The sequence below is a fragment of the Balaenoptera ricei genome, chromosome 5, assembly GCF_028023285.1.
Source record: "Balaenoptera ricei isolate mBalRic1 chromosome 5, mBalRic1.hap2, whole genome shotgun sequence".
In the NCBI taxonomy this organism is placed as follows: domain Eukaryota; kingdom Metazoa; phylum Chordata; class Mammalia; order Artiodactyla; family Balaenopteridae; genus Balaenoptera; species Balaenoptera ricei.
The window spans coordinates 18,968,399-19,112,577 of record NC_082643.1 but is presented as its reverse complement, the minus strand read 5'-3'; the positions used below and the strand labels follow the sequence as shown (position 1 = coordinate 19,112,577).

The 144,179-nt window shown below is 38.3% G+C and overlaps 3 protein-coding genes and 2 pseudogenes across 3 annotated transcripts; all 5 read left to right on the top strand.

Moving 5' to 3' along the window:
- Positions 1–24,467: 24,467 nt before the first annotated feature.
- On the top strand, positions 24,468–38,369 carry LOC132366348 (alcohol dehydrogenase 1-like). The gene is given in 9 exon segments (XM_059923915.1): positions 24,468–24,581; positions 27,324–27,462; positions 30,161–30,248; positions 30,403–30,520; positions 30,522–30,614; positions 30,802–31,062; positions 36,043–36,178; positions 37,002–37,140; positions 38,345–38,369. Coding segments are annotated over 8 exon segments (999 nt in total). The 5' UTR covers positions 24,468–24,581.
- A 12,964-nt stretch (positions 38,370–51,333) lies between these two features.
- Positions 51,334–81,097, top strand: LOC132366761 (alcohol dehydrogenase 1-like). The gene is given in 10 exon segments (XM_059924332.1): positions 51,334–51,576; positions 63,590–63,702; positions 75,189–75,414; positions 75,586–75,655; positions 75,658–75,719; positions 75,721–75,840; positions 76,232–76,367; positions 79,780–79,824; positions 79,827–79,863; positions 80,896–81,097. Coding segments are annotated over 10 exon segments (1,254 nt in total).
- An 876-nt stretch (positions 81,098–81,973) lies between these two features.
- Positions 81,974–87,650, top strand: LOC132366759 (riboflavin kinase-like; annotated as a pseudogene).
- A 15,782-nt stretch (positions 87,651–103,432) lies between these two features.
- LOC132366758 (all-trans-retinol dehydrogenase [NAD(+)] ADH4-like) lies at positions 103,433–134,245 on the top strand. Its single transcript, XM_059924330.1, has 5 exons — positions 103,433–103,450; positions 105,057–105,161; positions 107,501–107,645; positions 129,719–129,988; positions 134,103–134,245. Exons 1-5 carry the CDS (start codon positions 103,433–103,435, stop codon positions 134,243–134,245), a joined length of 681 nt encoding a protein of 226 aa, XP_059780313.1.
- A 332-nt stretch (positions 134,246–134,577) lies between these two features.
- On the top strand, positions 134,578–142,423 carry LOC132366757 (DNA (cytosine-5)-methyltransferase 1-like; annotated as a pseudogene).
- The last annotated feature ends 1,756 nt before the right edge of the window (positions 142,424–144,179 follow it).

The window sequence follows — 144,179 nt, the reverse complement described above, 5'->3', positions numbered from 1 at the left end:
AAGCAGAAGATATGACAATTATAAACATATATGCACCCAACATAAGAGCACCTCAATACATGAGGCAAATGTTAACAGCTATAAAAGAGGAAATTGACAGTAACACAAAAATAGTGGGGGATTTAACACCTCATTTACACCAATGGACAGATCATCCAACAGAAAATTAATAAGGAAACAAAAGCTTTAAATGACACAACAGACCAGATAGATTTAATTGATATTTATAGGACATTCCATCCAGAAACAGCAGATTACACTTTCCTCTCAAGTGCACACATAACATTCTCCAAGATTGATCACACCTTGGGTCACAAATCAAGCATCAGTAAATTTAAGAAAACTGAAATCATATCACGTATCTTTTCTGACCACAATGCTAGGAGATTAGAAATAAATTACCAGGGAAAAAGAGTAAAAAAACACAAACACATGGAGGCTAAACAATACGTTACTGAATAACCAAGAGATCACTGAAGAAATCAAAGAGGAAATCAAAAAATACCTAGAGACAAAGGACAATGAAAACACAATGACCCAAAACCTATGGGACGCTGCAAAGCAGTTCTAAGAGGGAAGTTTATAGCAATACAATCCTACCTCAAGAAACAAGAAAAACCTCAAATAAACAATCTAAACTTACACCATACGGCTCCACAGGTGAATTCTATCAAAAATTTAGAGAAGAGCTAACACCCATCCTTCTCAAACTCTTCCAAAAAATTGCAGAGGAAGGAACACTCCCAAACTCATTCTACGAGGTCACCATCACCCTCATACCAAAACCAGACAAAGATGTCACAAAGAAAGAAAATTACAGGCCAGTATCACTGATGAACATAGATGCAAAAATCCTCAACAAAATACTAGCAAACAGAATCCAACAACACATTAAAAGGATCATACACCATGATCAAGTGGGATTTATCCCAGGGATGCAAGGATTCTTCAATAATATATGCAAATCAATCAAGGTGATACACCATATTAACAAATTGAAGGATGAAAACCATACGATGACCTCAATAAATGCAGAAAAAGCTTTTGAAAAATTTCACCACCCATTTATGATAAAAACTCTCCAGAAAGTGGGCATAGAGGGAACCTACCCCAACATAATAAAGGCCATATATGACAAACCCATAGCAATCATCATTCTCAATGGTGAAACACTGAAAGCATTTCCTCTCAGATCAGGAGCAAGACAAGGATATCCACTCTCGCCACTATTATTCAACATAGTTTTGGAAGTCCTAGCCACAGCAATCAGAGAAGAAAAAGAAATAAAAGGAATACAAATTAGAAAAGAAAAAGTAAAACTGTCACTGTTTGCAGATGACATGATACTATATATAGATAATCCTAAAGCTGCCACCAGAAAACTACTAGAGCTAATCCATGAATTTGGTAAAGTAGCAGGATACAAAATGAATGCACAGAAATCTCTTGCATTCCTATACATTAACAATGAAAAATTAGAAAGAAAAATTCAAGAAACAAACTCACTTACCATCACATCAAAAACAATAAAATACCTAGGAATAAACCTACATAAGGAGGCAAAAGACCTATACTCCGAAAACTATAAGATATTGATGGAAGAAATCAAAGACGACACAAAGAGATGGAAAGATATACCATGTTCTTGGATAGGAAACATCAATATTGTCAAAATGACTATACTACCCAAGGCAATCTACAGATTCAATGTAATCCCTATCAAATTACCAATGGCATTTTTCGCAGAACTAGAAAAATCTTAAAATTTGTATGGAGACATAAAAGACCCCGAATAGCCAAAGCCATCTTGAGAAAGAAAAACGGAACTGGAGGAATCAGGCTCCTTGACTTCAGACTATACTACAAAGCTATAGTCATCAAAACAGTATGGCGCTAGCACAAAAATAGAAATATAGATCAATGGAACAGGATAGAAAGCCCAGAAATAGACCCACATACCTATGGTCAATTAAACTACAACACAGGAGACCAGACTATACAATCGGAGAAAGACAGTCTCTTCAATAAATGGTGCTGGGAAAACTGGAGAGCTACATGTAAAAAAAGTGAAATTAGAACATTCTTTAACACCATACACAAAAATAAGCTCAAATGGATTAAAGACCTAAATGTGAGACTGGACACTCTACAACTCTTAGAGGAAAACAGAGCAGAACACTTTCTGACATATATCACAGCAATATGTTTTGTTATCTGTCTCCCAGAGTAATGGAAGTAAAAACAAAAATAAACAAATGGGACCTAATTAAAATCAAAAGCTTTTGCACAGCACAGGAAACCATTAAGCAAAAGGAAAAGACAACCCACAGATTGGGAGAAAATATTTGCAAATGATGTGACCGACAAGGGATTAGTCCTCAAGATTTAGAAACTGCTCGTGCAGCTTAATATCATCAAAACAAACAACCCAATCAAAAATGGGCAGGAGACCTAAATAGACATTTCTCCAAAGAAAACATGCAGATGGCCAAGAGGCACATGAAAAGATGTTCAACATCCTTATTTATAAGAGAAATGCAAACCAAAACTACAATGAGATATCACCTCACACCAGTCAAAATGACTAACATCAAAAAATCCACAAGCAATAAATGCTGGAGAGGGTGTGGAAAGAAGGGAACCCTCCTACACTGTTGGTGGGAATGAAAATTGGAACAGCCACTATGAAGAACAGTATGGAGGGTCCTTAAAAAACTAAAAATAGAGCTACCATATGATCCTGCAATCCCACTCCTGGGCATATATCCGGAGAAAAACAAGGTCCAAAAGAATACATGCACCCCAATGTGCATTGCAGCACTGTTTACAACAGCCAAGACATGGAAGCAACCTAAATGTCCATTGACAGAGGAATGGATAAAGAAGATGTGGTACATATATACAATGGAAGATTACTCAGCCATTAAAGAGAATGAAATAACGCCATGTGCAGCAACATGGATGGACCGAGAGATTGTCATACCAAGTGAAGTAAGTCAGACAGTGCAAGAGAAATATCATATGATATCACTTATATGCAGAATCTAAAAAGAAATGATACAAATAAACTTATTTACAAAACAGAAACAGACTCACAGACTTAGAAAACAGTTACCAGGGGAGAAGGGATCATTAGGGAGTTTGGGATCAACATGTACACACTGCTATATTTAAAATGGATAACCAACAAGGACCTATTGTATAGCATAGGGAACTATGCTCAATATTATGTAACAACCTAAATAGAAAAAGAAATTGAATAAGAATAGATACATTTATATGTATGACTGAATCACTTTGCTGTACACCTGAAACTAACACAACATTGTCAATCAACTATATTCCAATATAACATAAAAAGTTTAAAAGCCTTCTAGATACTATACATAGAGAATCCTAAAGATGCTACCAGAAAACTACTAGAGCTAATCAATGAATTAGGTAAAGTTGCAGGATACAAAATTAATGCACAGAAATCTCTTGCATTCCTATACATTAATGATGAAAAATCTGAAAATGAAATTAAGAAAACACTCCCATTTACCACTGCAACAAAAAGAATAAAATATCTAGGAATAAACCTACCTAAGGAGACAAAAGACCTGTATGCAGAAAATTATAAGAAACTGATGAAAGAAATTAAAGATGATACAAATAGACGGAGAGATATACCATGTTCTTGGATTGGAAGAATCAACATTGTGAAAATGACTCTACTACCCAAAGCAATCTACAGATTCAATGCAATCCCTATGAAACTACCACTGGCATTTTTCATTGAACCAGAACAAAAAATTTCACAATTTGTATGGAAATACAAAAGATCCCGAATAGCCAAAGCAATCTTTTTTTTTTTTTTAAACATCTTTATTGAAGTATAATTGCCTTAGAATAGTGTGTTAGCTTCTGCTTTATAACAAAGTGAATCAGTTATACATATACAATATGTTCCCATTTCTCTTCCCTCTTGCATCTCCCTCCCTCCCACCCTCCCCATCCCACCCCTCTAGGTGGTCACAAAGCACAGAGCTGATCTCCCTGTGCTATGCGGCTGCTTCCCACTAGCTATCTATTTTACATTTGGTAGTGTATATATGTCCATGACACTCTCTTACCCTGTCACATCTCACCCCACCCCCTCCCCATATCCTCAAGTCCATTCTCTAGTAGGTCTGTGTCTTTATTCCCGTCTTGCCACTAGGTTCTTCATGGCTTTTTTTTCTTTTTCCTTAGATTCCGTATATATGTGTTAGCATACTGTATTTGTTTTTCTCTTTCTGACTTACTTCACTCTGTATGACAGACTCTAACTCCATCCACCTCATTACAAATACCTCCATTTCATTTCTTTTTATGGCTGAGTAATATTCCATTGTATATATGTGCCACATCTTCTTTATCCATTCATCTGTCGATGGACATTTAGGATGCTTCCAGGTCCTGGCTATTGTAAATAGAGCTGCAATGAACATTGTGGTACATGACACTTTTTGACCTATGGATTTCTCAGGGTATATGCCCAGTAGTGGGATTGCTGGGTCGTATGGTAGTTCTATTTGTAGTTTTTTAAGGAACCTCCATACTGTTCTCCATAGTGGCTGTATCAATTTACATTCCCACCAACAGTGCAAGAGGGTTCCCTTTCCTCCACATCCTCTCCAGCATTTATTGTTTCTAGATTTTTTGATGATGGCCATTCTGACCGGTGTGAGATGATATCTCATTGTAGTTTTGATTTGCATTTCTCTAATGATTAATGATGTTGAGCATTCTTTCATGTGTCTGTAGGCCATCTGTATATCTTCTTTGGAGAAATGTCTATTTAGGTCTTCTGCCCATTTTTGGATTGGGTTGTTCGTTTTTTTGTTATTGAGCTGCATGAGCTGCTTGTAAATCTTGGAGATTAATCCTTTGTCAGTTGCTTCATTTGCAAATATTTTCTCCCATTCTAAGGGTTGTCTTTTGGTCTTGTTTATGGTTTCCTTTGCTGTGCAAAAGCTTTTAAGTTTCATTAGGTCCCATTTGTTTATTTGTGTTCTTATTTCCATTTCTCTGGGAGCTGGGTCAAAAAGAATCTTGCTGTGATGTATGTCATAGAGTGTTCTGCCTATGTTTTCCTCTAAGAGTTTGATAGTGTCTGGCCTTACACTTAGGTCTTTAATCCATTTGGAGTTTATTTTTGTGCATGGTGTCAGGGAGTGTTCTAATTTCATACTTTTACATGTACCTGTCCAATTTTCCCAGCACCACTTATTGAAGAGGCTGTCTTTTCTCCACTGTATATACTTGCCTCCTTTATCAAAGATAAGGTGACCATATGTGTGTGGGTTTATCTCTGGGCTTTCTATCCTGTTCCATTGGTCTATATTTCTGTTTTTCTGCCAGTACCAAACTGTCTTGATTACTGAAGCTTTGTAGTATAGTCTGAAGTCAGGGAGCCTGATTCCCCCAGCTCCATTTTTCGTTCTCAAGATTGCTTTGGCTATTCGGGGTCTTTTGTGTTTCCATACAAATTGTGAAATTTTTTGTTCTAGTTCTGTGAAAAATGCCAGTGGTAGTTTGATAGGAATTGCATTGAATCTGTAGATTGCTTTGGGTAGTAGAGTCATTTTCACAATGTTGATTCTTCCAATCCAGGAACATGGTATATCTCTCCATCTATTTGTATCATCTTTAATTTCTTTCATCAGTGTCTTATAATTTTCTGCATACAGGTCTTTTGTCTCCTTAGGTAGGTTTATTCCTAGATATCTTATTCTTTTTGTTGCAATGGTAAACGGGAGTGTTTTCTTAATTTCACTTTCAGATTTTTCGTCATTAGTGTATAGAAATGCAAGCGATTTCTGTGCATTAATTTTGTATCCTGCTACTTTACCAAATTCATTGATTAGCTCTAGGAGTTTTCTGGTAGCCTCTTTAGGATTCTCTATGTATAGTATCATGTCATCTGCAAATAGTGACAGCTTTACTTCTTCTTTTCCGATTTGGATTCCTTTTATTTCTTTGTCTTCTCTGATTGCTGTGGCTAGGACTTCCAAAACTATGTTGAATAATAGTGGTGAGAGTGGGCAACCTTGTCTTGTTCCTGATCTTAGTGGAAGTGGTTTCAGTTTTTCACCATTGAGGACAATGTTGGCTGTGGGTTTGTCATATATGGTCTTTATTATGTTGAGGAAAGTTCCCTCTATGCCTACTTTCTGCAGGGCTTTTATCATAAATGGGTGTTGAATTTTGTCGAAAGCTTTCTCTGCATCTATTGAGATGATCATATGGTTTTTCTCCTTCAATTTGTTAATATGGTGTATCACATTGATTGATTTGCGTATATTGAAGAATCCTTGCATTCCTGGGATAAACCCCACTTGATCATGGTGTATGATCCTTTTAATGTGCTGTTGGATTCTGTTTGCGAGTATTTTGTTGAGGATTTTTGCATCTATATTCATCAGTGATATTGGCCTGTAGTTTTCTTTCTTTGTGACATCTTTGTCTGGTTTTGGTATCAGGGTGATGGTGGCCTCGTAGAATGAGTTTGGGAGTGTTCCTCCCTCTGCAATATTTTGGAAGAGTTTGAGAAGGATAGGTGTTAGCTCTTCTCTAAATGTTTGATAGAATTCACCTGTGAAGCCATCTGGTCCTGGGCTTTTGTTTGTTGGAAGGTTTTTAATCACAGTTTCAATTTCAGTGCTTGTGATTGGTCTGTTCATATTTTCTATTTCTTCCTGGTTCAGTCTCGGCAGTTTGTGCATTTCTAAGAATCTGTCCATTTCTTCCAGGTTGTCCATTTTATTGGCATAGAGTTGCTTGTAGTAATCTCTCATGATCTTTTGTATTTCTGCAGTGTCAGTGGTTATTTCTCCTTTTTCATTTCTAATTCTATTGATCTGAGTCTTCTCCCTTTTTCTCTTGATGAGTCTGGCTAATGGTTTATCAATTTTGTTTATCTTCTCAAAGAACCAGCTTTTAGTTTTATTGATTTTTGCTATTGTTTCATTTCTTTTTCATTTATTTCTGACCTGATCTTTATAATTTCTTTCCTTCTGCTGGCTTTGGGGTTTTTTTGTTCTTCTTTCTCTAATTGCTTTAGGTGCAAGGTTAGGTTGTTTATTCGAGATGTTTCCTGTTTCTTGAGGTAGGCTTGTATTGCTATAAACTTCCCTCTTAGCACTGCTTTTGCTGCGCCCCATAGGTTTTGGGTCGTCGTATCTCCATTGTCATTTACTTCTAGGTATTTTTTGATTTCCCCTTTGATTTCTTCAGTAATCACTTCATTATTAAGTAATGTATTGTGTAGCCTCCATGTGTTTGTATATTTTACAGATCTTTTCCTGTAATTGATATCTAGTCTCATAGCGTTGTGGTCGGAAAAGATACTTGATACGATTTCAATTTTCTTAAATTTACCAAGGCTTGATTTGTGACCCAAGATATGATCTATCCTGGAGAATGTTCCATGAGCACTTGAGAAAAATGTGTATTCTGTTGTTTTTGGGTGGAATGTCCTATAAATATCAATTAAGTCCATCTTGTTTAATGTATCATTTAAAGCTTGTGTTTCCTTATTTATTTTCATTTTGGATGATCTGTCCATTGGTGAAAGTGGGGTGTTAAAGTCCCCTACTATGATTGTGTTGCTGTCGATTTCCCCTTTTATGGCTGTTAGTACTTGCCTTATGTATTGAGGTGCTCCTATGTTGGGTGCATAAATATTTACAATTGTTATACCTTCCTCTTGGATCGATCCCTTGATCATTATATAGTGTCCTTCTTTGTCTCTTGTAATAGTCTTTATTTTAAAGTCTATTTTGTCTGATATGAGAATTGCTACTCCAGCTTTCTTTTGATTTCCATTTGCATGGAATATCTTTTTCCATCCCCTCACTTTCAGTCTGTATGTGTCTCTAGGTCTGAAGTGGGTCTCTTGTAGACAGCATATATATGGGTCTTGTTTTTGTATCCATTCAGCCAGCCTGTGTCTTTTGGTGGGAGCATTTAATCCATTTACATTCAAGGTAATTATCGATATGTATGTTCCTATTCCCATTTTCTTAAATGTTTTGGGTTTGTTATTGTAGGTGTTTTCCTTCTCTTGTGTTTCTTGCCTAGAGAAGTTCCTTTAGCATTTGTTGTAAAGCTGGTTTGGTAGTGCTGAACTCTCTCAGCTTTTGCTTGTCTGTAAAGGTTTTAATTTCTCCATCACATTTGAATGAGATCCTTGCTGGGTAGAGTAATCTTGGTTGTAGGTTCTTCTCCTTCATCACTTTAAGTATATCCTGCCACTCCCTTCTGGCTTGCAGAGTTTCTGCTGAAAGATCAGATGTTAACCTTATGGGGATTCCCTTGTGTGTTATTTGTTTTTTTTCCCTTGCTGCCTTTAATATGTTTTCCTTATATTTAATTTTTGACAGTTTGATTAATATGTGTCTTGGCGTGTTTCTCCTTGGGTTTATCCTGTATGGGACTATCTGTGCTTCCAGGACTTGATTAACTATTTCCTTTCCCATATTAGGGAAGTTTTCAACTATAATCTCTTCAAATATTTTCTCAGTCCCTTTCTTTTTCTCTTCTTCTTCTGGGACCCCTATAATTCGAATGTTGGTGCGTTTAATGCTGTCCCAGAGGTCTCTGAGACTGTCCTCAGTTCTTTTCATTCTTTTTTCTTTATCCTGCTCTGCAGTAGTTATTTCCACCATTTTATCTTCCAGGTCACTTATCCTTTCTTCTGCCTCAGTTATTCTGCTATTGATCCCATCTAGAGTATTTTTAATTTCACTTATTGTGTTTTTCATCATTGCTTGATTCCTCTTTAGTTCTTCTACGTCCTTGTTAAATGCTTCTTGCATTTTGTCTATTCTATTTCCAAGATTTTGGATCATCCTTACTATCATTATTCTGAATTCTTTTTCAGGTAGACTACCTATTTCCTCTTCATTTGTTAAGTCTAGTGTGTTTTGACCCTGCTCCTTCATCTGCTGTGTGTTTTTCTGTCGTCTCATTTTGCTTATCTTACTGTGTTTGGGGTCTCCTTATCACAGGTTGCAGGTTTGTAGTTCCCGTTGTTTTTGGTATCTGTCCCCAGTGGCTAAGGTTGGTTCAGTGGGTTGTGTAGGCTTCCTGGTGGAGGGAACTAGTGCCTGAGCTCTGGTGGATGAGGCTGGATCTTGTCTTTCTGGTGGGCACGTCCACGTCTGGTGGTGTATTTTGGGGTGTCTGTGGCCTTATTATGATTTTAGGCAGCCTCTCTGCTAATGGATGAGGCTGTGTTCCTGTCTTGCTAGTTGTTTGGCATAGGGTGTTCAGCACTGTAGCTTGCTGGTCATTGAGTGATGCTGGGTCTTGATGTTGAGATGGAGATCTCTGAGAGATTTTTGCCGTTTGGTATTACGTGGAGCTGGGAGGTCTCTTGTGGACCAGTGTCCTGAAGTTGGCTCTCCCACCTCCGAGGTACGGCCCTGATGCCTGGCTGAAGCACCAAGAGCCTTTCGTCCACACGGCTCAGAGTAAAAGGGAGAAAAAATAGAAAGAAAGAAAGAAAGAAAGAAAGGAAGGAAGGAAGGAAGGAAGGAAGGAAAGAAAGAAAGAAAGAAAGAAAAGAAAGAAAGAAGCTATAATATAGTGAAGTAAAATAAAGCTATTGTAAAGCAAAGCTATACAGACAAAATCTACCCCAGAAGCATATACATATACACTCACAAAAAAAAAAAGGAAAAGGGGAAAAATTAATATATCCTGCTCCCAAAGTCCACCTCCTGAATTTGGGATGATTCGTTGTCTATTCAGGTATTCAACAGATGCAGGCACATCAAGTTGTTTGTGGAGTTTTAATCCGCTTCTTCTGAGGCTGCTGGGACAGATTTCCCCTCCTCTTCTCTGTTCGCACAGCTCCTGGGGATCAGCTTTGGATTTGGACCCGCCTCTGCGTGTAGGTCGCCTGAGGGCGTCTGTTCCCCGCCCAGACAGGACGGGGTTAAAGGAGCAGCTGCTTCGGGGACTCTGGCTCACCCAGGCCGCGGGGAGGGAGGGGTACAGAGGAGGCGGGGCGAGCCTGCGGCGTCAGAGGCCGGCGTGACGTTGCAGCAGCCTGAGGCGCGCAGTGCGTTCTCCCGGGGGATGTTGTCCCTGGATCACGGGACGCTGGCAGTGGCGGGCTGCACGGGCTCCCGGGAGGGGCGGTGTGGAGAGTGACCTGTGCTCGCACACAGGCTTCTTGGAGGCGGCAGCAGCAGCCCCAGCGTCTCACGCCCGTCTCTGGGGTCCGCGCTGATAGCCGCGGCTCGTGCCAGTTTCTGGAGTTCGTTTAGGCGGCGCTCTGAATCCCCTCTCCTTGCGTGCCGCGAAACAAAGAGGCAAGAAAAAGTCTCTTGCCTCTTCGGCAGCTGCAGACTTTTTCCCGGTCCCCCTCCCAGCCAGCTGTGGTGCGCTAACCCCTTCAGGCTGTGTTCACGCCGCCAACCCCAGTCCTCTCCCTGCGATCCGACCAAAGCCCGAGCCTCCGCTCCCAGCCCCGCCCGCCCCGGCGGGGGAGCAGACAAGCCTCTCGGGCTGGTGAGCGCTGCTCGGCGCCGAGCCTCTGTGCGGGAGTCTCTCCGTTTTTCCCTCTGCGCCCCTGTTGCTATGGGATCCGCGCTGTTAGCTGCGGCTCGCGCCCGTCTCTGAAGTTCGTTTAGGTGGCGCTCTGAATCCCCTCTCCTCGCGCACCAGGAAACAGGGAAGAAAAAGTCTCTTGCCTCTTCGGCAGCTGCAGACTTTTTCCCGGACTCCCTCCCGGCTAGCTGTGGTGCACTAACCCCTTCAGGCTGTGTTCACGCCGCCAACCCCAGTCCTCTCCCTGCGATCCGACCAAAGCTCGAGCCTCAGCTCCCAGCCCCCGCCCGCCCCGGCGGCTGAGCAGACAAGCCTCTCGGGCTGGTGAGTGCTGGTCAGCGCCGAGCCTCCGTGCGGGAAGTGCGGGAATCTCTCCGCTTTGCCCTCCGCACCCCTGTGGCTGCGCTCTCCTCCGTGGCTCCGAAGCTTCCCCCCTCTGCCACCCGCAGTCTCTGCCCGCGAAGGGGCTCCTAGTGCGTGGAAATCTTTCCTCCTTCACAGCTCCCTCCCACTGGTGCAGGTGCCGTCCCTATTCTTTTGTCTCTGTTATTTCTTTTTTCTTTTGCCCTACCCAAGTACGGGGGGAGTTTCTTGCCTTTTGGGAGGTCTGACGTTTTCTGCCAGCGTTCAGTGGGTGTTCTGTAGGAGCAGTTCCACGTGTAGATGTATTTCTACTGTATCTGTGGGAAGGAAGGTGATCTCCGCGTCTTACTCTTCCGCCATCTTCTCTCCTCCCTCTCCCCAAAGCAATCTTGAGAAAGAAAAAGGGAGCTGGAGGAATCAGGCTCCCGGAGTTCAGACTATACTACAAAGCTACAGTAATCAAGACAGTATGGTACTGGCACAAAAACTGAAACACAGAACAATGGAAGAGGATAGAAAGTTCAGAGATAAACCCACGCACATATGGTCACCTTATCTTTGATAAAGGAGGCAAGAATATACAATGGAGAAAAGACAGCCTCTTCATTAGGCGGTTCTGGGAAAACAGGACAGCTACATGTAAAAGAATGAAATTAGAACACTCTCTAACACCATACACAAAAATAAACTCAAAATGGATTAAAGACCTAAATGTAAGGCCAGACACTATCAAACTCTTAGAGAAAAATATAGGCAGAACACTCTATGACATAAATCACAGCAAGTTCCTTTTTGACCCACCTCCTAGAGAAAGGGAAACAAAAACAAAAATAAATAAATGGGAGCTAAAGAAACTTAAAAGCTTTTGCATAGCAAAGGAAACCAGAAACAAGGCAAAAACACAACCCTCAGAAGGGGCGAAAATATTTGCAAATGAAGCAACTGACAAAGGATTAATCTCCAAAATTTACAAGCAGCTCATGTAGCTCAATAACAAAAACACAAACAACCCAATCCAAAAATGGGCAGACCTAAATAGACATTTCTCCAAAGAAGATATACAGATTGCCAACAAACACATGAAAGAATGCTCAACATCATTAATCATTAGGGAAATGCAAATCAAAACTACAATGAGATATCATCTCACACCAGTCAGAATGGCCATCCTCAAAAAATCTACAAACAATAAATGCTGGAGAGGGTGTGGAGAAAAGGGAACACTCTTGCACTGTTGGTGGGAATGTAAATTGATACAGTCACCATGGAGAACAGTATGGAGGTTCCTTAAAAAACTAAAAATAGAACTACCATACGACCCAGCAATCCCACTACTGGGCATATACACTGAGAAAACCATAAGTCAAAAAGAGTCATGTACCAAAATGTTCATTGCAGTTCTATTTACAATAGCCAGGACATGGAACCAACCTAAATGTCCATCATCAGATGAATGGATAAAGAAGATGTGGCACATATACACAACGGAATATTACTCAGCCATAAAAAGAAACGAAATGGAGTTATTTGTAGTGAGGTGGATGGAGTTAGAGTCTGTCATACAGAGTGAAGTAAGTCAGAAAGAGAAAAACAAATACAGTATCCTAACACATATATATGGAATCTAAGGGGGAAAAAAAAAGGTCATGAAGAACCTAGTGGCAAGATGGGAATAAAGACAGAGACCTACTAGAGAATGGATTTGAGGATATGGGGAGGGGGAAGGGTAAGCTGTGACAAAGTGAGAGAGTGGCATGGACATATATACACTGCCAAACGTAAAATAGATAGCTAGTGGGAAGCAGCCGCATAGCACAGGGAGATCAGCTCTGTGCTTTGTGACCACCTAGAGGGGTGGGATAGGGAGGGTGGGAGGGAGGGAGATGCAAGAGGGAAGAGATATGGGAACATATGTATATGTATAACTGATTCACTTTGTTATAAAGCAGAAACTAACACACCATTGTAAAGCAATTATACTCCAATAAAGATGTTAAAAATAAATAAATAAATAAATAAATAAATAAATAAATAAATAAAAGCCTTCTAGCTTATACTACTGATAAAAATGTGAATTGTTATAGGTTTCTGAAAAGCAATTGGCAATATTTATTAAAATGCTAAAGTACACCTGTCCTTTTCCCCAGGAGTACTATGCTTGGGAATCAATTCCTAGAAATAAAAGTATCTGGGTGTGAGGATGTAAAGACAAGATTATTTACTGCAGCCTTGCTTGTAGAAGAAAAAAATAAGTAATTTTTAAACAGTCTAATTGACAGAGTAAGGAATGATAAACCCCTATTTTGAATGTTAAGTGGATGTTTAAAAAAACAACTTACATCTTTTAAGAGGGATGAATGTGATACATCATTACATGTAGAAACCGAAGTACAGTGTAGTAATGTGTATTGTATGATCCAGTTTTTGTGAAAGATGAAAACAAACCAAAAATATATTCCCATTTATTAGTATATAGGTTTATATGAGCATGGAGAAAGGTGTGGAAATGTACATACAGGCTGTTTACCTCAGAAACCTGGCCTGAAGTGAGTTGGAGAACAAAAGTTAACTTTTTAACTGCAACTGTTTGGCTTCACCTGTTACAATGAGACTTATGACTTTATTACCTATAAAGAAACTGTAGAGAAATGAAAGATTTCAACTGCTAACATACATATGTAACTGTGAAGTAACTTGAAGTTATTGTGATTTTTGTTTTCATTTTAGAAAAAACACTCTGGCCCAATAATTGTCAAAATAATATAAACTGTTTGGGGATGTCTCTAAAATCTTGAGAAGATTTCAAAACTCTTTGTCCATTTTGCACATTACTCATGGAGTCGTAAACATGTTTTTCTTAATGGATCATTTAGGAACCTGTAATTATCTAAGGCAGATATATAAGGCTAGATGTAAGAAACATTTTTCACAGGCCTTTAAAAAATGTTTAGAGCTTTTAAACATGAGATTATAAGGTCTAATAGATTTTTGGCTGGTAGTTATATGAAATTAATATAAACAAACTTTCTGGAGTTACCTGCATAGTTCTGGATTCTGCATTTTTTTTTCCCAATGGGCTTATCTTTGGATCTTCACTTGGACCCCAGAATGGTGGCAGCTGGGTATGTACTTTCCACATAGGAAACTTGAAAATTCTTCTCTGAATAATCTGACCAGCCAAAAGAGAAAAGACCTCAACATACCAACATTGAGATTCCCTAACAATAAAACACACCAGATAATTCTACAGCAAATCCCACATTCAAAAAAAGCCATCCATGTGTTCTGAGCTTCCCAATAGCTTATTAGTGTGCCATTCTTCAACAGAAGCAGACAACCAAGAATCAGCAGACATTTGATGTGATTCTATCAATAGCTTTCTAATATGAGAGAGAACAAAGCAAACAAAGAAAAGAGAAGTTGGAAGAAATAATCCATGAAAAGAGAAAATGTAAAAATCTTCAAAAAGGCTGTTATTAATATCCTGAAAGAGACAAGAAGATAGGGTACACACGAAGTAAGAACAGGTTGTAATTTAAAAAAAAAAAAAAGAGCTCTTGGGAATTAAAAATTATCATAGCAGAAAAGGAACTCCAATAGAAAAATTAAAAGATCTCAAAAAATCTATCCCCCCCCCAATGAACTTTTTCTCAGGAGACTACCTGATGAAGTTCTCCTAAAGTGGTAAGTGAATTCAAGAGAAAAACATGGGATCTAGGAAGCTGATGGTCTCACCCTGGAGAGAGTGAAGGGATTCCCCAGGACAAGGGCAGAGAAGCTCGAGGATGGCATGTGTGCCCAGATGCAGAGCACCCCCAGCCCACACTGGTACAAGCCAAAGACTCCAGTAAGAAAAGTGTCTGGGAATAAAATTTCCAGTACTGTGCTGGCTCCTGCTTGAAAATGCCAAGTGTCTCGAGAAATTTAGATGGAGGTAAAGTTGACACGTTCTGGAAAACTGTGCTACAAAACTCAAGTGGCTTTAATGATGACAAAGATATTGATGAAACACATGCAGCTCTAAAATGAGGACAATAGTGAACTTACTGCATAGTTATTGTGAGGATTTAATGACTTGATAAATGTAAAGCATTTAGAACACACTGAGAGTGACAAAGATATCAGATATCATCATCATCATCGGGCAGGTTATTAAACTGTTACAGTTAGGCCTCCTGGAATACTGGCTCTACCACCAGTTGTTTATCCTGGGAAATTTATATAAACTCCTTAGGCCTCAGTGTCCTCATCTATAAAATGTACATAACAATGATATCTACTTTATAGGCTAATTTTAGGGTTTCAATTAGATGAGACAATGTATATAAAGTACCTAGCAAGTTAAACACTCTATGAATATTAGATGTTGATAGTAATCATTTGTTTTCCATAGAAAATAATTATATTTTAAATTTTTGAGAAGAAAACTCTCCACCCTTAGAGAACTATTCTTAGTTTTAAGATAGTTTTATATGGTTGCAACCATGGCATTTGTATTACTTTGTATTATTTTTAAAGTATTATGAACATTTGGTGTTTCTATAACTTCTCGGTAATTATATTTTGCATCTGCCAAGCACATCATCAAAATGATTTGAAATAAGTCACCAAAACATTTGTGGGACATTCAGATTGTTTGTAGTTTGGCTCTCATCAAGAAGACAAAAGTGTACATCTTTGTTGTTTTGGATTTTGGCTTCTCATATATTATTTCCCAAGACCCTCAGGAGATATGCAAACAAGACTGACGTGTAATGGTCTTCATGGCAAGGATCCCAGCTCCAAGCTACAAGAACATTGGCAAGCATTTCAACTCCCTCAACATCTTTGACTTCAGTCTTAAAATAAAAATGAAGTGCTAATTGAATACTTATAAATGATTTTGAATGTGGGTATTTTTCAAAATTGCTCTAGGAATTTATTTATTTTTTAAAATATTTTTATTGGAGTTTAATTGCTTTACAATGGTGTGTTACTTTTTACTTTATAACAAAGTGAATCAGTTATACATATACATATATCCCCATATCTCTTCCCTCTTGTGACTCCCTCCCTCCCACTCTCCCTATCCCACCCTTCTAGCTGGTCAAAAAGCACCAAGCTGATCTCCCTGTGCTATGAGGCTGCTTCCCACTAGCTATCTATTTTACATTTGGTAGTGAATATATGTCCATATATACACTACCACTCTCTCACTTTGTCCCAGCTTACCCTTCCCCTTCCCCATGTCCTCAAGTCCATTCTCTAGTAGGTCTCCATCTTTTTTCCCATCTTGCCCCTGGGTTCTTCATGACCTTTTTTTTTTTTTTTTCAGATTCCATATATATGTGTTGGCATACAGTATTTTTTTTCTGTTTCTGGCTTACTTCGCTCTGTATGACAGACTCTAGGTCCATCCACCTCACTACAAACAACTCAATTTCGTTCCTTTTTATGGCTGAGTAATATCCCATTGTATATATGTGCCACTTCTTCTTGATCCATTCACCAGTCGATGAACACTTAGGCTGCTTCCATGTCCTGGCTATTGTAAATAGAGCAGCAATGAACATTTTGGTACATGACTCTTTTTGAAGTATGGTTTTATCAGGGTATATGCCCAGTAGTGGGATTGCTGGGTCGTATGGTAGTTCTAATTTTAGTTTTTTAAGGAACCTCCATACTGTTCTCCATCATGGCTGTATCAATTTACATTCCTACCAACAGTCCAAGAGGGTTCCCTTTTCTCCACATCCTCTCCAGCATTTACTGTTTCTAGATTTTTTGATGATGGCCATTCTGACCGGAGTGAGATGATATCTCATTGTAGTTTTGATTTGCATTTCTCTAATGATTAATGATGTTGAGCATTCTTTCATGTGTTTGTTGGCAATCTGTATATCTTCTTTGGAGAAATGTCTATTTAGGTCTTTTGCCCATTTTTGGATTGGGTTGTTCGTTTAGATATTGAGCTGCACGAGCTGCTTCTATATTTTGGAGATTAATCCTTTGTCAGTTGCTTCATGTGCAAATATTTTCTCTCATTCTGAGGGTTGTCTTTTCATCTTGTTTATGGTTTCCTTTGCTGTGCAAAAGTTTTAAGTTTCATTAGATCCCATTTGTTTATTTTTGTTTTAATTTCCATTTCTCTAGGAGCTGGGTCACAAAGGATCTTGCAATGATTTATGTCATAGAGTGTTCTGCCTATGTTTTCCTCTAAGAGTTTTATACTGTCTGGTCTTACATTTACGTCTTTAATCCATTTTGAGTTTACTTTTGTGTATGGTGTTAGGGAGTGTTCTAATTTCATTCTTTTACAGGTAGCTGTCCAGTTTTCCCAGCATCACTTATTGAATAGGCTTTTTCTCCATTGTATATTCTTGCCTCCTTTATCAAAGATAAGGTAACCAGGGCTTCCCTGGTGGCGCAGTGGTTGAGAGTCTGCCTGCCAGTGCAGGGGACACGGGTTCGAGCCCTGGTCTGGGAGGATCCCACATGCCACGGAGCGACTGGGCCCGTGGGCCACAGCTGCTGAGCCTGCGCATCTGGAGCCTGTGCTCTGCAGCGAGAGGCCGCGATAGTGAGAGGCCTGCGCACCGTGATGAAGAGCGGCCCCCACTTGCCGCAACTGGAGAAAGCCCTCGCGCGGAAACGAAGACCCAACACAGCCAAAAATAAATACAAAAAAAAATAAATTAAAAAAAAAAAAGACCTAAAGAAGAAATACATGGTGAATATCTTTCTTCTCTTAAAAAAAACAAAACAAAACAAGATAAGGTGACCATATGTGCATGGGATTATCTCTGGGGTTTCCATCCTGTTCCATTGATCTATATTTCTGTTTTTGTGCCAGTACCATACTGTCTTGATTACTGTAGCTTTGTAGTATACTCTGAAGTCCTGGAGACTGATTCCTCCAGCTCCGTTTTCCTTTCTCAAGATTGCTTTGGGTATTCGGGGTCTTTTGTGTTTCCATAGAAATTGTGAAATTTTTTGTTCTAGTCTGTGAAAAATGCCAGTGGTAGTTTGTTAGGGATTGCATTGAATCTGTAGATTGCTTTGGGTAGTAGAATCATTTTCACAATGTTGATTCTTCCAATCCAGGAACACGGAATATCTCTCCATCTATTTGTATCATCTTTAATTTCTTTCATCAGTGTCTTATAATTTTCTGCATACAGGTCTTTTGTCTCCTTAGGTAGGTTTATTCCTAGGTATTTTATTCTTTTTGTTGCAGTGGTAAATGGGAGTGTTTTCTTAATTTCACTTTCAGATTTTTCATCATTAGTGTATAGGAATGCAAGAGATTTCTGTGCATTAATTTTGTATCCTGCAACTTTATCAAATTCATTGATTAGCTCTAGTAGTTTTCTGGTAGCATCTTTAGGATTCTCTATGTATAGTATCATGTCATCTGCAAACAGTGACAGCTTTACTTCTTCTTTTCCGATTTGGATTCCTTTTATTTTTCTTCTCTGATTGCTGTGGCTAAAACTTCCAAAACTATGTTGAATAATAGTGGTGAGAGTGGGCAACCTTGTCTTGTTCCTGATCTTAGTGGAAATGGTTTCAGTTTTTCACCATTGAGGACGATGTTGACTGTGGGTTTGTCATATATGGCCTTTATTATGTTGAGGTAAGTTCCCTCTATGCCTACTTTCTGGAGGGTTTTTATCATAAATGGGTGTTGAATTTTGTCAAAAGCTTTCTCTGCATCTATTGAGATGATCATATGGTTTTTCCCCTTGAATTTGTTAATATGGTGTATCACACTGATTGATTTGCGTATATTGAAGAATCCTTGCATTCCTGGAATAAACCTCACTTAATCATGGTGTACGATCCTTTCAGTGTGCTGTTGGATTCTGTTTGCTAGTATTTTGTTGAGGATTTGTGCATCTATGTTCATCAGTGATATTGGCCTGTAGTTTTCTTTCTTTGTGACATCTTTGTCTGGTTTTGGTATCAGGGTGATGGTGGCCTCGTAGGATGAGTTTGGGAGTGCTCCTCCCTCTGCTATATTTTGGAAGAGTTTGAGAAGGATAGTTGTTAGCTCTTCTCTAAATGTTTGATAGAATTCGCCTGTGAAGCCATCTGGTCCTGGGCTTTTGTTTGTTGGAAGATTTTAAATCACAGTTTCAATTTCAGTGCTTGTGATTGGTCTGCTCATATTTTCTATTTCTTCCTGGTTCAGTCTCAGAAGGTTGTGCATTTCTAAAAATTTGTCCATTTCTTCCAGGTTGTCCATTTTATTGGCATAGAGTTGTTTGTAGTAATCTCTCATGATCCTTTGTATTTCTGCAATGTCAGTTGTTACTTCTCCTTTTCATTTCTAATTCTATTGACTAGAGCCTTCTCTCTTTTTTTCTTGATGAGTCTGGCTAATGGTTTATCAACTTTGTTTATCTTCTCAAAGAATCAGCTTTTAGTTTTATTGATCTTTGCTATCGTTTCCTTCATTTCTTTTTCATTTATTTCTGATCTGATCTTTAGGATTTCTTTCCTTCTGCTAACTTTGGGGTATTTTTGTTCTCCTTTCTCTAATTGCTTTAAGTGTAAGGTTAGGTTTTTTATCTGAGATGTTTCTTGTTTCTTAAGGTAGGGTTGTATTTCTATAAACTACCCTCTTAGAATTGCTTTTGCTGCATCCCATAGGTTTTGGGTCATCGTGTTTTCATTGTCATTTGTTTCTAGGTATTTTTTGATTTCCTCTTTGATTTCTTCAGTGATCTCTTGGTCATTAAGTAGTGTATTGTTTAGCCTCCATCTGTTTGTACTTTACAGATTTTTTCCTGTAAATGATATCCAGTCTCATAGCGTTGTGGTCGGAAAAAATACTTGATACAATTTCAATTTTCTTAAATTTACCAAGGCTTGATTTGTGACCCAAGATATGATGTATCCTGGAGAATGTTCCATGAGCACTTGAGAAGAAAGTATATTCTGTTCTTTTAGGATGGAATGTCCTATAAATATCAATTAAGTCCATCTTGTTTAATGTATCATTTAAATCTTGTGTTTCTTATTGATTTTCACTTTTGATGATCTGTCCATTGTTGAAAGTGGGGTGTTAAAGTCCTCTACTATGATTCTGTTACTGTCAATTTCCCTTTTTATGGATGTTAGTACTTGCCTTATGTATTGAGGTGCTCCTATGTTGGGTGCATAAATATTTACAATTGTTATGTCTTCTTCTTGGATTGATCCCTTGATCATTATGTAGGGTACCTCTTTGTCTCTTGTAAGAGTCTCTTTTATAGTCTATTATGTCTCATATGAGAATTGCTACTCCAGCTTTCTTTTGATTTCCATTTGCATGGAATATCTTTTTCCATCCCTTCAATTTCAGTCTGTATGTGTCCCTAGGTCTGAAGTGGGTCTCTTGTAGACAGCATATAAATGGGTCTTGTTTTTGTATCCATTCAGCCGGTCTATGTCGTTTGGTTGGAGTAATTAATCCACTTACATTTAAAGTAATTATCGATATTGTATGCTCCTATTATCATTTTCTTAATTGTTTTGGGTTTGTTATTGTAGGTTTTTTCCTTCTTTTGTGTTTCCTGCCTAGAGAAGTTCCTTTAACATTTGTTGTAAAGCTGGTTTGGTGGTGCTGAATTCTCTTAGCTTTTGCTTGTCTGTAAAGGCTTTAATTTTTCCATCAAATCTGAATGAGATCGTTGCTGGGTAGAGTAATCTTGGTTGTAGGTTTTCCCCCTTCATCACTTAAATATGTCCTGCCACTCCCTTCTGGCTTGCAGAGTTTCTGCTGAAAGATCAGCTGTTAACCTTACGGGGATTCGCTTGTATGTTATTTGTTGTTTTTCCCTTGCTGCTTTTAATATTTTTTCTTTGGATTTAATTTTTGATAGTTTGATTAGTATGTGTTTTGACGTGTTTCTCCTCGGATTTATCCTTTATGGGACTCTCTGTGCTTCCTGGACTTGATTAACTATTTCCTTTCCCATATTAGGGAAGTTTTCAACTATAATCTCTTTAAACATTTTCTCAGTCCCTTTCTTTTTCTCTTCTTCTTCTGGGACCCCTATAATTAGAATGTTGGTGTGTTTAATGTTGTCCCAGAGGTCTCTGAGACTGTCCTCAATTCTTTTCATTCTTTTTTCTTTATTCTGCTCTGCAGTAGTTATTTCCACCATTTTATCTTCCAGGTCACTTATACGTTTTTCTGCCTCAGTTATTCTGCTATTGATCCCTTCTAGAGAATTTTTAATTTCATTTATTGTGTTGTTCATCAGTGTTTGTCTGCTCTTTAGTTCTTCTAGATCCTTGTTAAACATTTCTTGTATTTTCTCCATTCTATTTCCAAGATTTTGGATCACCTTTACTATCATTATTCTGAATTCTTTTTCAGGTAGACTGCCTATTTCCTTTCCATTTGTTAGGTCTGGTGGGCTTTTACCTTGCTTCTTCATCTGCTGTGTGTTTCTCTGTCTTCTCATTTTGCTTAACTGACTGTGTTTGTGGTCTCCTTTCCGCAGGCTGCAGGTTCGTAGTTCCCATTGTTTTTGGTGTCTGCCCCCAGTGGCTAAGGTTGGTTCAGTGGGTTGTGTAGGCTTCCTGGTGGAGGGGACTAGTGCCTGTTTTCTGGTGGATGAGGCTGGACCTTGTCTTTCTGATGGGCAGGTCCACGTCTGGTGGTGGTTTTGGGGTGTCTGTGGCCTTATTATGATTTTACTCGGCCTGTCTGATAATGGGTAGGGTTGCGTTCCTGTCTTGCTAGTTGTTTGGCATAGGGTGTCCAGCACTGTAGCTTGCTGGTCGTTGAGTGGAGCTGGGTCTTGGCGTTGAGATGGAGATCTCTGGGAGATTTTCACTATTTGATGTTACATGGAGCTGGGAGGTCTCTTGGGGACCAATGTCCCGAACTTGGCTCTTCCACCTCAGAGGCACAGCCCTGAAGCCTTGCTGGAGCAGCAAGAACCTGTCATCCACATGGCTCAGAATAAAAGGGAGAAAAAAAAGAAAGAAAGAAAGAAAAGAAAAGAAAATTAAATTAAATTAAAAGGTATTAAAATAAAAATTTCTTTAAAAAATTTTATTTACATAATTAAAAAAAAAAAGAAAGAAAGAAGAGAGCAACCAAACCAAAAAACAAATCCACCAATGATAACAAGCACTAAAAACTATACTAAAAACAATAAACGAAAAAATGGACAGACAGAACCCTAGGACAAGTGGTAAAAGGAAAGCTATACAGACAAAATCACACACAGAAGCATACACATACACATTCACAAAAAAAAAAAAATATATATATATCGTTGCTCACAGTGTCCACCTCCTCAATATGGGATGATTCATTGTGCATTCAGGTATTCCACAGATGCAGGGTACATCAAGTTGATTGTGGAGATTTAATCCGCTGCTCCTGAGGCTGCTGGGAGGGATTTCCCTTTCTTTGTTCCCACAGCTCCTGGGGTTCAGCTTTGGATTTGGACCCGCCTCTGTGTGTAGGTCTCCTGACAGCGTCTGTTCCCACCCAGACAGGACGGGGTTAAAGAAGCAGCTGATTCGGGGGCTCTGGCTCACTCAGACGTGGGGGAGGGAGGAGTAAGGATGCGGGGCGAGCCTGCAGCGGCAGACGTCGGCGTGACATTGCACCAGCCTGATGCACTGTGTGTTCTCCCAGGGGAGCTGTCCCTGGATCACGGGACCCTGGCAGTGGCGGGCTGCACAGGCTCCAGGGAGGGGCAGTGTGGAGAGTGACCTGTGCTTGCACACAGGCTTCTTGGTGGCGGCAGCAGCAGCCATAGTGTCTCATGCCCGTCTCTGGGGTCCGCGCTGATAGCCGCTGCTTGAGCCCATCTCTGGAGCTCCTTTAAGCCGTGCTCTGAATCCCCTCTCCTAGTGCACCCCTAAACAATGGTCTCTTGCCTGATTGGCAGCTCCAGACTTTTTCCCAGACTCTCTCCCGGCTAGCCATGCCACACTAGCCCCCTTCAGGCTGTGTTCACGCCACCAACCCCAGTCCTCTCCCTGGGATCTGACCTCCGAAGCCCAAGCCTCAGCTCCCAGCCCCTGCCCGCCCCGGCAGGTGAGCAGACAAGCCTCTCGGACTGGGGAGTGCTGGTCGGCACCGATCCTCTGTGCAGGAATCTCTCCGCTTTGCCCTCTGCACCCCTGCTGCTGCGCTCTCCTCTGTGGCTCCGAAGCTTCCCCCCCATCCACTACCCCGTCTCCGTCCGTGAAGGGCCTTCCTAGTGTGTAGAAACCTTTCCTCCTTCATGGCTCCCTCCCACTGGCGCAGGGCCCATCCCTAATCTTTTGTCTCTGTTTTTCCTTTTTTCTTTTGCCCTACCCAGGTACGTGGGGAGTTTCTTGCCTTTTGGGAGGTCCGAGATCTTCTGCCAGCGTTCAGTAGGTGATCTGTAGGAGTTGCTCCATATGTAGATGTATTTGTGATGTATTTGTGGGGAGGAAGGTGATCTCCACGTCTTACTCTTCCATCATCTTGAAGCTCCTCAGATACATTGTTTTTAATGACTACAGTCAATGATAATGAGGGTGGAAAAAATGATGACACAGATATTCTTTTATAGTTCTAGGAACTGTGCCAAATAATTCAAACTTTCTGTAAGGAGATTTAGAAATCAATTTAACCCTAATAATGTATGTATCCGTTACTTAAGGAAACCAGGCAAGTCAAAAGTATAAACACGGCTTCCCTGGTGGCGCAGTGGTTGAGAATCTGCCTGCCAATGCAGGGGACACGGGTTCGAGCCCTGGTCTGGGAAGATCCCACATGCCGCGGAGCAACTAGGCCCGTGAGCCACAATTACTGAGCCTGCGCGTCTGGTGCCTGTGCCCCACAACAAAAGAGGCCGCGATAGTGAGAGGCCCGCGCACCGCGATGAAGAGTGGCCCCCACTTGCTGCAACTGGAGAAAGCCCTCGCACAGAAACGAAGACCCAACACAGCAGCCATAAATAAATAAATAAATAAATCCCAAAAGTTAAAAAACAAACAAACAAACAAACAAAAAACCTACTTTGAAACCTCCGAAAATTTGCAAGAATAGTAACAACATATGTTCTTCCCCTAAATGCTCCATTTAACATTAAAAAAAAAAAAAGAAAAGTATAAACAAAGTTCATTACAATATACTTTATAATAGTCAAAACAATAGAAATAATTATATGTCTAGGTAGTTGCTGATTAAGCAAATTAGGACCTATTCAAATGATGAAATATAAAACAGCCATTTAAAATTATGATTATAAAGTATTTTGAAGTCATGAGAAAATGTTTTAGAACAAGTAAATGTTCAATATATGGTGGCTTTCATTAGCAAAAAAAACCCTAAAATGCAAAATTGCTTATATGACATGATCTCTACTATATAAAAATTACTTTAAGAGACTGAAAGGAAATATGCTAAAATTTTAACAGCTTATGTCTGAAATTGCAATGATCTTTTTTCTGTTTCTTTATGATTTTCTTATTTTTACAAATTATAGCAAGTAAGTGTCATTTGTATGGTCAGAAGTTAAATGTTATCGCTAAATGATGTCATTTTATTGTCCTTGTGTCAACAGACTATCACATGATGGGCAGCCATTGCCTGGACAACAAATTCTCCTCTTTCAATTGAGAATGTGCAAGTTGAGCCACCAAAGGCTGGGGAAGTTCATATTAAGGTAAATTTAAGTCTCTGAACCTTTAGCTTTGAAGGCAAGGGTAAGGAAATCTTATTTCATTTTATATATATAAAATGAAATAAGATATATATTATACATATATCTTATTTCCATATATATATATATGGTACAAAATTTGCATTTTTGGTCTGTCCACTTTTCTTAGTAAAAGAAGAATCTTAAAAACTAAGATAAGTAAATAGAGTTAATGAGTGTTTGAGATATTCTTAATAATTGTAAATTATTGGTAGTTCACTCTCCCACTATAATTTTTTTAATTACTGAAATTTTTATTTAAGTCATATAATATCATAGGCCTAAATGCTTTACAGTGTGACCTAGAAGGTGTTCTAAGTGTTAGGTGCTTTAGATTTCTGAGGGAAAAGGGACAAGGAATGCATTTCCCCATACTTCTAGGATAAAAAGTTGATATCAACAAATACTCAGTAACTAAAAGATGAACTTTTCATCTCTATTGTTTCTGTGCTCACTAATTATAATTTCAGAATTTGTCTCAGAATTTGTCTGAAAAAGTACACCACGTGGTAAATTTCAATCTCTAGGAATGAGCAGCTAGAACTCCATGATGGACTTCAAAGTGATTTGGAAGAGTTAATAATTACTGAACAGAGCCTAGACCAGGGATGGGAAAACACTGACCTGTCTTAGCAGCCTTGCCACTCTCAAATCAACCTCTGAATCAATATACCTCACATTTTACAAAATCATTAAATAGCCAAGATTCAGAGTATTATTGCTTACAATCTTTTTAAACATTAAATTCACCTACCTTCTAATTTAAGCCCAGGAAATTCAACACTTAATTCGATGAATACAACAAAGACTGAAAACTATATGCTTCTAGTCCACACTGTATCTAATCAAAGTGGAAGGTATAAGGGGATGGTTAGAAGAGTAACAGAGAAAAGGAATGAAGGGAATTGGAAAGACACCAGAAGGAAAAGGAGATGGAGTGAAGGAGGAAAGTAGAAAAAGATGGATGGGCAATGAAAGACAAAACAGGAGAATATGGGAACTAACACTAAATAAATTATTATCTTCATGTCTGGCATTATGTTAAAGACTTTATTTCATCAATGAGAGATGGTAAAGAACAAAATGAAAAGTAATAAGAATGTACACGGGGGCTTCCCTGGTGGCGCAGTGATTGAGAATCTGCCTGCCAATGCAGGGGACACGGGTTCGAGCCCTGGTCTGGGAAGATCCCACATGCCGCGGAGCAACTTGGCCCGTGACCCACAACTACTGAGCCTGAGCGTCTGGAGCCTCTGCTCCGCAACAAGAGAGGCCACGATAGTGACAGGCCCGCGCACCGCGATGAAGAGTGGCCCCCACTTGCCGCAACTGGAGAAAGCCCTCACACAGAAACGAAGACCCAACACAGCCAAAAATAAAAACATAATAAATAAATAATAAATAAAAATTTAAAAAAAAAAGAATGTACACGAAGAAACGAGTTTAGTATAACTGACTGCTATTCAGAAGCTATACTTTTCTATTAATCATTCACCCAAACAGCACTTAATTATTGCTTATTGCATACTGGGTCATCTGCTGAAATGTTTACTAGTTAATTAGCCAATGTTCCCATTCTTACACTGGTATTCTCCTTACTACAAAGGTTACACCGTAAATAATAAATCCAGAATAGCCCACCAAGGTGGAAGTTGCAGCAGCAAGGACCTGAGCAATATCACCCTGAACCCAAAATAAAATCAAAGTTGAGGTTGAGGACTGGATCTGCCCATAACGACAGACAATCCCACCTCTGGTTTATGCTATGGAGAGCTTCCCAGAAAGAGTTGTGCATTCTTATTTGGTATGTAGAATAAAACTAAGAAGGAGATTCCAGCCTGCTGCATACCTAAAATATCACTCCTTGCCTTTGATAGCATCTTGAAGCCATTTTAGCACTGTGGAAACGAAAACCACAGCATTTTTCTCATGAGAATATCGCTTCACCCATTTGCCACAATCATATACCAAAGTTGTTCCCACTGTTCCAGCTATAAATGCTGCCTCTCCCACTACAGATACTGGAAAAACTAGTCAGTATGCTTGGGCAAATACTTTCCTGGCTGAATTCCAGGCAGAGCAGTAATATAGTGGCTATGGTACAGGAAATGTTTCATTTCTATGATCAATATAAGTGGATTAGGTCTATCCACAGACAAGAAAACTTAGGCCATTAACTAAGAAGTTTTAAAACTTCTCAATGTCAATTAAATTTTGCAACAGTTAGTTTAACTCAAACTCATTTTACATTATTAACTTAAAGAATGTTTTCAATATACTAGTTTAAAATCAATTTTCCCAGAGCATTGGGAAAACATTCCACAATATTGGGCCTAAAATTCTTGGTTTCTCAATGGTGCTGCTATTGATATGTGGTCAAAAAGTCCTTCATTGTATGCAATTGCCCCTCATATTTCAAAACTAGTTGATGACACAGGATGTACAAAGTAGATTTCAAAAGACCTAGTTTATTTCCAGGTCTGAACATGCACCATGTGACTTTGGGCAAGTCATTCTAAGCCTTCGAATCTCCCTTTCCACATCTCTAAATTGGGGGTGATAAGACCTGCCCTGTGTTTCTCTGGGTGCTGTTATAGGGATCAACTGAGATCATTCATGTAAAAAAATTGTTAATAATCAGTCTCAGATAAAAGAAAAAGAAAAATTCCAAACCAACTGATCCTTGGTTACTTAATTCCTATACAGATGATATCTTCAGGGATCTGTGGTTCTGATGATCATGCTCTAAAACGATTATTCCCAGTGAACTTTCCCTTAATAACAGGCCATGAAGGAGCTGGGATTGTGAAGAGTACTGGCGGAGGAATGAGCTCAGTGAAACCAGGCAGGAAATGGGCCACAAAAACCTTCACACCAACAGCCTGCCATTAAAATGCATTAACAAAACAACAAGGTCCTACTGTATAGCACGGGGAACTATATTCATTATCCTGTGATAAACCATAATGGAAAATATTTTAAAAGAATGTTTCTATGTGTATAACTAAGTCACTTTGCTGTACAGCAGAGATTGGCACAGCATAGTAAATCAACTGTACTTCAATAAAAAAATACACAAATAAAATAAAATAAAATGCATTAACATATTTACAGGAGAATAAGTTGGTTTGACTCTAAATTCTTTTAAGTAATCACATATCATGATATTAAATGTATCCAGTGATTCCAAGAGCCACACAGTTACTCTGCTGTCATTGCTAGCAATCCAGAGGGGCAGTGGTGAGCCAAGTATGCATTCACGGCCGAAAGAGAGTTGAGATAGGACTAGTGTACCTCTAAATAGATTAAAATCTCCTTAGGAGCAGGGACTGCTTCTTTTTTTTTTTTTTTTTTTTTCTAATAGACAATAAAACTGTATTATAAACATTACACTTCCTAAGTGACTAGATCTTAATTGTTCCCAAGACTAAAAGAAATTATAATTATATGACACAATAGAAGGGTTAGCTAATGCTATAATGGCAGTCATATTGCAATATAAATGTATCAAATTAATATAAACTTACATGCAATTTTGTATATCAAACATATCTCAATAAAAACTTTTTCTAATAAATTGTCAACAGAAAGGGAAATTTCTATAATCTGGCAAGTTAATTTATTCTGACATAGTTGCAAAAGAATTCAGTATTTCTTTTTTTATTGAAATATAGTTGATATACAATATTATGCTAGTTTCAGGTGTGTTACCAAGTGATTTGATATTTGCATACATTATGAAATGATCACCATGATAAGTCTAGTAACCATCTGTCCCCAACAAAGTTATTACAATATTATTGACCATATTCCTTATGTTGTATATCACAACCCCTTGGCTTATTTATTTCATAACTGGAGGTTTGTATCTCTTAATCCCCATCACCTATTTTGCCCCCTCACACCCTCCCCTCTGGCAACCACCTGAGTATTCTCTGCATCTATGAGTCTGTTTTCATCTTGTTTTGTTTGTTTTGTGTTTTAGATCCCACATATAAGTGAGATGATGGGGTATTTGTCTTCCTCTGTCTGCCTTTTTTCACTTAGCATAATACCCTCTAGATTTATCCATGTTATTGCACATGGCAAGGTTTCATATTTTTATGGCTGAATAATATTCAGTTATGTGTATGCACGTATATATATGTGTATATATATATACACATATACATATGTGTGTATGCATGTATACACACACACGTGTATGTATATGTATATATATATATATACACACACACACACACACACACACACACACACACACACACATACCACATCTTCTTTATCCATTTGTCTATTGATGGGCACTTAGGTTGCTTCCAAATGTTGGCTATTATAAATAATACTACAATAAATATTGGTGTGCATCTATCTTTTTGACTTAGTTGTTTTGTTTTCTTTGGGTAAATACCCAGAAGTGAAATTGCTGGATCATATGGCAGTTCTATTTTTAATTTTTTGAGGAACCTCCATGTTGTTTTCCATAGTCTCCACATCTCCAAGAAGATAATGCAAATAGTAGTTAGTTAATTCCTCTCTAACTAAACAAATTCCAGTGGAAGTTTTGTGGACAATGATGAGTATTTGAAGGGAAAAGATAAGAGAGCAGAATTTGAGATTCTCCTGAATTTGAGATCCAGTACGTTTGGGATTTTTAGGGCCAATGAAAGTAAGATGTTCCTTATCTAAACTTACAAGAGATTTTTAAAGCTATCTAAACTCTGCAAGAGGCCAAAGGGGATTATTTCTGTGTTATAAACATTTGTAAGGACCAATATACGGACAAGGTTGTAGACCTCTGGCAAGGCTCTGTGAGGCTTTTTAAGTCTGTGATGACTGTGTTAATTTTCTTCTTAGACCCTACCCAGCCTGTCACTCTAGGGCCCAGGAGGGCTAATGACTTGATCCAAACATAATCAATATCCTCTCCAGAACTCTGCAACCTAAAAACCACCCTCTGTAGTAAGTGTCCCAGAAACAGCCACTCCCTGCAGAGGGAAAGCTATTCCTTTTACTCTCTTGAAGTTAGCATATCTTGGACCTTAGCCCCACTAAAGAACACATGTCAGAGGCCTGCTGTGGGTCAGTGAGCCGTCATGGGGCAGGTAGACTCAATGGAAAGGGCTCTGCTATTATCCAGCTGGGCCACTTCAGGCAGGTACAAGCACTGTGGGATTTAAATCTTTCAAAATGAAAAACAAAAGGGTTAAAGTAGATGACATCTCTAAGGGTCATTCCTGGTTTTTTAGTCTATTTCCAGAGTAAAAGCAGACCTACAATTACCTATCCAGCAAGGAATAGCCCCATATTTCCATCATTTGCCCAAAAGAATAATGGGATTTCTGAAACCAGGTTATATGGTTTCTCCTTCAAAACAGCCATGGGCTATGTTATACTGGTTGTCATAATCCGTCCGCAGCAAGTTTTCAAACCATTCAATGAAACCTTTATATGAAATTTTAAAAATATAATAATATGGTGATATTATTGTATTTCTGTTCCAATAACATATTAAATTAATGATCCTTTTTTTGGATATATAGGAGATAAAGTCCTCACACTCATTATTCCACAGTGTAGAGAATGCAGTGCCTGCTTGCACCCCAAGGGAAACTTCTGTGAGAAGCAAGAGTTAGTAGATTTGCCTGGCTTTTATTTACTTTGCCACTCTCTTATTAAATCGCTTATATTGTGCAAACACTGACCTGGAGCAAAGGTACTCATTTCTCTCTTTACAACTCCGTGTGTCTGTGCTGGTGCCGGTGCCCGTGTCACTACAGGCCAGCGTTCTACCTTCTTCTGGAATAACACTGGACGGGACTAGCAGATTTACCTGCAAAGGAGAAAAGATCTATCACTCTTTCCGCACAAGCACGTTCACTGAATATACTGTTGTGCATGAAAATTTCCGTGGTAAAAACTGATGCTGATGCTCCCGTGGACAAAGTTTCTGTCATAGCTGTGACAGGCTATGGGGCCGCTGTTCACTCAGCCAAGGTGAGGAAAATCACTGTGTTAGTATGTCATAGTGATTTGCCTAGAAAACATCAAAACAAGACCAAAACGGTCCAAATGTTTCAACTAGTGTATATAGTTCCAAAAGTCTCAACGGTTGTTTTTGTTTTCTTAATTATACATGTGTCCAGGTTTGATTCCTAACACAACATGCCTTGTGAATTTGTAGGTCACTCCCGGTTCTACCTGCATGGTCTTTGGATTTGGATGAATCAGCTCAGCCGTTGCCATGGGCTGTAAAGCCTCTGGTGCTTCTAGAATCATTGGGGTTGATATCAATGAGGAGAAATTTCCCCAGGCAAGACCATTAGGGGTCACTAAACGTCTCAACCCTCGAAACCTCAAGAAGCCCATCCAGGAGGTGGTCACGGAAATGACAGGCATTGGTGTCAACTTTGCTCTTAAGGCCATGGGACTCTCAGATACCATGGTGTGTGGGCTTGGGTAACAGTGAGTATAGGCAGACCTCAGAGATATTTCAGGTTCAGTTCCAGACCACCACAGTAAAGTGAATATTGCAATAAAGCGAGTCAACTAATTTTTTTGGTTTTCCAGTGCATATAAAAGTTATGTTTATGCTATACTGTAGTCTATTAGTATGCAATACAATTAAGTCTAGAAGAAACAATATACACACCTTAATTTAAAAATACTTTATTGCTAACATATGCTAATCATCTGAGCCTTCAGTGAGTCATTATCTTTTTTTCAAGAGTAACATCAAAGATCACTGATCCCATACCACAATAACAAATACAATAATAATGAAAATGTTTGAAATACTGCAATAATTACCAAATGTGACACAGACACAAAGGAAACAAATGCTGTTGGAAAAATGGCACTGATAGACTTACTCAATGCACACAAACCTTCAGTTTGTAAAAAACGCAGTATCTGCTAAATGTGAAGCACAATAAAACGAGGTGTGCCTCTAGATGCTTAATGGGTGGGTACACATTTAGCATAAAACTCACCTGTGGAACCCAAATCTAAAAATGGAATGTAAATTCACTCTAAAACATTCATCTTAAAAATAAAAGCAGAGACACGACGACCCAAAACCTATGGGATGCAGCAAAAGCAGTTCTAAGAGGGAAGTTTATAGCAATACAAGCCTACCTCAAGAAACAGGAAACATCTCAAATAAACAACCTAACCTTGCACCTAAAGCAATTAGAGAAAGAAGAACAAAAAAACCCCAAAGTTAGCAGAAGGAAAGAAATCATAAAGATCAGATCAGAAATAAATGAAAAAGAAATGAAGGAATCAATGGCAAAGATCAATAAAACTAAAAGCTGGTTCTTTGAGAAGATAAACAAAATTGACAAACCATTAGCCAGACTCATCAAGAAAAAAAGGAAGAAGACTCAAATCAGTAGAATTAGAAATGAAAAAGGAGAAGTAACAACTGATACTGCAGAAATACAAACGATCATGAGAGATTACTACAAGCAACTCTATGCCAATAAAATGGACAACCTGGAAGAAATGGACAAATTCTTAGAAATGCACAACCTGCCGAGACTGAACCAGGAAGAAATAGAAAATATGAACAGACCAATCACAAGCACTGAAATTGAAACTGTGATTTAAAATCTTCCAACAAACAAAAGCCCAGGACCAGATGGCTTCACAGGCGAATTCTATGAAACATTTAGAGAAGAGCTAACACCTATCTTTCTCAAACTCTTCCAAAATATTGCAGAGGGAGGAACACTCCCCAACTCATTCTATGAGGCCACCATCACCCTAATACCAAAACCAGACAAAGATGTCACAAAGAAAGAAAACTACAGGCCAATATCACTGATGAACATAGATGCAAAAATCCTCAACAAAGTACTAGCAAACAGAATCCAACAACACATTAAAAGGATCATACAACATGATCAAGTGGGGTTATCCCAGGAATGCAAGGATTCTTCAATATACGCAAATCAATCAACGTGATACATCATATTAACAAATTGAAGGAGAAAAACCATATGATCATCTCAATAGATGCAGAGAAAGCTTTCGACAAAATTCAGCACCGATTTATGATAAAAGCCCTGCAGAAAGTAGGCATAGAGGGAACTTTCCTCAACATAATAAAGGCTTTATATGACAAACCCACATCCAACATCATCGTCAATGGTGAAAAACTGAAACCATTTCCACTAAGATCAGGAACAAGACAAGGTTGCCCACTCTCACCACTATTATTCAACATAGTTTTGGAAGTTTTAGCCACAGCAATCAGAGAAGAAAAAGAAATAAAAGGAATCCAAATCGGAAAAGAAGAAGTAAAGCTGTCACTGTTTGCAGATGACATGATACTATACATAGAGAATCCTAAAGATGCTACCAGAAAACTACTAGAGCTAATCAATGAATTTGGTAAAGTTGCAGGATACAAAATTAATGCACAGAAAGCTCTTGCATTCCTATACACTAATGATGAAAAATCTGTGAGTGAAATTAAGAAAACACTCCCGTTTACCATTGCAACAAAAAGAATAAAATATCTAGGAATAAACCTACCTAAGGAGACAAAAGACCTGTATGCAGAAAATTATAAGACACTGCTGAAAGAAATTAAAGATGATACAAATAGATGGAGAGATATACCATATTCTTGGATTGGAAGAATCAACATTGTGAAAATGACTCTACTACCCAAAGCAATCTACAGATTCAATGCAATCCCTATCAAACTACCACAGGCATTTTTCACAGAACTAGAACAAAAAATTTCACAATTTCTATGGAAACACAAAAGACCCCGAATAACCAAAGCAATCTTGAGAAAGAAAAATGGTGCTGGAGGAATCAGGCTCCTGGACTTCAGACTATACTACAAAGCTACAGTAATCAAGACAGTATGGTACTGGCACAAAAACAGAAACATAGATCAATGGAACAGGATAGAAAGCCCAGAGATAAACCCACGCACATATGGTCACCTTATCTTTGATAAAGGAGGCAAGCATATACAGTGGAGAAAAGACAGCTTCTTCAATAAGTGGTGCTGGGAAAACTGGACAGGTACATGGAAAAGTATGAAATTAGAACACTCCTTAACACCATACACAAAAATAAACTCAAAATGGATTAAAGACCTAAGTGTAAGGCTGGACACTATCAAACTCTTAGAGGAAAACATAGGCAGAACACTGTATAACGTAAATCACAGCAAGATCCTTTTTGACCCAGCTCCTAGAGAAATGGAAATAGAAACAAAAATAAACAAATGGGACCTAATGAAACTTAAAACCTTCTGCACAGCAAAGGAAACCATAAACAAGACAAAAAGACAACTCTCAGAATGGGAGAAAATATTTGCAAATGAAGCAACTAATAAAGGATTAATCTCCAAGATTTACAAGCAGCTCATGCAGGTCAATAACAAAAAAACGAACAACCCAATCCAAAAATGGGCAGAAGACCTAAATAGACATTTCTCCAAAGAAGATATACAGATTGCCAACAAACACAATGCTCAACATCATTAATCATTAGAGAAATGTAAATCAAAACTACAATGAGATATCATCTCACACCATGTCAGAATGGCCATCATCAAAAAATCTACAAACAATAAATAAAGAGGGTGTGGAGAAAAGGGAACACTCTTGCACTGTTGGTGGGAATGTGAATTGATACAGCCACTATGGAGAACGGTATGGAGGTTCCTTAAAAAACTAAAAATAGAACTACCATACGACCCAGCAATCCCACTACTGGGCATATACCCTGAGAAAACCATAATTCAAAAAGATACATGTACCACAATGTTTGTTGAAGCTCTATTTACAATAGCCAGGACATGGAAGCAACCTAAATGTCCATCATTGGATGAATGCATAAAGAAGATGTGGCACATATATACAATGGAATATTACTCAGCCATAAAAAGAAACGAAATGGAGTTATTTGTAGTGAGGTGGATGGAGTTAGAGTCTGTCACACAGAGTGAAGTCAGTCAGAAAGAGAAAAACAAATACAGTATGCTAACACATATATATGGAATCTAAGGGGAAAAAAAAAAAGGTCATGAAGAACCTAGGGGCAAGACGGGAATAAAGACACAGACCTACTAGAGAATGGACTTGAGGATATGGGGAGGGGGAAGGGTAAGCTGTGACAAAGTGAGAGAGTGGCATGGACATATATACACTACCAAACGTAAAATAGATAGCTAGTGGGAAGCAACGGCATAGAACAGGGAGATCAGCTCTGTGCTTTGTGACCACCTAGAGGGGTGGGATAGGGAGGGTGGGAGGGAGGGAGATGCAAGAGGGAAGAGATATGGAAACATATGTATATGTATAACTGATTCACTTTGTTATAAAGCAGAAACTAACACACCATTGTAAAGTAATTATACTCCAATAAAGATGTTAAAAAAATAATAAATTAATAAATAAAATAAAGCAATATATACTTAAAGATATGTCATTGTAGTATACAAAGCTTAAACATGCAAAAGGCTACAATTCAAGTATTTCCTTTCCTGTATTCCTAGCTCTTTATTCACATACATGTTATTATATTTAAGTATGAACATTATTTAATTCACATACGCTATTCATGTGTGTTCTGTATCAGAACCATTCATTTATTTGAAAAATGAGCTCCTATGCACCAGTGTGTTAAGTTCAGGGAGAATCAAATAGGCACCAGACTCTTCAGTCAGACAGGGTAGAGGAGAGAACGTAGGCATTCAATACATTTCAGTGTGTACCTAATGTACATGGTCAAAGGATGAAGGAAGTAGAGGTAGTTATGTAACAGAAAAGAGAAAAATAAGGCAAAACAGAGGAAAGGGGAGAGAGAGCAAGGTTAAGAACCAGAAAAGGAAGTAAAATAGATTGATGTATACTGTATACTGTACACCCTTAGAAAATAAAATTTTTTTAAATGAAGCTTCACACACACATATGTATACATTTGTTTTGTTTGAATAGAAATGATTTGGACAGAGAGTCATAGCAAGTGAGAAGTTCAGGCAAAGAATAGCATGTGTGGCCTTTGAGGCAGTGGGTAATTTTATCAAATAAACACATGGTACTTACTCTGTGCCAGATAATGTTCTAAATGTTTTAAGTGTGATAAATCACTTAAGCCTTATAACAACTCTATGAAATAGGTAGTATTATTCTTCTTTTTACAAATAAAGAAACAGGCATAGGGAAGTTAAGTAACTTGCCTAAGGTCACACAGCAGCAGAGTCTGTGCTCTTTACCACTAAACTCTACTGGTTCTCTCATGAGATTCCATCACTGGCAGTGTTGAAGCTGAGCCTGAAGTAGCATCTGCCCAGGAAGAGGTTTGAAATCTAGGAACCCCACAATTCCTTCCACCACTGCTGGTAGTTGTTATTTATGTATGGGAATGTGCTTATGGTCATTATTATCATTATCAGATTGCTGCTTGGGACTCCTGCCACCTGAACTATGGTGTCTGTAGGATCACTGGGCTACCTCCACCGAATTCACAGCTTTGCCTTGATGCACCGAAGGTTGTCCCTGGACGGACACTGAAGGGTGTATGTTTAGGAGGTAGGTCAGTGAATAGAAGGAACCAGTTGGTTGCTCTCATGAAATCCCTTTCAACTTTGTAGAAACATGGAATTCAAAATTCCCCTCCTTGGGGAAACAGACCTATAATGGTAGACATTTCCAAAGACTTCTCCTCCAATGAATTGGTATATTTTGCAAATCAATTTTAGTTAATTTAATTAAATAGGTTTTTTAACATTCAAATAAAATTTTTATATCCTGCAAAATAATTTTTGGGGTTTTCCCAGTGTTTGGAATAACTCAGTTAAGTTCAGTTCTGCACTGGTGGATTCAAAGTTTGTCATGCTATTTTAACAGCAATGCTTTCTGGATAATCACATGCACCAACTTGGTATTTGGCACTGATTTTTGTCTTCCCAGTGGAGTCCTTATTTCTGAACAATACTGACCAATAGCTTTACTAAATTAACATTCCCATCTCCATCCATTGCTCTGATGGAAAGTTCACATGCCATCTCAATGTGTGTGAATAGAGAGATGAAGAAACTCTTGTATAATGGTAAGCCCAGGAGGTGGGTTGGAGACTGCTAGCTTATTTAAAAGGACTATTTTTAATCTCAGTAACATGTGAATATCGATCCAATTCTTTTCCAAAGGAGTTCTAGGCAACAGAACTGTCTGTAGCAGCCACACTTAGCAACAGCAGCCAACAGCTTCTGATGTACAATGAATTAATTATCTTCCATCTTCAATGACGAATTTTCAGAATACTTTACCCATCTCCATGACTTATTTGATTATTTTTCTTTTGGTTGGTTTGATATTTCTCAAATCTTATTACAACAACCTTTCTGTTTTGCAGATTATAAAACCACAGACTGTATTCCCCAGCTAGTGACTGATTACCTACAAAATAAAATTAATATGGATCCATTGATAACCCATCAGCTGCCTTTTGACCAACTCCACAAAGCTTGCGAGTTGTACCATGCTGGAAAAACGTGAGTGTTTTCTTTGATGATCTCCTGTACCCTGAACTCACAGAGAAAATGACTCTTCAAACGTTTCCAAGTGGTTTTGTGATAAAGAGATGGTTACTTGGAACTTCAGTATCTTTCACACACTCTACCCTATTTCCTACTGTTACCAGAATAAGAAAAGGTTTTACCTGCAGGCTCCTCTTTGGGAAACATCTGTATTAACCTATTTCAAAGTAATGTTCGAGAATTCAGTATAACACCAAGAACCAGTCTACTCCACGTTGGTCAATTATGCATTATTTTTCTCGTTAGAGAAATGACCTAGAATAAATGATTCGACATTACTGGAGTCATAAAATCTTACAAGGACTCCTAGAAACAAAGGTTTAGACTCCACCCAGGGCACAAAACCTTTCTACATCATTTCTTGACAGATGGTCGGTCTGCTCCAGCTTGCACACCTTCAGGGATGGAGTGTTCACTCAATGTGTTAATTTATTCACTCAGCGTATATTTAGTGATGGTGCACTATTTGCCAGGACTGTCCTAAGTGCTGGAGACACAGCGGAGAACAAGCAACAAGCAGTAAATAAGGAATTACTCCTGTGATGAATGCTTTGATTTTCTAATTCTGATTCCAAGCACATCTCCCTTTCATATTCTCTCCCTGCTCCTCTACCTATATCCTTTGCTTGTTTTAAGATATTTAAAAAATTTTTAATCCAGGTACTTAAAGTTTACCCTGCTATACCTTGTTGGTTTACACCTAGCATGTCAGCCCGTTTAAATCTGGAATGAAAAGCCACGAAAACTCATCTGAAATTTTAGAAACAAATTATCAAGGAGGTGGGTGGATCTAGCAGGCAGTAGACACACTGCAAAAGGAAAGGAACCAAGGGAACCCATTTATTCCTCCCTAATTAGACATGGAACTAGATTCTGGGGCTGATGGAAGCTGATCAGAAGCTGTAGCAGGTTTAGATGTCTTTGTGGTTATGCAGCCCGAGGAAATGGTGCTCAGAGCTGGGGCCTTCCTTTCACAGCTGATTTTCAATCCCGCTTTCACCAAATCCTATATTTCATATAGGTGAACTAGGTTGAAGGTGGAGTTGGGAGTGGGGATAGGTAAGCAATGCAGTGTTTCAATACGGTGCATAATTGCTTTGCTGAAATCACTGTTTCTCAAGGAATTCAATTGTTTTATTATTGCACTTTTATGTTTCAGCATCTGCTGTGTTCTGCTGTTCTGAGACCCTAGATGATGAAAGGTGCAAGGGCATCCTTGGGGACTTTATTCCTTTCCTGTTTCACCTCCCCAATTGTTCCAGTGCAGTGAAAAGAGGAGCAAAAGAGATGGGAATGCAGTGTGATTGCACAAAACGAAATAAGTGCATCTTGAATATAATTATTATAAAATAGCTTCTCAGAGAACAGATGTTACATAACTTTAAAAAGAGAGGTGGTGGGATTTGATTGATGACATTGTTGATATGTCCATCAACCCAACTGATCTCTGTCATTGGTCCATGAAAGTTGTCCCTGGTTATCCTTTATTCCTATTCTTCATAACGTACAGATTTCTCTGTATCTTTCACACCACTCTAGGGTTTACATGATGGTTTTGCTGCTTCTACAACACACTGGGGTCTCATAAATCTCTGGAAGGCTATCTCAGGACACAGTAAGCTATTTTCTATCCTGAGGTCTTCATACCATCCTATGCCTGTATCTATGACATGTTGAGGCACAGTTCCCATCTGCTTTCACACACACAAACACATTTGGGAATCTTGCCACCTGCACCCCTAGGAAGCATGCATGGGGCTCTCTCAGGGGAACTCATCCATACCTACAACCTCATAACTTCCTTTCAAGTCTTTTCTCTTCACCAAACCTAAACCAAAATAATCATTTCCTCATTAGGGTTGGGAGATTGGGAGAAGGGGAAAAAACAGCTCCCCGTATCTAGATTAGATTAGAGAGACACTAAGTTGACTCTAATGCATCGAAATTGTTGCTTCCTCTTATCAGTCTTTTCCTCTGTGATTGACCTTTGAACAATTTTATAAAAACAGAGTCTTAGTTAGTTGTATTTCTGTAGCCTTCATAATATCTCTTTTCTACGTCATAGCCCTTAGGGTGTTTCCCTCTATTTCTAACACTGTCTTCGAAATGTCTCCAGTTATTTATTAGTGAAAACTTCATTTCACACACTTACTTCTGTTTTCTTTACCACCAGTTGCCTCATGTTCTGTCCTCCCTAGGACAGTTGGGTAGGTTTTATATCTTGTCTGCTTTTGAAAAAAAAAACCAACCCAGATTTGAATCAGATAATTTCCCTAAGTAAAGGATTATTAATTACATAACATTTTTCTTAGATTTCAAGAAGTCAAAGTGTTATGGGGTCATTATTTCTCTTGTGAGACCACAATAGCACCATCACACTTTACGAATATTATCTCCTGGTTTATCGTTTACGGCAAGTCCTGTGCCTTTCATATCTTTATCCCCTGTATGTAGCACAAAGTAAGTGCTCAATGAATTTTTTTGAGAGAATAAATCAGAAAAATTAAAGCCAAATTAAGAAGCTTTGCTCAATGCTGTAGGCTAAAACAATGAGTATTTTCAGAAATAAGGGAGGCAGAAAGGCAGGAAGAAAGGAGAATAATAGTCTAAGAATCTCCAATTCAGAGAGCACCAGAATAATGAAGATGTAGGAAGATGAGATGATGGAACAGGGCTAGAATGGATAAGGATTTGTATCCACTGTTATATTTAAAGGTGAAGATTAAAAATTATCTACCTGGTGATTTCAATTTTTATCTACTATACACAATGGATGCTGGAAGTTCGAAGAGTAATATGACATTCCCTTCCTAAATAAGCCACCAGAGTATAATTGAGTACTTACTAAATACTAGTCACTGTGCTAAGTACTCCATAATCATCATGTAATCTTCATCTCTGCCCTATATGTTGGGGAATATTATCTTCATTTCACAGATGAAATAACTAAGATACAGAGAGATTAATTAATTTGCTCAACATCAAATAGTTGACACAACAAAGACTAAAATCTAGGCAATGTAATCATAGTGTCTGTGCTCTTAAATCATTTTTTTTTATTACCATTTAGCAAGGAGTTCATAAACATATAAGGCTGTTATTTATTATAATTTCTGTATTTGTGATATAAATAAATTGCTATGAGGGAAGCACAAAGGATATGATCTGGTGGTACAAGAGCTCCAAAAACTGAGTAGAGAGTGAAAAGACAGACTGAATTCATTTCAGATTGTGAAGGAAATGGAACAGTAGAGAATGGAAGAAACGGGCAGTCAGGGATTATTTTTTGTGCCTTGAATTTTAAAAATGGAAAGAGCTGATGCTTGATGTCTCAGCAACTCTGCTTTTAAAATGTGGCCTAAATACATATGGATATGGACACAGATATGGATACGTATATGGATATGGGACCCCTGCTGCCCAGGTGTTTTTCCCAAGCTCATAGGACAGAAGACCATAAGCTAGACCCAGCCAGCTAACTTTCATTTCTTACCTCTCATAATTGGAATCATAGAGAACCATAGAGATTGAATGGAGGTGGAAAGAAAACAGCACATATAACTTCAATCAGATTCGCCTCCTCTCTCCTTGTCAATATTCCATGACTGTACCAAACCTGTGAAGTGCTGTTAATTGTTGGTGTTTTCAGCTGGGCCATAAACTGGCTAATATGTACCAAAACTATTTTTTCATTCCTCTAATCTGGGTTGTAAAGAAGATGAAGTTCTTTTACCTTGCACTTTACTTCTTATGTACTATTTGAATTTTTAGTATAAACATGCATAGCTGATGCATATAGAAGTGATGTAAAAACAAAAACTGAGTACATGAATTTTTTTAATATATATATATGGCCTTGAATTACAACTAAATAATATTTTTAGGGTATGAGACTGGGCTAAATACCATATTGACTTTTAAAAGTTTTAGACATAAAAAGAACAAGAGAAAATTAAATGGTCAAATGTAGTTTTTAAAATCAAAATTGTGAACTATTCTAAACAGAAAGGACCTCAACAACCATTCACTGATTTCATTAACCAGTGGAAAGCATGTATCCCACATGGCATAGCTTTAAATGACACAAATAACTGAAGCCAATTTTCAACATGTTATACTAATATTGGCTCAAGTCCCCAATGAAAAAAACCTGGGGACGTGCCTGTAAGGAGTAGGAAACTTGCCTATCTTGTTTACCTTTTAAATATGAGCAACTATCTCAGAATCTGGTTCACAGTAGGTGATCAAATGTTATTTGCAATAATGAATTAATGAATCCATGAAAGTGATGAGGCCACTTTTTCTGAAGTGGAGTGACAATGTCTGAAATCAGCTCAAAGAGCTATCTAGAATTCCAATAATGGAATTCTTTAAGAATCAACATGTTAGAAATTTTGATAAAACTTCTTCCTGAATTTTGGGATGAATGTGGACAACACAGACCTATTGCCTCTTAGCTCCTAAAATGTGCCCAAACTAATCATATAGTCATTAGCAAATCCTACAAAAATACAAGAATATTCATATCTTAGTGTCTTCCCAGAGCTGAGAAAACATGACCCCTATTTATTTATTGGGGCAGAGACCACTAATCATCCCTCATGTATATTTGCCATTTAATAATAAACATGTTGAAATTTACTGTTTTAAATTTTAATAATAAAAACCTTCAATAATAAAAACATTGAAATTTAGCTTTTTAGAATAATGACCACATGTTATTAGTCTCACTAACAGATGGGTATGGCAATGTGATCAAATTGTGGTCAATGGGATTTCAGCAAAAAATGATGAATGAAGTCCTTGGTGATGCTCCTAAAGTGTAGAGCATTTTTCCATTGTATCCCCTTCCAACTAGCTGGGATAAGATCATGATAAAGCCCATCTTGGCCACAAGACAAAAACTCCATGTTGAAGATGACATAGCAGCATGACAGTAAGGAGCCTGGGTCCCTGACAGTTATGGAGCTGCCATGATAGCTTCAGAAAACCTACTGGACACACATGACAAAAAATAAGCTTCCATCCTGTTTAAGCCACTATAATTTGGGGTATTTATGTTATTAAAGCAGCCAAATAATATCCTATCTAATACACTGGCAGAAGGTCAATCATAGTCTGAACAGATCCAACTATCAAATTTTAGATATTGAAAATTATTAAAAAGCAAAGCATTCAGGTAAGTTAAATGAGAGAATATAAGAATTTTAGCATAGTACCTGGCACACAGTAATTGAACTACTACCATATTTTCAATTATTAAAACACAAGATAAATATCCATAGAAAAAAATGGTGATTTTGAAACACAAGACCTACTACCCAAAGCAATCTACGGATTTAATGCAATCCCTATCAAACCACCACTGGCATTTTTCACAGAACTAGAACAAAAAATTTCACAATTTCTATGGAAACAGAAAAGACCCCGAATAGCCAAAGCATTCTTGAGAAAGAAAAATGGAGCTGGAGGAATCAGGCTCCTGGACTTCAGACTATACTACAAAGCTACAGTAATCAAGACAGTATGGTACTGCCACAAAAACAGAAATATAGATCAATGGAACAGGATAGAGAGCCCAGAGATAAACCCATGCACATATGGTCACCTTATCTTTGATAAAGGAGACAAGAATATACAGTGGAAAAAAGACAGCCTCTTCCATAAGTGGTGCTGGGAAAACTGGACAGGTACATGGAAAAGAATGAAATTAGAACACTCCCTAACACCATACACAAAAATAAACTCAAAATGGATTAAAGACCTAAATATAAGGCCAGACACTATCAAACTCTTAGAGGAAAACATAGGCAGAACACTCTATGACATAAATCACAGCAAGATCCTTTTTGACCCACCTCCTAGAGAAATGGAAATAAAAACAAAAATAAACAAATGGGATCTAATGAAACTTAAAAGCTTTTGCACAGCAAAGGAAACCATAAACAAGATGAAAAGACAACCCTCAGAATGGGAGAAAATATTTGCAAATGAAGCAACGGACAAAGGATTAATCACCAAAATTTACAAGCAGCTCATGCAGCTCAATATCAAAAAAACAAGCAACCCAATCCAAAAATGGGCAGAAGACCTAAATAGACATTTCTCCAAAGAAGATATACAGATTGCCAACAAACACATGAAAGAATGCTCAACATCATTAATCATTAGAGAAATGCAAATCAAAACTACAATGAGATATCATCTCACACCGGTCAGAATGGCCACCATCAAAAAATCTAGAAACAATAAATGCTGGAGAGGGTGTGGAGAAAAGGGAACCCTCTTGCAGTGTTGGTGGGAATGTAAATTGATACAGCCACTATGGAGAACAGTATGGAGGTTCCTTAAGAAACTAAAAATAGAACTACCATACGACCCAGCAATCCCACTACTGGGCATATACCCTGAGAAAACCATAATTCAAAAAGAGTCATGTACCACAATGTTCATTGCAGCACTATTTACAATAGCCAGGACATGGAAGCAACCTAAGTGTCCATCAACAGATGAATGGATAAAGAAGATGTGGCACATATATACAACGGAATATTACTCAGCCATAAAAAGAAATGAAATGGAGTTATTTGTAGTGAGGTGGATGGACCTAGAGTCTGTCATACAGAGTGAAGTAAGTCAGAAAGAGAAAAACAAATACAGTATGCTAACACATATATATGGAATCTAAGGGAAAAAAAAAAAAGGTCATGAAGAACCTAGGGGCAAGACGGGAATAAAGACACAGACCTACTAGAGAATGGACTTGAGGATATGGGGAGGGGGAAGGGTAAGCTGTGACAAAGTGAGAGAGTGGCATGGACATATACACACTACCAAATGTAAAATAGATAGCTAGTGGGAAGCAGCCACATAGCACAGGGAGATCAGCTCGGTGCTTTGTGACCACCTAGAGGGGTGGGATAGGGAGGGTGGGAGGGAGGGAGACGCAAGAGGGAAGAAATATGGGAACATATGTATATGTATAACTGATTCACTTTGTTATAAAGCAGAAAGTAACACACCATTGTAAAGTAATTATACTCCAATAAAGATGTTGAAAAAAAAAAAAACAACACAAGACCAATACTAGTAATTCAGATACTTGCCAAAGCTATCTTCAATTCTGTTTTATATATTATCTGCCATATACCTAATAAATACATACACTTCATTGTTCTTATTCTGGAGATATGGTGATCAACAAGGAAAATAAAATCCCCAGTCTTATTTTCCAGGTATATAGGGAGTGACATAATGAATAAGTGAATAAATAAGTGAACAAATTGTGAAGGTAGTTATAAAGAAAATAAAAGAGGGTGATGTGCCAGAGAATGTCTGAGTAAACTATTCTTGACTGGGTGGTCAGTGTGTGTGTGTGTGTGTGTGTGTGTGTGTGTGTGTGTGTTAAGGATACAGCAAAGAACGAATATGAACATATTTAGGATTTTGGGTCTAATAACAGAAAAACTTACATCAAAAAAAAAAAATCACATAGAAGCACAGAATTTTTAGAGCTGGAAGTTAAAGGAGATACTACAGTCCAGTCTCCTCATTTCATAGACAAGGAAATTGAAGTCTGGAAATTTAAGAACCCTGTCCAATGGGAAAATTTAACTCAAAGTGAGTCAGTACCAGAGCTCAGGCCTTTTTACTCCCAGTTCAAGCTATATTCTCTTCATCAAAATTGAATCATTTGTAATGGTTACCAAAGGAGAAAGGTGGGGGGAGGGATAAATTAGGAGTTTGGGATTAATGTATACACACTACTATACATAAACTAGATAATCAACAAGGACCTACTGTATAGCACAGTGGACTGTACTCAATATTCTGTAATAACCTATATGGGAAAAGAATCTGAAAAAGAATTGATATGTGTATATGTATATGTACAACTGAATCACTTTGCTGTACATCTGAAACTAACACAACATTGTAAATCAAATATACTCCAATATAAAATAAAAATTAAATTAAAAGATAAATAAAATTACATTATAGATGAAAAAAATAAAATTTTCAAATATCAAAAAAAATTGAATCATTTGTAGAATTGCTTCCTGAAGAGAATTTATTTTCATCAGTTTCCTTTTGGTGGTTTTGGAGTGCTTAGCAAAAATCAGGCACAGAAAAACTGAGATGAACCACACTGGATTTCCTTGAGCTGGAAAAAAGCTGTATCTCAATCTACAGAAACAAATGACTGATACAGATGCTGTAACTGTCAATCATGCAGACATGCTGTGAATATGAGGATGGAGAAGGGGTAAGGAGAAAGGGCAGTTATTTTTAATATATATATCCAGGCACACTGATAAACCATTGTGGCAGGCAGAATTCTAAAATGCATTCCATACGCCACCAAGATTCCCCACCTTAATCCTTGGGACTGTGAATTGGATGAATGTTATCTCCATTATTATGTTACATGGCCAAAGGAGATTATCTAAACTGGCCTGATCTAATTACAAGAGCCCTTAAAAGCTGGGGGAGAAATCAGAGAGATTTGAAACACAAGGATTCAATGCACTGATGCTGGCTTGAAGATGGAGGTGCCATGTGCAAGGAAGGGCTGTAGAGTAGTCTCTAAGAGCTAAGAGTGACCCCTGGGTGACAGCCATCAAGGAAATGGAGACCTCAGTCCTACAGCTACAAGGGACTGAATTCTGCCAATAACCTGAATGCGCTTAGAAGAGGATTCTTCCCCAGAGCTTCCAGATAAGAGCCCAGCCCAGCCAACACCTTGACACTGGTCTTTTGAGGACGCAGTTGAGCCTGCCTAGACTTCTGACCTACACTGCAGTCAGCTAATAAGTAGGTGTTGTTTTAAGCCACTGAGTCTGTGAGGTTTTTTCTTTGTTTTGTTACACAGCAATAAAAACTAATGCGGCTCTCAAAATAATTGGTCATATTTAAACCACAATAAGGACATAAAAAGGAGGGTGTTATTAGCCCCCTTTTTCAAACAAGAAAAATAAGAGACAGAGATATTAGGTGACTTGCCCAAGGTTCCACAGATAGGGGAATCTAAATTTAGTTTGACTCTTTTTACAGAGAAGTTATGTGGTGCTAAGTATGTAGGAAGTTAGCCCTCAGAATAATTTGACAATATTTTAAATTGGAAAACCAGCCATTCTAACTAGTCGTCCCAAATCATAGATTAGTAAAAGTTGCAGACATTTTACAAACTCTGTGTGTTTCATTTGGATGTCTAGAGACCTAAATTTGTGTTCTTTTTTTAATCACTCCCCTATAAGTATTAAATTTAAAGTTAAAAAAGAAAAGGATCCAGTATTTTTAAAAGTCAAGGTTTGTGTTGATTAGATAAGTCCCTAAGTCTATGGCTAACCAGGGTAGCATATTCTAATTTTGAATGTTTTGCTTTATGTTTATCACATGGATTTTAAAAATACATTTGAAATTAGTTTGACTTGCTTCAAGTATTTAAACACAAATGGTAATATTAATACTATGAAGCAAGAAGAGAATGGTATGAAAGGGGAACAGAGAAGAAAGAGTTCCTGGAAAGTTAAAATGATTTCTAAGTTTTTTAAAAAAATAATAATAATGGAAGCCTTTAAGAGCCATCCAAGAAAACCTTCAAAAAAAGAGAAAAAGATAAAACAGAAATCTGCAAATATGAAAACAGAAATCATGACAGGAAAAAAAACTAAGGGGAGCAACATATAATACCAAACATGCAACTAACTGAAATTTCAACAAGTGAAGAAGCAAAAAGTCAGGAAATTATGAAAGAAATAAGTAGAAAATTTCCAAGATCTGAAAACATAGAATACTTCCCTCTCCACGCCAGAAAAGCTCTCATCAAGTACCAAAAACAATTAATGAAAAAAGTACCCACAAGTGGGTCATCATTATGACACTTCAGGACACCAAGGAAGAAAGAAGATTTTTTAAAAAATCTTCCAGAGGGCTTCCCTGGTGGCGCAGTGGTTGAGAGTCTGCCTGCCAATGCAGGGGACACGGGTTCGAGCCCTGGTCTGGGAAGATCCCACATGCCGCGGAGCAACTGGGCCCGTGAGCCACAATTACTGAGCCTGCGCGTCTGGAGCCTGTGCTCCGCAACAAGAGAGGCCGCGATACTGAGAGGCCCCCGCTTGCCGCAACTAGAGAAAGCCCTCGCACAGAAACGAAGACCCAACATGGCCATAAATAAATTAATTAATTAATTAAAAAAAAAAAATCTTCCAGAAAAAAGCACATCATGACAATAAATTCATAAGTAAACAGATAAATAAAAATTTAAAATCAGGCTGATCTCATACCTCTTATCAGCTTCATTAGTGATATTAAAATATTAATGATGGCTTCAGAATCATAATGGAAACTATTTTGAACCTATTTTCTAAACCCAGCTATATCCAGATTGGAGAGAAAGAGCATAGGAGTCTGGGAGAGGTCCAGAGATCCAGAAAGTGGATCCTGTGCAAAAGAACCTATTACTGAGGGTTCAGACACTACAAATGTCCATGGCACATACCTAAATTTAAGTTCTTTCTTTTTTTTTTGTTTGCTTAAATTTAGTAATTACCAATTATATTTTACTTCACTACTCGTCATATTTTCAGACTTTAATTAGAATACAAGTGTTGCAAATGTTTGCAGTTTGGGCCCACCTGGGATATATTTGCCACTCAAATTGGCAAAAGCACCAATTTATCTTTAGAGTAACACAGCCCTCCCCATGGTGGTCTAATTTCTGGCCTCAGCCAGGCTCCTGAGAATCTATCCAAGGATTTCCACTGGAGCTTTGTGAAAGAGGTCAGCTATTTCTGCCAGGGTTGCTAAGTTGGTAGAACATTTCTGACCAGCTCCAGGCAGCTAAAAACAACTGACGTAAAAGTGAAACCAAAACACAGGAAAGGCAATCCAAGAGATGGAGAGAGGTTGCATCCTCACCACATTGCTTTTACTCACCATTCTACGTACTGGACCTAGCATGTGCCTGGTACGTTAAGTTACTCAAGAGATGTCTGATTGAATTACTGACAATTAAATCTACTTACACTTACTATAATTACTGATATACTTGATTTTATTTCTTCATCATTTTTATGCTATCCTTCTATGTTGTGTTGTCTTTTCTATGTTCTTTCCTTTCTTCTTTTTGAGTACCTCACACCATTTCCTTTTGTGTGCTAGTTTAGAAGTTATACTAAACATTTTAATATACGTACTTATTTATAAACTATCTTTACCATTCTCTGAACAACATGGGGAACTTATAACAGTAACTCAAGTCATCCTGCTTCTCCATCTTTAATCTATATGGTTAAGAGGTCTTTTCTCTACAAAGAAATACACTAAATTTCTAAGCCCCTAGGAGCATGTGCCACCTATAGAAGAGTTTCATTCAATATTTATAGTAGCTTCTTACAGTAATCAAAACAGTGTGGTATTGGCACGAAAACAGGCATATGGATCAATGGAACAGAATAGAGAGCCCAGAAGTAAACCCACACACCTATGGTCAATTAATCTTTGACAAAGGAGGAAAAATATACAATGGGGAAAAGGTCTCTTCAGCAAGCAGTGTTGGGAAAGTTGGACAACCGCATGCAAATCAATGAAGTTAGAACACACCCTCACACTATACACAAAAATAAACTCAAAATGGCTTAAAGACTTAAATATAAGACATGACACCATAAAACTCCTAGAAGAGAACATAGGCAAAACATTCTCTGACATAAATCGTACCAATGTTTTCTTAGGTGAGTCTCCCAAGGCAATAGAAATAAAAGCCAAAATAAACAAATGGGATGTAATCAAACTTTTGCACAGCAAAGGAAACCATAAACAAAATGAAAGGATAACCTACGGACTGGGAGAAAATATTTGCAAATGATGGGACCAACAAGGGCTTAATTTCCAAAATATACAAACAGTTCATACAACTCAATAACAAAAAAAGCAAACAACCCAATCAAAACATGGGTAGAAGACCTAAATAGACATTTCTCTAAAGAAGACATACAGATGGCCAATAGGCATATGAAAAGAGGTTCATCATCACTAATTATTTGAGAAATGCAACTCAAAACTACAATGAGGTACCCCCTCACACTGGTCAGAAAGGTCATCATTAAAAAGTCTACAAATAACAAATCCTGGAGAGGGTGTGGAGAAAAGGGAACCCTCCTACACTGTTGGGGGGGGATGTAAATTGGTGCAGCCACTATGGAGAACAATATGGAGGTTCCTCAAAAAACTAAAAATAGAGTTGCCATATGATCCAGCAATCCCACTCCTGGGCACATATCCAGACAAAACTATAATTTGAAAAGATGCATGCACCCCTATGTTCACAGCTGCACTGTTTACAATAGCCAAGACATGGAAATAACATAAATGTCCATCAACAGATGAATGATAAAGAAGATGTGGTGTATATATATATATATATATATATATATACACACACACACATATATATATACAATAGAATATTACTCAGCCATAAAAAAGAATGGAATAATGCCATTTGCAGCAACATGGTTGGACCTAGAGATTATCATACTAAGCAAAGTAAGTCAGAAAGAGAAAGACAAATACCATATGATACTACTTATATGTGGAATCTAAAATACGATGCAAGTGAACATATCTACAAAACAGAAACAGACTCACAGATACAGAGAACAAACTTGTGGTCACCAAAGGGGAGGGCGGATGCGGAAGGGGAGGATTGGGGGTGTGGGATTAGCAGATACAAACTATTATATATAGGATGGATAAACAACAAGGTCCTATTGTATAGCACAGGGTACTATGCTCAATGTCCTGTGATAAACCATAATGGAAAGGAATATGAAAAGAAATATACATATATATATCTGAATCACTTTGATGTACAGCAGAGATTAACATAACATTGTAAATCAAATATATTTCAATAAAACTTTTAAAAACATACATGTATAGTAGCTTCCACGTATTGAATGCTTTGAGGCTTCACACACTATGCTAAGTGCTTCACAGGCCCCTCTGATTATCCTGACAAAAGCCTTATGATGTAAGTTTTCTTCATTCTACGTATGAACAAACAGAGGCTCTGGAAAATTAAACATATTTTTCAAGGTCAGCAATTAGGTAGTCGCAGAAATGGCTTTCAAACGAAGGCCTTTCTGATTCCCTTCTGTGCTGCTAGCACTAAACTAGATTACCAAGAGAAAGCATCACTACGGTATACATTCATTTATTCAGAATATGAATTTAGCACTTTTTATGTGCTAAATAGTTACAGAAGATACAGCAATGAACAAAACATATGTGATGCCTACCCACATGCCATGGATATTGGTGTCACTCTTGGGTATAGTTTTCCATGATCTTCAGGAAGATAATTTACATACATATCAACTTTTCTAATAATTAGAAAATTTATTTCTATTGAAATCTATTTGCCCAGGTTAACTTTAAATAGCAGAGATGGCTATGTGATCATATGTCACTATAATCTTAAAAGCTAATGGATGGATCCACCATACAAAATTTATGGTATTTAAATAACTTTATTAATCTTATGAGTCAGTTCAAACTGATAATCACCTTACATTTTCCTCTTCTTATTGATAATATTCTCATGTTTCCTTGTCGATGGTGCAGAGAGTGTACCTCCTTTTTAGGCCCCCAAATATGTCTTTTCCTAAAAATGAAGAGTTGGTTTCTTTCACTGACAACTTCTCACCAAAATTGCTTACTTCGTCACAAGTATTTATCCAGAGCTGAGCTTTTTATTTAACTCTTGTTACTGTATGCTTCCGTGTTATTGCAGAAAAATAAACTCCCTCTTGCTAGATGGACTGGATGGAAGTAATAGGTTTATTTTCAGAGGAAGATTTTTAACATTTTTGTGGCACAAGAATGTTCACAGTATGTACTACCTGATAGGAGACTACAAGTGTAAAAATGGTGAATTGTCCACACACTACAGAGCTATTGTTAGGCATGCCCGAGTGTTTCAGAGACATTGTCTATACAATGAACTAACGTTGCCAAGTCAGTCAAAGCAGTGGTGGTTTTGCTGATGATACAGGTTCATCCAGCAAAACAAGTTGAACAAGGTAACTTCTGAGTGCTCAGGTCACAACATGTTCCACCTGTATGACCAATGAACATGGGGGAATGTGTTCAGCCATCATCTTGAAGTTCAGAGCACCTGGTTCTTCCACTGGGCTCATCAGCACTGACATCAGATGTGAGGAGAAACTCCCAGGAGAAGCTCTGAGGGATTGCCTCAACCCTCAGAACTTCAAAATGCTCGTCCATCAGGTGGTGGTGGAAGTGACTGGTTTGGGCACTGATTTTGCATTTCAGGCAACCAAGCTCATCAATACACTGAATATTGGTTTTGGACACAGAGAAAGGGTATCAAATATCAATTGTGACCACACACTGAATTGATCTCATGTAGACAAAAAATTTTAAATTATAATAAGTGGTCTTTTTGAGCACTACGTTTAAGAATTTTATGAAGTGCTTCCTATAAACTCTCCTATGTAACTGTCTAAACAGCAAAAATCAAGTTTTATAGATTAAAAACTGATACTTTAAACCATTAACACATTTTCTCCATAACAACTCAGGTTATTACCTGAGTAATATTATCTTGTTAGATACCAAGACAAAATTTGAAGCCCATTCTATCTAATTATACATTACCTGCACATAAAACTGAAAATAAATCCTGGGATTACAAATAAAAAACTAATCCCAGAGAGTGAGACCAGCAAGATGGCTGAACAGGAAGTCCTAGTCCTCCTTTCCCCACAGAAACATCAATTTAATAAAGATATACAAACCCAAACATCTTTATGTGAATTCCAGATCCCAGTTAAGAAGTTTCAGTACCACAAGCAAACACAAAACCAAGAACAGCTGCATTGAAAAGGTTAAGAAAAGCAATATCACTTTACCTGTATCAGCTCCACCGCCAAGCTAACATAGCTCACTGCCAAGAGAGAAAGACCTCAACTTGCAACTTCTACTTTGGGGGGAAAAAGAGAGTGGACCTTGCATCCCACACCAGCTTTCCAGAGCCCTGGTTTCTGCCTCGCCTCACTTTTCACTCAGAGCTGTTAACAGAACCACCGTAGGTTGGAGGCCCAGAGGCAGCGGAGGACAGTGGAAAACCGGAAGGCCCAGCTGGCGCAGTTTTGCTTAATTGGGATAAATCGATCACCCTGAGACTTCTCCGGGAGGGAGGGAGGAAGAAAGAGGAGTAAAACATGCCTCCCACATCTGCGATTTTCTGAAAGCTGCCTGAAGGACTAGTTTCTGTCTCTCCTCACCCCTGAATCAGGGCTGATGGAATCAGCACAGTGTGGCGGCCTGGGGGTCAGCAGAGACGCTGGAAAGTGGTGGGCAGCTTCAAGCACTGGCACAACTTTGTGCAACGGAGAGAAGGTGCACAACCTGAGACTTCTCCCCCAGGAGGAAGAGAAAGGAGTAGTGTGCCACCAACATACCAACCTTTCTGAGAGCAGCCTGCCAGATGGACAGGTTTTTGTCTCACGTCACTCAGAGTGAGAGAGAAGGTGAGGAGCAGGGTGTGCATCGAGGGGAAGGCATTTCAGAGGAGTGTTCAAGGGGCTGAAATCTCTCTGGCCTGATTCAGGGCCCTGATGAGGGAGCTGCCTGGTAGACCAGGGAGAATAGAATGGCTTGTTACTGTAGAATCAGAGAACCTGCAGAGCCACAGACAGAAAACAGAGGAAACAAGATGTAACAAGCTCCTGAAAAAAGAAACTGGCAAATCCCTCTAATTAGCACTTTACATACACAAGTTCAGAGAAAACACATCCACAGAAAAGGTTTGAAGCAAAATAAAAACTTTCTCAGACAAACATAAACTGAGGGAATTTATTGCCAGGAGACCTGCCTTGTAAGGCATGTTAAAAGAAGTTCTTTTGAAAGAAGGGAAATTATATAGGTCTGACTCAGATCTACATAAAGAAGAGAAGCGCATCAGAGAATGAACAAGTGAAGGAAAAGTAAAAACTTTTACTTTTTCTAAATTGAAATAGCAGATAACAGTTTGTTCAAAATAGAAGAAATGTATTCAATTATTTGTGCTTGTGTATATACATTATATGCTTAGATTTAAGTGAAATGAATGACAGCAATGATACAAGAGAAAGGAGGGAGGAATTAGGATCATTTTGTAATTATAAGGTACTCATTACCCATGAAGCAGTATAGTGTTATTTGAAAATGGACTTGTATTAGCTGCAAATGTATATTGCAAACCCTAGGGCAACTACTAAAAAAATAAGTAGAACTGTTATGCTAAGAAAAGAGAGTTGTCTGGGAGTGACATCAGCAAGATGGCAAAAGAGAAGTTTTTAATCCATCATCCTCCCACATAACACTGATCTTGGCAGCCAGCCGGGGATGAGTACCTTTGCGGGAGTCTGAGAGTCCAGCGGAGAAGTTCCAGCATATTGTTGGAGCAAAAATTTCTAAGAACAGACACACTGAAGAGGGGAAACAGAACATTTCACTATGTCTGCATTACTCCTCCCCCAAAGTAGCATGGCCTGGTGCCAGGAGAGACCCCTGTCACAGACAATTTCTCCCAAGGGGGAAAGTGAGAGCGTATAAGTGAGCGTCCAGCTTCCCCAGCCATGTGAAACACTTCCCAGGAGGCCCACTTGTTTCTCACCTGACCCAAATTTCCAAGGTAATCTGCAAAGTGGAGGGGCCGGGAGAGGCTGGAAGCATAGCAGCCAGGGCTCAGAACTCATCAAAGAGACTCTACTAACCACTTCATGGTTCTTTCTACCAACCATTTCATGGTCTCCACCAGGAATCCTGCCCAGGAGCCACTGGGGTGCATCATCTATGGACCCCCAGCTGACCCACTGTCACCCCCAACACTCCAAGTGCCTCACACATGCCCTCCATCCTCTCTGTCCATCCATGGCCAGCAAGAGCAAGCCTTTGCAGACAGCTAATGAGGAAGTGCAGAAAGCTGGCCCAGCGCTGCAGGATGGAGAGAAGGCTCACAAACATGAGCAGTCCAGGGCACCATCCTAGGGAAACAAATGAGGGGCTCTCAACACCTGGCCTGGTTTTGCAGGATTGAGAGAAGGCATACAATCTTAAGAATGCCCCTCTTCCAAGAGGGAACAAGAAATGTGTAGCAGGTGCATCAATATAGAGGTCTGAGAAAGCCTCAGAATACCTAGCCGGACTAACAGGTGAACCCAAAGCCAGTTGGTAAAGACTGGAGGAGGTTACTGCTTCTTCAGAGTGAAAACAGCAGTACAAGACTTCGAGAAACATGAAAAATCAAGAAAACATGACACTACCAAAGGAACATAATTTTCCAGTAACAAACCTCAAAGAAATGGAGATATGCAAATTGCCTGACAAAGAGCTTAAATGGATAGACAGTGGAGATTATCATCCCTTTTTTAAATAGGTCTTGTATAATGGCTTTCAACCCTTAAAAGCCCTATTCTAATTTATATAGTGCTGTATCAACTATTTTAACTAGGGGTGAGGGGTTATTTTTGCAAACCAAGTGCCAGAGATTTAATTTAATTTAATTTAATTTATTACTTATTGGGCCAGAGTATCCATGGCCACTAGGAGATATTTTAGGACAAGGACGCTATATAACCATGGGAAATTTAAGCAAGGCAATAGTTCTGATGGTTAAGATGAGGAATACCTAATTTTCCTCTATTTTATATTTGGTAACTCCCCTAAGAGTATAGGGAGCCTTTTATTTAAATTTAGTCAAATCTCCATGTAGAGGGTACCTTGTTTAAATGCAGTAGGATCCCCAGTTATAACTATACCTTGAGTCCTAATATTAAGTCCATGAAAGTTTGTCTATTGTTGTAGACAATTTAGAACCTACATGATAGAAGCACAGAACCTTTTTTTGGTTTGTTTTTCTGTTGTATAAAGTTCTAGTAGTTTTGGATTTCCAATTGGGTCAAATTGTGGATGTCTCTTTTTTGGTAGTAACTGGCTATACTTTGAGGAAATCCTCTCTGCTCTATTTATATTTAGAGTTTCTTCCTCCAGAGAGTCTCATATGAGCATTGTCAGGGTTCAGGGCCTCCCCTACAGCACTGCTTGCTCTATAGGGTTTAAGGACCCCCGGCTTAAGTTGGCTGTGCCATGGGTATTTTTCCCTATAATCCTGAGAAACAGGATCTTCGTTGGTGACAGAGGCATAGGCAGCGGAAGGAGCAAAGCATTATGTAGGGTCCTAGTGAATAACCTGTTTTAGGAATGTGAACCTCTCAGCTAAAATCTGTTCAAATGTGCACTGATGATGTCACATATGTACCAAGAGGGTGTGAAAAGATTTATTACTAACATAAGCTTTATGAAGAGAGCAGACATGCTCTTAAGCAGTTTCAAAAATGGCTTGAGAGAACTAGGTGGGGTGACTGGCTTTGAACTTCATTGTGGTTAAGGGGTGGATCAGGGTGAGCAGGTCACGGCATGTGGTTTGGATTTTCCCCCAGAACCAAAGGAGAGTATTCAGGATTTCTTATAATACTGATCAGATGTGGGGCAAGAATGGAATAGGGATGGGTGAGGGCTTAAAAGCAGTCAGCAGTCAAATGTCCAAAATGGAATCAGACTGTTACTAGGATTAAATGTAGAATGTCTCCCTCATCTCTCATTAATGATTCTGCACCAATTTACTACATAATGTAGGATGTTTTAATTTTTGATGGCTCTAATTTTTTTAACCTTGTGTTAATATTTGCTTTCTACTTTCAAAGGGTGTTAAAACCACTGTGTTACCAAAGTGATAACCAACTACCTGCCAAAAGAATCAATATAAACCCACTTATAACCCATAAGTTACCTTTGGACAGAACCAATGAAGATTTTTAAATACCCTGAGCTGGAAAATGTTGAGAATATTGTTCATTGATCTCCCAGATGCCTCAATTTTGTTTTGAAAATCCTAAGGGATGTGTCTTTTAGGGTCCTCTGAGAAGTAGTTAGCAAGACAGAATTAGATATTCATTGGTTAAAAACTTGTGAAGGATAAAGAGGAAAGGAGCTGAAATGGGCAGAAAGGGATTCCAAAATGCAATGCTGATCCAATGCCTGTTAAGGAGAGAGAGAAGGAAGGATTCAGTGGGAAGAAACTTATACCACAGTGTAGTTTTACAAAAATGTTGGGCATGCCAATGGCGTGTCCCCAACAAAAAAGTTTCCCTATACACCAGGGGTTGGCAAACTTTCCCTTGAAAGGCCAGTGTTAAGCACCAGATTGTGTCCCTTCTAGAAAAAAAATTTAAAAAGATATGTTGAGGTCCTAAGCCATAGTATCTCAAAACGTGGCCTTGTTTGGAAATACAGTTGCAGATGTTATTAGTTAAGTTGAGATGAGGTCATACTGTAGGAGAGTGGGCCCCCAATCCCACATGACTGGTGTCCTAAGAAGAAGCCAGCCATGTGAAAGCAGAGACACACAGGGAGAATTCATGTGTTGATAAAGTCAGAGACTGGTGTTAGGCAGCTGCAAGTCAAGGAACCTAGGCTGTCATGGTGGCCAAACATTGCCAGTAACCACCAGCAGCTAGGAGAGGGCAAGGAAGGAATACCGCCACAGTTTTCAGAGGGAACGTGTCCCTGCTGACATCTTGATTTTGGACTTCTAGCTTCCAGAACTATCAGACAATAAATTTCTGTTGTTTTAAATCACCCAGTTTATGTTACATTGTTGCAGTAGTCCTAGGAAACTAACACAGCCAAATAGTAAATATGTTAGGCTGTGAATGCCATATGGCCTCTGTCACAACTACCCAAGTCAGCCATTGTACCATAAAGCAGCCATAGGCAATGCATAAATGGATGAGCATGACTGCATTTCAATAAAGTTTTATTTGCAAAAACAGATAGTGGGCCAGATTTGACTGTGGGCTGTAATTTACTGAACACTGCATTAAAGGAATCCCTGGGAGCAACCAGAAGGAAGTGAAGTGTCATCATTTGTGGGAGTGGCCTTCCATCTACTATGCTCCCCACAACATTTATATATATATATATATATATATATATATATATATATATATATATATATATATAAATGATTTATATATAATTATATATAATGGGAGAAGACTATTCTATTAATGTGGCAAAGTCAATTTTGGGAATCAACTGGGAATTTTCATAAAATAAAGTTTCACAATAATTTCATGACAAAATAATTTCCCTCTCTGCTAATTTATGTGCTCTTGCTTGATAGAAAGCAATACTTCAAGGAGCTAATATAATTGAAAGCCAACTCAAACAGCTTTTAACAGATTAAAAAATAAACCTAGAGTAGAAAGGCCTCGCTATTAACAACCCTAGGGATGGAAACTCCCTGTTCAGACCTAGAGGATTTTTCTTTAAAGTGTGTATGCCTTTAAAATGTCTGTGGTAGGGTTTCCCTGGTGGCACAGTGGTTAAAGAATCCACCTGCCAATGCAGGGGACAAGTGTTTGAGCCCTGGTCTGGGAAGATCCCACATGCCGCGGAGCAACTAAGCGTGTGCGCCACAACTACTGAGCCTGCGCTCTAGAGCCTGTGAGCCTAGAGCCCGCGCTTAGCAACAAGAGAAGCCACCGCAATGAGAAGCCCACGCACCGCCAGCAGAGACCCAACACAGCCAAATAAATAAATAAAAATAAATAAAAATTTTTAAAAATGGTTGAAATTGTAAATTAAAAAAACAAATCTAGAGATTAAGACCTGGTCAAATTTGACTACGGAGTGCAAATAATACACAAATAATTTATAGTATCTTCTTACACCATTCCTGTCTGTGTCTAAGTCCCTGATCCTATGATTTCAACTTTCTTAATTACCTAAGACTTCTGTGAACTGTAATTTGTAAGTTTATATGTAATGTTAGGCACTATATATATAATGTAGGCAACCTCCTGGAACAAAATGAATAGTTGACAAAACAAAATCCACAGGAATACTAGGGTATTATTTTTTTTATCCTTTTGTAACAAACGGGATAAAAGTAAATGAGGAAGGCCAGGACAAGACCCTACTCAAATTCTCTACTGAAAAGTTCAAAACAATTCAAGAAAAAAAAAAAAGGTACAATGTATTTAACAGCATGAAAAGATGCAGGAGTCCATAAACAAATAATTAGATGCAGGTTCTAGAGTAAGCAATCTAAAGTCTTACTGTATGGGGAGTGCTCCCTGGGATGCCTACACATTGTCAGCCTGGTGCTTGTACCAAAGAAGTTCCTACCTTGGCCATCTCACTTCCCACCATGTTGTTGCTTGCTCGTTCTACAAGAGCTCCAGGACATTCTTTCAATTCCTTAAATGTGCCAAGCTCATTAACACCTCAAGTTTTTGCAATGGTTTCCTCTGCTTGAAACTTCCCTCAGCTCTATGTGTGGCTAGAAATATAGTAGGTGCTCAATAAATATTTGTCAAGAAAAGGAGGAGTTGGATGGAAACTACTAACAAAATTTGATCGAAAGGCTAAAAGAGACTAATACAGAGAACGACAGCACTTGAAGCTACAAGGAAAAGGGATAATAAATTGGATAAAATTGCTCTACCAGCTATTGTTCTATTTAATGAAGAAACTAAAAAAAAAAAGAAAAGTATCAGTGATTCAATCATTGAGTGCCTATATTTGCATAAGATTCATTAATACAAATAGTAAAATAAGATACTATTCCTCATAGGTCATCTAATGCAACCTATGCTTACACAGATGAGGAAACACTGAGACAGACAGCTCCTGAATCACAAGTTTACATTGGCTCAAGTTCAGATAAAAACCTGTAAAAAGGTCTGTGATGAGGATCCACCATGACTTTTAAAAAATATATTTATTTATTTATTTTGGCTGTGCCAGGTCTTAGTTGTGGCACGCAGGATCTTCGCTGCAGCATGAGGGATCTTTAGTGGCAGCATGCGGACGCTTAGTTGCTGCATACGAACTCTTAGTCGTGGCATACATATAGGATCCAGTTCCCCGACCAGGAATCGAACCTGGGCCCCCTGCATTGGGAGTGTGGAGTCTTACCCTCTGGACTACCAGGGAAGTCCCCACCATGACTTTCGTTTTTTTTGCCTTTTGAATTTTATTTTATTTATTTTTTTATACAGCAGGTTCTTATTAGTTATCTATTTTATACATATTGGTGTATATATGTCAATCCCAACCTCCCAATTCATCCCACCAGCACCACCTGCCCCCGCTTTCCCCCCTTGGTGTCCATACGTTTGTTCTCTACATCTGTGTCTCTATTTCTGCCTTGCAAACTGGTTCATCTGCACCCACCATGACTTTCTTACTAACCTTTTTATTCTCCATTGACTAGCCCAAGGTGTGGCATATATTAATAGACACAATTTTAAAAGTTGATGAATAAAGAAATGAATAAAATAAAAAATCAGAGAGACATTGGGGTATTATTATTTTTGTTTCTCAAATAGACTGAACAAAACTTAATTTAACCTGAAATTCCATCTCACCTCCTATCTGGACTGATCAAAACACAATCAAAGTAAAGTGAGAGGTGAGGAAACCTGAATAATTAAATGCTTCAGCATCACAAAGAACGTTCAAATCATCACAGTTTTCAAAAGAAATAATTTTGTAATAGTTTTGGAAAAGTGAATAAAGTGTTCAACTTAGTGTATTTTTATAAAAATTGCTGTAAATTACATAAGCCACAATATGTTATAAAATATAACATTTATCTGAGGATTCATGAGAGATTATTCCATTATCTAATCTACTTGTTTAAAATTGGCATAAAACAGTAATTTTCAAATGTAGTGTGATAGAAGTAATAAATCTAAACTGTACTATCCTGATAGGTAGGGTTTTATGCTTCCATGTCTGAAGACGAGATCATGTTGAGTGCCCAGAGCAAGCAAATGAGCAGCAAAGGCAGAAACCACTCCTGACCCCTTTAGTCCCTTCTTCTCGCATCTGATCTACCCATTACTTTCCTAATATTCTTATTTTCTATCATGTCCTTTCATTTTTTCATTCATATTATTGTTTTTTCTTGAAAAATATGACATCCTATCTTGGGATATGAATTAAAAAGTGAGAGAACGAAATACAAATTATCTTATTTTCGTCATTTCAATTTAAAATTATAAATGTAACCAGTAGAAGAACTAAAAATAATAATGAGAAGCTCTAAGGAAGAGGAAGAAAGAGAGAGTTGGCTGCATCTTGCACAATATATTATTTTGTTTAAAATTAATAAATAAGGTATAGGCATATTACTTCATTCTATGGAGTAACTACCAAAAGATCTAAAATCAGGAAATTTTAAGTGTGTATACCTCTGTTTAGTGAAGTTGGAAATGGTAAATTGTTTTCTCATTATAGGTCCTTCTGTTCTATTTTATTTTTGTTATGCACTTATATTACTTAATAAAAAAATAGAAAATAAGGTTAAAATGGGAAGTTTAAGGTAGACTGTCTAAAATCCAAGACAGGGGGATTCTATTCATTAGCTCAGAGGCAGATCCCACTAATTCTGGGTGTTCCGATGCTGGTGGTCTCACCAAGCCACATTTTGAGAAACACTGATTTAAGTATTATCCCATTTATGTAAGTCTAGTTATCTTTTTTATAGATACATATGTAGACAGACTCCATAGATATATAATGGAATGGAATGGAGGGGAGAGGAGGGGAGGGGAGGGGAGGGGAATAGAACAGAACAGAATAGGAAAGAAAATGTTCTGAAAGGATATTCACTCAAAAGTCAATAGTGACTATGCTAGTATTGTGAAGTTTCAGCTAATTCTTACCTTCACATTGTACTACTATGAATTGTTTTTTATGCAATGATCATGTATAATTTTCCAAAAAAACAATAAAGTCACATTTGTTTAAAATTCTTCCTTGAAAAGAAAAAAGTAAGCTTAAAGAAAAAGAACAGATTGAAAATTTAAAATAAAAATAAGAGGCAAAAAGATAAAATGGTAAATTGAAAAATGAGATAAAATAAGTGAGTTTTAAAATAAAGCCCACATTGAGGCAGGTTTCAACCAGAGATGGAGAGATACTCTGTCTTATTTACAGCATCTTTACTCATCACTATTTCCATCAACACAGAAAATACCTGAGGAACAGCAGGCAACCAGTAAATACATATTTACAGATTGAGTGTCAAGGTTGAAAAAGCTTGCTCTAGATCCTTCTGTTTCTAAAACCAGATGACGTGGATTATTTGGTTACTTGAGCCACTAAATACCCATTTTTGCAGTTTGAGTTAGGTTTCTGTCCTAACACAGTTCTTTTCTAAATAATCTCTTTAATTTTGTTCTTTCTTTTATGTTCTTTCCCTGCTATCTTTCACCAATCTTTACCATTCTTTCTAAACTTCTCTCTCTTCTCATCATTTCTTACATTTTTCTTCATTATTTGGCCCCCCAAATCATGGAATTTGAAATCAGAAATCTTATTTGAGCTGTAGCTAAAATTATATTTGTGAAACTCAGTCTCCTTATCAATAAAGGGATGATATGAACAATTAGTCTAGAGGTTGGGTTAAGAATAAAATGAGATTATGGATGTAGAATTTCCAAACCATAAAGCACCACATACATTGTAAGAAAAGTTTGTTATTTTTACTTTATCTCTTTTATTTTTCCTTCTAAAACCCCCATTTACTTTCATTTTTTCCTTTCAAAAATCCTCCTTCCTTTCTCTTTAAATTGTTCTCATCCTCATCCTTCACCTCCCCATTTTATATCTTTCATTTTCCTTCCCCCTGTCTCCCTCAGTTTTTCATTTCTCCACTCCCTTCATCTCTCCATCCCTGATTGGTGTGTAATGGCTATGAATCACGCTGAGGTCTGAGAACAATGTCATACTCAGTCTGGACTGGTGAGGGGAAGAGACAAAAGTTCTCACTTCTGCACCAGTCAAAGGGAATGATGGAGCAAGCTAAACTCTCCACAGAAATAGCCGGCAAAGTAAGGCATGGTTTACTCTTGAAATGTAGTCCTGTGTATGATCTTACTAGTGGGTGAAACTTTATTATCTAAGGCTGTGTTGAAGTTGCCATGGGAATACACGTGCACCATGTTTTACACAATGGAAGTATTCCTGGTAAACTGTAAGTCAATTTTTAAGAAATAAGAGCATAACTGTGATAAAATAAGAACAATTATTATTTAAAGAAACATCTTAATCAATCATTCTGTAAAGTAAAAATATCCTTCTATAAAACTAAAATCATCCTCCAGTTGCAGCCACCTACTAACATACGGAAAAAATCGATAGATAAATATCTAAGCTTGAACTGTACAGAGATTTAAAAATAAAAATGCAATAAATGAATACGAGCTATAAGACACAGGAACTAAGTGCCAAGATAAGATAAAATGTTCCTCATGATGTTTTACAAGAATGAATTTGACTAAAGAAGAAAACTAATATTGTTTCTTTTGTCCTATAACCAAAGTAACATCCAACTTTTCTTATAATTTTCTTTACATGAAGAATTATAATTGTCCCTATTTTAAATAAATGATTAATATTAGGACATATAATGCAGAAATTTAGACTCTATAAACTGAACTGTGCTCCATAGATCAGTTGGCTAAGATTAACTTCTCGGGCCATTTGGAATGAAAGAAATCCTTTAAGAGTAAAGTATATCAATCAGATGCCTGGGATAAAACAATTTTTAAATAAAGACTATCTATGTACCAATATCATAGAATGACATGAGATATATGAGAGGTATATACATAGGCTTACTTTTCTCTACAGATAGCTAAATTGATAGATATCACTGATTTCACATTACAACATTTTATATTATATATATTCACATGTATATATGCTATTGCTTTCAATGAATGAAGTAGATTATCTGCATTTCAAAGTGAGATAACCAGAATGACCAGTTAGCATAGTAGAAGTGAATTTAACTACATATTTCATCCAATTTTTGTTTAATAGCAATAAGCCCATTTCACCATTTTATCTTTTTTTATGTTTTTTTAAAAATAAATTTATTTATTTATTTATGGCAGCGTTGAGTCTTCATTGCTGCATGCAGGCTTTCTCTAGTTGCAGCGAGTGGGGGCTACTCTTCATTGCAGTACACGGGCTTCTCATTGCGGTGGCTTCTCTTGTTGCAGAGCACAGGCTATAGGCCTGCGGGCTTTAGTAGTTGTGGCATGCAGGCTCAGTAGTTGTGGCTCGCGGACTCTAGAGTGCAGGCTCAGTAGTTGTTGCACAAAGGTTTAGTTGCTACGCGGCATGTGGGATCTTCCCGGACCAGGGCTTGAACTCGTGTCCCCCGCATTGGCAGGTGGATTCTTAAACACTGCGCCACCAGGGAAGTCCCACCATTTTATGTTTTTTTAAAATAGATTATCACATCCAGGCAGCCATTGCCTGGACAGCAAATGCTCCCCCATCCATTGAAGAGATTGAAGTTGATCCAACTAAGGCTGGTGAAGTTCGAATTAATGTAAATATAAATGAGACTTTTAGCAGGTGTGGATGTGGATATATGTGTTTATAATAATTGTATAAGTTTAGGAGAACAAATGGCATTTTTTCTACTGAAAAATAATTAAGGCTCTCTCCAATTTATACTTAGATCTATAGGACCATACATAATAGCAAAAATCATTTCATTTTGTTAAAGTGGCACAAATATAGATAAATACTGAAATGTCATCAAATGTTTTAGATACACTTTTGGTTTTCTGGGATTTTTTTTTTTTTGGCTACGTTGGGTCTTCCTTGCTGCGTACGGGCTTTCTCTACTTGTGGTGAGTGGGAGCTAATCTTCATTGCAGTCCGTGGGCTTCTCATTATGTTGGCTTCTCTTGTTGCGGAGCATGGGCTCTACGTGCATGGGCTTCAGTAGTGGTGCCGCGCAGGCTCTAGAGTGCAGGCTCAGTAGTTGTGGCGAACGGGCTTAGTTGCTCCACGGCATGTGGTATCTTCCTGGACCAGGGACTGAACCCATGTCCTCTGCATAGGCAGGCGGATTCTTAGCCACTGCACCACCAGAGAAGTCCCTACACTTTTGTTTTTAAACATTATGGAAGTTAACACAGGCAATTATTGACCGTAAGCTTCTTATTTTTTTCACAGTTATATAGTATTTCTGACATGCAGTTATATAGTAGATCAGACACTCTATCCCCAGGGGCTGAGAAGGCAGAGGCTCTCTTCCCACACCTGGCTCCCATCCATAGAGGCTCTACTGCAGACGTGGCCAACCTAGATTACTGGGACCCAGATAACCTCCCTTTTCCTCCCCAGCTTTCACTGCTAGGCTCCACACTGGAGGGCAAGATGAGAAGAACTCAGGATACCATTTGCTGGCTCACTACCCTCACTCCTAACTCTGATGTAGTAGTGTAGAAAATCTAACTAAGGGGAAGGCAAGAAAGGAGAACTGGCAACTGCAGTTCTATTGAGTGGGCAGACTTTATTGGGAAGACAGTGTGGAGGAACTCAGGCCTTAAGGCATTGTCAAAAACAATAGAGGTCTGGGCTTACCTGGTGGTGCAGTGGTTAAGAATGCACCTGCCAATGCAGGGGACACGGGTTCGAGCCCTGGTTCAGGAAGATCCCACATGCCGCGGAGCAAATAAGCCCATGCGCCACAACTACTGAGCCTGCGCTCTAGAGCCCGTGAGCCAAAACTACTGAGCCTGCGTGCCACAACTACTGAAGCCCGTGTGGCTAGAGCCCGAGCTCTGCAACAAGAGAAGCCACAGCAATGAGAAGCCCGCACAGCATAACGAAGAGTAGCCCCCACTTGCCACAACTAGAGAAAGCCTGTACACAGCAATGAAGACCCAACGCAGCCAAAATAAATAAATAAAAAAATTTATAAAAAAAAATAATAGAGGTCTTAGTGATGAGCAAATAAAAGAAGGCTAAAAGCTGCATGAAACTAGTAGCAGCAACTTTAACACAGAACTGCGGAAAGAAACAGTTAAAAGAGGTCCTGCTAAGATCACATTTGTCCCAGAAGGCTGTGGGCATGCACTAAGGCTGCTCCCACTCAGGAGCAACCAGAGTGGGTACTTGAGAGCTACTAGTCACTGGGTGAACATGGGGAAGTCTTGAAAGCATTCCCCAAGATATATGCAGATTCATCGCAAAGAATACAGGCCTTACTGGCTCAAGGAGCTTGAGCACAATCTCTGATCAAGCACTAGTCAAATAGTAAGCCATGCTGATCCAAGGGTAACTTTTAGGTTTTATTTTATTTAAAAATGAAACCAAAGGAAAAAGGTGAAAACCTGAACATGACATCAGAGACTACACAATGGTGGAGAGTGGGGGAGAGGGAAATAGACTTCATAGAATTAGTCTATGTAAGCCACTAAACAAACTAACAAAAACAACAACATCAACAAGCCCCAATGGGAATGGAGGAGGAAGGGGAAACTAATCAGCATCCAGAGATGCTGCAATATATTATCGAAAATATCCAGTTTTGAGCATAATATTACAAGACATATAAAGAAACAGGAAGGTGTGACCCTTAAACAAGAAAAAGAAAAGACAATCAAAATTACACTTGAGACGTCCCAGAGATTACACTTAGCAGACAAATACTTGAGATCAGCTATTATAAATATATTCAAAAAACTAAAGAAAATCATATTGATATAATTAAAAGAAAGCATGATGACAATGACTCATCAAAAAGTGAAAATCAACAAAGTAGACATTTTTTTAAAAAAAGAACCAAATGGAGTTGAAAAGTATGATCGCCAAAATGAAAATTTCACTGGAGGTGCTCACTGGAGTAGATTTGAGCTGGCAGAAGAAATCAGTAAACTTTAAGATAGATCGTTAGAGATTATACAATCTGAAGAACAAAAAGAAAAATGAATAAAGAAAAACAAAGAGACCCTCAGAGACCTGTGGTATGCTATTAAGCATATCAACATATACATAATGGGTGTCTCAGAAGAGAGAGAAAAGGAAGCAAAAAAAAATTGAAAGAATTAACTGCTGAAAACATTACCAAATATGCTGGAAAATGTTAATCTACATATCCAAGAAGCTCAATGAATTTCAAGTATGATAAACGCAGAGATCCACAGCTAGACATATTCATAGCCAAAGTCTGTGTTCAAAGACAAAGATAAAGACAAAATCTTGAAAGAAGCATGAGAAAAATGACACATCACATAAAAAGGAACCCCAATAAGACTAACAATTAATATCAGAAACAGCCCATTGCTGTATTCCTGGTACTGCAGCAGCATGCAGCACATAGGAATTGCTCCATAAATATTTGCTGAGGGAATATGCCAGGCAACTGAATGGAAACCTCCTGCTAAAGCTGAGCAGATTCTAGAAGAAAAAGGGAAAGAAAAGACCTGTGTTCTCTGTGGGAACAAAGAAGGGAAGATTTCTTTAAGGGGAGGAAAAAATTGACTTGATAATGGGAAGAAAGTTGTGTTTAAATGGGTAGGGGGGAGGGATTAACCAAGATGGCGGAGTAGAAGGACGTGTTCTCACTCCCTCTTGCGAGAGCACCAGAATCACAACTGGCTGCTGGACAATCATTGACAGGAAGACCCTGGACTTCACCAAGGAGGATACCCCACATCCAAGGACAGAGGAGAAGCCACAGTGAGACGGTAGGAGGGGCGCAATCAGAGTAAAATCAAATCCCGTAACTGCTGGGTGGGTGACTCACAGACTGGCGAACACTTATATCACAGAAGTCCACCCACTGGAGTGAAGGTTCTGAGCCCCACGTCAGGCTTCCCAACCTGGGGGTCCGGCAACGGGAGGAGGAATTCCTAGAGAATCAGACTTTGAAGCCTAGTGGGAATTGATTGCAGGACTTCGACAGGACTGGGGGAAACAGAGACCCCACTGTTGGAGGGCACACACAAGGTAGTGTGCGCATCAGGACCCAGGGGAAGGAGCAGTGACCCTGGGGGAGACTGAACCAGACCTACCTGCTGGTGTTGGGGGGTCTCCTGCAGAGGAGGGGGGTGGCTCTGTTTCACCGTGGGGACAAGGACACTGGCAGCAGAGGTTCTGGGAAGTGCTCCTTGGCGTGAGCCCTCCCAGAGTCTGCCATTAACCCCACCAAAGAGCCCAGGTAGGCTCCACTGTTGGGTTGCCTCAGGCAAAACAACCAACAGGGAGGGAACCCAGCCCCACCCATCAACAGTCAAGTGGATTAAAGTTTTACTGAGCTCTGACCGCCACAGCAACAGTCAGCTCTACCCACCACCAGAGCCTCCCATCAAGCCTCTTAGATAGCCTCAACCACCAGAGGGCAGACAGCAGAAGCAAGAAAAACTACAATCCTGCAGCCTGTGGACCAAAAACCGCAGTTACAGAAAGACAGACAAGATGAAAAGGCAGAGGGCTATGTACCAGATGAAGGAACAAGAAAAAACCCCAGAAAAACAACTAAATGAAGTGCAGATAGGCAACCTTCCAGAAAAAGAATTCAGAATAATGATAGTGAAGATGATCCAGGACCTCGGAATAAGAATGGAGGCAAAGATCGAGAAGATGCAAGAAATGATTAACGAAGACCTAGAAGAATTAAAGAACAAACAAACAGAGATGACCAATTCAATAACTGAAATGAAAACTACACTAGAAGGAATCAAGAGCAGAATAACTGAGGCAGAAGAACGGATAAGTGACCTGGAAGACAGAATGGTGGAATTCACTGCTGCAGAACAGACTAAAGAAAAAAGAATGAAAAGAAATGAAGACAGCCTAAGAGACCTCTGGGACAACATTAAATGCAACAACATTCGCATTATAGGGGTCCCAGAAGGAGAAGAGAGAGAGAAAGGACCAGAGAAAATATTTGAAGAGACTGCAGTCGAAAACTTCCCTAACATGGGAAAGGAAATAGCCACCCAAGTCCAGGAAGCACAGAGAGTCCCATACAGGATAAACCCAAGGAGAAACACGCTGAGACACATAGTAATCAAATTGGCAAAAATTAAAGACAAAGAAAAATTATTGAAAGCAGCAAGGGAAAAACGACAAATAACATACAAGGGAACTCCCATAAGGTTAACAGCTGATTTCTCAGCAGAAACTCTGCAAGCCAGAAGGGAGAGGCATGATATACTTAAAGTGATGAAAGGGAAGAACCTACAACCAAGATTACTCTACCCAGCAAGGATCTCATTCACATACTATGGAGAAATCAAAAGCTTTACAGACAAGCAAAAGCTAAGAGATTCAGCACCACCAAACCAGCTCTACAACAAATTTAAAGGAACTTCTCTAAGTGGGAAACACAAGAGAAGAAAAGGATCTACAAAAACAAACACAAAACAATTAAGAAAATGGTCATAGGAACATACATATCAATAATTACCTTAAACATAAATGGATTAAATGCTCCAATCAAAAGACACAGGCTTCCTGAATGGATACAAAAACAAGACCCATATATATGCTGTCTACAAGAGACCCACTTTAGACCTAGGGACACATACAGACTGAAAGTGAGGGGATGGAAAAAGATATTCCATGCAAATGGAAATCAAAAGAAAGCTGGAGTAGCTATACTCATATCAGATAAAATAGACTTTAAAATAAAGAATATTACAAGAGACAAAGAAGGACACTACATAATGATCAAGGGAGAAATCCAAGAAGAAGATATAACAATTATAAATATATATGCACCCAACATAGGAGCACCTCAATACATAAGGCAACTGCTAACAGCTATAAAAGAGGAAATCGACAGTACCACAATAATAGTGGGGGACTTTAACACCTCACTTACACCAATGGACAGATCATCCAAAATGAAAATAAATAAGGAAACCGAAGCTTTAAATGACACAATAGACCAGATAGATTTAATTGATATTTATAGGACATTCCATCCAAAAACAGCAGATTACACGTTCTTCTCAAGTGCGCACGGAACATTCTCCAGGATAGATCACATCTTGGGTCACAAATCAAGCCTCAGTAAATTTAAGAAAATTGAAATCATATCAAGCATCTTTTCTGACCACAACGCTATGAGATTAGAAATCAATTACAGGGAAAAAAACGTAAAAAACACAAACACATGGAGGCTAAACAATACGTTACTAAATAACCAAGAGATCACTGAAGAAATCAAAGAGGAAATCAAAAAATACCTAGAGACAAATGACAATGAAAACACGATGATCCAAAACCTATGGGATGCAGCAAAAGCGGTTCTAAGAGGGAAGTTTATAGCTATACAAGCCTACCTGAAGAAACAAGAAAAATCTCAAGTAAACAATCTAACCTTACACCTAAAGAAACTAGAGAAAGAAGAACAAACAAAACCCAAAGTTAGCAGAAGGAAAGAAATGATAAAGATCAGAGCAGAAATAAATGAAATAGAAACAAAGAAAACAATAGCAAAGATCAATAAAACTAAAAGTTGGTTCTTTGAGAAGATAAACAAAATTGATAAGCCATTAGCCAGACTCATCAAGAAAAAGAGGGAGAGGACTCAAATCAATAAAATCAGAAATGAAAAAGGAGAAGTTACAACAGACACCGCAAAAATACAAGGCATCCTAAGAGACTACTACAAGCAACTTTATGCCAATAAAATGGACAACCTGGAAGAAATGGACAAATTTTTAGAAAGGTATAACCTTCCAAGACTGAACCAGGAAGAAACAGAAAATATGAACAGACCAATCACAAGTAATGAAATTGAAACTGTGATTAAAAATCTTCCAACAAACAAAAGTCCAGGACCAGATGGCTTCACAGGTGAATTCTATCAAACATTTAGAGAAGAGCTAACACCTATCCTTCTCAAACTCTTCCAAAAAATTGCAGAGGAAGGAACACTCCCAAACTCATTCTATGAGGCCACCATCACCCTGATACCAAAACCAGACAAAGACACTACAAAAAAAAGAAAATTACAGACCAATATCACTGATGAATATAGATGCAAAAATCCTCAACAAAATACTAGCAAACAGAATCCAACAACACATTAAAAGGATCATACACCACGATCAAGTGGGATTTATCTCAGGGATGCAAGGATTCTTCAATATACGCAAATCAATCAATGTGATACACCATATTAACAAATTGAAGAAGAAAAACCATATGATCATCTCAACAGATGCAGAAAAAGCTTTTGACAAAATTCAACACCCATTTCTGATAAAAACTCTCCAGAAAGTGGGCATAGAGGGAACCAACCTCAACATAATAAAGGCCATATATGACAAACCCACAGCAAACATCATTCTCAATGGTGAAAAACTGAAAGCATTTCCTCTAAGATCAGGAACGAGACAAGGATGTCCACTCTCACCACTATTATTCAACATAGTTCTGGAAGTCTTAGCCATGGCAATCAGAGAAGAAAAAGAAATAAAAGGAATACAAATTGGAAAAGAAGAAGTAAAACTGTCACTGTTTGCGGATGACGTGATACTATACATAGAGAATCCTAAAAATGCCACCAGAAAACTGCTAGAGCTAATTAATGAATATGGTAAAGTTGCAGGATACAAAATTAATGCACAGAAATCTCTTGCATTCCTATACACTAATGATGAAAAATCTGAAAGAGAAATTATGAAAACACTCCCATTTACCATTGCAACAAAAAGAATAAAATACCTAGGAATAAATCTACCTAGGGAGACAAAAGACCTGTATGCAGAAAACTATAAGACACTGATGAAAGAAATTAAAGATGATACCAACAGATGGAGAGATATACCATGTTCTTGGATTGGAAGAATCAACATTGTGAAAATGAGTATACTACCCAAAGCAATCTACAGATTCAATGCAATCCCTACCAAATTACCAATGGCATTTTTTACGGAGCTAGAACAAATCATCTTAAAATTTGTATGGAGACACAAAAGACCCTGAATAGCCAAAACAGTCTTGAGGGAAAAAAATGGAGCTGGAGGAATCAGACTCCCTGACTTCAGACTATACTACAAAGCTACAGTAATCAAGACAATATGGTACTGGCACAAAAACAGAAACATAGATCAATGGAACAAGATAGAAAGCCCAGAGATTAACCCACGTACCTATGGTCAACTAATCTATGACAAAGGAGGCAAAGATATACAATGGAGAAAAGACAGTCTCTTCAATAAGTGGTGCTGGGAAAACTGGACAGCTACATGTAAAAGAATGAAATTAGAATACTCCCTAACACCATACACAAAAATAAACTCAAAATGGATTAGAGACCTAAATATAAGACTGGACACTATAAAACTCTTAGAGGAAAACATAGGAAGAACACTCTTTGACATAAGTCACAGCAAGATATTTTTTGATCCACCTCCTAGAGGAATGGAAATAAAAACAAAAATAAACAAATGGGACCTAATGAAACTTCAAAGCTTTTGCACAGCAAAGGAAACCATAAACAAGATGAAAAGACAACCCTCAGAATGGGAGGAAATATTTGCAAATGAATCAACGGACAACGGATTAATCTCCAAAATATATAAACAGCTCATTCAGCTCAATATTAAAGAAACAAACACCCCAATCCAAAAATGGGCAGAAGACCTAAACAGACATTTCTCCAAAGAAGACATACAGACGGCCACGAAGCACATGAAAAGATGCTCAACATCACTAATTATTAGAGAAATGCAAATCAAAACTACAATGAGGTATCACCTCACTCCTGTTAGAATGTGCATCATCAGAAAATCTACAAACAACAAATGCTGGAGAGGGTGTGGAGAAAAGGGAACCCTCTTGCACTGTTGGTGGGAATGTAAATTGATACAGCCACTATGGAGAACAATATGGAGGTTCCTTAAAAAACTAAAAATAGAATTACCATATGACCCAGCAATCCCACTACTGGGCATATACCCAGAGAAAACCATAATTCAAAAAGACACATGCACCCGAATGTTCAGTGCAGCACTATTTACAATAGCCAGGTTATGGAAGCAACCTAAATGCCCATCAACAGACGAATGGATAAAGAAGTTGTGGTACATATATACAATGGAATATTACTCAGCCATAAAAAGGAACGAAATTGAGTCATTTGTTGAGAAGTGGATGGATCTAGAGACTGTCATACAGAGTGAAGTAAGTCAGAAAGAGAAAAACAAATATCATATATTAATGCATGTATGTGGAACCTGGAAAAATGGTACAGATGAGCCGGTTTGCAGGGCAGAAGTTGAGACACAGATGTAGAGAATGGACATATGGACACCAAGGGGGGAAAACTGCGGTGGGGTGGGGATGGTGGTGTGCTGAATTGGGCGATTGGGATTGACATGTATACACTGATGTGTATAAAATTGATGCCTAATAAGAACCTGCAGTATAAAAAACAAACAAACAAAACAACTAATACTAAACTTTCATTGGGTTATTTGTATGGAAATATGTTAATATAAATGTTTCAGACATTACATGAAATTTCTAAAAATCTTATATTTGTATTTGTATGGAAATATGTATGGAAATATGTTCATATAAATGTTTCAGCCATTACATGAAATTTCTAAAAATCTTATATGTTCTGGTATAATGTTATAAGTAATAATCCTAGTTATTACTTTAAAATGTATATCTCAGAAATAACTAATTTTCTTGTCAACTGCATTATTATGAACTTTCATCAAATCTTTAACTGTGGTCATTTTTAAGTCTTTTCTCATTTACAGACAGTTCTGGGTGTACTCTGATGCTTTTGCAAATATGTTCTTATAAAAGGGTTTCATCTTCAAGAAATTCATGGAAAAGACTCTGACAAGTACAGGTTTCTGGTAACTGACTGTACTGCTGAACTGAATGAATAAGCATTTTCAGAACTCTAATGAAAAACTGATGAACTCATAAAAGTGCTAACAAAAGATCAAGATAAAAAAAAAATTAATTACATGGGACTGAGTGAACTGATGAGGATGAGTATAATTTTTGTGACTTTCTGTCTGAATTAAAAAAAAAAATCCCACAAGGACTCAGAGGCAAAGAATATACAAATCAATTTTCACTGCAAAGTAAAGGAGCTGTTACAGTGGAGGATTACTGGACTGAATGTCAATATTATGACATAGTATGAGTGTGTTTCATGTTTGGTAATTGCAATCATTGTTGCTTTTGTTGTGGTCATCCATGTACAATGCTTGGTGTCAGTCTATTTATCTCTTGTAAAAATAAAATACAGCGTGTATGTGTGAAAAAAAAAAATGGGTAGGGGGCTAGGGAATGCGCAGTCCCCGACATTGCTGGCAGCTCTATCATCTGGTGCACATTGCGTGGGCCAGTCTAGCCAGTGAGCGTAATTTGAATGCACAGAGGGTGACTTCTCACCATCTTCTCACAGTGTGGCTTTGAGATAAACTCATTTATTTTATTATCAAAAAAAATAAAAACCAGAAACAATGAATTCCAGAGGGCAGTATTTAAAGTGCTTAAAAGAAAAAAACTGCCAGCCAAAAATCCAACTAAACTATCTTTCAAACGTGAAGGTGAAATACATTCATAGATTTTTAAAAGACTGAGTTAATGTGTTGCTCACAGGCCTGACTTACAAGAAATACTCAAGGCTGAATTACAAGGAGTAATAATATTTCTTGAATGAAAAATTTGAAGTGAAAATTTTTACTTCCCACATGAAATAGTCACTGAATCTAAATTACAAATGTCTTTTTAGGGCTTCCCTGGTGGCGCAGTGGTTGAGAATCTGCCTGCTAATGCAGGGGACACGGGTTCGAGCCCTGGTCTGGGAAGATCCCACATGCCGCGGAGCAACTGGGCCCGTGAGCCACAACTAATGAGCCTGCGCGTCTGGAGCCTGCGCTCCACAACAAGAGAGGCCGTGATAGTGAGAGGCCCGCGCACCGCGATGAAGAGTGGCCCCCGCTTGCCGCAACTAGAGAAAGCCCTCGCACAGAAACGAAGACCCAACACAGCCAAAAATAAATTATAAATAAATAAATAAATAAATAAATTACAAATGTCTTTTTAAAATTATTTATTTATTTGGCTGTGCTGTGTCTTAGTTGTGGCATGCGGGCTGCAGCGTGTGAACTCTTAGTTGCCAGCATGTGGGAGCTAAAAAAGTATGTATGATTAAGAGCTTTTTTTCTACATATGCTCATGCACACACACACACGTGCACATGATAATCCTTTAAATTGTCAGAAGGAGGCATTATTATTCTAACAACGATTATTTTAACAATGAACATATGTCAGAGATATTTGGTGCACCTTTTATGTATGAAGAAATAGAAGCTTTGGCAAATTAATTATCTTATCTTCAGTTGATTTAGTAACTTAATGGCAGAGTTAGGGTTAAAACACAGGCTTCCTTACCTCAAATTCTGGGCTCTTAATCAATACTATAATATCTCAAAATGAATACTAATTCTAGCATTAACACTAGAGTATTAATTCATTCTTTCAACAAATATTAATTAAGCACATACTAGGTACAACACTCTGCTAAGCTCCTGGGATAGAACACTAACCAAACTAGATAAGCTTCATACCACAAATATTGGTGTCATTCTTAGACTTAGCTTGCTATTACTTTTGAACTTCAATGTTATTAGAGACAAACTTTTAATTTTTATTTTGTATTTTCAAGGTCCATTTGCATTAAAATTGATCTGTTTCTATTCTAAAGCAAAATGATAATTAACTTCAAAAATAATAACTATCATTACAACAAACTGATAATATCTAGTATAAACAATTTCCTATCAATAAATATGGTATTTATCACATTCCATGCCCCCACCCAAGCTGATAATCACTTTCTTTGATCTTCTTTCCTTAGGAGATAAAGTCTTAATGTTCCCTCTTCCAGAGACTGTGGCTCCTGCGGGTGCCTCAAGAGCAATTTATGCTTGAAGGAAAGTTAGCTCCAATTCCCTTGACCTCCTTTCATCTAATTTGCTTTCACTGGTGCACGTATTGACTGGGAGCTAAAGTCCTATATTTCTCTCCTTGTCAATTTATATATCTGTGAAGCAGTATTCTTTCTCCAAATGGATTAATGTTAGATGGAACCAGATTTACCTGCAGAGGAAGGCAGATTTATCATCTTTATGGCACTAGCACATTCACTGAATATACTGTTAGGCGTGAAACTGCAGTGGGTAAAATTGATGCTGCTGCTCCCAAGGATAAAGTCTGTATCATAAGCTGTGAGGTGCCTACAGGCTTTGGACCTATGTTTAACACTGCAAAGGTAAGAATATACTTTTGTGTTGTTTTTCCATGACTCTATCAACATTCAGGGAGCCATGAAGTCAGAGAGCTTCTCCTACCAGAGATAAAACCAAAGTGACTTTTTTCTTTCCTATTAACACAGGAGCATCAGCTTTGAATGACTAATAGAAGTTTATCTTCTAAACTTGTAGGTCACCCCCCCTCTCCCTACATGGTCTTTGGACTTGGAGGAATCTACTCAGCCATTGTTATGGCATGCAAAGCCTTGTTGCTTCTGGGATCATAAGAGTTGACATCAATGAGGAGAAATTTCCCCAGGCAAGAGCATTAGGGGGTCACTGATTGTCGCAACCCTCAGAACTTCAAGAAGCCCATCCAGCAGGTAGTGGTGGAAATGATGGGCTCTGGGGTCAACTTTGCCTTTGAGGCCATCAGACTCAGTGATACTAGGGTATGTGGTCTTGGGGCAGAGTGATGGTCAGCTGCCTGACAACCTGTGGGTACACATTAAATTAACTTTATGAGGATATAATATTACTATAATTTTTAACCAGTCTTTTTGAGGACATCTTATGTGCCTTGCACTACGCCAAGATATTTACATACTTTATCCCATTCAATCTTAACATCATTTTATGAATTAAGTACTAACATCCTCATTTTAAAGACTGAAAAACTTAATTATAATTAATTGCCTAAGATCTCACAGGGGGTGTACCATATGTTCTACTCTATATTATTTTTCTCATATAGCTACCTGGAAAATATTTTTTAGGATTGTGAGTAAGAAGAGGTGTGATTTGGGGCCACTGAGATGCTAATCAGTCTATTTCTGAAATTAGGTCATGGTTTTGGAGTCATGCCATCTGAGCTATGGAGTACACATGATTATTGGAGTAGCACTGTCAAATGCACAACTCTCCTTTGACCCAATGCTGATTTTCTCTGGGAGAACCATAAAAGGTGATGTCATGGGAGGTAGGTCTCTGACTTCACATTATCTTTTCCAGAAATTTGGATACCTTGCATTCTCCTTGGCAAGAAATGGAGGGGTGAAAAGGTAGGAAAAATATTCCTCCATGAAAGGAAATAGAAGACAATGTGTTAAACTAAAGAAGCATAACTTTACCTTCCCCATAGGTATTTACCTGTCCTGTGGAAACAAAAATAGATTAATATCCTGACATTATTAATAAGATATAGAACAGTCACATTTCAGTGTTCTCATTGGCACCCAGACATTCCATAATTGGGAAGTCATCTTACTTCTCTGGGCCACTCCCCAGCAAAGGATAAGACCAGAAGACAATCTCACTGTATTGACCTGCAATTCTCACCTTAACTGTCTCCCTAATTTGCTATTTAAGAACAAAACAGACAATTCTAATGTGTTGTGTTATTTGAATTTCTCTTCTCCAAACAACACCTCCAAATCTCTCTCTCACCACCCCTCACACCCACAGCCAGTATGCTTCCAGACCAGCTCTGTCCAAGAGAATTTTCTGCGATGATGAAAATGTTCTATAGCTTATTGTCCAACTCAGTAGCCATAAGCCATATATAGCTATTGAAAACTTGAAGTATGGCTAGTGTAGCTGGAAAACTCGCTTTTTAATTATACTTAATTTCAAGTAATTTAAATTTAAATAGGCACATACGGCTAGCGGCACAGTTGAGAGTATCTTGTTCTCTGGTTTTTGCTCAGATGCTTGGATAAGATTAATTTGAGGAAACTGGCATAAAGCTTAAACACATGGGCTTTGCTTTCAGATCACTTACTAGACATGAGACCTTAGCAAGTTTTGTTTTCTTTTTTTAACGTCTTTATTGGAGTATAATTGCTTTACAATGGTGTGTTAGTTTCTGCTTTGTAACAAAGTGAATCAGCTATACATATACATATATCCCCATATCTCCTCCCTCTTGCGTCTCCCTCCCACCCTCCCTATCCCACCCATCTAGGTGGACACAAAGCACCGAGCTGGTCTCCCTGTGCTATGCAGCTGCTTCCCACTAGCTATCTATTTTACATTTGGTAGTGTATATATAAGTCCATGCCACTCTCTCACTTCGTCCCAGCTTACCCTTCCCCCTCCCCATGTCCTCAAGTCCATTCTCTACGTCTGCGTCTTTATTCCTGTCCTGCCCCTAGGTTCTTCATAACCATTTTTTTAGCCAGTTTTTTAAACTCCTTAATTGCCAGTCCCATCATCTGAAAAATAGGGTAAATATAGTAGTTCTTTTCTTACCTAGTGTAGTGAGAACTAAAGGAGAAAATGCAGGTAAAGCACTTGGCAAACAAGCTGACACGTTAGGCACAAAATTAAGGTTTAATTGTAGCAGAAACAAAAATGATAACAGTAGCTTAATGGCCCAGACAAAAGTTGAGGAGAAAGGCACATATATTGCAAAAGATAAGTGAAGGATTTCTTGCTGCTTTAAGATATCTGGGTGCTCTTTTATTTCTTCATTGGTGCGGTTTTCCATGAGTTGATTAAATGTAAATAAAATTGTATAAGTACTTCAATGTCAAATACTAGAGAAAACTTTACCATTGACCAACCTCCCATCATGAAAGTTTCTTTTTCCAGAAACTCTAGATGTCTGAATTTCCAATTTGAATAAAAACCTAATTTAAAAATTAAACCATTTCAAAAGTGATGAGGCTGGTGCTTGGAATGACTAAGCATAATTGACACTGATATTTCTTCTCAGCACTAACCCTTTGCTTCATTGAAGGAATTTATTCACATTTTCTAACATTCCTCATGTATCTGCCATGTCTCCATCCTCTCTCACTATATGCAACACACTGAAGAAAATCACCCTTAATAAGATTCTTGTTTTGGATGGAAAAATCTGTGATGGGTTTTTCCTATCGTTCAATTCCATGCTGACAAGTTTCTAAGTTACTCAAAATCTTGCATAACAATTACATAATATTCAAATATTTTAGTAAAAATTGTCCTATTAGGCAAAATAAAATATTTGAGGCCAAGGCTCTGATAAAGTGTACTAGCTGTCTTTTATAAAAAGAAGTCAACCCTTTTTTTTTTTTTTTTTACCATATCCTAACATTTCAAAATAGCCTTAAATGCAATTTTACATAACACTTATAAAGAACATAATGTTGTAGAAACACAACCCTGCTAGGAATATAAAGACCTGGGTTCTAGGTTCAGCACTTCCACTTTCTAGATGTGCCATCAGTGTCTTAAGATGTACCCAGGATTTGATTTAGTCAGATATGGTACGATGACAGACACAGAGACAACTGCCTTGAAAGAAGAGTTTATTACCCACAGTTCCCCCAAAAGAAGGGAGCATGCCACGCCATGCAGGACCATATGGGGAAGCCCAGGGTCAGTCAGGAGGCAGAAAGAGCTAAGGAAAAGCATGGGCCAGAGCCTTTATTGTGGTTTTCAGGAAAAGGAACAGGCAAGGTGGGGTAGGCAAGCTAAGTGAGTTTCAATGGGTTCTGGGCCATAGGGGTGGTCCCAGTTATCTGGTAACTGGCCCTGGGGTGATTTAGGGCAGGAGGATAGTGTCCCAGAATGTTGGCACCAACAAAAGGAGGTGGATGGGGGATATGGATTCGAGATTGGTTGGCTTGCATATCAAAGATGTACTGAAGCAAGCTGTTTGCTATCTCTGGAAATTAGCTAACCCTGGGAGAGGCAGTCCCTCGCTGGGTCCCCAAGGTCCCAAGATATCAAAGTATTCTAAAATATATTTTAAAAAAAGAAAAACATAATAAATACAATCAGTAAAAAATATTTAACCTCTCCGAACATCAGTCCCCTCAAAGTTAGAAAAATAGGGAAAATAATGCCTGCTTCTGCCTTACTCACCGTGATCAACTAGTAAATGGGATATAGGCAGGATGCCACCAGCATCTTCTGCAACTACTCTACTACACTACTCTCAAAACACTATTAAAGTACAGAATTTTATTTCTGAGGTTGAAATGTTAGGTTTGCGAAGGAGATGGATCTAGAGCCTCAGAGAGGCTTGGTACATGGTAACTCAAATCATACCAGCTGGAGGGTAAGCTGTTACAGGAAATCACTGGTGCCCTGAGCACAAAGGAGAACTGCGGGCTGATGGTCTGCGATCATGGCAGTACTGGATCCACTCCAACAGCCCACTATAGCCCATGTAGGGCTCAGCTACCATACTGGTAATCTTAGTACTACTGAGCAGTAACTGGATTCTGCTATGAATTAAATTAGCTTGCTTTTGATGATTACTAAAGGAGTCAAAAAGTAAATGGTTTACTATCCCCCATGAATGCTTTTGCCAATTTTCTACATAAACAGTTCATTTGATTCTTTGTCTAGTTTTGATTTTTTTTCACAAGTCTTGTTATTATTGACCTCTCCTTCTACAGAGTTTAAAACCAGAGACTTTATTCCTAAACTGTTAACTGACTACTTGTAAAAAAAATTAACATAGATCTACTTATAACCCATAAGTTGCCTTTATTTATTTTTGGCTGCACTGGGTCTTCATTGCTGCGCGCGGGCTTTCTCTAGTTGCGGCGAGCGGGGGCTACTCTTCGTTGTGGTGTGCGGGCTTCTCATTGCGGTGGCTTCTCTTGTTGCAGAGCATGGGCTCTAGGCGCACGGGCTCAGTAGTTGTGGCATGCAGGCTCAGTAGCTGTGGCTCGTGGGCTCTAGAGCGCAGGCTCAGTAGTTGTGGTACACGGGCTTAGTTGCTCCGCGGAATGTGGGATCTTCCCGGACCAGGACTTGAACCTGTGTCTCTTGCATTGGCAGGCAGATTCTTAACCACTGCGCCACCAGGGAAGTCCCCCCATAAGTTGCCTTTTGAAAGAAATCAATAAGGCATTTGAATTGCTCCAAGATGGAAATTGGTATTTGTGTGTATGTGTGTTTGTGTAATGTGAGGTATCTTATGCATATGACTCTTACACCCAAGATTTTATGAGAAGTGAGAGGTCTCAGATCAAGTATAAAAGAGGGTGGCTGTGGGAAACCGTTTAGAGAATGGCAATAAAAGAGCTTTAAGTCAGTTGTGAAGAGCCCTTTTAAGCAGTCACTGTGTGACCCCAGATGGCTACCTTTGCCCATGTCATCACTGTCCTCATCTATTAAATGGGGATAATGATACCTCTTTTCTTGAGAAACAGGTATGAAGATCAAATGTGAAAATAAAAGGAAAGACCAATGAAACAAAAAAATACTACAGAATTATGTTATAATAAAATTTTCATTGTGATTTGTTTGAGTACTGATATATATGACCAATAAATTAAATTAAATTGGTAATTAAATTAAATTATAGTACAACTTAATTAGCAACCAACTATAACACAATTCTGAAATGACCTAACTTCCTCCAGAAAATTATTTATTTATTTACAAGGTACAATTTGTGCTGCTTTTATGGGTTTATTTTCAATCAACAGTTTACTGTTTGATATTTCAGAAATATTTCTCTTCAGCATACATTCATTAAACATTTAATAACAACATTGTGCTAGACACACTGGAAAAGCAGAGTTGAATGAAATCCAGAAGACTACAGATTCAAGGCATAGAGACCTCATTTCTGACTGGAAGACTGGGGGAGCCCTCGGGGAGCAGGTCAGCCCTAAGCTGAGCCTTGGGAGCTTACAGAACTACAACATGAACAACAGGGTAAAAGACACTGTAGAAATTGGAACTGTGTGTAAGAACCCATAAAAGAGAGAACAAAACTTGCATATGGTAAGCAGCAAATAATTCCATTTGCAAGGGCCAGATTGTGTTTGTGTAGAGTACTGAGTGAGTTTAAAGGTCTTGATTGCAAAATATTTTCTATGTAAACAAGTAAGAGTGCAAGAATTTTTACATCTAAAGAGAACTGGGTTTTCCTAGGATATTATCTTGCATTTCCTGGGCCTTACTATATGATATTTCTATGCAGTCCCACCTAGTAGTGATTGACATAAATCAACAATAATTTTGGCTGAAATTATTAAAGTGCACTTTGTAGCTTGACTGAAATCAGTCAAGCTACAAAGCATCTCAAAAATACAGGTGTTGGAGTGTTTGACCTTGAAGACACTTTCTAGCTCTATGAGTCCGCCCATGCTTCTATGTATATTGAGTTCAGAGCTGATGAGACTATGGTTATGGGTTCTGAAACAATGTGACCCAAATACTTTTTATAGAACTCTGAAACTGACCCTGAAGTAGCTCTCCTTTAAAAATCTTCAGCTAAATATTTCACTCCTATCTCCCGGCAGTATTTAAATAAATGTATCCTATTTTGTCACCAGCAGTAAGAGAGTACCAAAATCCATCCATCACTAGCCTAGAAAAACAATAGACAGTTCCCACATTATTGACTGTGGATTGAAGCTTCACATTCATAGGAAAAGATAAGCATGCTGAGAATTTAGAACTTAGATTCTTCTCCACTGAAGCATGAGGTTAACGCAATGTTTCATACAATGGTGTATGAGAGAAAATCTAAACTGAAAATTAAATAACACATCGATTTTCAAGCATTTTAAATTTATGTTCTCAAAATATTTCAAGCATTTTAAATTTATGTTCTCAAAATATTTAAAGACCATGGTCACCAAATCGTGGGTGAAAATGCAGGTGAATCTAGTTTCCTGAGGAGATGGGGTAGGCATTGATGCTAATTTGATGGAGAACATGCATTTATTGCTAAATAGCCACTTTTGCAGAGTTTACAAGCACATAAAAAGATCAGAAAAGTTGCCACTTCTGCTCTTCACATTTACTATGACTAACAGGTAGTGACTATAAATAAGCCCCAGATATTAATTTAATATAGTCATCTTCCCTACCTTGAAACCTAATTTCAGAATTTGACCCTAGAAACAGGCAGTTTTTTCCAACTTATTCACAAAGTCCTCAAGCAATTTACATTACTGAATTGGAATAGGAGGAAATGTTACTTCTCTTTAAATTTACTTTAGTGGAGTTGGCTTGATAATTATCTATGATTTAGCAACATTAGACTTTGGTACCAAAGGTTAAAATAAATAACATTACTCTTTGTAATATTAACAGTGTATGTAGTAATAGAACAAAATAGTATGTAGTAATACAACAAAACGGAGTGCAAAGAAACTGAGATGAACTTTCAAGAGAAAAATAAAATGCAGACCAAGCTTCTGGGTTTATACAGATTCCTGGGATAGAATATTATTAACCCTTCCCAACCCCACTAACAGAAGCCATTCGTAGAAACCTTTCTGCAAAGGGACTTATTGAACTTAGCTTTGATAGGGTATGGGCAGATGTAATTTCTGAGGTCATTTGGCTGTCACCTTCATTTTATGGGGAAGAAAATCAAGACCCAGGGAAGTGCAGTGTAGTGACTTACCAGGATCACATAGCCAATTGCCAGCTGAGTAAATTTTGTATTCTTACCACTCCTTTCTCTACATGAATCTTCCATGTTACTCTCACATCTTTCATTTCACTCCTTGCGCACAGTGCCTCAATTACACTGAGCTTCTTTCAGGCTTCTCCCAGTCCCTGCCCCTCAAAAGATACCAGGCTCCCTTGTCTCTGAGCCTTCACACATGTAGTTCCTTATTCTGAAACCCATCCATGCCCGAACCCCATCCCCACCAAACTCCATGTTCCTTAACTCCCAGCCATTGTCCAAATCACATTATAGCAGGGCCCTCGAGCTCCCAGAAATCTAGGTTACATATACTTCCTCTCTGTTCCTATTGCATCCTCTACTCCCCCCATTGTAACATGTCAAACACTATACTGTAATTGTCTGATTAATTGTTTGCACTATTAGACTGTGAACTCTTTGAATATCACATCCATCATCATTACCACAGCATCAAATGCAATGCCTGAAATATGGGATTGGCTCAGTAAAAAAAAAAAAAAAAAAAAAAAAAAAGCTGTTTAAATAAATGAATAAATAAGAACATGTGTTAATGAATCAAGGTACTACAAATGCATTTAGAACAATGGAATTCGAATACTGCACACATCTAGGGTACCTGCCACTATACAATGTATAATGCTTATTATTCTTCCTAACAGAGAACTGTTTTACAGCTATTGAAAGTGATTGTGTAGCACCACAGGAGATGAGGGATGAAGCTAAGAAGCTGATATCTGAAGTGGAATACTATAATGATTCTCATGTAGCCATTCACAATTAGAAAATAGATGCTGTGGGAATCCTCCCTTTCCCATCATACCAGCTCATGGGCAGCTACAAGGTGATTAAACGTCATGGAGTGAACAGTAAAAAATCAGATTTGTAGTTACTAGAGGTAGGGGTTGGGAGGGGGTGAGTTAGATGAAGGTAGTCAAAAGGTACAAACTTCCAGTTATAAGATATATAAGTACTAGGGATATAATGCACACATGATAAATATAATTAAAACCGCTGTACATTATATATGAAAGATGTTAAAAGAGTAAATCCTAGGGGGCAGAGTCAAGATGGCAGTGTGGGAGGACTCGGAGTTTGCATCTCCCCACAACTAGGGCTCCTGCAGGATGCTGATGGGGGACCTCAACGCCCAAGGAGATGGGAGGAACCCCAAAGCAAACTGGTAGGATGTGTGGTGACTGAGTGGGGGAGGAGAAATGGAGGCCGAACAGGACTGGCGCCCCTGAGGGGTGTGGCTGAGAGGGGTGAGGGGTTCCCATGCCTGGAGGGACGCTCGGGGGCTCGGATCGTGGAGTGTGTGCCCAGTGTATTCCCTGCCCAATCGGCGGGGGATGTCTGCAGGCTCTCGGGCAGGGTCCTACGCCCTCAGAGGCCCCCTCCGGGCCGCACTGGTCTTGGGGGCATGGGAGGGAGGCTGGGGGAGAACAGGAGAGGCAGGCGGGAGGGGCCATCCAGGACCAGAGGAGCAGGGGAAGGAGCAGAGGGCGTTGGCACCACGCACTAGAGCCCAGGAAACCTACTGAGCTCCCAGGCCAGTCCCCTGCCCTCCACAGCCCCCTCCAGGCTGCGTGGGTCCTGGGGGCATAGGAGGGAGGCCAGGGGAAAGTACGAGAGGCAGTCAGGAGGGGCCCTCCAGGACCGGAGGAGCGGGAGAGGAGTGGAGGATGTTTGCCTCACCCACTCGAGCCCGGGAAAACTGCTGAGCTCCCTGGTGGGGTCCCCCGTCCTCTGAGACCAGAGGTGGGAGGCACGACTGGGCCCCTTCTGTTCCATTGAGCCGAGGCCCCACACCCCATGCCCCCAGGGCCTTTTCCAGCCCTGTGGGTCCTAAGCATAGGCCCCGCCCACCATCCAAACCCCACCCCTGCTTAGGCCCCACCCTCCACAGCCAAGGCCTTTCCACCTTTTTTTTTTTTCTCCTCTTTTTTACTATTGTGGTTCTGTTTTACCTTCTGGTTATTGTTTCATCTATATATATATTTTTTCTTTCTAACATATCTGTTTGTTTCCTAGTCTAATTTTATTTTTTACTTTGTTATTGTTCTCCTTTTTTTTTTTTTTTTGCCACCCTGTGCAGCTTGCAGGATCTTGGTTCATGAGCCGGGGGTCAGCTGAAGCTCCTGTGGTGGGAGCTCCAAGTCCGAACCACTGGACTAACAGAGAACCTCAGACTCCTGGAAATATTCATCGGAGTGAGGTCTCCCAGAGGTCCTCATCTCAGCACCAAGACCCAGCTCTACCCAACAGCCTACAAACTCCAGTGTTGGAAGCCTCAGGCCAAACAACCAGTAAGATAGGAACACAATCTCACTCATAAAAAAAAAAAAAAAATGAGATGGCAAAAAACTATGTCACAGATGAAGGAGCAAGGTAAAAACCTACAAGACCAAATAAATGAAGAAGAAATAGGCAATCTACCTGAAAAAAGAATTCAGAGTAATGATAGTAAAGGTGATCCAGAATCTTGAAAATAGAATGGAGGCACGGATTGAGAAAATACAAGAAATGTTTAACAAAGATCTAGAAGAACGAAAGAACAAACAGAGATGAACAACACAATAACTGAAATGAAAAATACACTAGAAGGAATCAGTAACAGAATAACTGAGGCAGAAGAACAAATAAGTGAGCTGGAAGACAAAATAGTGGAAATAACTGCCAAGGAGCAGAATAAAGAAAGAAGAATGAAAAGAATTGAAGACAATCTCAGAGACCTCTGGGACAACACTAAATGCACCAACATTCGAATTATAGGGGCCCCAGAAGAAGAAGAGAAAAAGAAAGGGTCTGACAAAATATTTGAAGAGATTATAGTCGAAAACTTCCCTAACATGGGAAAGGAAATAGTCAATCAAGTCCAGGAAGCATAGAGAGTCCCATACAGGATAAACCCTAGGAGAAACACACCAAGACACATATTAATCAAACTAACAAAAATTAAATTCAAAGAAAAAGTATTAAAAGCAGCAAGGGAAAAGCAACAAATAACATACAAAGGAATCTCCATGAGGTTATCAGCTGATTTTTCAGCAGAAACTCTGCAGGCCACAAGGGAGTGGCAGATATACTTAAAGTGATGAAAGAGAAAAACCTACAACCAAGATTACTCTGCCCAGCAAGGATCTCATTCAGATTCCACAGAGATATCAAAAGCTTTTCAAACAAGCAAAAGCTAAGAGAATTCAGCACCACCAAACCAGCTTTACAACAAATGCTAAAGGAACTTCTCTAGGAAGGAAACACAAGAGACGAAAAAGACCCACAAAAACAAACCCAAAACAATTAAGAAAATGGTAATAGGAACATACATATTGGTAATAACCTTGAATATAAATGGATTAAATGCCCCAACCAGAAGACAAAGACTGGCTGAATGGATACAAAAACAAGACCCATTTATATGCTGTCTACAAGAGACCCACTTCAGATCTAGGGACACATGCAGACTGAAACTGAAGGGCTGGAAAAAGATATTCCATGCAAATGGAAATCAAAAGAAAGCTGGAGTAACAATTCTCATATCAGATAAAATAGACTTTAAAGACTGTTACAAGAGGTAAGGAAGGACACTACATAATGATCAAGGGATCAATCCAAGAAGACATAACAATTATAAATGTTTATGTAACCAACATAGGAGCACCTCAATACATAAGGCAAATGCTAACAGCCATGAAAGGGGAAATCAACAGTAACACAATAGTAGGGGACTTTAACACCCCCTTACATCAATAGACAGATCATCCAAACAGAAAATAAATGAGGAAACACAAGGTTTAAATGACACAATAGACCAGAGAGATTTAATTGATATTTATAGAATATTCCACCTGAAAGTGGCAGAATACACTTTCTTCTCAACTGCACATGGAACATTCTCCAGGACAGATCACATCTTGGGTCACAAATCAAACCTTGGAAAATTTAAGAAAATTGAAATCATATCAAGCATCTTTTCTGACCACAATGCTATGAGATTGGAAGTCAATTACAGGGGAAAAAACTGTAAAAACCACAAATACATGGAGGCTAAACAGTGCACTACTAAATAACCAAGAGATCACTGAAAAAATCAAAGAAGAAATTAAAAAATACATAGAAACACGCACTTCCGCGGTCGCCGGCATTCCGGACCCCAGATGCAGCATCTGAGTCACCCGGCACCTTCTGTTTGGTCAGTGGCGTGCGGGTCTCACCGTGGTGTGTCGTCCACGCCGCTAGGCCTGTTGTACGCCCGTGCGCTTGCCCGGCCGGCCGGCCTGCGGAGCTCCTGCCTGTGTCCCCCGGCTGGTCCAGGGGGTCCGGGCACCGCCTCGACGGCGGCTCCGCGGGACGCGCGGACTGGACCGCAGCCCGCACCCCGAGCGGACAGCGTCATGAGGCACCTGCGGTATTTCTGCCACGGCCAGGTGGTGCGGGGCTTTGGTCGCGGCTCCAAGCAGCTGGGCATCCCTACAGCTAACTTTCCTGAACAAGTAGTAGATAATCTTCCAGCTGACTTATCCACTGCCATATATTATGGTTGGGCCAGTGTTGGAAGTGGAGAAGTCCATAAGATGGTGGTGAGCATAGGATGGAACCCATACTACAAGAATACAAAAAAGTCCATGGAAACTCATATCATGCATGCATACTTTCAAAGAGGACTTCTATAGGGAAATTCTCAATGTGGCCATCGTTGGCTACCTCAGACCAGAAAAGAACTTTGATTCTTTTGAGTCACTTATTTCAGCAATTCAAGGTGATATTGAGGAAGCTAAGAAACGACTAGATTTACCAGAACATTTGAAACTCAAAGAAGACAATTTCTTCCAGGTTCCTAAAAGCAAAATAATGAATGGCCACTGATGGAAAAGCACCTTATTTATTCATTCACTGTTTTCTAATATTTTACTGCTCATAACTCTACAGTCTCATCTTGGTTATATTTTTAAAATCAAACATTTTCCTACAGCTGTGAATTAAACAGTACAATGTAGCTAACCATATTATGTTCCAACTGTTCAATTAAACCCATCATGTTACAGTACTAAAAAGGTTCATTTTAAAAATCAAGATTCTTTTTATGTAATATGTTGATTAAAATGTACGACTAGAAAGGTCTTAAGTGTTTAATAATGGAAATGAAATATATATAAATATGGGTAACAGGCAAGTCACTATTTTGAGATGAGAACTATAATTCTCATGGTAAAATTCTAGCATGCATGTACCTGTATAGCATGCTCTGCTAATCAGAAGGCTTATAAAAGTAACTATATTAAGCAGACCTAATATTAGGTTTATTACAAACCTAAGGGGAAAAATCCAGACTTCGTATTTTGGTATTTTGTGCATTTATATATTATTATAGAAATGAAGACTTGTGAAATTTCATTTTAGATAGTCACTTCCTTTAAGGGCTCAAATCACTGTACTGTGTTCCATTTTTGTTACAGCTGCCTCAGTTCTAATTGGTCTAGACTCTCTCTCCCTATTACTTTTTTGTTTTTATTTTAAAACAGTAAAATGAGTGTTTTTCGAATCTCTAGCTCTCATTTTTGTGTTGTATAACACTTCTCTCTTTTTAAGAGTAGATATTCTTCAACATTTTTCTTAACCTTTGTTTCCTGTAAACAATTGTCAGTGTCAGTTCTTCCATTTAGAATATCCAACTCTACATTTACAAAATGTAGAGTTTCATCTGCATCTGTATCTGCCATCCCATCCCTTCACTATATGAACAGTGATTAAGTGCATATCTCTTGCATTTTAGAAAAGACACCCAAAAGTTCATCCGTAGGTTTCCTCAAAGTTTAAACGAACACCTAGCATTTCATTTATATATACCAGTTTCTTAAACAACACAAAATACTTGTTTCTCCCCCTAGGGAAACTATTTAAGAGCCAACTAAACTATGAAATACAAAGTTATTTGTTTTTAATGTGATTATATGTTCCTGACCAAATGCAAACTGTTGTAGTTGTGTGTGCACAATGTAAATTAACACTAAAGAGTGCTATCTAGAAGATAATTTTAAAGATAACTTATTATAAAACCATTTTCCCCTAATCTGCATAAATGAGAGAACTGATTTTAACAAAACTGTTTATAATATTTAGAAGAACATCTAAAGCTAATGTTGGAGAAGGGGGAAGCAGGAATAAATTCAGTTGGATTGTTTTGATTTTTTGGTGTATGAATTTATGGCAAACAATGTAGTATGTGTCTTTTTCATTTCTTCTTTATACAAATACTTAGAAAATGTAATTTAATGTTAGAAATCCTATACTTGAAAAAAGCCTCAAGTATCAGTGGTTCTATGAAACAAAGTTAAAAACAAACATGGAGGGCTTCACTGGTGGTGCAGTGGTTGAGAATCTGCCTGCCAATGCAGGGGACACGGGTTCGAGCCCTGGTCTGGGAAGATCCCACATGCCGCGGAGCAACTAGGCCCGTGAGCCACAACTACTGAGCCTGCGCGTCTGGAGTCCGTGCTCTGCAACAAGAGAGGCCGCGATAGTGAGAGGCCTGTGCACCACGATGAAGAGTGGCCCCCGCTTGCCGCAACTAGAGAAAGCCCTCGTACAGAAACGAAGACCCAACACAGCCAAAAATCAATAAATAAATTTTTAAAAAACAAACAAACATGGAAAGTGTAAAAAAGATTTGTGTTTGTCTGAGTAGCTTGTGACTGATTGTGTCCTCATTAAGTGTGAAAATTCTTTGATATTGTCACCTTACATTTTGTTAAATAACTATTGCTTTTGAAAAGCCTATTGTGGTGGTTTAGGAGTTAGTTAATAGTGTCTACATTTTTTTAAGTTTTATATTAAGTATTTATATATTATAAGAAATTGCAGTAGGGCCATTTTCGATTAGTCAGTGTTTTCAGGCCTTGAAATAAATCTTGACCAAGTGAAAAAAACAAAAATACATAGAAACAAATGACAATGAAAACATGATGACCCAAAACCTATGGGACATGGCAAAAGCAGTTCTAAGAGGGAAGTTTATAGCAATTCAATCTCACCTCAAGAAACAAGAAAAGTCTAAAATAAACAATCTAACCCTACATCTAAAGCAACTAGAGAAAGAAGAACAAAGAAAACCCAAAGTCAGTAGAAGCAAAGAAATCATAAAGATCAGAGCAGAAATAAAGAAATAGTGGCTGTATCAATTTACATTCCCACCAACAGTGCAAGAGGGTTCCCTTTTCTCCACACCCTCTCCAGCATTTGTTGTTTGTAGATTTTCTGATGATGCCCATTCTAAGCAGTGTGAGGTGATACCTCATGGTAGTTTTGATTTGCATTTCTCTAATAATTAGTAATGTTGGGCAGCTTTTCATATGCCTCTTGGCCATCTGTATGTCTTCGCTGGAGAAATGTCTATTTAGATCTTCCCCCCATTTTTGATTGCGTTGTTTGTTTTTTTAATATTGAGCTGCATGAGCTGTTTATATATTTTGGAAATTAATCCTTTGTCCGTTGATTCATTTGCAAATATTTTCTCCCATTCTGAGGGTTGTCTTTTTGTCTTATTTATAGTTTCCTTTGCTGTGCAAAAGCTTTTAAGTTTTATTAGGTCCCATTTGTTTATTTTTGTTTTTATTTCCATTTCTCTAGGAGGTGGGTCAAAAAGGATCTTGTGGTGATTTATGTCCAAGAGTGCCCTTCCTATGTTTTCCTCTAAGAGTTTTATAGTGTCTGGTCTTACATTTACGTCTTTAATCCATTTTGAGTTTATTGTTGTGTATGGTGTTAGGAAGTGTTCTAATTTCATTCTTTTACATGTAGCTGTCCAGTTTTCCCAGCACCACTTATTGAAGAGACTGTCTTTTCTCCATTGTATATACTTGCCTCCTTTGTCATAGATTAGTTGACAATAAGTGCGTGGGTTTATCTCTGGGTTTTCTATCCTGTTCCATTGATCTATATTTCTGTTTTTGTGACAGTACCATATAGTCTTGATTACTGTAGCTTTGTAGTATAGTCTGAAGTCAGGTAGTCTGATTCCTCCAGCTCCGTTTTTTTTCCCTCAAGATTTCTTTGGCAATTTGGGGTCTTTTGTGTTTCCATACAAATTTTAAGATTTTTTGTTCTAATTCTGTAAAAAATGCCATTGGTAATTTGATAGGGATTGTACTGAATCTGTAGATTGCTTTGGGTAGTATAGTCATTTTCACAATATTGATTCTTCCAATCCAAGAACATGGTATATCTCTCCATCCGTTTGTGTCATCTTTGATTTCTTTCATCAGTGTCTTATAGTTTTCTAAGTACAGTCTTCTACCTCCTTAGTTAGGTTTATTCCTAGGTATTTTATTCTTTTTGTTGCGATGGTAAATGTGACTGTTTCCTTAATTTCTCTTTCTGATCTTTCATTGTAAGTGTATAGGAATGCAAGAGATTTCTGTGTATTAATTTTGTATCCTGCAACTTTACCAAATTCATTGATTAGCTCTAGTAGAGGGAACCCTCTTGCATTGTTGGTGGGAATGTAAATTGATACAACCACTATGGAGAACAGTATGGAGGGTCCTTAAAAAACTAAAAATAGAATTACCATATGACCCAGCAATCCCACTACTGGGCGTATACCCAGAGAAAACCATAATTCAAAAAGACACATGCATGACAATGTTCATTGCAGCACTGTTTACAATAGCCAGGTCATGGAAGCAACCTAAATGCCCATCAACAGATGCATGGATAAAGAAGACGTGGTACATATATACAAAGGACTATTACTCAGCCATAAAAAAGGAATGAAATTGGGTCATTTGTAGAGACGTGGATGGACCTAGAGACCGTCATACAGAGTGAAGTCAGAAAGAGAAAAACAAATATCGTATATTAATGCATATATGTGGAATCTAGAAAAATGGTACAGATGAACCAATATGCAGGGCAGAAATAGAGACACAGATGTAGAGACCAAACGTACGGACACCAAAGGGGGAAAGTGGGGGTGGTGGGATAGTAGGGGGATGAATAGGAAGATTGGGATTGACATATATAGTCTAAGATGTATAAAATAGATAACTAATAAGAACCTGCTGTATAAAAAATAAAATACTATAAAATTCAAAAAATAAGACCTATCTGATAAAGGACTTATCCAAAATACATAAAAACCTCTTAAATCTCAACAATAAGAAAACACTCTATTAAAAAGTCGGCCAAATACTTAACAGACACCTCACCAAAGAAGATATACAAATAGCAAATAAAGCTATAAAAATATGTTTGACATCACATGTCATTAGAGAATTGCAAATTAAAACAACGAGATGGCACTACACACCTACTAGCAGAGCAAAAATCCTAAACACTCACACACCAAATGTTGGCAGGGATGTGGAGCAACAGGAACTCTCACTCATTGCTGTTAGGAAAGCAAAATGGTGCAGCCACTTTGGAAGTTATTTTTGTGATTTCTTAAAAAAACTAAACATACTCTAACTACATAATTCAGAAACTATGCTCCCTGGAACTTACCCAAAAGAACTGAAAACTGTTCATACAAAATATCCACACAAAAACCTGCACATGAATGTTTATAACAGCTTTTTTCATAACTGCGAAAACTTAGAAGCAACCAAGATGTCCTTCAGTAAGTGAATGGATACACCAAACTTTGGTACATACAAACAATGGAGTATTATTCAGTGCTGAAAAGAAATGAGCTTTCCAGCCATGAAAAGACATGGAGGAAATTTAAATGGATATTTCTAAGTGAAAGAAGGCAATCTGAAAAGGCTATACAGGGGCTTCCCTGGTGGTGCAGTGGTTGAGAATCCTCCTGCCAATGCAGGGGACACGGGTTCGAGCCCTGGTCTGGGAGGATCCCACATGCCGCGGAGCAACTGGGCCCATGAGCCACAACTACTGAGCCTGCGTGTCTGGAGCTTGTGCTCCACAACAAGAGAGGCCGCGATAGTGAGAGGCCTGCGCACCGCGATTAAGAGTGGCCCCCGCTCGCCGCAACTAGAGAAAGCCCTCACACAGAAACGAAGACCCAACACAGCCAATAAATTAATTAATTAATTAATTTATTTATTTATTTTTAAAAAAGGCTACACACTGTATGATTCCAACTATATGACATTCAGGAAGAGACAAATCTATGGAAACAACAAAAGGAGCAGTGGTTATAAGGGGTTAATGGGGCAGGGGAGGGATAAATAGGCAGACTACAGAGGATTTTTAGGACAATGAATCTATTCTGTATGATATTATAATGGGTACATGTTATTATACATTTGTCAAACCCACAGAATGTACAATGCCAAGAGTGAACCCTAATATAAATTAATGATTTGGGGTGATAATGTTATGTCAATATATGTTCATTGACTGTAACAAATGTACCACTGTAGTACAGATGCTCATAGTGGGGGAGTATGTACATGTGTGGGAATGGGCGTATATGAGAATTCATTGTACTTTCCAAACAATTTTGCTGTGAACATAAAACTGCTATAAAAAATAAAGTTAATTTAAAAAATTTTAAAAGAAGAAATAATGAAATAGAAAAGAAGAAAACATTAGCAAAGATCAATAAAACTAAAAGCTGCTTCTTTGAGAAGATAAACAAAATTGATAAACCCTTAGCCAGACTCATCAAGAAAAAAAAGGACAGGACACAAATTGATAAAATTAGAAATGAAAAAGGAGAAATCACAACTGACGCCGCAGAAATACAAAGGATTATAAGAGACTACTACAAAAAACTATATGACAATAAAATGGACAACCATGGAGAAATGGACAAATTCTTGGAAAGGTACACTTTTCCAAAACTGAACCAGGAAGATTTAGAAAATATAAACAGACCTATCAAAAGTAATGAAATTCAAACTACAATTAAAAATCTTCCTACAAACAAAAGTCCAGGACCAGATGGCTTCACAGGCGAATTCTATCAAACATTTAGAGAAGAGCTAATACTGATCCTTCTCAAACTCTTCCAAAAAATTAGAGAGGGAGGAACATTGCCAAATTCATTCTATGACGCCACCATCACTCTGATACCAAAACCAGAAAAAGATATCACAAAAAAGAAAATTACAGACCAATACCACTGATGAACATCAATGCAAAAATCCTGAACTAAATACTAGCAAACAGAATCCAACAACATATTAAAAGGATAATACACCATGATCAAGTGGGATTTATTCCAGGAATGCAAGGATTCTTCAATATACACAAATCAATCAATGTGATACACCATATTAACAAATTAAAAACTGTATATCATCTCAATAGATGCAGGAAAAGCTTTTGACAAAATTCAACACCCATTTATGATAAAAACTCTCCAGAAAATGGGCATAGAGGGAAACTACCTCAACATAATAAACGACATATATGACAAACCCACAGCAAACATCATACTCAACGGTGAAAAACTGAAAGCATTTCCACTAAGATCAGGAACACGACAAGGAAGTCCACTCTCACCACTCTTATTCAACATAGTTTTGGAAGTCCTAGCCATGGCAATCAGAGAAGAAAAAGAAATAAAAGGAATACAAATTGGAAAAGAAGAACTAAAACTGTCAATGTTTGCAGGTGACATGAGACTATACATAGAAAATCCTAAAGATGCTATCAGAAAACTACTAGAACTAACCAATGAATTTGGTAAGGTTGCAGGATACAAAATTAATGGACAGAAATCTCTGGCATTCCTATACACTAACAACGAAAAATCAGAAAGAGAAATTAAGGAAACAATCCCATTTACCATCACAACAAAAAGAATAAAATATCTAGGAATAAACCTACCTAAGGAGGTAAAAGACCTGTACTTAGAAAACTGTAAGACACTGATGAAAGAAGTCAAAGATGACACAAACAGATGGAGAGATATACCATGTTCTTGGACTGGAAGAATCAATATTGTGAAAATGACTATACTACCCAAAGCAATCTACAGATTCAGTGTAATCCCTATCAAACTACCAATGGCATTATTCACAGAATTAGAACAAAAAATTTTACAATTCGTATGGAAACACAAAAGACCCTGAATAGCCAAACCAATCTTGAGGAAAAAAAACAGAGCTGGAGGAATCAGGCTCCCTGACTTCAAACTATACTACAAAGCTATAGTAATCAAGACAGTATCGTACTGTCACAAAAACAGAAATATAGATCAATAGTACAGGATAGAAAGCCCAGAGATAAATCCACGCACATATGGTCATCTAATTTACGACAAAGGAGGTAAGAACATACAGTGGAGAAAAGACAGCCTCTTCAATAAGTGGTGCTGGGAAAACTGGACAGCTACATGTAAAAGAATGAAATTAAAACATTCCCTAACACCATACACAAAAATAAACTCAAAATGGATTAAAGACCTAAATGTAAGGCCAGACCCTATAAAACTCTTAGAGGAAAACATAGGAAAAACACTCTTTTACATAAAACATGGCAAGATCTTTTTTGACCCACCTCTTACAGTAATGAAAAGAAAAAGAGAAAGAAACAAATTGGACCTAATTAATCTTCAAAGCTTTTGCACAGCAAAGGACACCATAAACAAGACAAAAAGACAACTCTCAGAATGGGAGAAAATATCTGCAAACGAAACAACTGACAAAGGATTAATCTCCAAAATATACAAACAGTTCATGCAGCTCAATATTAAAAAACAAACAACCCAATCAAAAAATGGGGGGAAGATCTGAATAGACATTTCTCCAAAGAAGACATACAGATAGCCAAAAAGCACGTGAAAATATGCTCAACATCACTAATTATTAGAGAAATGCAATTCAAAACTACAATGAGGTATCACCTCACACCAGTCAGAATGGCCATTATCAAAAAATCTGGAAACAGTAAATGCTGGAAAGGGTGTGGTGAAAAGGGAACCCTCCTGCACTGTTGGTGGGAATGTAAATTGATACAGCCACTATGGAGAACACTATGGAGGTTCCTTAAAAAACTAAAAGTAGAACTACCATATGACCCAGCAATCCCACTACTGGGCATATACCCTGAGAAAACCATAATTCAAAAAGAGTCATGTAGCCCTCGTACAGAAACAAAGACCCAACACAGCCATAAATAAATAAATTAATTAAATTAAATTAAAAAAAAAAAAAAAAGAGTCATGTACCACAATGTTCATTGCAGCACTATTTACAATAGCCAGGACATGGAAGCAACCGAAGTGTCCATCAACAGATGAATGGATAAATAAGATGTGGCACATATATACAATGGAATATTACTCAGCCATAAGAAGAAACAAAACTAAGTTATTTGTAGTGAGGTGGATGGACCTAGAGTCTGTCATACAGCATGAAGTAAGTCAGAAAGAGAAAAACAAATACCATATGCTAACACATATATATGGAATCTAAAAAACAAAAAAAATGGTACTGATGAACCTAGTGGCAGGGCAGGAATAAAGATGTAGACAAAGAGAATGGACTTGAGGACACGGCGGGGAGATGGGGACGCTGGGACAAAGTGAGAGAGTGGCATCGACATATATACACTACCAAATATAAAATAGTTAGATAGTGGGAAGCAGCTGCATAGCACAGGGAGATCACCTCGGTGTTTTGCGACCACCTAGAGGGGTGGGATAGGGAAGATGGGAGGGAGCCTCAAGAGGGAGGGGATATGGGGATATATGTATGCATATGGCTGATTCACTTTGTTGTACAACAGAAACTAACACAGTATTGTGAAGAAATTATACTCCAATAAAGATCTATTAAAAAAAAAGAGTAAATCCTAAGAGTTCTCATCACAAGGAAAAAAAATGTTTCTATTTCTTTAATTTTGTATCTATATGAAATAATCTATGTTCACTAAACTTACTGTGGTAATCATTTCATGATGTATGTAAGTCAAATCATTGTGCTTTACACCTTAAACTTACACTGTATGTCAATTATATCTCAATAAAACTGGAAGAAAAGAAAAAGAAATGCAAAAAAAAAAAGTGAAGGAGTGAAGTGCACCCTGTAACTACGGATCCAAATGAGATGACTTCCAGGGCTCATAAGCAGAGATGATTATTGTCTCTGCTTCCTATTACTAAAGTCAAATCCTATGATTGCCAGTTACCCACTGGACTTGATTCAGGGGATATTTTCTGGTGCCTATGGGGAAAGAGGCGAGATAAATGCAGACATAACAAATGGGGGCAGGTAGACAATTTTGTCCTTTAAAATACTCATGCTGTAGTTATTTTGTCCTAGCCACATTTATGCAGGCAAGTCAGTCATTTCAGTGCTTGAATTTTTGTGTTTCAGCATCCACTGTGGCTTCTCGTTTTGAGATCCCAGATGATGAAAATGGAGCATGAACATCCTCAGCAATGCTCGTTTCTGCTTTTTTCACTAATAAACCTACTGATTAAAGTTTGACATTAATTTGTAGGGTTTTTTTGGTATGAGTTTAATCCATCTACATTATTTTTTTAATTGAAGTATAGTTGATTTACAATGCTGTGTTAATTTTAGGTATATAGCACCGTGATTCAGTTATACGTATGTATGTATACATCTATTTTTTTTCAGATTCTTTTCCCTTATAGGTTATTACAAAATATTGAGTATAGTTCCCTGTGCTATACAGTAGGCCCTTGTTGGTTATCTATTTTATATATAGTCGTGTGTATATGTTAATCCCAAACTCCTAATTTATCCCTCCCCCCTTTCCCTTTTGGTAACCATAAGTTTGTTTTCTATGTCTGTGGGTCTATTTCTGTTTTGTATACAAGTTCATTTGTATCTTTTTTTTAAGATTCCACATATAATGCATCTACATTATTTTGTTTGCTGATATTTTTATAATTATTTCTTATATTGTGTGGGGTTTGGTGGGTTTTCAATTTGTTTGTTTGCTTTCTGAAAGGTGGAGAGAAGAAGGCACAAGGCTAGAGACCTGGAGACCCAAGGAAGCTATGGGTGTGAGTCACCTGGGTTTTCTGTATGCCTCATATATCTCAGACTTGGAGCTGAAGAAGCCAGAAACCTCAGAACACCAACAGGCACAGACAAAAAAATAAGGCCCCAACAAAAGCCTGCTCTCTCTAACCAAAGAGTTAGAAAAGGGGCAGCCTAGTAAAACAGAAAACATTTAGATAATAGCTGCTCTACTCCCACCAAACACAACAGAAAGAACTGTAGCCCCACCCACCAGGGTGCTGTCAGAGAAGGCAAAGGAAGGATCTGGGAATTTCAACCCCACCTGGCAGTAATGAGCACCCACCCCATAGTGTGGGTGGGAAGCCTAGACTCCCATGCCCACCCAGCAATAATGAGGTATCCCTCCCCTCCCTCCTGAGGTGGTGTCAGAGGAGCCCTGGTGAAGAGTCAGAACTTTCACCACCACCCAGCAATAATTAGGCTACCCTTACACACATACACACACACATGCACACACACACTCACTCCCCATTGTGTCACGGGGGCCATGTGATAGCAGTAACAAGGCACTGCTATCCTTTCCAACTGGGGAGGTGTCAGTGGAAGCTGAACGGAGAGTTGGAATTCTCACCTCTGTCCAGAAGTAATAAGGAGCAGTCTCCGCCTCAGGAGTTGATGATAGCTAGTGGGGAACCTGAATTCCACTCCCCCTGACAGTAATGAGTCAGTCTCTCCCTCCCCTTCCCCTGCAGAGCTACCATGGACCCCCTGCAGATTTCACCAGTTTTCACCCCAGATTTCACTCAGCAGCCTGAGTCCCTCCCTGCTCCTTCTCCTTCCTCCCTGCCAGAGCCTGGGATTGCACAGGCAGCCAGCCCCAGCCTCTGTACAAGTGCAAAGACACCAGCCTAGACCCCTGTGGCTGACCCCCACCACTGTGCACATGCTCAGGGCTAGCGCCTCCAGCTGTGCATCTGCATGCTGCCAGCCTGACTCCCACTTCCAGCCTCCACTGCCAAGTGCATACCCACGGCAAAACCCTGCAGCCTTGCGAATGCAGCCCCACAGCTCCCTGTGGGTCTTGATTTCGCCCTATCTCCAGTCACTAGCCTGCACTGCTGGGCCTACCTGCAATAAGCCCCTCCAGCTTTGCCCCTGCACTCCACTGGCCCAAGCCTGTCCACTGCCATGTGCCAGTTGCAAGACCCTGCAGCCACAGGAGTGTACACCAACAACAAGGGCGCCATAGCTGCTTGTCAGCCCCGACCTGACTGATTCCTGTCACTGGCCTGCACCACTGTGCTCACTTACAGCTAGCCAGTCTACCTGCACAACTGCATCCCACCAGCCTGACTTCTGTCACCAGCCTCCACTGCTACACACATGCCCATGGCAAGACCCTATGCCACAGGAGTTCTTGCCAACAGCCAGAGCCCCCAGAGCTGTAGGTGCACCCACAGCTGGCCCCAGCCTTTGCTACTAGCAATGGCCCTTGCCACTGCATGTGTGTCTGCAACCAGCCCCTGCCACTACACAGACACTTGCAGCTTCTTCCCACAGCTGAGCCGCTGCACAGACACCACAATTGCCTGACTTGATCCCTAGCCATTGGACCTAGAGGTACCCCTGAGAACCCCAATAGCTCTTGCAGCCACTGCAGACCCTTCCGCAGCACTCGCCAGGCCCATGCAGTTGTCAGGTGACAAGTGTACCAAGACATCCAATAGAGAAAGACTATCTTTTCAACAAATGGTGCTAGGATAACTGGATATCCTCACACGAAAGAAAATGTTGGATCTTCACCTCACATCATATACAAATTAACTCAAAATGGATCAAAGACATAAATGTAAACACTAAAACTATAAAACTTAGAAAAAATTGATCAGTGTAAATCTTTGTAACATTGGAGTAGGCAGTGGTTTCTTAGGTACAACACAAGAAGAAGAAGAAGAAGGGGAGGGGAAGAAGAAGAGGAAATAAATAAGTTGGACTTCATCAAAATAAAAACTTTTTGTGCTTCTAAGGACATTATCGAGAAAATGAAAAGACAACCCACAGAATGGTAGATAATATTTTCAAATCATATATTTGATAAGAGATATGTGTATCTAGAGTAAAGAATTCTTATAACTTAATAAAAAAGACAAAGAGCTTAATTGAAAACAGGCAAATAATCTGAATAGACATTTTTCCAAAGAAGATATACAGATGGCCAGTAAGCACATGAAAACATGGTCAATATCATTAGACGTCAGAGAAATTCAAATCAAAATCACAGTGAGATACCACTTTGTACCTACCAGGACAGCTATAATTTTAAAAATCGGATAATATCAGATGGTGACAAGGATGTGGAGAAATCATAATCATCATACACTGCTGGTGGGAATGTAAAAGGGTGCAACCACTCTGGAAAACAGTCTGGCAGTTCCCCACAGAATTAAACATAGAGTTCTACCATATAACCCAGCAATTTATTTTCTAAGTATACACCCAAGAGAAATAAAAACATATGTCCACACAAAAACGTGCATGAATGACTATAGCAGCATTATTCATAATAGTCAAAAATTGGAAACAACCCAAATAAGCATTAACTGATGAATAGATAATGTACTATATTAATACAATGGAATATTTTTTGGCCATAAAAAGGAATGAATTATTGATACATGCCAAAATATGGATGGACCTTGAGGACATACTGCTAAGTGAAAGAAGTCAGTCATAAAAGACCACATATCATATGATTCTATTCGGTAAAAACATCCAGAATAGGTAAATCTATACAGACAAAAAGTAGATGAATGGTTGCATTGGGCCAGGGTGGTGGTTTGGGGCGGGGGGCGTTGATGAGAAAGGAATAGAGAGGTATGCGTTTCTTTCTGAGGTGACGAAAGTATTTTAAAATTGATTGTGGTGATAGTTGCACATATCTGTGAATCTACAAAAAAACTGAATTGTACGATTTAAATGGGTGAATTGTATATTAAGTCAATTATATCTCAATAAAGTTTTTTTTTAAAAAAGACAGAAATTGGCAGAGTAGATTTAAAAACATGACTCAAGTGTATGCTGTCTATAAGAAAGTCACTTTATATATAGGCAGGTTGAAAGGAAAGAGGTAAAGAATATATATCATGCAAACAATCAAAATAAAGTAAGAGTGACTATATTAATATCAGATAAAGTGGACTTCAGAGAAAATAAAATTATCAGAGGCAGAGCAGAATATTATATAATGATAAAAGGGCAATCCACCAAGAGGAAACAGCAATCCTAAATGTGTATGCACCCAGAGCTACAAATTTGTGAGGCAAAAGCTGATAGAACTGAAAGGAAAAGTAGACAAATGAACAATTTTAGTTAAAGACTTCAAAATCCTTGTCTGAAAAATTGATAGACAAATTAGAAAGAAGGCAAAGGTATAGAAGAACTCATAACACCATCAATTAATTGAACCTAAGAGACATTTATTGAACATTCCACCCAAAAGCAGCAGAATACACATTCATTTCAAGTGCCTATGAAACATATTCCAAGATAGATCATATCCTGGGCCATTAAGCAAATCTCAACAAAGGTAAAAGAACTGAAATCATACAGTTTGTTATCTGATCACAATGGAACTGAACTAGAAATCAATAACAGAAATCATAAACATCAATAACAGAAATAAAAGGAAATCTCTAAGCACTTGGAAGCTAAACAACACACTTCTAAATAATCTGTAGGCCAAAGAAGAAGATTCAAGGGAAAGTTTTAAAAATACATATAACTGAATGAAAATGAAAAACATACCAAAATTTGTGTGACACAGCTAAAGCTGCACTGAATCTGATATATGGCACCAAATGCTTACATTGAAAAAGAGGAAAAACTGCAAATCAATAATCCACATTCACACTTCATGATCCCAGAAATAAAAGAGCAAAATAAACTAAAAACAAACAGAAAGAACAAAGTAAGTTAATAGCAAAAATCGGCAAAATTGAAAAGAAAAAAATAGAGAAAAATCAATGAAACAGAGCTTGTTCTGTGAAAAGATCAATAAAATTAACAAACCTCTGGCAAGACTGACAAAGAAAAACAGAAAGAACATACAAATTACCAATAAGCAGGAATAATAGAGAGTATATAACTACTGACACTGTAAACATCAAAAGAGTAATAAGGGGCTTCCCTGGTGGCGCAGTGGTTGAGAATCTGCCTGCTAATGCAGGGGACACGGGTTCGAGCCCTGGTCTGGGAAGATCCCACATGCCGCGGAGCAACTAAGCCCGTGAGCCACAACTACTGAGCCTGCGCGTCTGGAGCCTGTGCCCCGCAACGGGAGGGGCCGCGATAGTGAAAGGCCCGCGCACCGCGATGAAGAGTGGCCCCCACTTGCCGCAACTAGAGAAAGCCCTCACACGAAAACTAAGAGAACCAACACAGCCATAAATAAATAAATAAATAAATAAATAAATAAATAAATAAATAAATAAATAAATAAATAAAGTATTAAAAAAAAAAAAGAGTAATAAGAGAATACTATTAACAACTCTACACACATAAATTTGACAACTTAGATAAAATGGAGTAATTGCTCAAAAACCGCAAACTACCACAACTCACCAAATACGAAATAGATCACTTACATAGCTCCACAAATATGAAGGTAATTGACTTCACAATTTAAAATTTTAAACATCTCAAAATAGAAATCTGTAGACCCCGATGGTTTCACTGAAGAATTCACCCAAACATTTAAAGAATTAACACCAATTCTACACAATCTCTCACAGAAAATAGAAGAGGAGGAAATAATTTTATGAAATTAGTATTACCATGAAACCAAAATCAGGCAGAGACAGTGCAAAGAAAGAAAACTAGTACACCAAGTAGAATGTGTTCCAGGTATGTAAAGCTGGTTCAACATTTTAAAATTAGTCGATATAATCCACCATAATCCACAGGCTAAGGAAGAAAAATCATATGCTCATATCATGACACAGAAAGAACATTTAATCTTCTTCTCTTCCCCTCTAGTTAAAACTTTCCCACTGGTGTTGCCTTTCATTGGGAATGTATTTCCTTGTCTCCATGTTCATCAGGGTCCTGGTCAAGACTCTCTTAATCCACATACAGAGATTTGCTCAAATCCAAATCCTGATTGTTAGACTTCTTACAGAAATTGGTTTCAATTTCTCTGAGTGACCAGCTCAGCATACCAAGAGGTGAGGAGCTTATGCTAAACTACTAGATAAAACTGTCTAGTAACATCCTAATTCCTCAAAAATGGAACAAATGCTTGGAAAAGCAAATGGATTACTCAAGTTTAGAGTTACAGAGATCATATCTGCATTTGAAAAACAACATAGACACAATTCTGTACATGCTATGAGAAATTTTAAACTTGGACATTTAAAAGACCAAATTTAAAATTCAAGAGAGTGGATACTCAGAGGGGAACTTCATGATTGAGAGAAGAAAACAAAGTTTGCACAAATTCACCTTTTGTGCGTTTTCACTGAGCTAAGTCTATTTCATATCATACTTAGGAACCTCCCTCAAGGAACAGGAAAATCTGAGTTTCCAAGCATCGTGTGTGTTAACTTCCTGATTATACAAAAAGCTCAGGACCCAGCCTCTTAATCAAACAGTGATGTCTACTCTCTTGGACTTTGAAAGTTGTACCCAGAATCTCCCTTTCTCAATATATTCATCTGTGGCCAGAAGAACACGGAGAAAGTCAGCATGAGTACTACAGGGAAAGTAAGTATAGTCTTCTTTATGTCATATCATAATTGTGTCAATCTGTGCGCTTGTCTATTTACCAACACCTCATTGCCCAACTAGTTTCTATACTCCTAAAGTGGGAGACAGTCTTAATCTTAATACCTCTCCTTCTCCTTCCCCTTTTCTTTTATTCCCTTTATGTGCTTTGCCTTTCCTCAGTTTTTTCAGTCCTTTAATAGGCAATATATCAAACCCTATATCAAACTTTCCAGAGTCAAAGATATACCCCCTCCTTCAAGGATCTTACAGAGAGACATAGTAATTATAAGAGTGTGCAAGAGTAATAAAAAAAGAGAGAGAAAGTGCTCCTAACTTGGCCTGGCTTCACAGAGAAGGTGACATCTAAGAGGAAACTTACAGATGTAAGAATTCACCAGGGAGGAGACAATTGTACAGGCAGATGAAACAACATGAGGAGAATCTCCAGAATATTTTTTGTGCCTGGAAGTGACCAGAAATAAGGTTGGAGAGACTGACAGGAAGATCATGGAGAGCCTTGTAGACCATGTCGACAGATTCTGACAAACAATTGGTGGCAATATCATTTTTAGGTAGGGAAAGAGCATGATCAGAATTATAGTTGAGATAGCAATTCTATAGAAGATGGACTTGAAGGTGATGAATCCAAGCCAGGTGAAAGGTAATGAGGACAGGACCACACAGTAGCAGCAGGAATGGAGAAGAAGGGACAGATTACAGAAACTTTTAGATTGTGGAGACTGAGGGAAAGAGAAAAATTAAGGCTACTTCCCAGGTTTCTTCCTTGGATGAGTGAGTAGGTTACATGGCCACTCACTGAAACAGAGAATAAAGTAAAGAGTAAAGAACAGATTGTGTGTTATGTCCACCACTGGGCAGGGGGAGGGGGGTGGCAGAAGAAAGAAATAATGGTGTGTATATGTTTTACCATGTGGAGTTTGAGGTACCTGTAGGACATTCAAGTAGCTGATGAATAGAATCTAAAGCTTAGGGACAAGTCTATCCATAGATACAGATTGTGAACGTCATCTACATAAAGGTGGTAGCTGAATCTATAAAAATAGGTGAGACCACATAAGAAGAGAATTTATAATGAGAACAGTGGTGGGCTGAAATCAGAACCCCTAAGAACTACCTTACCACCAACAACCTTGTCAATCTCAATCTGCCAGTGACCACCACCATTTGATGAATTGCCACAACTAGATGGTCTCCATCCCTACTTCCACCCCAAAACTGATTCTCTCCCATACCTAAGATCACAAATAACTCCTACACTGCAAAGTCATTTCTACCCTGAAACTGGACAACTTCATTCATGGTAAGATCAAAAGTATGACATCTATCCTCTTGGTTGCATAGCATTATGTAAATATAGTTAGAATGGCAAGACTAATTTGAATACAGAAACTGATATACAAGAAAAGTTGAATTGAGGTTCAAGAGGTTACATTCAGTGTATATTTAAGCGATGGTTTCTTTTTTTTTTTTGGCTTGAGTGCAGAAGAATTGGATTCAACCTTCAAATAATCATTAATACAGGATTTCTCCAACTCCCAAGCCTAAGGAGTTTCCTTTTCTGCCCCCATATTCTTTTTCCCAGGTTATCAGGTGCAGAGCAGCCATACTCTGGAAGCCTGCTGGACCATTTTCCATTGAGAAGGTAGAAGTGGCTCCACCAAAGGCAAAGGAAGTTCACATAAAGTTCGCATAAAGGTAAAAAGAAAAAATCCACATTTCCACACCAAAATTCAGAGCTGTTCACTGTAAGTTATACATTATTTTCACAATGTTCAATTCAAAAAGAAAACTATACACTCTCCTATTTCTTTTTTATTAAAAATTTCCATCCGTCTTTAAATCTAGCCAGAGAAAAGTTTAGGGAGGCATGGCATAGGCTACATACCCAAAGGATACCTATTTATAACTATTAATATTTACTAATTAAAAGAAGTTTCTACCCACAAACCATATTTTAATCTGTACTTTCAAATTTCTTTATGATATTCCTCATGATATTTAAGTTATCTTGAAATACAGTCCTCCCTCTGTATCTGCAGGGGCTTGGTACCAAGACCACTCCCACTCCATACCAAAATCCTAGGATGCTCAAGTCCCTTATATAAAATGCTGTGGTATTTGCATATAACCTACACACATTCTCCCATATACTTTAAATCATCTCTAGGTTACTTAAAATAGCTAATACAAGATAAATGCTATGTAAATTGTTGTAAATACAATGTAAATGGATGTAAATAATTGCCAGCATGCAGCAAATTCAAGTTTTGCTTTTGGGGACTTTCTGGAATTTTTAAAAATAATTTCAGTCCCTTGCTGGTTGAATCCGTGCATGCAGAACCCACGGATAAGGAAGGCTGACTGTATGTTGTATGAAAGTTTGTTTGATTATAGATAAATCAAGTCTGAAGCCTTGGAATTCAGGTTAGAGCTGGAAGGGACTTAGGGATACCTGTTACTTTACAGATGAGAAGATTGAAATCCAATAAGGTGCAGTGACTGTTCAAACGGCTAAGTAAGAACACAGACTTCAACAGTTTTTCTCAACCTTGCTTATACATTTGGAATCACCCGGGAGCTTTGAAAAATGCTGAAAACTGAGTCCCATCCTCCGACATTTTGAATTTGTGATTTAATTGGTGTGGAGTGCAGTCTGGTCATGAGAGTTTTGAAATCTCCCCCAGGTGATTCTAATACGAGGCTACCAGCCCAGAAGGTAGTTCACCTGACTTCTCGTTCAGGTTTTTTAAATTGTCATTATTTAATTTTAACAATGATGAGTAAGTACTGTTTATTAATGGATTGCAGAGAGTCATTTTCTTGCACAGTTACCTTGCCTTGCAATCCATGCCTTCTTTTCAGAGAGTCTTCTCTGGTCCATATCCCCTGCTGAGTGCACAGAGTCCATTTGGCTATCCCCATCCACTCTCCACCCACAGACTCACAACTCATACAACGAGATTTGGACACTAACTCAAAGACATCTCCAACCATTATCTGATAAGCTACAAATCTGCATCTCTCATCCGTGCATTTGAACAAGATACAGAGAGACTGAGCAAGGCAGGGGATGGTGGAAACCGGAGAGGCTGGAGGGGCTCAGGGCTGATAGCCATTTTACCCATGTGATCATGACGAATAAGAGAAAGCCTGTCTGCAAAGAATAATAGGAAAATGCAGCTATGCACACAATGAATCAAAGTAGAGAGATGAAGACAAAGGCTGCTTGATGGATTTCTAGATCCATTAGGTCTGATTGCACTTCCTACAATAACGTTACAAGCAACTTTATGGTATTCTTCCAATAATCCCCCTTTTACATGGGCAAATTTCAATAGATTTCAATTCTTGACTTAGTTCTGTATGTGTGTGCGTGCACACGTGTGCCGAACCCGTGCCCATTTTAGAGATGAAGAAACTGAGACTTGGAAGGATAATTTACCCCCAGGTCACACAGCTAAGAAGGAGGGGTGGGGACAGAGCCAGGATTCCAGCTTTGAACTCTTTCTTAACCACTGCTTTGAGAGTCTCCACTTTAAACTGTCTGGCTGATTTACAACAAAAAATGGGACTATGACTTGTACCAATAACACAACTATAAAGCCCTAATGTGAAATAAATTAAGGCCTCAATTATAATAGGAGACATTATCCTTTTCCTTCCTGTGTTCCAATTCCTTCATTTCTATAATTGTTCCTTCTCCTCCACACTCCCACCCACAAGCTCCAATGAAGCACAAACTCAGACCTTTGATGTCACATTGTGGTTTTACAACCATCTCTTCTAAACCCATCCTGCCCTCTCCAGTAAGTTTTAAAACCATCATTTTGATTCCAAAAGTAGCTAATGAAAAACACTGCATTGCTTTAAACAAATTACTGACCCTTGTCTGAATTAAAACTAAGAAATGAATGCATTAATATTAATGCAGCATATCAAACTAGCAAAAAGGTTTAAAACATTAACAATTCTAGAACACGTTTATCTGAGACAGAGAAAACTATATTACTTTTGCCTCCCATAAAGATCATGGCCACGGGGCTCTGTGGTACAGAGATGAAAATGTTGAAGGATAAAACCCTTCACCACCATCATTATCCTATCATGGTGGGCCATGAAGGGGCTGGAATAGTCGAGAGTGTGGGAGAAGGAGTGAGCACAGTGAAAACAGGTATGAATTGGCACCTGCAGTTAGGAAATAGCAGTGACTTAGAACTCACCTCAGGAAATTAAAAAAGCATCCCTTAAATATGTTAAGATTAAGTGAAATAAAAGGTAAAATGTTGTCCATTTCTTAGAAAAGGAGGGATAATTATTTATAAGTTACACAAAAATAGTAAATGTATTCTTTGCATTTATATTTGATATTAATAAGAACAAAAAATAGAATGCACTGAAACTGAACCTGAAAGTGCAAACGAGACAAAAATTTCCCAGAAAAAGGTCAACCAAGGGAAACTGTTGAACAATTATTTAAATGAAGCATATGATAAATAGTTGAACACATTAGTGGAACCAAATAGGGAAGGAGTCCAGAACTGGACCAAATATATACAGGAATGTACTATAGGATTAGGTTTACCTTTCAAATTTGAGGGGGAAACATTGATTATTCAATATATGATGTTGAAACAACTGGATAGTTATCTGGGGAAAAAAGGTAAGTTGAGTTGCTATTGCATTCTTTATACAAAAAAAAAATGCTATATGAATCCAAGAATTAAATGTGAAAAGTGAAATCACAGAAGTGCTATAAAGTACCATAAGAGAACATTGTAGGAATGGAAGGAGAGGAAGGAAAGGAGAAGGAAAGGAAATTTTAACCAATACAAAAATCCATAAGATGTAAAATAACATATAGACATATAGATAAATTTGAAAGTTTTTTAAAATTCCATATATAAAAAATATCCCCCCAAAAATCAACAAAACAATATGACAATAGGCAAATTTCCTCAATATATAAAGAATTCTTTAAAAGCAATTTAAAAGCAATTTACAAAAATTGGCAAAGAAAATACATATCTAGTTTGGAGGGAAATATATAGAGAGATAGATACAGATATATACACACACACACAAATGCTTTTAAGCATGTGAGAAGATGCCCAACCTCAAACCCTCAAATGTTAAATAAATAAGCGGGGGAGGGATGGATTGGGAGTTTGGGATTAGCAGATGCAAACTATTATACATAGAATGGATAAATAACAAGGTCCTATTATATAGCACACCGAACTATATTCAATATCCTGTGATAAACCATAGTGGAAAAGAATATGAGAAAGAATGTATATGTGTATATATATATATATATATATATATATATATATATATGTAAATGAATCACTTTGCTGTACAGTAGAAATTAACATAACATTGTAAATCAACTATACTTCAATAAAATAAAAATTTTAAAAAATATAGTGGAAAAACACCGTTTACCTAAGAGATTAGCAAAGACTTAAAAGTATGATAATATATAGGGCTTACAACCCTTGAGGTTGTAGGACTGGAGTTCTCATCCTCAGCTGATGGGCTGTCAGCTGGGGCTGCTGCCCTTAGCTCCTTGAAGCTGCTCACATTTCTTCTCATGGGGCTCCTTCACCCCCTTCCAGCTTCAAAGCAGCAGTGACACATCAAATCCTTCCTGTCCTTTGAATCACTATATCTTTCTCATCTGCTTTCCTCTTGTCTCCTTTCAAGGGCTTCTTTCATGAACTTTTGGTCCACCTAAATAATCCAAGATAATCTCCTATTTTAATGTTAATTGATTAGTAACCGTAATTACATCTGCAAAGCACCTCTTCTTTCCATGTAACGCATTCACAGGCATGATAACTTGACATATTCAGTTTCTGGGGACTAGGATAGGACATCTTTGGGGAGCCATTTTAGAAATTCTGCCTAACACAGCCCATGTGTGCCCAAAATATTCATTTCATTGTTGTTTTTCATGTCAGGGAGAAAACAATCATAAAAACAGGAAACAACCTAAATGTCTATCGGTATTCAGGGGACTGGTTAAATAAATTATGATATATTTATACAACAGAATACTATGTAACTATTAAACAAAATGATAGAATGCTACATGTACTAAAATGAGAAATCTCCAGAATCTATTGTTAAGTAAAAAAGCAAGGCCTACGACAGAGTAAATAATATGCAGCTTTTGTATTTTTTTTTTTTTTAGTCATTTTATTTTTATTTATTTATTATTTATTTTTGGCTGTGTTGGGTCTTCGTTTCTGTGCGAGGGCTTTCTCTAGTTGTGGCAAGCAGGGGCCACTCTTCGTCGCGGTGCACAGGCCTCTCACTATCGCGGCCTGTCTTGTTGCGGAGCACAGGCTCCAGACGTGCAGGCTCAGTAATTGTGGCTCATGGGCCCTGCTGCCCTGCGGCATGTGGGATCTTCCCAGACCAGGGCTTGAACCCGTGTCCCCTGCATTGGCAGGCAGACTCTCAACCACTGCGCCACCAGGGAAGCCCAGCTTTTGTATTTTTAAAGGAGTTATATCTCTGAAAGATATCTCTGAAAGATACTGACAAGAGTAATTGTGTCTAGGGTGGGGTAAGGAAGACTGGAGACCAAGATGCCGGTTTTCACTTGTACAGTTTAAATTTTTACCGTATGTATGTGTTTGTTACTTTTTAAAAAATGAAAATAAGTGAAACAGAAGAGTCTAAATCCTACAAATGCTTTTAACTGAAAATATGAAGAAAATTGCTCTGGTTTACAGCAGTAGACAATGGGACAGTCAGTAAGTCCATCACAGGCAAGTTATTCTAATGTTCTCCTTATACTTTGAACATTACTAGAGAAAACTGCCTACCATTGGTCTCCATGGCCAAAGAGAAAGGGCTGATGTAAAACACAGAAGACAGCATGGAGACAATCCTTTCTCCCTGATGATTTTTTAAGAGAAGAGTAGAACCAGGAGTAAGACCTCTGGAGTGGGGTTTTTCAAAGGTACTTGTATATTGTAAATATTTGAGGAGGGCACAAAAGGAGACAGATGCCGACCTGGGATTGCAGGAAGTGAGGACAGGAGTTAAAGGGCCTCTCTAAAGAAACTTTCATAAGGAGCTTTCCCTTTGGCTCTTTAGAAATATTTTCCATTTCTTCACATTTTCTTAACCGCTCTGAAAATATTTTGATAATAAATGAAACTGTATTAACAAAACAGAAAGAGAACTCTAGCAAACAGCAGAACCCATGGAGCACTGCCTCGTTTATATTGCTTAAAATCATGACAAGATTTAACTTAAAATAAAAACAAGACTTCTTTGGTAGAAAAAGAAACCTCGGATTTTATCTGTGTAATCCAGATATTTGTCGTGCATGTGTGTCCCCACCTTTCATTCACTATCCCTCCTCCAAAAAAATGGCTGGGGTCCCCATGACAATTACTGAAGTACATACTCCCTCCATGTTTTCTGAGCATCCCCAGGAGCTAACATGCATATATGGTCTGAATTACTGCTCCTGCTGAATTGTTTTTGAATCATCCCACTGGTCAGTTGTCTTCCTGGAGCTACTGCTATCGGGGCTACTTCACTATATGCTGCACTTTCCCTCTTCCTGTAGTTCCCAAAGCACTACCAACACAAAGCCCTAGTAGATAGCAGACTTTGCTGATGATTTAGGAAAGATAGATTATAGTACAGTGTGACATGAACAGACAACATCAAATTTAATGTTAGGCTCTGCTGCCCTCATGTCCTCTGGCCATCCCCACTCATGGAATTTTACATGAGCTGTCTCTTTTCTCACTCATATCTCATACAAGCCGATTCTTGCCCTTCTCTACACACTTTCTCCAAGAAGTGGTACTTCTGTTGTACCCACCCACAAGCGAAAGACCCAAAATTCCTCCTATTTTATTACTTACACTAATATAATTCTTATTTGTCTATACCTCTTCCACCTAAGCTCTAACCAGAACCCTTGCCCTACATTACCACCCACACCATTAAGGCATTTTCCCCATACCAATTTGAAACTTTCATTTTCCCTTGGCCAATTGTCACAAACTGTAGCCAGATTCTAAAATAACACTTTTTCAGGAGAGGGATCAACATGGAAGAGTAGGAGGACATGGAGCTCACTGTCCCTGAAAAACACATCAAAAATACATCTACATGTGGAGCAATTCTCGCTGAAAACAAACTGGAGACTGGCGAACAGACTCTTGTACAGCCAAGGCTGTACGAAAGACCCACACAGAATCAGGTAGGAAGGGAAGAGAAGTGGTCAGGTCAGGACCTGCACATCTAGGAGGGGACACAGAAGAGGAGGAGGATTACATGGGTTCAGAGATCCTCCCTGTGGAGCGAGCAGTGCAAGCCACATATTGGGCACCCCAGCTCGGGGGGGCAAGTCCCCTTAGCTGGTTTGAAAACCAGTGGGATGGACAGTGGAGCTGTAAGAAACCTACACTCTGCTCATGAAGAACGTGCACACACACTTGCTCACTCCTGAAACAAGGTAGAGGAAGCAAAATGAGATTGTCTGGGACTCTGACAAGTTCCCTACAACTGCTCCAGCACGCGCCCCAGCCTGAGCCCCAGCCTGAGCCAAGTGTCCGCTCCAGGCCCTCTTGTTCCGTGGCACAGCTCCACACTAGCACAAGGGCTGATGGAACCAAGGGGAGTGCACAGTTGTGAAGGATGGAGCCGACTCGGACCCAACATGGCATCGTAACAGGGTGAGGGTGGTCATTGCTGGCGCCCATGGAAGCAACAGATCTAGAACTCTGACTGGGTCCAGGACGGCCACAGCCCATTCCCTGACCCTTGCTGAACGTCCACACCAGCCTCTCTTGCTCAAGCACTGCTCCCCTCTGGGGCATGGGTGCAGGCACTGGGAGGGGGGGAAAGCACACAATGAGAGGGATTGGAACCAGCTCAGATCCGACCCTTAGAGCTTTTGCTCCAGCAACTAAGGACCTGACCCCACTCCCAAAAAAGTCCTGTTGGCCACTGAGCAGTAGAGAAGCCCCAGCTCACACCTGGCTCTGGCACTAGCCCTTCTATCTCCAGCCCCACCTCCTACCAAGGTGATAGCTGCCAGCACACCCTGGGGGAAGATATGACTCATGCTCATGTCAGATACAGCTCTCCCCCCAAAGCCACTGGGCACACACAGACTGTATAGGGATGTTCCCACACAAGCACACCCCTTCAAGACCAGAATAGGTAACTGTTTCACACAATATCATAGAGACAAGAAAGTTAAGCAAAATGAAAAGACAGAGGAATTTATTTCAAATGAAAGAACAAGAGAAAACGCCTGAAAAAGCAACTAATGAAACAGAAATAATTTACCAGATAAAGAGTTCAAAGCATTTGTAATAAGAATGCTAACTGAATTAAGGAAAAGAATCAATGAACATAATGAGAATTTTAACAAGGAACTAGAAAATATATAAAGAACCAGTCATAACTGAATACAATAACTGAAATAACTAGGAATTAACAGCAAACTAGATGATACAGAAGAATGTATAAGTGATCTGGAAGACAGAATAATGAAAATCACCTAATCGGAACAGCAAAAAACAAACAAACAAAAATTTTAATGAGAACAGTTTAAGGGACCTCTGGGACAACATCAAGTGTACCAGCATTTGCATCATAGGGGTCCTGGAATGAGAAGAAAGAGAAAAAGGTAGAAAATATAGTTGATGAAATTATGACTGAAAACTTCCCAAACATGAAGAAGGAAACAGATATCCAGGTACACAAAGCACAGATAATCCCAAACGAGATGAACCCAAACAGACCCACACCAAGACATATCATAATTAAAATGGAAAAAGTTAGAGATAAAGAGAGGATTCTAAAGGCAGCAAGAGAAAAACAAAGAGTCATATACAAGAGAATCCCGATAAGGTTATCAGCTGATTTCTCTGCAGAAACTTTGTAGGACAGAAGGGAGTGGCATGATATATTTAAAGTGCTGCATGATATATTTAAAATGCTAAAAGGGAAAAACCTGCAACCTAGGATACTCTACCAAGCAAGATTATCATTTAGATAAAGAACTTCTCAGACAAGCAAGAACTAAGAGTTCATCAATACTAAACCTACCCTAAAAGAAATGTTAAAAAGTCTTCTCTAAGTAGAAAAGGAAAAGCTACAGCAATCAAGAAGTAAGAATCCCTAGGAAAGGAAAAAAAATCCCACTAGTAAATGCAAATATATAGTAAAGACTATGGATCAACCGCTTAAATAAACTAGTACAAAGATAAAAAGACAAAAAACTGTAAAATCAACTATAACTAGAATAAACAGTGAAGGGATAAACATGAAGATGTGAAATATGACATCAAAAACACAAAACATGGGAGACAGGAGTAAAAGAATGCAGCTCTTTTAGAATATGTTTGAACTTAAATGACTACCAGTTTAAAACAAGTAGATAAAGTTATACGTCAACATATATAAACCCCATGGTGACCACAAATCAAAAAGCTACAACAGATACATAAAAAGTAGAGAGAAAGGAACACAAGCATATCACTAAAGAAAATCATCAACCCACAAGGGAAGAAACTAAAAGAACAGAGAAGAACTACAAAAACAACAGAAAACAAGTAACAAAATGGCGATAAGTACATACCTATCAATCATCACTTTAAATGTCAAAGGACTAAATGCTCCAATCAAAACAACCAAGGGTTATACACTGATGTGTATAAAATGGATGACTAATAAGAACCTGCTGTATAAAAAAATAAATAAAATTTAAAAAAAACACCTAGGGTGGCTGATTGGATTAAAAAAAACAAGATCCATCTATATGCTGCTTACAAGAGACTCACTTCAGAGCTAAATACACATAGAGACTAAATTGAGGAGATGGAAAAAAGATATTTCATGCAAATGGAAATGACAAGAAAGCTGGGGTAGCAATACTCATATCAGACAAAATAGACCTTAAAACAAAGTCTGTAACAATAAAATAACACTTTTTCTTTCTGTTATATAAGTATATATTTGCCTAAATAATGTATATAAATGCATCTAAGGAAACTGCATCTGAAGCAAAAAGTCATGATTCCTTAACAAGGAGTGATAAAGACTCTCTGCTTGACTGAACTTGAGTCAGGCTGTTCTGAGCCCTCTTCTGACTAGGCTCTGACCTTGGGTTCTGTCCTTAGCCTGCTTAGTCCAGTTTTAGCAATAAACCTGCTGGGTCAGTTTAGCAAAACTCCTCCACCCTCAATATCTGATCAAAGTCCTCAACCCTCACCCTTTACACCTTACCACCCTAGCATGCCTCCAACAAGAATCTACTGAATTGGTCTAGCAAGAATCACCCTTGTCTTAATGTTTCCTTAGTAAACTTCCTTCCACTGACTCCCAGCCTGTTCCTTGACTATAAATCTCCACGTCCTTGCTGTATTCAGAGTTGAGCCAGATCTCTCTCCCCATTGCAAAACCTCCACTGCAGCAGTACCTCTTGAATAGTCTTCGTTACCATCTTTAATTAGTGTCATGAATAATTTTTTCTTTAATAGGAGTCAATTGCAACTGAAGGTTATTAGAAAGTGAAAGCATCCCAAGAAAATGACTTGTATGTTTTCATTGAATCATCAAAATATTCTTAGTTTTTAAAAAAACATAAAGAACATAAAGTTTGTTGGGCTTAAATTCAATATTTAAAGAGACGTTAAGACAAGAATTAATGGCATGTTGTTCTTCAAAAAAGTTAATGTCATGAAAGATAAAGCCTAAGAAACTGTTCACAATTAAAGGAGACAAATGAGATATAGCAACTAAATGCAATACATGATCCTGGGCTGGATTTTTGCACTCATAGGGGAAAACATGCCATAAAGGGCATTATTGGAAAACAGTTAAAAGTAGAATATGGACTGTAGTTTTTTTCTTATACTTTAAAAAAATTTTTCTATTTTGAAACAATCCCAACTTACAAAAAAGTAGCAGGTACAGAACAAAGAATTTATCTTTCTGAACTATTCAAGAATAAGTTGACAATATAATATCCCACAATCCCCAAATACTTCAATGCATATTTTGTACACATTCTTACAGTAAAAAACATAAAAATCAGGAAATTAATATTGATATTCTATGACCATTTAATCCTCAGACCTATTTTAATTTCTTTTTTTAAATTGATTTTTATTGGAGTATAGTTGATTTACAATTTTGTGTTAGTTTCTGCTGTAGAGCAAAGTGAATCAGTTATACATTTACATATACATATATCCACTCTTTTTTAGATTCTTTTCTGGTATAGGTCATTACAGAGTACTGAGTAGAGTTCCCTGTGCTATACAGTAGGTCCTTATTAGTTATCTGTTTTATATATAGCAGTGTGTATATGTCAATCCCAATCTCTCAATCTATCCCTCCACCCTTTCTCCCTTGGTAACAGTAAGTTTGTTTTCTATTTCTATTTGAGTTTCTTAACTTTCCCAATAATGTCCTTAGAGCAAAAGGATCCAATTCAGAATCACAAGTTGCATTTAGTTATCATGTCTCTTTAGTCTTTTAACTCCTTCATCTTTCCTTGACTTTTATGGCCTTGGTACTTTTCTGTAACTTAAAAATGTTTTTTAAAAGAACAAGGTTTAAAAAAAAAAAAAAAGAATCAATGGCATTACTAGAAATTTTGTGACCTTAAGCAAAATTTCATTAAGAGCTTCCTCCTCAAGACTTAGAGGATATAACTAAAGCAGCAATTACATATAATCACAGTGTTTTATAGAACCATTGAGAGTTCTGTAATAATCTATAAAAAGTAGATTAGGTATCAAACTTCTGTTTTACAGTTACCCTTACTAATTAACCCAGGCCTTGCATAGGTGGTTCCTACTGGATGCCTGTCTCATACTGGGATTTCTAAATTGATTGGTTAGGACTGGTTTATGAGCTCCATGCAAGGCTCGGGATTCAGAAACCAGTACTAAGATATCAATTTATAAGCTACAGATGAAACTAACTCCATAATAGACAACAACAAAGAAAAACCAAGGAGCGTAAAAAGAAAAATTTCTAATTAGAGACACTACTAGTGGTATACATTTTGGGATTTCAAAATGAAATTATAAAAGGAACGAAATAAATGTCTAAAGTTTAAAAATATGCCAAGAGCAGAAAAATTCAAATGAAAACAACTCCGTAGTTGGATATGTTAACTATATTATAATATGTAAATGTTCTTTCCAGCTTCAAATTGTTGAAATAACAAAAGGTCAGAAAGTAAGGATTCTTGTAGTATCAACCCAAGAATATGGGATTTCACTTTGCTGGTTCTACCAGATGAAACATTTCTTCTTCCAACATAGTTTCTTAAATTACCCGGCTTTAGAACTGGAAGGGATATTTAAAAGACAAGATCTAGTTCAAGTCTTTCACTTTAAAGATGATGAAATCTAGGCACATGGGTAACAATTTTTGCTCAAGAGTACATAAAAAATGGTTGAGTCAGGACTTGATCCAAGGTCTCCTGACTCTTAGTCCAGTACTTTACCCCTACACAGAAAATTAAGTCATTGATTTTGTGATAGAAAGGGAAATCCTATCCCCATGTAAATACAGGAATGAAAATTATTTGAGCAATTTACTATAGGTCAACTTAAAAGAATGAACATCTATGAGATTATGTATCTAGTTCATCTCTTCACTAGGTTCTGCCTCTTCCTTAAATTTCTAAGATCCTAGGAGTCATCTTTGTTGATGGGACCAGGTGTGGTCACAAAACTCCCTGGAAATTGAGAATCTAGACCAAAGAAATTGTGTTGATTCAGGCTCTTTCTGGCCTAGGAATATGTGACCTGGGGAAATAGTAATCATAATTTCAACCAAATGAACAGCAATCAAAAGAAAGCCAGTCTGCAGCAAGAGAAATGAAGATGCACAGAAAGAAGCAGAGAAGAGAAATGGAGAAGTTCTTGTGGAGGTCTAGTGCCTAGCTCCAGTTCCTTCCTGAGGCCAATTTGCCTCTGCTTTGGGATTCCATGATACGTCCCTGTATATTTATAAATAAATCTCTGGCCAAAAGCCAGCTCAAGTGAGATACTGCAACCAAACACTCCCAAATAATTCTATAGCCTTTGCAATACAAAGTAAAGTACACTTCAAGCAACCCTTTATCTGTGTAAGGGGACATGCACCAAAGCAAACCCATCTTTTTTCTCATTAGCCGTAATATATTTACTTTGATCTATTAATATTTTCTCATCCAATCCTCTTTGTAATGCTTTGAGACAAACATTAGCAATTTCACAATTTGCTCTAAAATCCTGGAACAGAGAAAATCTAATTAACCCACAGGAGTTGAACCAATGACAGTGACATAGCACAGTTATTCAACCTACTGGCTAACAGAGAGAAGCATGTGTAATTGATACACACATGAAACATATACACATGGAAGAGGAAAACCATAAAAGTAGAAGGTGCCAATATTTTTCCATGTCTATTCATGGGAGATATTGTTTTGACTTAAAGCCATTAAATTTTCTTTAAGTAAATATATATCTAGAGTAGAAAGTAAAGAGCATTCATTCAGGTTATGATACTGTTTGATTCCCCAACATTAGTCTTCTCCCAGATGATGAAACTAAGCCTAACAGCAGTTTTTAACATTTTCCCTTGCAATTGTTATTGGCTTAGAAATAAGCATGTGATTTGAGTTGGCCTAATTAGCTTACAATCGCCCATGAGTTTAAATGGGTTATATCTGGCTTTGTTTGTTTTTCAGGACTACCTCACCCTGGGTGAGATGACATTTTTTTTTTCTGGAACTGCAAATCTAGTAATCAAATTCAAACCAGTTTCTTCTCTCTCCCTCTTCCTTCTTCCCTCTCCCCATCTCTCAATCTCATGTGAACAAGGAAGCATGTAGTACCAATCAGGGATTGTAATCAAAAGGAGAAACAGCCCTTGAAGAATTCAAGTGACTGCAGAGCAGACAACAAGATAAAATCGGGGTTCTTACTAACATCACTGAACCACTAAGTCAACCAACTCCAGAGCCAGTCCTGCCCCTGGAAATCTGATTAAAGCCATAATGATCTTACGAAGCTAGTTTGAGTCAGAGATTTCTATCATTTTCTGCCAAAAATGTCTTAAATAATTTAAACCCCACTTAGTCTACTCAAAATAACCCAACTTTCTTTTGATTTCTCAAAAGCCAACTGACTTGTCTGAACTCTGAATTCTAATTTGAGTTTCATAAATGGACCTACTGATCAGCAAGGAATGCATTTCTGACAGGCCCTGTATATCTCCTACTATAAATTAACTAATTGGCATTACAGTGTGCAGTCACCTATGAGTTTAATTTTATGCCTTTTTTCTCAGAACTACCTTATCTTAGACGAAGAAAGTTTATATTTTTTAGAACTTTAAAATTACTAAGAGAATCAAGGGCCAGAGGTTTATGACATGCTGTATGAATATATTAATCTGTATTCCAAAATATACTTTAAAAAGATGAATCACATAAACTTAAAATGTAAGAGTAATCATCTCCAGAAATACACAAATCACTTATTTTCTCAGTAATTTTTACTACCTTCTAATTATTCTATCCCACCACCACCCCTACCCCCAATCAAGAAAAAAATGCAACAGTTAATATGCTTTCAAAAAACACATTGACCTCAGAGAGTAACTCTACTGTCTTAACCCAAACCGTCTCAGATTAGAAGTATCTTTCTCTTTATTCAATAGCCTTACTGTAACATTATGAGAAAAACTGCAGCAGTGCAGAGCAACAGTGGTCTGGGGCTGGGAGAGCTCCCCCATTCCTCCTGGGGAGTGTCCCAATCTCCCCTTGGGAAAAGAATCAGAGGGAATCAACCACACATGTGCATCTTGTTAGCCAGATTCACTGCCCTCAGACAAGGTCACCCTTTCATGGCAAAACTGCTTTCACCACCAGCAAATGCTCTGTCATTTGGTTGTTATTACTTTAGTATCTGAATTTAGTATCTCTCACTGGCATAAAATTAAACTATCTTTATAAAATCATCACCTCAGCCCTGCTTGCTCTGTAAAACCCCTCTGGGAAAACAAAAGTCTCTTAACAACATGGGTCATTGAATTTCTAATCCACTTAACAGATGACATTGGAAACACAGGTGAACACAATTAAAATCAACTAGTAAGATATTTGCTAAACTTGAAACAATTTAATTTACTAGATTTACTGCAGAAACTGTCTTTTTTCTATTGTGCTCCAGCTCTCCCAAATACTGTCCTTTATTGTTTCAGTTCAACTTCCAGGAATCTGCTCTTATTCCACCCACCGCTTTTCCAATTCATCAGCATGAGTCCTCCCTTTTTTTTTTTGGCTGCGCTGGGCCTTCATTGCTGTGTGCAGATTTTCTCTAGTTGCGGCGAGCGGGGGCTACTCTTTGTTGCGGTCCACGGGATTTTCATTGCGGTGACTTCTCTTGCGGAGCACGGGCTCTAGGCACGTGGGCTTCAGTAGTTGCAGCATGCAGGCTCAGTAATTGTGTCACGTGGGCCCCAGAGCACACAGGCTTCAGTAGTTGTGGTGCACGGGCTTAGCTGCCCCGCGACATGTGGGATCTTCCCAGACCAGGGATGGAACCCATGTCTCCTGCATTGGCCGGTGGATTCCTAACCACTGGACCACCAGGGAAGTCTTGATTCCTCCCTTTCAAGCCAGGTTTTAAATTATTATATTCATGGATACATATTTCTATAGGTTTCATATGTCAGTCCTGTTTCTCTGATTAGATTGAAGACAGGGTGGTTCTCTTTTCCCTAATGCATAAGCCAAGTACACAGTACTGTAACCAGAAATGGGGTCCAGCTGCTCGCCGCTCAAAAGCCAATAAAGAGGCAAGGTTGATGGAAAGGAAAGTTTGCTTTAGTTTGGATCCTGGCAACTGGGGCGGGGGGCAGGGGGGGCCAACTGCCTACCCCCAGTGACAACCAGTGGGCAAGAGCTTTTATAGATGGAGGGAGGGGGCTACCTGCAGAAACAGCACAGCCAGCTCTGACAATCATCTTGAAATTGGTCAGCAGTGGTCTGACCAGCATCACCTTGATTGTTTTAAGTACAGTTAATCTTCAGTTCCAGGGTCGGTTTGTTCCCATTTCTTTGAGGCCAATTCTCAGGATTGTGGCAGCTTATGTCATGGTTACAGTCTGGTCATCATGTAGTTAACGTCTTCCACCTGGTGGAGGTTTCAGTATGGATAAGACAGCTCACAGGATATGGCTCAGAACATTACCTATAACCCTTGAGGAGAAACTAAATGTCCTTAACTATGCTTAATGACTAAACTATTATTATTTAGTCTTGTTGGACTGTTTTTCTTTGTTTCTGCATTTTCTCACTTCTCTGATTAAACTTATTCTTTGGCTAAAGCTTTTCCACAGAAAAAGGTAGGCAGAGGACATGGGGGGCAAGCACCATAGGGTCCTGCTCCATTTCAGTACCACACAGCACACTATACCTCAAAAAGTTAATCTGCTATCTGTGAATATTTGAATAATTTCAAATTCAAATTAGTTAATAATTTTTAAATAGTTTGTAAGGCACTGCAGGGACACAAGATGAGTAAGGAGGAGAGTCAAGAAAAGAACTCAGTGTTTCAGATTACAAGGCAGAATAAGATGGATGATGTAAAAAACATAATTTCTCTGGATGCTCAAAAGAAGGAAAATAATGGAAGGATGGAAGAATCAGGAGAGGCTTCACTTGGAAGAAGATTTCTGAGATGAGCCCTGAATGAAAAGTAGTAATTTCACCTGTGGAAGTGGAGGTATAGGAAACAAAATTAACAAAGGCAGGTAAAAGGATAGTATAAGAGAGAGTTTAGTGACAGCTGAATTTTCCAGATTTGTTGAAACCTAACACACCAGTAGTGAAGGAGTGAAATACTAGCAAGCAAAATGTATGGAGAGATAGATTAAAAATCCTTGAGTTCCAGTATAACAAATTCATACCTAATTTGACAGGTTTGTTATGGAAACATTGAAGATTTTTGAATAGGAAAGTATATGACTTTAACTTCCCTTTGGAAATCTATTCTGGAAAAAAAGAGACCAGAAGGGCAATGAGGAAGTTATGAGAGAAATACCATTTAAGAAACAGTGAGGACTCAACCAGGCATAATTTCACCCCTCAGAGGAGAGCTGGCAATGCCTGGAGACTCTTTTGATGGTCACCACTGGAGGGGGGAGTGTGACTGGCCACGGATGCTGCCAAACATCCTACGATACACAGAACGGCCCCTCCAGCAGAGACTTATCCAGTTTAAAATATCAGCTGTTCTAAGGTTGAGAAACTGTAATTAAGACAAATTAATTTACAGAAAAGTTTACATAGCACAATTTTTTTAAAAAATAAAGTTTTCTACTTTAAAAAAAAAAACAGTGAGGAATACCATTTCACACCTTCTAGTATGGCTATAATGAAATAACAAAAAAAGGAAAATAGCAAGTGTTGATGAAGAGTAGAGAAAATGGAAGCCTCATACATTGCTAGTAAAAAAGTAAAATGGTACAACCATGTAGAAAAGTTTGGCAGTTCCTCAAAAGTTAAACAAAGAATTATCACAATTTAGCAATTTCATTCCTAGTTATATATTCAAAAGAATTGAAAAGATATGTTTTCTACACACAAACTTGCACATGAATATTCACAGCAGCATTATTCATAATAGCCAAAAAGCGAAAAAAAAAAATTCATTAACTGAAAAAATATAAACGAATTGTGGTATATCCATGCAATATAATATTACTTGGCAATAAAAAGGAATGACGTACTGATGCATGTTATAATATGGATGAACCTTGAAAATGTTATAAGTGAAAACATAAAAGGCCATACACTGCATGATTCCATTTAAGTAAAATTTCCAGTATAGGCAAATCCACAGAGACAGAAAGTGGATTAGTGGTTGCCAGAAGATAGGCAAAGGGAGAAATTGGGAAGTATGGGGTTTCTTTTTGGGGTGAGAGAAATATTCTGAAATTAACATTGGTGCTGATTGCATAATATTGTGAATATATTTAACAGTCACTAAACTGTACACTTTAAAATGGTCAAAATAGTGAATTTTATGCTAAGTGAATTTATCTCAATTTTTTAAAAAACCAAAAAAGAAGTAGTGAAGAAAAGAACTACAATGGTGGTCATGTGACTAGAAAAACAAATGAGGGAAATTTTAAGGAATTACAATCTATATGTTTTTACAACTAACGTATTTCATCAGAACTAAGACACCATCAATTTTAAGATACACCATAGGGGCTTCCCGGGTGGCACAGTGGTTGGGAATCCACCTGCCAATGCAGGGAACATGGGTTCAAGCCCTGGTCCAGGAAGATCCCACATGCTGCAGAGCAACTAAGCCCGTGCGCCACAACTACTGAGCCTGCGCTCTAGAGCCCGCAAGCCACAACTACTGAAGCCCACACGCCTAGAGCCCATGCTCCGCAACAAGAGAAGCCACCGCAATGAGAAGCCCGCTTGCCACAACTAGAGAAAGCCCGTGTGCAGCAACCAAGACACAACGCAGCCAAAAATAAATAAAAAATAAAATAAAATAAATTTAAAAACTTTTTTCAATTAAAAAAATGATACACCATAATTTTATATACCACTAAGAAAGAAAAATACTGCCAATTAAATAAACTATAATATCCCAAAGATGGCAAGAAGCAACTGATATCAGAGATTTTAACTTGTAAAAAAAGTGCTTTAGAATCAAAGAAATGTGTAATTGGATATAGGAAATAAAGGAAACATGCAGTTAAAAACAAGATGATCTAGGGCTTCCTTGGTGGCGCAGTGGTTGAGAATCTGCCTGCCAATGCAGGGGACACGGGTTCAAGCCCTGGTCTGGGAAGATCCCACATGCCGCAGAGCAACTAGGCCCGTGAGCCACAACTACTGAGCCTGCGCGCCTGGAGCCTGTGCCCTGCAACAAGAGAGGCCGCGACAGTGAAAGGCCCACGCACCGCGATGAAGAGCGGCCCCCGCTCGCCACAACTAGAGAAAGCCCTCTCACAGAAACGAAGACCCAACACAGCCATAAATAAATAAATAAATAAATAAATGTTGAAAAAAAAAAAAAAAGATGATCTAGTTTGTGCAGAAACACAATGAATTCAGTTTGAACCACCATGGGTCCCAAATATGTTGTTTGGGTATTTATATTGAGATTAATGAATTATTATTTAAAATACTGTATATACTAATTCAATGGGTGGGAAATTATACTTTTAAACATATATAACATTGGGAATTTTAAGAACAACAAGCCTGAAAATCAACAGTCAGAAAAGGTAAAGCCATTCTCATGGAAAGAATCCATGACATTATTGTTAGCATTAGGAGACACCCTCACATTCAAAAGCCCAGGGTTCCACCATTCTGAAATCTCTTCTCCAGCTTCCTCTCAAAACACTTCTTAGCAGGTTGTTTATGAAAGAAAATAAGACAGTCCCTATCTTTAAAGAAGCTCATCAAAACGCAGCACAGAAAGAAAGGCAGAAAGAAAGGCATATACCAAGCATTCAGAAGAACATTAATGCGTATTGTTTCCAAGGTAAATACTCAATTTGATCATCATTTATTAAGCACTTAGTATCTTTCAGGACTATGAAGTGCTCTCTGCAGGATACAAAATGTAAGTAAATACAATCATTATTGTAAGGAGGCTGGAGGTTGGAGCAGGGGTGTCAATAAAGGACACAAATAATAGATATGAGACAATAAGTTTTGCTTCATGTAGCTATCTATGTGTGAGGAATGAGGGGATGGGAACACAGTGAGTGCTGTGGGGATTCAAAGACGGAAAAGATCATCCTGGATAGAAGAGCTGGAAATGGCAAGATAGGTATCAGGAAATGGACCTTAAGAATATGTTAGTTTAGTAGGCAGAACTGGCAGCAGTAGGTGTTCTAATCAGGGGAAACAGTTTAAATAAAGCATGGAGGCAGGAAGGCACACAGTGCATTGGAGAAAGGTCTATCTTAGGTTGATATGAGACCACAAATAGGGAAACCTGGAAGATAAGGTTTGAAACACAGGTTGGGTTGTAGATAAATGGTCTTGAATGCCAGAGTGAGCTCAGAAGGGGTTAGAGAGTTCTTAATGGTTTTAGACTAAGAGAATAATACAATAAGAACTGTTAAGAATACTAATCTAACAACATTTTGAAACACTGACTGGCAGAGGGAGCTCTGCAAATAGGAAAATTAGTAAAAAGGCTATTGTGAGTGTTAGCAAGTAGTAAGAAGGTGATTACACTTATCTACAGTGTAATAATAAAAACAGAAGGAAGGAAATGAAAGGCACATGGCAGGTAGAATACACAAAGCTTGTAAACAATGCAGAAAGCAAGGTAAAGGGAGGTTTCAGAACAATAAAAAAAGAATGGAGATGCTAGTGTCAAAACAGGGAAGTCCAAGAAAGGAGTGTGGAGCTGTGAAGGAAGGTGAGGTTGTTCTGTGGACGTGAACACTATTAAAATAGAAACGTCCAGGAGCAAATGGAAACTCCTGCCTAAAGTTTGGATTAAAGGGAAAGAAATCATAAAAATATGATAAGAAAGCCTAGAAAATCAAACGCTAGATGGAAATTTTTTAAAGGTCATTTTTAAAAAAATTAGGCCACTAACAACTTTCCAAAAAAGTTTCAATTAAAAGATAGAGGTGGAAACCAGACAAGTAAAGAAGTGAAATGTGGGTAGTGAGAAAGTGGAAACAGAGTATAAATCGTACTTCTAAAAAGTGTAATAGAACAACCTAAATATTCAATAATAAAATATTAGTTAAAGTCTGGAGGAGATAACAGAATACTATGGCTTTTTACCAACAAGATCAGAAGTATTTCAATATTTTAACAATTGGCATCACCTTAATAGGGTATATTAGCTGCATATAAGCCCTGAATTTTCCCTAAGGAAAAGCACAAGTACAACAGGATACATGAAAAGACTTTTTATGCAATTCTGATTCATCACAAAACAGAAAATGGATGAAAAAAAATGTGGTCAATTCATACAATGGAATACTCTATGGTAATGAAAATAAACAAAGTACAGCTACAGGCAATGTCGATGACTCTCACAAAAATAGAGTTGAGAGGAAAAAAAGACATGAAAGAACACATACACTATGACTCCATTTGTATAAAGCTTTTAATCACTAAAACTAAACTATATTGTGTAGAGAAGCATAAATCATAAAAGAAATGCAAGGAAATTATTATTAGGATTGTGAAAGAGAAGGATGGATATAGGAGGGATTCTGGGTCAGTGGAAATGTTCTTCACTTTATAATTATTTGTTAATTTATCTAATAGGTTTAATGACCTTTTCTCTGTTATCTTATATTTTGCAATAAAAAAAGTAAAAAACAAGTAAACAGAAATCCCCAAATAGCAGTTGGAAGCAATGAGGGTTTGCAGCTGAAATATGACACCACAAATGATGATGTGGAGAGAGATGGGCAAAGTTGCAGATTATGGCAACAAAAAAGGAGAGAAAATAATTGGAGAATAGAAGAGCAGAAATGGTATTTATTCAAAGACAATTCTACACAGGACACGGAGCACCCTGGATAGAAGAAGAACTTCTTAAATCAGAAAGAAACTTCCAAGGTAAGTTTCCCAAAGAAAATGGGCACCAAGGGCAAAGTAAGCAAATATACTGTTTCTTTGTTCAATTCTTGTTTTGTGTGTGTGTGTCTTTATACATTTGCTAAAAGAAGCGTCCTTGGGAATTACTCTCAGAAAGCAGCAGTTTAAAGTTGATCAAAAGCTAAGTCCCCATCAACAGATGTATGGATAAAGAAGATGTGGTATATATATACTCATATAGGTACTTCCCTGGTGGTGCAGTGGTTAAGAATCCACCTGCCAATGCAGGGGACACGGGTTCGAGCCCTGGTCCGGGAAGATCCCACATGCCTCAGAAGAACTAAGCCCATGCGCCACAACTACTGAGCCTGTGCTCTAGAGCCCATGAGCCACAACTACTGAAGCCCGCGTGCCTAGAGCCCGTGCTCCGCAACAAGAGAAGCCACCGCAATGAGAAGCCCGCGCACCACAACAAAGAGGAGCTCCCGCTCGCCGCAACTAGAGAAAGCCTGCACACATCAACGAAGACCCAATGCAGCCAAAAATAAATAAATAAATTTTAAAATATATATATATATACACACATATACATACACACTCACAACAAAATATTACTCAGTCATAAAGAAGAATGAAATCTTGCCATTTGTGACAACATCGGTAGACCTAGAGGGTATTAAGTGAAATAAGTCATACAGAGAAAGACAAATATTGTATGATTTCACTTATACGTGGACTCTAAAAAGCAAAAACAGATGAACAAACATAACAAAATGAAACAAAATCATAGATACAGAGAACAAACAGGTGATTGCCCAGGGGGTGGTGGTGGGGAGTTGGGAAGATGAGAGAAATAAGTGAGGGAAATTAAGGGATACAAACTACCAGTTATAAAATAAACAAGTCACAAGTATGAAATGTAAAGCGTAGGGAATATAGTCAATAATTATTTAGTATCTTTGTATGGTGACAGATGATAACTAGACTTTTCATGATGAGCATTTGAAATGTATGGAATTAGCGAATCACTATGTTGTGTGCCAGAAACTAACATAGTGCTGTAGGCCAATTATACTTCAAAAACAAACGAACTCATAGAAAAAGAGACTGGGTTTGTAGTTACCAGAGGCGGGAGGGTGGGGCAGGGAGGAATTGCATGAAGTTAGTCATAAGGTACAAACTTCCAGTTATAAGACAAATAAGTAGTAGGGATGTAATGTACAGCATGGTAAATACAACCAACACTGCTGTTTGTTATATATGAAAGTTGTTAAGAGAGTAAATCCTGAGTTCTCATCACAAGGAAAAACATTTTTTTTCTATTTCTTTAATTTTATGTCTATATGAAATGATGGATGTTCACTAAACTTATTGTGGTAATCATTTCGTGATGTATTTAAGTCAAATCATTATTCTATACACCCCTTAAACTTATATAGGGCTGTATATCAATTATATCTTAATAAAACTAGAAGACAAAATAAAGATGATGAAAAGGATATTAGTGACCCTCATGCTAGTTATTTACTCTAGGAAATAACTGTGAATTTGCCAAAATGCTTACTACAAAGGTGGTCAATTAAATATTATTTATAATGGCCAAAAAAAGAGAGATTTGAGTAACTGTGCCATAATCATAAAATAAAATTTGTATTCATTAGAAATAATGTTAGAGAATATGGAAAATATTCATTGTATATTAATAAGTAGAAAAAAGTAGATTATAAAATATTACGTACAATATGGTCCCATGTGAAAAAAACTCAAATGATCTACCTCAAAATCCTAAAGTGGGGGATAAAATTACAGATGGGTTTTCTTTCTTTTTTCATATTTTCATTTTGAAACTTTCCATAATTAACACATGTTGCATTTATAAGACATGATATTTAAAATACAATTCAAAATTGCATAACACGTATCAAAAAATATGTATTCATATGAAAAAAGACTGGGAAAATCACACCAAAAGTAAAAATAGTAGCATTAGAATGGAGTATAGGTTTGTGTCTTTCCACTTTCCTTCAATGTTACTTACATTTAAAATTAAAAATATAATTTTAAGTGGTTAAAATTTTTTAAATCTGGGGATTATAAAATTTTTAATGCTTAATTTCTTTTCATACATCTTTACCCAAATTCTTTCAAAGGGACAAAATTTTTATTTAACGTATATTCTACTGATAAATTTAATAATTATGTAAGCCTCACTTCTCAAACTTTTATGTGCATATGAATCACATGGGGATCTTGTTCAAATGCAGATTTTTATTCAGTGGATTTTGGACAGGGCTTATGGCTCTAGCAAATTCTCAGGTGATGTCAATAACTGCTGGTGGCAGGGAGGTCCACATTTTGAGCAGCGAAGATGTAAAACACATCTGCTCTAGCAATAAGGATTCAGGTAATGCAGAGCTGATAACAAATCATTCTATCAACAAACGCATATTGGCCATCTACCCTGCCCAAATCCTATAAATTTATCCTCTTTATTCTGGAGAGAAAAAAATCAAGGCTTTATAATAGGGTAAACTTTAATACACCTGTTCTTTTCGAAAATTAAAAGTGCAATGACTACAATGTAGAATTTGACTTATTTTCAATTAAGATCCCTTGTCTTTAGAATAATATAATTATATATAACATCCAGCCACAAGCTCCAAAACTCTCTTTCATGAAATAATAGTATCAACATGTTCTTTCATTTTTTTTCCATGATATTCTTTCTTTCTCTCTCCCTCTCTCTTCCTCCCTCCTATCCTTTCCCCCTCTCCCTCTTTCTCAAGTTATTAAATGCAAAGCAGCTATTGCCTGGAAAGCAAACAAGCCCCTCAGCGTTGAAGAGGTTGAGGGAGCTACCCTCAAGGCTCATGAAGTTCGAATTCAGGTGTGTGTGGACTTTCCCAGGGCGGGACAAGTCTCTTTTAATTTATAGGTTCTCACCCCACCCCTTGTTTTTTCCCTGCCGTTTATTTGTTGAAGAAACAGTCATTTGGCCTACAGAATTTTCTTCACTCTAGATTTTTCTGATTACACTCTTGTAATCTGGTTTAACATGTTTCTCCATCACTGTATATCCTCTAAACTAGTATTTTTGATCTAAATGCTTGATCTGATTCAGGTTTTATGTTTTTGTAGGAATATTGCTAAAATAGTGTATATATGTCAGTGCTACTCTCTCACTTTGATCTATTTTAAAAAGAAACCAATAAACCCATTAAAATGTGTGGGCTTCAGTTTTTGTTCTCATAACACCAAAGGGAAAAGGACAAGAGAATGATTTTCACTTGGGTTTGTTCGTTATGAGCTTAATATCTAATGGCCTTCAAGTGTTTCTGCAGATTTAGCCAGTGATTCATCCATTTTCATGTTGGCAAATTTCCCCCATTTAGCTATGTCATTTAGTTTTATGACAGGCAGTCTTTATTTACATGGTCCTGCCCCCACCTCACTCTGTCCCTTTTTCACAAAGTGGGACCAGGGACTCCTGGTGGTCCAGTGGTTAAGACTCTGTGCTCCCCATGCAGGGGGCATGCGTTCTATCCCTGATCAGGGAACTAAGATCCCGCATGCAGCACAGCGTTGTCAAGAAAAAAAAAAAAAAAAAGTGGGACCAGCTGCTTGAGAAGTTAATTTACAATTTTCTTGCCTGCACATCACACCTGGTTCTACATGTGCCATCTTTGGCCTAAGAGGTGTCGGTCTTTCTGCTGTAATCAGTTATAAAGCAGCAGGAGCTTCCAGAATCATAGTTATTGACATCAAAAGTGAGAAGTTTACAAAGGCCAGAGCCCTTGGAGCCACCGACTGCCTCGATCCTAAAGACCTAGATAAACCCATTCAGGAGATCATCGTTGAAATGACCAATGGAGGTGTGGATTTTGCCTTTGAGTGTGTAGGTGGAGCTAAAATCATGGTATGTATATTTTTTATAATAGGATATAATAAATATTGCTTATTAACATTAACATTTATAATATGTGCATATTAATATATTAAATTTTAATATTTATATACGTGTATAAATTATGTTTAAGAATAGTTATTAATACTATATTAGATATCATTATATGTTACATACATATAATTAATTTTTACTTATTAATAAATATTAATAATTACTATTTAATATTAATGTGTTTTAATATTTGTTTATTCTTTCACATGAAATTCAGCAAAAAATTAAGAGAAAACTTAGAAATAAAAACTTTCAAAGAATTGTGCCTATGAGAAGTGAGGAAAAAAAATAGAAAAGACAGATTTAGAGGAGGGAATAGACAGGGTGAATGGAGTCACCCCTAACAGCCAGAGGTATCCACTCTCATCTTAAAGTAGAGCAAGGAGAGGTTAGCAACCTACAAACAAGCCAGTTCTGTCCATCAGATCTCAATAATCAGGCTGCAGAATTAGGTCCAAACTATATATGTGAAATTTTCAATTAAAAAAATCAACAAGCTGCAAAATTAAAAACTCAATCTTTTTTTCCTAAACACTACAATTTTGCATCATTCAGATTTCTTCTCCTCTCAGGACAGGAAAGGCGGGCCCTTCTGAGTGCAGGGCCCTGGGCAACTGCACTGGTTGCAGGCCCACATAGCCAGTCCTGTCCGTTCTGCTCCAGGAAATGGGGTAAAGAGGCAACTGCACAGGCAACATAGGGAGAAGTTAGCCTCCAGAGCACGCAGCCTTAGTCTCCAGCAAATATTCACCTAATGCATCTTTGCTCAAAGCCACTAAGTAGAGTTTTGTTTTGTTTTTTTAACAAGATGACCAAAGAATTCATCAACTAACTTTTCTGCTTCTTAGTTCATTAGTGAGAGCTGTGAAGTAGTTATGACACTATTCCCTTTTATTTACCCCTTCACTCAGCCTGGCTCCTACAACTCTCCTCTAGAGAGGGTACAAAGAATGAAATTCTGTACTTCAACCTCCCAGGAGCAGGCTTTGGCAATTTTCCCCTCGGTTCTTACCTGACACAACATGATACGACAAAAGAGAATGGAGACCGGGAAGGCTGCCATTCCTGGGTCCTTCCTCTTAGAGTGGTTTCATTATAATAGTGCAACTGCTTAAAAGAGGATCTGGCAGGTAATAAGCACTCGATAAATGTTAGCTATTACTGATGTTCGTGCAGTGAGGACGCCTCGTACTGTACCACTCGACTGCATCCAAAGCTTCAGGCCTCGCTTTTTCAATTGTTCTTGGCACCTGCGGCCTGCAATGTGCCACATCCATTCCTCCACTTCCCACAGCTCATATGTTTCACAAACATTGAAATTCAGCCCACTTATTTTTCTAGTATAGAGATTCTCAAAACTGGCTATATACTTCAGAAGTACCTGGGGAGTTGTTGTTGTTTTCCAGTATCAGTGCATTGACCCATACCCAGGATATTCTCATGTATTGGTTCTCAAGCTGAGAACCACTGATCCAAAACTTGGCAGGTTCTATTATTAACTTATTTATTACACCAAGAAGTGTATTTTAAATTATGGAATAGAATTACACTAGAGAACCCAAATAAAAAGAGATGGGTTTATTTAATCACAAAAAGATGGGCTAACTACCCTTCCACCAAAAGTTTCCATAACTAGGGAAAGCTTTATTTCTACGTTGTGGAGGAGATTCCAGTAATGGGAATGAACTTAATTTCAATGACTGCTAATGCTCTAAAGCAGTCTAAAGAACCCAACAGAACAGATAGAAACTTACAGTAATGGAGAATTTTATAAGATTTTGAGAATTAAAAATAATTCTCATCAAAAGTTATCAGAGGCTACTAAATAAAACCCTGTATTTGCATATAATACCCATTTAACTAAGTTATAATTATGGAGGTTAATTCCCTGCTTGGATCAAAGCTCAGAAATGTAGAGAAGGGCAATAGGAAAAACATTAAATTAAAAAAAAAAAAAAAAAAAAACCAGGAGTAATGTAGGCAGCTACCTTAAGGTCACAAGCAGTGCCTGTGCTCTTTATTTCTCTCTGTGGATCTCTCTGTACAATATACATTATGCAAAAATACTTCTGCCATATAAGAAGTATAGAAACTAGAAGAGTTATGATTTAGAAATGTTAGAAATTCTCAAAACTATAAATACATATTCAAATAAAGATTTCAAAACACATTCTAAAAGTTCTAGGTCATTGCATTATCCATCCCTAGTAAGACAGACAGAGAGAAGAGGGAAAGAATTTACTATACTTCAGATTGCTTCTTTCATATAATGATCAGTGATGAACAGGAATGGTATTCCTATTGGGACTTCTGTAGAAGTAAAATTTGCCTCAACAGGTGAGAACCAAGTTGACCACTGGCTATGATAAACGATATGGGATGTTTATATTTTTCTTGTATAATATTAGTCTCAAAAGATTTTAAATGTTCAACTATAACATAGGGCTTCTATGTGGAATGGCCATCCACAAGTTTATATCTTTCTTAAACTTATTTACAATTTCAATCTTGGCATTTTTATATTAACTCCAAACCTGCAGTAGGTTAAGATAATATTTTCTCTTTCTCTCATGCAAAGATCAATGCAAATCCCCTGGGCCCCTGTCTTCCATGTGGTGACTCAGCAATCAAGGAAGTTCAAATTTGTGGCTTTACAATCGCAACATGAGGTCCTCTTGGTTGTTAGAGCAGAAGGGACAGCTGGCGGGTTGTACACTGGCTTTTCTATTTTGGCTAGGAAATGGCACACGTCACTCCTGCCCATAGCCCAGAACTAGTCATATGACTCTACTTAACTGCAAAAGAGCTAAAAAATATAGGGAAGCAGATGTAATGTTTGATGAGCAGCAGCCACTGTTATTTTCTGTTTAACCGTTTTGCCTTCTGTTTTAAATAGCATTTCTTTTAAATTATCCTACATTGAGATCTACTAAGTTTACAGTATATGCCTCATTTTTAGACTCTAGTGAATACTTATTCACCCTCTGTTCGTGACTTAATTTTGATCCTATGTCCCTGGAATTGCAAATATCTTCATATATACCATTGAACCTGGTCAAAAACTTGTTGACTAGAGTTTATAATATCTTCTATAGATCTTTCTTTACCTTCATGTATGTATATTTTTCTTGATATACAATGAGATATATTCTAGGTTCGGCATAAGTGTGGTATTAAACAGAGTAAAATATGTTTTTTTCTTTTCAATATCTTTTTTGATGACATTCAAAATTTTATTGGATGTTCTATCCGAAACAGAACACTGGTGCCTCAAGTCTAAATCTACAATATTACAACCTCATTAGATGGAATCCCATTATCTTGTATGCAGAGTTGTGTAAATTTTCCCTAAAGTACTGTACAAACCCACATTGGAGTTCACGTTCTACTTTTCTACTTACTCAGCTAATCTTTTTGTTTGACCTTCCAGAGAGCAGCCCTTGACAGCATAACAGTAGGTTGGGGAGTATGTACATCATTGGAGTAAACATTGGTGACAACGGATTGAGTGTTTCTGCAGTGGAGCTAATAATGGGCCGTACTCTAAATGGAACAAGCTTTGGTGGTCAGTTTTTTTTTCTTTTAATTTTCTTCATAGTAGTACTCAAATTATCATAATTAGGATTATTGAAAGGAAAGGAAAATAATTTATTTTTTAAATATTGAGTGCCTAGAACATATCTGAAGACTACATGAAAGCTATTTATTCTATTAGTTACTTGAAAGTAAACAGAGTTTCTTTATAGAAGGATAACTATAATTTGCAAATTGAAATTCAATTTGCATTAAAACGGACCAACATGGGGGAACAAAAGGTAGATGGTGATCAAATTGAGATACTTCCTTATCTAGAAACAGAAAATAATCTTGAATTTTTCTTTTGAAGAAAAAAAATTTAATACATAAAAGTACAAAACATTAAAGATGGCAAGGGGATAACCTATTTGAAGCAATCCAAATCTGACCTAGTAATTTCATTCATTTGACCAACACTGGTTAAACTACCTTTTCATGTCAAGCACCATGTCTTTATTTGGCATTTTGGCCAATTACAGGTTGGAAAGGTATCGATTCTGTCCAAAAGCTGGCTGCTGACTACAAGAATAAGAAATTCGATCTGGATGCATTGGTGTCCCATACCCTTGCCTTTGACAAAGTTAATGAGGCATTTGACCTAATGTACCAAGGAAAAAGGTAAATTACCAAAGAGATGAGTGAGCAGTTTGAAAAACCTTTATGATGATTCTATTTTCATTTGATGTTGAAAACTAACCAGTGTGTCTTTTCTGACACTTTCCACATCATCAGAAGTACTCAATGTCCTTAAAAGATTAAACAGTGGCCATTTGCAAAAAAGAAAACTTCCTACTCTATTTCCATAATGTACATGGACATACACTGTTCCAACATAGAGTGGTGATATAAACTGACACATATTTTCCCCTTCACAAACAACTGTTAACTCAGTTGGGGCTGCTCCATAGAAAGAGAGGTTTCTAGAGTATAATGTCAGGTTCAATATAGTACAATATGGCCCTGAGTCTGGAATCATTGTGGTCTGCAACTGACACAGAATGCCCACTCCAGGCCCTTCATTATCAGACTCAGGTGAAAACCATGAAGATGTGAGCAGTGAGTGGCAGATACTTAAAGGGTGCCCCAACTGTCTCATTCTCTTGCTTTGTCATGGTTGTCTTATAAGTGATTCAAGTCTACAATTTTAGCTACATTGTGCGCACTTGGCATAGACCCTGAGAACTGATTTATAAAAATGTCCCAATCAGGGGATCCCTGGTAATTGGGGAGTGGGTAAGACTAGGATCAATGATTTTGGTTAAAATAATCAACCACACTGTTGGTCAGTAGAAGCAAAGGACAAAAACACCAGGAACAGTGTTACACAGAGGAGATGCAAAAAGGCAACAAAAAGAAGTGAAAGGGGGAAAGTATATAGTTAAATGACAGGAGTTCAAAGCAGAGAATAAATGTTGCAAAAGAAGAAAATAGATCCATGGTGTGAGGACCTAGGATACTTCCTGGGAAAGAAATCTGAGAAAATATCTCTACTGATATGAACTCCCTAATTTGCAAAAGTGTTACCTGCAACATATCAAAAAGAGGTTCAAAAAAAAGAAAAGAACAATTAAGAAAATGGTAATAGGAACATACATATCGATAATTACCTTAAATGTAAATGGATTAAATGCTCCCACCAAAAGATATAGACTGGCTGAATGGATACAAAAACAAGACCCGTAAATATGCTGTCTACAAGAGACCCACTTCAGACCTAGGGACACATACAGACTGAAAGTGAGGGGATGGAAAAAGATATTCCATGCACATGGGAATCAAAACAAAGCTGGAGTAGCAATTCTCATATCAGACAAAATAGACTTTAAAATAAAGACTATTACAAGAGACAAAGAAGGACACTACATAATGATCAAGGGAGCAATCCAAGAAGAAGATATAACAATTCTAAATATTTATGTACCCAACATAGGAGCACCTCAATACATAAGGCAAATGCTAACAGCCATAACAGGAGACATTGACAGTAACACAACCATAGCAGGGGACTTTAACACCCCAATTCCACCAATGGACAGATCATCCAAAATGAAAATAAATAAGGAAACACAAGCTTTAAATGATACATTAAACAAGATGGACTTAACTGATATTTATAGGACATTCCATCCGAAAAAACCAGAATACACTTTCTCCTCAAGTGCTCAGGGAACAGTCTCCAGGATAGATCATATCTTGGGTCACAAATCAACCCTTGGTAAATTTAAGAAAATTGAAATTGTATCAAGTATCTTTTCTGACCACAATGCTATGAGACTAGATATCAATTACAGGAAAAAAGCTGTAAAAAACACAAACACATGGAGGCTAAACAATACACTACTTAATAACCAAGAGATCACTGAAGAAATCAAAGAGGAAATCAAAAAATACCTAAAAACAAATGACAATGAAAATACAACGACCCAAAACCTATCAGATGTAGCAAAAGCAGTTCTAAGAGGCAAGTTTATTGCAATACAATCCTACCTCAAGAAACAAGAAACATCTCAAATAAAAAACCTAACCTCATACGTAAAGCAATTAGAGAAAGAAGAACAAAACAACCCCAAGTTGGCAGAAGGAAAGAAATCATAAAGATCAGATCAGAAATAAATGAAAAAGAAATGAAGGAAATGATTGCAAAGGTCAATAAAACTAAAAGCTGGTTCTTGGAGAAGATAAACAAAATTGATAAACCATTAGCCAGACTCATCAAGAAAAAAGGGAAAAGACTCAAATCAATAGAATTAGAAATGAAAAAGGAGAAGTAACAACTGACACTGCAGAAATACAAAGGATCATGAGAGATTACTACAAGCAACTATATGCCAATAAAAAGGACAACCTGAAAGAAATGGACAAATTTTTAGAAAAGCACAACCTTCTGAGACTAAACCAGGAAGAAATAGAAAATATAAACAGACCAATCACAAGCACTGAAATTGAGACTGTGATTTAAAATCTTCCAACAAACAAAAGCCCAGGACCAGATGGCTTCACAGGCGAATTCTATCAAACATTTAGAGAAGAGCTAACACCTATCCTTCTCAAACTCTTTCAAAATATAGCAGAGACAGGAACACTCCCAAACTCATTCTATGAGCCCACCATCACTCTGATACCCAAACCAGACAAAGATGTCACAAAAGAAGAAAACTACAGACCAATATCACTGATGAACATAGATGCAAAAATCCTCAACAAAATACTAGCAAACAGAATCCAACAGCACATTAAAAGGATCATACACCATGATCAAGTGGGGTTTATCCCAGGAATGCAAGGATTCTTCAATATATGCAAATCAATCAATGTGATACACCATATTAACAAATTGAAGGATAAAACCATATGATCATCTCAATAGATGCAGAGAAAGCTTTTGACAAAATTCAACACCCATTTATGATACAAACCCTCTAGAAAGTAGGCATAGAGGGAACTTACCTCAACATAATAAAGGCCATATATGACAAACCCACAGCCAACATCGTTCTCAATGGTGAAAAACTGAAACCATTTCCTCTAAGATCAGGAACAAGAAAAGGTTGTCCACTCTCACCACTATTATTCAACATAGTTTTGGAAGTTTTAGCCTCAGCAATCAGAGAAGAAAAAGAAATAAAAGGAATCCAAATCAGAAAAGAAGAAGTAAAGCTGTCACTGTTTGCAGATGACATGATACTATACATAGAGAATCCTAAAGATGCTACCAGAAAACTACTAGAGCTAATCAATGAATTTAGTAAAGTTGCAGGATACAATATTAATGCACAGAAATCTCTTGTATTCCTATACACTAATGATGAAAAATCTGAAAGAGAAATTAAGGAAACACTCTCATTTACCATTGCAACAAAAAGAATAAAATACCTAGGAATAAACTTACCTAAGGAGACAAAAGACCTGTATGCAGAAAACTATAAGACACTGATGAAAGAAATTAAAGATGATACAAACAGATGGAGAGATATACTATGTTCTTGGATTGGAAGAATCAACATTGTGAAAATGACTCTACTACCCAAAGCAATCTACAGATTCAATGCAATTCCTATCAAACTACCACTGGCATTTTTCACAGAACTATAACAAAAAATTTCACAATTTGTATGGAATCACAGAAGACCAGGAATAGCCAAAGCAATCCTGAGAAGGAAAAATGGAGCTGAAGGAATCAGGCTCCCGGACTTCAGTCTATACTACAAAGCTATAGTAATCAAGACGGTATGGTACTGACAGAAAAACAGAAATATAGATCAATAGAACAGGATAGAAAGCCCAGAGATAAACCCATGCACATATGGCCACCTAATTTACGACAAAGTAGGCAAGAATATACAATGGAGAAAAGATAGCCTCTTCAATAAGTGGTGCTGGGAAAACTGGACAGCTAAAAGAACGAAATTAGAACACTCCCTAATGCCATACACAAAAATAAACTCAAAATGGATTAAAGACCTAAATGTAAGGCCAGACACTATAAAACTCTTAGAGGAAAACAAAGGCAGAACACTCTATGACATAAATCACAGAAAGATCCTTTTTGAACCACCTCCTAGAGGAATGGAAATAAAAACAAAAATAAACAAATGGGACCTAATGAAACTTCAAAGCTTTTGCACAGCAAAGAAAACCATAAACAAGATGAAAAGACAGCCCTCAGAATGGGAGAAAATATTTGCAAATGAAGCAACTGACAAAGGATTAATCTCCAAAATTTACAAGCAGCTCATGCAGCTCAATAACAAAAAAACAAACAACCCAATCCAAAAATGGGCAGAATACCTAAACAGACATTTCTCCAAAGAGGATATACAGATTGCCAACAAACACATGAAAGAATGCTCAACATCACTAATCATTAGAGAGATGCAAATCAAAACTACAATGAGGTATCACCTCACACCAGTCAGAATGGCCATCATCAAAATATCTACAAACAATAAATGCTGGAGAGGGTGTGGAGAAAAGGGAACCCTCTTGCACTGTTGGTGGGAATGTAAATGGATACAGCCACTATGGAGAACAGTATGGAGGTTGCTTAAAAAACTAAAAACAGAACTACCATACGACCCAGCGATCCCACTACTGGGCATATACCTTGAGAAAACCATAATTCAAAAAGAGTCACGTACCACAATGTTCACTGAGGCTCTATTTACAATAGCCAGGACATGGAAGCAACCTAAATGCCCATCGACAGATGAATGGATAAAGAAGATGTGGCAAATATATACAATGGAATATTACTCAGCCATAAAAAGAAACAAAATTGAGTTATTTGTAGTGAGGTGGATGGACCTAGAGTCTGTCATACAGAGTGAAGTAAGTCAGAAAGAGAAAAACAAATACCGTAAGCTAACACATATATATGGAATCTAAAAAAAAAAAAAAGGTTCTGAAGAACCTAGGGGCAGGAAAGGAATAAAGACACAGACGTGGAGAATGGACTTGAGGACACGGGGAAGGGGAAGGGGAAGCTGGGCCGAAGTGAGAGAGTGTCATGGACTTATATATACTACCAAATGTAAAATAGATAGCTAGTGGGATGCAGCCCCATAGCACAGGGAGATCAGCTCGGTGCTTTGTGACCACCTAGAGGGGTGGGATAAGGAGGGTGGGAGAGAGACACAAGAGGGAGAAGATATGGGGATATATGTATATGTATAGCTGATTCACTTTGTTATAAAGCAGAAACTAACACACCATTGTAAAGCAATTATAGTCCAATAAGGATGTTAAAAAAAAAAAAAAAGAAGTAAAGAAATGATCCCCGTTCAGTGTGGTGAGGATGATTTTCTTTGCAGTTCAGGAGCAGACTCCGTGTTTTTTCAGATAGCTTAACAGAAAGGGAATGTGTGAAGGAGAAATTGAATCCCTTGCATGAATTTCTGCAAACAGAAATAAAGAATCAGCTGTGTGACTTTATATAAATTACATAAAGAAGAATTATCAGTGGAGGGCTACCTGGCTAAAATCAAATCCCTTTAAATAAAGATTTATCCTTGGAGAACAGACCTCAGGCTTTCAGTTGGGAAGTGAATGGATGTCTAGAAAACAAGTGGTAAGGACCGCAGAGTGGGAATGGCAGAGGAAAACAAGTCTCCCAAAACCATTTCTAAACTTTGCATACCCAGAAGAAGCAAGTCTGATGGAGAAACAAAGTCTGAAGTCTCATCTAGGCCCAGGATTATAAGGCAAACTACCAGTCAGACCACCATCACATCTCATTTCGCAAGGAAACCTGAGGAAGAACTTGAAAGACCGAAATTGGATGATTCTATCAATGAAGAAGAAAAAGACTATTAGGAAAAGAGACATAAAGTCACATCCACAGAACCAGTTGCTAGACCACTCCCTGCAGAAGAACCAGAAAGAGTAAAACCATAAACACACACGGAGGAAGAAGAACAAAGAGATGAAAAAGAAGAGATTCAGAGGTCAAACTAAAGAACAAGCACCTAAACAGAAATCTAAGGAGCCAGGCAGAACAAGGAGTGCAAGATAAAATTCAGGATAAAGGAGATAATAAAGATGAAAAGAGGAACAGAAGACAACCCAAAGATTCTAGCTGCCAGAGACCTGAAGAAAAAGAACCTGAAAGAGTAAAATCACAAGTTTCTGATTAGAAAGAGAAGGATGAAAAGTTTGGAGACTGAAAGTCCAAGATTAAAGTGCCAGCACGGAGGAGAAGAGACGCAAAACTGTATCCAAGGACCCAACTGAGAAAAAAATAGATCAAATCAAAATAGTTGTGTCCTCCAAGACCCATCCTCCAAGGTGCATTCAATGCAGGCAGTACCTGGATGACAATGAACTAGGATATGAAAAGCATCCTCCTGATGCAGTGGATGAGATACAGTTGTTAATAAATGGGAGAATGTCTATCTTCGAAGCCAATGAATCTGGCTTTGAGAGGCTCTTCCCCAACCAAACTGACATGCTTCAGCAAGTACTGTAAACGTGGTCACCTGTGCCCGATCGACACCAGCCTAATTAAGAAGAATGTCAAACTCTTCTTTTCTGATTCAGCAAAATCAATATAAAATGATGACCGATCTCTTGAAAGTGGTGTTAATGGCAAAATTCTTGGCCCCATAAATGAATGGTGGATCACTGGCTTTGACAGAGGTGAAAAGGCTCTCATGAGCTTCAGCACCTCATTTGTCAAATATATTATGATGGATCCCAAAGCAGAGAATGCACTGATGTTCAGCATGATGCAGGAGAAGATCTACACAAGTAAGGTAGTAGTTTGAGTTCCTGCAGAACAACCCTGACTCAGCCTATGAAGACCGGATCAATAAGACTGAGGTTACTGTTTCTCCTCTGTGCTCATCCTAAGTCAATTCACTGCCCAGTTTGTGGTGGAACAAGTAGAGAATTATGATGAGACTGGGGATAGGGACAAGCAGCCCATCTTCCTGACCCACTACATGAGGGACCTGATGGCAGGGGTCATCCTGGGAAAAAGGCAAGCTGAAAGATGTCAGACCATTGGGCATTCTGCCAAGAAGAAGGACAAAGGCCCCACTAAAGCCACCACTACCAAGCTGCTCTACCAGATCTTTGACACTTTCTCCGCAGAGCAAATTGAAAAGGATGACAAAGACAAGAAGAATGCTTTTAAACGCCGACTGTGTGGCATTTGCAAGATTTGTCAACAGCCTGAATGTGGAAAGTGGAAAGTGTAAAGCCTGTAAGGATACAGTTAAATTTGGTGGTAGGGAATGGAGCAAACAGGCTTGCCAAGAGAGGTGTCCCAATATGGTCATGAAGGAGGCAGATGACAACAATATCAATGGCACTATCCCAGAGATGCCATCACTCCAAAAAAATGCATCAAGGGAAAAGAAAGTACAAGAATCTGATCTATTGGGTTGGAGAAGCCATCAAGACTGCTGGGAAGAAGAGTTACTATAAGAAAGTATACATTGCCTCAGAAACCCTGGAAGTGGGGAACTGTGTCTCTTTTATTCCAGATAATTCCTCAAAACCACTGTCATGGCACTGTGGGAGGACAGCGGCAAAGGCAGAGCTTGCATACCCACTGGTTCTGTGTTGGGACACACAACGTCCTCGGGGCCACATCAGACCCCCTGGAGCTGTTCCTGGTAGACAAATGTGAGGACATGCAGCTTTTCATACACTCACAGCAAAGTGAAGGTCTATAAAGTTCTGTCATAAAACTGGGCCTTGGAGGGAGGCATGGATTCTGAGGCCCTGATGGCAGAGGATGATGGGAAGTCCTATCTCTACCAGCTGTGGTATGATCAAAACGATGCGAGATTTGAGTCCCCTCCAAAAACTCAGCCGACGGAGGAAAAGTATAAACTGTGCACAAGCTATGTTCATCTGACTGGAATGAGGTAAAAAGAAATTCCCAGGATCACAGAGCAGCTCGAGGATCTGGATGGCCGGGTTCTCTACAGCTCAGCCACCAAGAATGGCATCCAGTATCGAGTGGGCGATGGTGTATACCTCCTCCCTAAGGCCTTCACGTTGGACATCAAGCTGTCCAGTCCTATAACACACCCACAGAAGGAGCCTATCAGTGAAGATCTGAATCCAGAACACTACCAGAAATGCTCCAACTACATCAAAGGCAGCAACCTGGATGCCTGTGAACCATACCAAACTGGCTGCATAAGAGATCCTCTGTATCAAGAAGAGTGATGGCAGCCCTATGAGACAGACACCAAGATCAGTCAACAAGTTCTACAGGTTGGCAAAGGCCTCTGCTCTTCCAGGAGGCAGCAGACTCTTCCAGAAAACTGTGCCTGAAATGGGGTTGTAACATAGCACACACGGTGGTGTTTTAAGAGTTAGGTAGAGGTAGCTGTTTTCCCAGGTGTTTCTGATTATCTGTGGGTACTGACAATGACTATAACAATGTCATAGTCATTGCTTTTAGACCTCTATTTTAAAGTTGCAGAGTTGCAGAATTCTCCAAAAGAAATCCATGAGCGGAAGTCCAGGGTGTGACAAAAGCAGAGGTGGAGTGTTGTGGGCTCTGCCTGAGGCACCCCCAGAGATCCTTGAGTTCTGTTTACGACTGTCCACATTCTGCTCCTTCCCAGGAGTCCCTCCCCACTCCCGATCCTCCTGCTCTTCATGGGCACCCCCCTTCCTCCCTTTTTCTAGGGTTTCTCTCTGTCCACACTATTCCCAAGGTCTTGGCTTCACTCGGTCTTTTTCTGGGATCCTAACAGTAGTTAGGAGCTAACCTGAAACTAATCCATACAGATAGGTATAAAGTTGCTTCACTTCTTAGCTATTGCACATCAAAGATTTTCTAAAGAAAAAAAGAAAAAATAAACATTATTTTTTAAGCTACACAAAGTAACTTAGTGTGTAAGCCCTAAAATATCTTGTACAATCTCAATATTCCCATAAGCAGTATTCCTCAAGTTAGGAGTCACATTGGGGTTTAGGGCCTTAGACCCTGGCACTCATAGCTCCTCCACAGCTACCCTTTTTCTCAGTCATGGAATATACCCACAAGGACTGCTAAGTGGCAGCCAAATGGAAAATGCTGCACTACTTTATTAATAGCTGGGCAAGTCTTTCATACTATCCCATGTAGGCCTGGTAGTCAGTGGCAGAATGGAGGCTTAGGGGTAGACACCTGAATGAGGCCTCCTACTTCCCCCTGGCCTACTGAGAAGACCACCTGACTGCCCACACACCTGGAAAGGTGGCAACAGAGAAGGCAGAGGATGGGCCTCCCCAGGGATGCTGACCATACGGGAACATGAAGCACAACTGAGGGTAGGCCCTCCTGCCATACCAACTGCACAGAAGCAAGGAACTGGAGGGAACAAAACATGCAGTTGGCCTGTTAAGGTGTAGTGACCCTGACTCATGGTGAGGAAAGGACACAGAAGTTCTCCCTCCATAGGTAGGTGTAGCTTCAGGTCCTGGGTGAAGAAAATATTTGTGCATGGCAACCTGCTGATGCCAGGGGTTCTACAGCTCCAGCAGTAAGGTCCAAGATAAGAAATTCTCTGCCTTTGAGGCTTATCTCCCTCCTTGCTTCTACATGTTGAAGGAGTAGGAATTTTTGAGTTCTCCGCAAGCAATATTCCAACACACCAACCACCCCTTCTTCTGATGCCCAATTTTCCCTAAGCTACAGGAGAGCCAAGAGCAGTGACTATTCCAAGACGAAAATCTCACGACAACCTCAACATGCTCTACTTCTCTATAACACCACTGGGCCACAAGGATCTTGCCCAGAATCAAGTGAGGGTCCCCAATTTTTCCCCAGCTTACTAACACCATGTATAAAGTATTAGCAATGTCATGAATGGAAGTGGATGACAAGATAATAGAAATTAGACTTAGTAAAGTGGGTATCTATAAAGAAATATTAAGCCAAATCTTGAAACAAAAAAACAAAAATTATTCATGGGTTTTGGTGAAATCTGTCATGAAAATTATACTGATTGTTGTTTTATTATTATTAACAGCATTAGGACAGTCCTGCTCTTTTGACAACTCCAGGAACAATTTGGAATACTAGCTGACTAAATCTGAACCTGTCTGGTTAA

Coding starts and splice junctions, on each gene's coding strand:
- LOC132366758 (XM_059924330.1), top strand. Junction 107,646..129,718: donor AGTGAGCACAGTGAAAACAG/GTATGAATTGGC, acceptor CTGCTTGAGAAG/TTAATTTACAATTTTCTTGC. Junction 129,989..134,102: donor TTTTGCCTTTGAGTGTGTAG/GTGGAGCTAAAA, acceptor GGCCAATTACAG/GTTGGAAAGGTATCGATTCT.